This window comes from Ambystoma mexicanum, chromosome 5p, assembly GCF_040938575.1.
Source record: "Ambystoma mexicanum isolate Mex_15411 chromosome 5p, UKY_AmexF1_1, whole genome shotgun sequence".
In the NCBI taxonomy this organism is placed as follows: Eukaryota; Metazoa; Chordata; class Amphibia; order Caudata; family Ambystomatidae; genus Ambystoma; species Ambystoma mexicanum.
In genome coordinates, this window is record NC_090930.1 from 90,157,137 (window position 1) to 90,301,315 (window position 144,179).

Consider the following 144,179-nt stretch of genomic DNA (forward strand, 5'->3'; position numbering starts at 1 on the left):
CAGCACCCCCACCCCCCAGCATCCAGGGGCACACTCCACCAGGCCCCCACACATGTCTCCCAGCACCCCCACCCCCCAGCAGTGCAGGGCACCCTCCACCATGCCCCCACACATGTCTCCCAGCACCCCCACCCCCCAGCATCCAGGGGCACCCTCCACCAGGCCCCCACTCATGTCCAACTCATGTCCCCCTGCACCCCCACCCCCCAGCAGTCAGGGGCACCCTCCACCAGGCCCCCACACATGTCTCCCAGCACCCCCACCCCCCAGCATCCAGGGGCACCCTCCACCAGGCCCCCACTCATGTCCAACTCATGTCCCCCTGCACCCCCACCCCCCAGCATCCAGGGGAACCCTCCACCAGGCCCCCACTCATGTCCAACTCATGTCCCCCTGCACCCCCACACCCCAGCAGTCAGGGGCACCGTCCACCAGGCCCCCACTCATGTCTCTCAGCACCCCCACCCCCCAACAGTGCAGGGCACCCTCCACCATGCCCCCACACATGTCTCCCAGCATCCCCAACCCCCAGCATCCAGGGGCACCCTCCACCAGGCCCCCACTCATGTCCAACTCATGTCCCCCTGCACCCCCACTCCCCAGCAGTCAGGGGCACCATCCACCAGGCCCCCACTCATGGCTCCCAGCACCCCCACCCCCCAGCAGTGCAGGGCACCCTCCAACATGCCCCCACACATGTCTCCCAGCACCCCCACCCCCAGCAGTGCAGGGCACCTGCCAGCAGGCCCCCATACATGTCCCCCCAACACCTCATGACGATCCATAATCATGGCCCCCATGCCCACTTAATACACTGCCTACGCCACCCCAGTCCGAACACACCACCAGGTATGACATCCACCCCACAAAGAAATCACCAGCACATGATGCATCCCAAATGGCTAGTCTGCACATCAACACATATCCGTCAAACCCACACAATGACAGCATGTGAATGATAGAACACACATTGTGACATGCATGAAACCAAAGAGAGAATACCACACATTGAAGTACCAAATTATAATGTATTAAACAGAAAAGCAAGGCAATGAAATGGAACAGAAGAAAATGGAAATAATAAATGAAATCCAGCATGTCCAATAAATTAAAAAGATGCATGAAATCCAAATGAAAGGCAATCCAAAAGCAAGTCTCCAAAGTGTCAGTCTGAGAAAATAAATCCAAGGTTCCAAAATAAGAAAAAAACATTGATCCATGTGAAAAAAAAATCAAAAATCCAAATCCATTGTCAAACTATGTACAAGGTGAACATCCAGGGTCCATGTGCCCAATCCTTTGAATGAAACCTATAAAATAAAATACTACCTAATGAAGAACTATATACAAGAAGTTGGGGCATTTTCCAAGTGCCCCAAAACAAAACAAAACCGAAAGGAAACTTAACACTAAAGAACTATTTACAAGGGCAGCGGGCTAGTCCGACGGCTCACTTCTGGATGTTCCAGGCCAGGGCATCATCGAACTCCTGCTCAATGTCCCGGAGGCGGTCCTTCTCCATGGCCCCGAGGGTCCGCAGGGACGATGACATGTTGTCCTCCAACTCCCTGCGGATTGCCTCGAGGCACTCGGCCCGCCTCAGTTCTCCGCCCTGACTATCATGAGCCGTGCCTCTTCCGCCCTCTGCCGCTCTGCATCTATGGCATGGCCCAACCGCTGCCACATGGAAGACACTTCCCGTCCTGCCCTCCGGCCGATGCCTCCCCCTCCATTGTCGAAGGCCCTGAGCCATCATGGCTCCCACCTCGTTGCTGTTGCTGCTGTGTCTGTGCCCGTGCCCTGGCTCCTGCTGTCTGCACATCCTCCACCGGCCGGGGTGCAGTCGTTGATGTGGCCACCCCTGCTGGACGTCCGACTCCCGACTGTGACAGGGATGTGTCCTCCACCAGCCTGGCCACACCGTCAGAGGCAGCTTCACAGGGCACCCAGGTGACAAATGGGTGGAAAGATGGCACGGAGGACGATTGGCTCATAGGGTGTTCAGTTGAGGAGGGGGTCAGAACAAGCTCCAGCAAACGGAGGAATCCGGCCTGGGTGACCTGTCCCAGTAGGCCGACACGGTCAATGAGCCATTCAAGATGACGTGCAGTCTCCTCATGAAAAGACTGCAGGTCACCTCGCATGGCCCGTTGACGCAACGCCACACCAGTCAGGACAGGCTCAACCCGTACCTGAATAGCCACGTCTGCAGGCAGAGGAAGGCCAGTTGTTGTAAGCTCATTCCCTGCCTGAAAACGGGTCTGGACGTAGGCATCCCTGCTGGTGCAAGATGATGCAGTGACAGGATCAGGGACAGGATTGCACACAGGCACCTCCGCAGCGGCCTGTGCTGCCTCCTGTCCCAGGTCCTGCACTGCACCACTAGCACCAGTGGAATCCCCACCTCCAGACCCCGTCTCTGACGCTTGCACGTCCTCCTCCTCCACCAAACCCCCCACCAACCTGTATGACTCCGTGCCATCTTCCCCCGTTGGGCCCTGTGGGGTCCCAGCTGCCCCTTCTGCTGCCGAAGAGTCCAACTCCGACCTCCGCCTCTTGGACCTCCCCCCGGCAGCTGCGGCCTGGGACGCGGCACCGGACTCCTCACTCCCCGACGAGATGACAACCTGGGAGGGGAGCCGGGCCTTGCATCTCCGGCTGGCGGTGCAATCCCTGCCGCTGTGCTCCACAGCACCTTCTCCGCCCTCTTCATCAGTTGACGCTGCAGACAGGGAGAAATAAAACACAGGCATCAGGGCACTGTACAATGGACACATACACACACACACATGACAGTTGTACATGAGTGGCATTGGGAAACCTCAGACATGGCATCACAATCGCCAACACACATGTCATTTCAACTCGCACACATGAGCCATACACAGCCATATTGCAACAGCCAGCACCATCCATACACATACAACTGCATGAGCAGGCAAAGGTGAGACAGACATCACATGCAACACAGGGAGTGCACTACACATGCACACACACCACCACACTTGCGTGCATGTGTACACCTCTGCCAACTGTCGCAGTGTTCAGATTGGCATCCATGTCATATCTGCCAATCAGGCTTCCACATCCCGCTGTCAAATGCATCCATGTTGCATCACTGTTGCACCCTTGTCAAATACACACACATGCACATGTACACAGTGCTGATACATGCAGCTGAAAACAACATACATGCGTGACATCACGAACATGCCCACTTACATACACATTCATACAAACATGTGTGCCCACACATCTGCATTTGGCATGCAAGCCTACACACACAAGCACCATCCATGTCTCACACATGAGAGCCCTCGCATGTGTTAGCCTCATGGCCCTGTACACCCCCCCCATACTTGGCCCCATAAAAACACATGTGCAACCTGCACACTACTGGCACACCACCACACGCACAGCTTACAATCATGATGCATGTACACTTACAGCTCGACTCCAGACGGGTCTGCCTCTCAAGGACCTGGACGTGGAGCGCTGGGGATATGCGTTCCAGGACCCTCATCTGATCGTCCGACAAGTGGCCCCGGCGTCCCTTAGCATCCGCTGCCTTCAAGAGGCGCCGGGCCTTGTTGAGGATCCTGGACTTGAAGTCCTCCCAGCGCTTCTTGACATGATGGAATAGTCCGGACTGCCACCCCCTCCGCGTTGATGGCAGTCACGATGTCCGTCCAGATCCGAGTCCGTCCTTCCTTGTCGGCGCGCAAACTTCCGAAGAGGGCATCATACTGCCCCAGGACTTGCTCCACCAGGACACCAACTTCGGTGGCAGTGAAGCTGGTGCCCCTCTGCCTCTCTGGCTGGGGGTTGCCAGTGGTGCCAGATGTTGCAGTGCCCGACATGACAACCCCAGAGGCAGGAGTGGGTGGGCAACTGGGTCCTGGGGCTGGTCTGTGGAGCGATGGAATCCCAGTCGGGAGTCTTCGGTTCCAGCAGGGGTGGTCACAGCAACAGCACCCCTGGCTGATGTGCAGGCAGCAAATGGCAGGGCACGTGGGCATTAGGCAATCAGGCAGCAGCAGATGACAGGTGGGAGCGTGCTCGGGGCTCTGGGTGGCAGTAATTCGGCCTTCTGGGCAGGAGCGTGGTCTTCTGTGTGCTTACGCGTGGCCAGCTTGATACAGAGTGATTTGGCACGTGAAAATCCAGCACGTCTGCGTGTAATTCGAGGAAAGGGCCTTAGCGCGTAAGCACGTCAGCACACATACGCAAATTCATTGGGCCAAAGGCCCCCAGCGTGTAGGCGCGTCTATGACGTTACGCGCACGTGCGTTTTCCACGGCACGTAGAAAAAATAAGCACGTCAGAGTGTCATAGCGTGCAATTGGTGGAAAGGGCCTCAGCGCATATGCACGTCTGTGACGTGCGTGCGCGGGCGTTTCCCTGTACACGGGTGCATGTAACACGTCCAATGACTGCACGTCAGAGTGTCAGCTCGTGTAATTGGAGGATAGGGCCTTAGCGCGTACACGCGGAAGTGACGCTGGATGTGTGGGCATGTTTAAAAGGTACATGTAGAACGCCATTTCCTTGTACGTGCTTTTCGTGGAGAGCGAGTGGGTGAAATCTGTACTTCTTGTCGGTTCACACGCGATTTACTTCACGGTATTCCAAGTTCGTACTCCCTGTTACCTCTGACAGCTTTTTCTCTTTTTGTCTTTTTCCTGGGCCTGTTTCCTCAAACAGCGTTCACTTCTTGTGTTGTCCTGTCTCCTCAGACAGCGTACAATTCTTCTTTTGGCGGGGGTGTTGCCAACGCGCACACGCGCATATTTTTCACGTGATTGTTCCTGGCAGACGATGAGTCGCGCACGTATTTAACATCTGTGCTTGCCCCGTGTGTTGCGTACCAGTTCAGAGGTCATTCTAGGCTGCGTGTGACACGCATACGTTCATTTTTGTGTTTCTGGGTGCCACAGCATAGTGCAGGTTTATTTTTCCTCGCACATGGTCTAGGAGGGGTTGTGTGCACATTATCTCCCTTTTTTGGGGTGCCTGTGCGTTGCGTGACCCGTCATCTTCCCCCAGGGGTCACATACAGCCTTGCTAGAGCACTAGGGTACGAATTCCATCTAGTACCCTATCCCTTTGACCCCCAATTGCCCAGGACAATAGTTTACTGCAACTCCCATATGCACAACAACATCAGTACCATGGTTGGGAGGCAAGCACGTGGTAAGGGTGGCAAAGGTGGCCGAGCCTCAAGAGGTGGCCGTTGTGGATACGGTAGGGGACGTGGCCGGGACTTGCAGGGTGCCCCTAGCCCCCCATGTGTGGGTGACCAGTCAGGGACACCCATGCCCGCCCCCTGATTGAGGGTAATGTGGCTGACACCATCCCTGCTCAATCCTTGTTGGACCAGCCCATTCTGGCACCAGACCTGGCACAGGGTGACTCCATGGCTGACTTCCAGGTCAGCAGGTCTAGGCCACGTGTGGCGGTGCACGTTGGTGTCACCAGGCCACGTTGATCAGGGGCAGCTATGTCATCTGCTGCCCCGAGTAGGCAGGGTGGGGAGGCTGCAGGGGCAGCTGAGGCTCCATCCACCCCAGCTCTGAGTCTCCCAGCCAGGACATTGTCGGTCCCAGTCCATCCTGCTGACATTCCCCCTGACTACATCACACTTCAGCTAATGCCTGCACCAAGTCCCATGGTGAGTGTTCATTCCCACACTCCTAGTCCACAGTCCACCGGGGCTCCTGCCCCTAGTGTCCAGAGCGGCGTAGGACACTCAGGATCCCCACCACCTTCCAAGCGGAAGAGGAAGAGTGCTCGTCCAGTACAGGCTGATGCCCCAGACACGGCTACACAGTCCGGCCCACCAAGGAAGCCCAGCTTCAATCAGGCCGAACTTGATGCACTTGTGGAGTAATGGTGATTACAGCAGGATGCAAGACCACCTCTGCACAACGTCAGGCACACTGGTAGACCATCGCGGACATCATAAGTGCCCTTGGATTTGTGAGGCGCACATCTAATGATTGCTACAAGCGCTGGAATGACCTGAAGCGCAGGGCAAAGAAAAAGCTGGCCTCAAGTCATGTCGCTACTCTAGTGACTGGAGGTGGGTCTCCAGCAGAGGACATTGAAATCACTCCACATGAGTATGTTGCTGGGACCTACGTCACAGAGGGACAGATCCAAGGCGTGGGAGACCTGCCAGATTTCGAGGCATTGTCCGGTGACTGCACATGCATGTGTGTGTGATCCATGTGCATGGTGTGTGTGTGAGGGCTTCTGATTGAGTGCCAGGTGAGGGTGTGTGTGCCTGAGTGGTTTGGGTCACCCATGTGCTTCATCCAATACATTCTGCGCACCAGGATTTGGGTATTGCAGTGTCCCTTCTGGCAACAGTAGACATTCAGCCCAACCTCACGCCAGTTGCCCTTGAAGTGTCATCTTGCCACAACATAGTTGCGCATTATTCTGTATTCATTCAGGCTGACTGTTTGCATTCCACCACTTTCATTAGGCATTTCTCAGTGCTATTGTCACATGTGTGACATGGCTATGGTACATGCCATATGTGTGATGGCATGTGTCATGTATGTGTATTGGACATGCCAATCACAGGCCAATGTGTGATGGCATTGCTAGCCAGCATGCAGCAAATGTGTTGGTCTTCCATCTTGGTGTCATCAATGTGTGCCATTTGCCTCCCCTTCATACGCAGTGACGGTGCATGCATGGGAGGGTTATAGTCATGTGGGACATGTGTCAATGAAGTACTGTTTCTGTTGCTTCTCAGCCCAAATTCTGTGCCATGGTGCTAATGCCTGTTCCCATTTCTTTTCTTTCATGTCTTTGCAGGGGATGACGCACTTGATACTGCTGGGGTTGTGTAGATGGTGCAGAGCCAGGAGGGGTCTCAGGCCCGACCAGGCACCAGTGAGGGACGTGGTGTGGTGGTAGGTGAGAACCCACACTTGCTGCAGGCCATTATCTCAAGGGGTGTCTCTGGGTGGCAAGTTTCCATTAGGGACACTGTAGTTTGTGACACTTGTGTCATGTTGTGGGGATTAATTTGTTTGCTCTCACATAGCATGGCATGCCATGGTGTGTTGTGTGGTGGTGCCGGGGAGGGCTTGGGTGACATGGCACTGTTCTCATGTTGTATTTTGCAAGTGGGTATTCATTTTTGCTGCATAGAAGTGTGTCTTTTGATGACACTGCATTGGTGGTGTTTGTGTAGGTAGGGATGCACACATTGTGACACTTCCAGGTGAACAATCTCAGGCTGCTATGGTTCTGACAGTTGACTGTCCCTTAATTCATCATAATTGTCAGATTGAGTCATCATTGATTGTCAGATGGTATGTGCCAGGGCTGTGTGCACTCCACAGGGGTGTGATTTCTATGTGAAGTAATTAGCCACCAGCTGCGTACGGGCTGCCTCACCCCGTGCCCTTTCCCCTCCCATGCGCAGCGGGCGTGCATGTGGTTGGGGATGTGGGGGCACCACCATGTCCACAGCCAGGCCCCGGCGTGTTGCAACATTGTGCAGGACACATGCTGCCACTATGATCCTGCACACTACTGGGGGAGCGTATAACAGCTGCCCGCCAGAACTGTCAAGGGAGCGAAAGCGTGACTTGAGCACTCCGAATGAGCGCTCCACTAAGGCCACGGGTTGCAATATGGGCTGTGTTGTATCTTACCTCGGGAGGCGTGATGGGGTTCCGAATTGGCGTCATCATGTGGGTGCTCAGAGGGTAGGCACTGTCCCCTGGAGAGGTGGTGATGGGGATCATTAGTGGGGTAGTGACATTACTCTGTATCTGTCATGCATGCGTGTGCTGTGGCATTTATACTCACCAAGCAGCCATGCATCGCCATGCCGCCCAGTTTCCATGTCCCGGTTTAGGGTTGACATCCTGTAAATCAAGCTGTCGTGGGTGGACCCTGGATAGTTGGCATATACTGAGGTGATGATTCCCTTGGCATCACATACTACCTGGACGTTGATCGAATGCCAGTGCTTGCGGTTTCTATAGATGTGCTCAGATGCCTGGTGGGACGTAGAGCCACATGGGTGCAATCAATGGCACCTTGCACTTTGGGGAATTGTGCCACCCTGTAGAAATCCTGGCTGACAGCCTGCCTTTCTGCAGGTGTTCTGGGCAGGTACATGTGCCTGTGGACTGATGGCCGTGCAGTGATGATGGCCAACACCTGGTGTAGGCACCGTGACTGCGTGGCCTGTGCAACCCCCCACTATGGCACTTGTCCGCTGAAATGATCCGGTAGCCAAGAAGTGCAGTACATTGAGGACCTTCTCCAGGGGGCTGAGTGCTTGGGAGCACAGGGTGGGTGATGCGAGGTCATCCTCCCTCTCACTGACCAGGTTGAGTATTATGTGAGGTGGAAACCTGTACCTCCCATACACCTGGTCATCAGGCATACCAAAAAGGCTGGTTCTGGGTGTGAAGATTCTGGCCCTGACTATCCTCCTCCTCCTCCTGCGGTATCCCACGGCCACTGCTGCTAGGAACGGTATATTCATCCTGGCGTCTGAGCTTGTTTGTTGTTTGCGCACAATTTTATGCTGCGCGGGACGTACGCCTGCTTCATGCTGGCGTACGTGTTTCCGGATTGGACCTTTTTTTTGGCGCGTTGTAGGCGACCATGTAAATCTTCCCACCCACCCCAGGAATACACGTAACACGCTCTCCCAGGGCCAGTCGTGAGTGAATATTCCTGCCCACCCCAGGAATACACGTACCCCACTCTCCCAGGCCCAGTCGCGTGTGGAAGTTCACGCAAACCTGTAATACACGTATCCTGCTGATATCGCGTGTGGAAGTTCACGCGGACCCGTAATACACGTACCCTGCTGATATAGCATGTGGAAGTTCACGTGGACCCGTAATACACGTACCCTGCTGATATCGCGTGTGGAAGATCATGCGAACCCCGTAATACACGTACCCTGCTGATATCATGTGTGGAAGTTCATGCGGACCCATAATACATGTACCCTGATGAAATCGCGTGTAAGACTACCTGCGAACCCCTGAAATACACGTACCCAGGCAAATCGCACTGCTGGGGGGTGGGGGTGCTGGGAGACATGAGTGGGGGCCTGGTGGAGGGTGCCCCTGACTGCTAGGGGGTGAGGGTGCAGGGGGATATGAGTTGGACATGAGTGGGGCCTGGTGGAGGGTGCCCCTGACTTCTGGGGGGTGGGGGAGGGGTTGGAGACATGAGTGGGGGCCTGGTGGAGGGTGCCCCACAGTGCTGGGGGGTGGGGATGCAGGGAGACATGAGTGGGGGCCTGGTGGAGGGTGCCCCTGGATGCTGGGGGGTGGGTGGTGGGAGACATGAGTGGGGGCCTGGTGGAGGGTGCCCCTGACTGCTGGGGGGTGGGGGTGCAGGGGGACATGAGTTGGACATGAGTGGGGCCTGGTGGAGTGGAGGGTGCCCCTGGATGCTGGGGGTGGGGGTGCAGGGAGACATGAGTGGAGGCCTGGTGGAGGGTGCCCCTGGATGCTGGGGGGTGGGGGTGGGGGAGACATGAGTGGGGGCCTGGTGGAGGGTGACCCACAGTGCTGGGGGGTGGGGGTGCAGGGAGACATGAGTTGGACATGAGTGGGGGCCTGGTGGAGGGTGCCCCTGACTGCTGGGGGGTGGGGGGGGGGGTGGGAGACATGAGTGGGGGCCTGGTGAAGGGTGCCCCTGGATGCTGGGGGGTGGGGGTGCAGGGAGACATGAGTTGGACATGAGTGGGGGCCTGGTGGAGGGTGCCCCTGACTGCCGGGGGGTCGGGGGGGTGGGAGACATGAGAGGGGGCCTGGTGGAGGGTCCCCCTGGATGCTGGGGGGTGGGGGTGCTGGGAGACATGCGTTGGTGGGCAGTAGTGCAAGGCGACATGTGGGTTGGCTGGGGGGCATGGCCATGGTTGATGGGCTGCCTGCGGGACATGTGCAGGGGTGCAGGGTAGTCCCCTGTGGTGTGGGCCGCCTGCAGGGGCTGTGGAGGGTGTAGAGGGAACAGCTGGGAGGACCCACACGGCCAATTCACATGTAGGACTCCCCGGCACCCCGAAATACACGTAGGCTGCTGGATTCGTCTGTGGAATTTCCCACGCACCCGGAGTACACGTACCCTGCTGAAATCGCATGTGAAACTTCACGCGCACCCCGAAATACACGTACCCAGGCCAATTGCGTGTGGAACTTCCCGCGCACCCCGAACTACACGTACCCAGGCCAATTGCGTGTGGAACTTCCCGCGCACCCCGAAATACACGCACATGCTATTTTTCACACAGCGGGTGTCCGTGTTTGTCGGTACCCCTTTGCACCTCATTTGTCCTAGAGGGCCACAGTATGGATCATTCATCATAGCTGTATATAGGTGCTTTTTGTTAGCGCACATTTTGGCGCACATTTATTTCAGGCGCAGGGACGCTACCGCCTGCTTTCTTGTGGCGGACGTGTTTGGCCCTGTGCGTGTCTTTGACCGTGCGCTGGTTTGCCCTATTCGATTCCATGAATACGAGTTGTAGGCGAGCGTGTGGGCGTTCCACTAACTTGCCTCCTGTACTTCCCCCGTGACGCCTATATTTTCATGCGTTGTTCCCCATTCCGAGTGTTACGCCCGTGTTCCGCCTACTTTTGTTATGTGCGCCGCGCTATGAGCGATTTCGCTGTGGCCGTGGCTCACGCCGTTGGATGACCTGTGCACCGGCGTGCGCCGCGCACTATTTCAGCGCACATACAATATTTTTCTCGCGCACGGACTTCCAAGAATCGATGTGTGCTGGTTTCCCTGCGATTTTCGCACTTGCACTGCGATTCTCACGTTTTGGCACCTCTGCGCCGGAATTTTCGGCGCACATTAATTCCTTTAATCGGCCTGATAATTGCTTGGGTTTGGGTTTAATTTTTTGAATCCCACCTGTGCTGCACACAAACATTTAAATACTTCTGTGGCATATCTCCATCCTTTTTTTTATTGATGCACAACATGCTTTTTAGTAGCGTACTTGTGTTGTTGATAACGGTGTTTCCTCAAAACTGAAAAAAAGCAAGAAAACAGCGTTTATATTGCTCCAGACCAGCAGCCTTCAGATTGACCCTGAAAGCGTTTAGGGGGAGATACAGGGTTGCAGAAATAAATCTATTGAGACCCACGACACACAGACACACTCTGCTTCTGCTTTCCTCAGCCCTGAAATGGAATCTCTCAGCGCCGCGGCAGCCCCCAGGTCTCCTTTGCAGTGCCAATCCAAAAATATTGCACAACCATGCAGCCCGAGGAAGGATGGGAAGGATGGAAACCCGGAAATAAGCAAAGCCTGGGAAGTGCGAGCCAATTGCCAAAGCAGAAATGTGTGCTCCAGGCTCAGACTGTATTTATTTCCGGGTCTGTTGGTCCTGACTCTCCAGCCCATCGCGGGCCGCGGAGGCAGCAAAAGCAACCAAAAAAAAAGACGTTTTTCCCACTGAACTGGGTTTCTCATTTTTTTTTTTTTGCTTTTTCGCAGGCAGGGAGCTGGGGGGGGCAGCCTTTTTATAAGGTTGGCCGTGGCCCACCTTGGGTACCCCTTGGTGGCACCCCTGAAGCCGAGAGCACCAGAAATGCATTGTGCAAGTTGGAGATGGGTATTTATCAAAAAACAATGCTATCGGGATGCCATCTACAAATACAAATCTGGCAGGCCAAGGGTGTGATAACCAGGAGGTGCCAACCCCCACCCTGCATATCACTGTGGGCACATTCCTAAAATTGCTGTGGGTGGTGCAGCTGCCCCACATTCCACCAGAGTGTTGCCATATGTCTTCCTGACCTGTAGGCCACTTGTGTTGTAAAACTAAACATTATTCAATAATTCCAAGATAAATTACTAGAGAAGTTGAGGTTACTAGACTCTGGATTGGGTCAGTTTCGTTTACACATCCAACCATCTAATCATTGATAGTGATCATAATTTCCAATAGCAGCAATGGGGGCTGAGTGTAGCTTGCAGCAAGATACAGACAATGGTGTCAATGGCTGTGAAAGAAGGATTTGGGAGACTATCCTGCTCACAGCCCCAAGACCGAATCCCAAAAAGATCGAGTCAGAAAGACCAAAAGAAAATCGATAATTTGGACTTTTTAAAATCGATCCAAAAAACTATCTCAGCCACCTAAAACTCTCTCTTCACTCACCCCCTCCACGCCTCCACCCGCACTTTCATTGGTTAGTTGACATGTCCTCCCCTCAGTGCGTGGTCATTTTGGGAATGACAGCTGCTACCTGCGACACACACCAGTGCACACAGGGGCTGCTGGCCTCGGTCAGGCCAGGTAAGTGTTTGGGTGTGTGCATGTGTGTGTACATGTATGAAAGGGAGAAGTGTATAAATGTATGTAGTGCGAATGGGAGGGGATGTGACTTAAAAAATGTTTAAAAAATATGAATGGGGCTATTGTGAAAGGAGTGTGTGGTGTGGGCCAGGAGGGACGAGGGTGTGTGAAAGTGGCTTTTGGGGGATGAAACCTTCGAATTCCAAAAAAAGAGAGGGCACTGCGAGGGTCGGGCCCGACATGTTATTACAACATTTTGAAAGCAACACCAAAACGACCCACAAGAATCAATGTTTTGATGTTCCACTTTCAAAATGTGGTTAAATCACATAGAATCATAAACATAGACAAAATACTTCTACTTGTCAAATGGGTCAAGGGCTCTCAACAGAGTGTCAGATTTAGAAAAAGTACATCTTTTATTTTCAGGCTGGGCTGGACTCGTAAGGGTTAACCCACTGCCCTCCCAGTTCGACGAGCACCTCCACAGAACTGTGGAGGATGTTTTAGAGCTGCATGAGGGATGCCAATAGGTGCTCACATGCAGGACAGTCCCGGTTTAACTATTTGAATCAAATCACTGAACATATTAGTGATTCAACAAAACAAGAATCATCAGAAATGCCACTCATCTGGGTGTTTGATGAACATGTTCTCCCAAGACTACCCCTCCATCTTGGCATTGAGGTGGAATGGGCTTGCCTATTGAGTCCCTGAAGCATCAGTGGTCACAATAATTAGCAATGATCTTGAAGGCCTTTGCTTGAGTTTCACTTCTCCTTGGAGTTCGGCTTGTACTTATTCCCACCACACATGGAGTTTGGTGCTGCACAATTTAAGCCTAATTCTCACAGACAGCCCATGGAGCATGAGAAGTTCAGGAGATGTCTCACTGCCCATTACACAAACAAACAAAGGGTCCAGCGGGAAAGCGAGTCAGGATTCTAACAATTGCATCCGTGTACCGGCTGCTGCCTTCACAGCGGATTCGTATTACTTGCCCGAGTCTGCGGCCGCTGGATGCAGGTCCTGATGTGCCAAACTAAACTCATGCTAGGCTGCTACTCACGGTGCCAAGGCCAAGGATGTCTCTTCTTACAGCGTGTGCAACTCAAGAACGCTTTCATGGTTGAGATACAAGGTCTATTAAGGTGAAGCTCCTGATTAAGATGCAGTTCTTATTTCTGCAAAATGTAACCCATGGTGTGTAGCGGCATGGGACACCACTCCCTGCTGCTTGCATGCTACTATTCTTTCAATGATGTGCAGAATTTGGAAGGAGTTAATGTAGAGACGTTCACTGTCGTGATCGTCTTGGGCAGTAGAACACAGGTGATACTCGGTGGCTGCATTTGGGTGCCCCTAGTTACATTAGCCTGGTGCGACCAGATCCCTGGCCGTAAGTGAGAAATGTGAAGTCTTTCTTGAAAGGCAAACAATTTTGGTTAAACACTGATTAATCTTCTGTGTGTGTTACTATCCTTATGGGTTCTTGGGTATGAAAACACGCACACACTGTGGTTTATTGATTTCAGTGTGGGGACCTAAACCCAAGTCCCCATCTGATAATGTCTTCCAAATGATTTTTTTCTGAGTTCTGCCCTGATAGGCTGGATGTGGGAAACCAAGCTGCACCTCACTGAGGAGGCCCAAAAAGGCCGAAACATGTCTGGGGTTGCTTGTGTTTCCGTGCAGAGGGGACCTGGCATAGCAGTTCGGGCAGGGCTGCTCCCATTGGTGGCAGTACCTGACTGATTTGCGTATGGCTGGACCCCTTTTGCAATGGCACAGATGGGCTAAAAAATGGTGGCGTGGAAGGTTGCCCAGAGCAATGCCAGTGGTCCAGATTAATTCAAAACCTTCCACCCATCACTTTTTTGGTTTCAGTTTGTCTCCCTATGTGAGAGAGGGTATGCCCAGACGTGGGTCCCTTGCTCGCTGCGCCATAGGGAACCAAGCTGCACCTCAATGAGGAGGCCCAAAAAGGCAGAAATATGTCTGGGGTTGCATGTGTTTCCATGCAGAGGGGACCTGGCCTAGCAGTTCGGGCAGGGCTGCTCCCATTGGTGGCAGTACCTGACTGATTTGCATATGGCTGGACCCCTTTTGCAATGGCGCAGACGGGCTAAAAAACAGTGATGTGGAAGGTTGCCCAGAGCAATGCCAGTGGTCCAGATTATTTCAAAACCTTCCACCCATCACTTTTTTGGTTTCTGGATGTGGTATTGCAGTCATCAACACACAGACCGGATTTTAAACACACTTCATAAATCTGATGCCCTACATGCTTAACAGAAGGCACCATACAAATACAATAGTGTTTTCAATGGCCTGTGTTTGAATAGAAAATAAATTAAATTAAGCTGTTTTATTTGTATTTTGTCGGTTAACAGAATTTTATATAATCAATGCTTAATGAAAGTGTTCACTTATTGCACAACACACTTCCAGATTCAGTTTAAGCAGTTGCTTCTTTTCCAACAAACCAATCAAAATGGGACTCGCTGTACTTCCTCCCCACATGCCTGGTGTGTGATTAGATTGAATTCCACTCTGTGAAGATATTACTCATACTGTAGTGCACTGATGCTGTCTTGCATAATTGAATGTTGGCTTGAAATTTGCCAGATCATACAAAAATGTCCATAGGGTTGATGTTTAATTGATACTAATTGGGTCTCATTACAAATTCAGAATTGCTGCCACTTTTATCAATCTGCTGATTTAAGGGTTATTGAAAATTAATGCTAATTCTTGTGGTGGAATTAACCCTGGAACAATGAGTACCGGGGGAATAAACAATGAAGAGAAGCGATAATTCCCGCAGGGATAAATCTTGCACAGGAATTAGCACCAGAAACACAAATACTACCTTCATTTCAGGTCGAAATTCTAGTTCAGAGTGAAAACCTCCACCCAATACGTGCAAATAAATGCATTATGGTGATGAAAATGAAGCCCCATGCACACCTGCCCACCAAGTGGCCCGCCCTGAAAGAGTATGTCAGGCCCACACCTTCCCCAAACACACATTCCCCCACTATGCAGCCACAATATGCAGCCGCTAGAAGTAGCAAACCTCAAGGTCTAAAGCCTCCTAGCCATTCAGATAGCACAGCGAATAGAGAGTTTGCTTTGACATCTGTGCATAGCCTGCTGATGCAGGTTTGAATCCCAGTAGTGCTAAGCTCAGCCTTTAATCCTTCCAAGGTCGATAAATGAACACCACACACCGTGGGAAATAAGCAGCGCTCAGATACCTGAGGGTTTGTAGCGCTATACAAAATGCACAAACAAACCTCCTGCTCTACTTTGATCTGAAGGGACATGCACAGCTGCATCACAGAGTACAACCAACACAAAGTCAGGGGAGACGCCTTGCAAGGAGTGCACCCATTCCCTATGTCAGGCAATCTCCCTGACCACTACCTGATGTGCAGCTAATGACAATCTAGCGCCTTAACAGAGAGCATTAGCTGAGCTGCTCTCACCGAAACAGGCACAGTTACAAAGAATGACAAGCAAAAGAACAGCTATCCCACTATTGCTGAAGCTTTTGTGCGGTGCTGTTCTTTTTCACCACAGGCACCTTCCAGCAAATTATGGGCATGCAGCATGACATGCCGCAGCACATGTTTTTAATTGTGCTTGCCCAGGTGCTGGATTCACTCATGCAGCATGAAATGATATGATATGATAGTTTATTTATATAGCGCCTATACACAATGTGTTTCAAAGCGCTTCATGCAGCCCCGCACATCAACCTTCGTACCACCCGTGCACAAGTAAATGCAACAAAAGCACAGTTCTATGTGACTTTCCACTTCCCCAACATCAGCACAGCACTGCTCACATTAGGGGGACCCTATGCATTATAAGAGGTGGACCATAATAGGAAACAACAACATTCCCGTAGCATACAGATGACCTGCAATGCAGATTGCAATGTGACCCATTGCTATTCCCACTTCCCAGATTCCACCCATGATGCCATGGTCTTGTGCAACTGTACACCACCAACATATATGGAGACAGAACAAGGGAAACAGACCTGCATCCTAGCTAAATACAATCAACATCAAACACACATACAGGGTTCACAAGTATAAAGGGTAGGACCAATGAAACAGTGGGGTTTCATCTATGTGATTTTAATGCAATGTATGCCCTATCATAGCCCTGTGGTAGAAGGACCTGCCCTCTAACCCAACACATAAGAAGCCCCACCCCACTGGACACAGCCCTGCAGGACAGCATCTGGGCATGAAAGGAATGCAACAATCCAAATGAACGACGACAAATCTACAAGTCCCCCAATATGTAAGAAATACATACCCAGACAGGACACAACACCTTTCTCCCATGTAAGACAACAGTGCAACACAGACCAGCAGAGGTGGCACAAAAACTGCACCATATCAATAATATTTCCCAAGAACAGGATCACTATCACAAAGTGCAACACATTATTAGAAATCATATCAGAGCACATGCCTGAGTGCACAGTATTGAAGATCCAAATAAAATATGTCCATTAATCAAGTTACAGCATACGTCTGTTACCTCTGGTGGAAATGGGATATTCCCGTAGTGACATTGACAGCCCACCACCCCGCATTCAATTAGACATTACATGATTCAGGGAGAGAGAAATTATGTAACATCAATTCGGGCATTCATACTTTAACTGACAGATTAACCATCATGTAACGACTGTCAGTGGCTGGACTACGGTCAAGACTAAGATCAGACTGATGTGGCTTGCTTTCGCCAGGTGACTCACCCTTTTCATTATGGTGGTCTGTTGACCTTGGTGCACGGGTCTTCAGGGTGGCCTTTGATGAGAAGAAAAATTGCCTACCACTAAAGAAGGCCATCATGAGAACCATATCAATGTGGACCCCAGGCAGACCCTCCCCAGGAAAAGATCCAAAAAGTAGAGTGAAACCCTCATGGGGAAGAAACCCCCCTGAGCAGCAATTCAGAAGTGCATGACAACAGTGAACAGCAGAACATGGGGAATCCAGGAATGACTGTTGGAGTCACAAAAGTAAGGGTAATGAACGAAAAGTATTCAGAGAGTGGAGGAGCTGGATGCATACATAGACAAGGTAGCAAGGACCGTGATGCTGGGGAAGGATAGCCGAGCAGAAAACAGACGAGCAGGGAATGAGGTCAGGAAACAAGGAAAGAAAGAATCAAGGTTCGAGAAACCAAAAGCAAGGAACAAGAGACAACAAACTACAGAGTGTACCTGCAAGCGGGAGGATATGCAATGCAGGTTTCCATTCACTGAATGACACGATAACTTCCTGGATCTAAATGGCGTGCGAGGATGACTACATAGCCACTTTGCCATTAACGTGGCTTCTGAAGTGCATATCTCGTACCAAAAGGACCTCAATATTTTGGAAGCATGGCATCATGCCCCCTCCCCAAGTGCAGTGGACCTGGTTTACTGGGATGTGTTTGATGAGATTTGCATAATAATGCAGGGGTATAAAGGTGGCTATCTGGTTCCCAGGCACGATCATATAGTCAGTAACCTTTCCAGTCAACCAAATACTCGAGGTGTCCACGATGGTATTGAGAATAACAAATGGAAGCAACTTCCAATTCAATGGAACCATCACATTGAAGAGATGGTGGTCTGCAAGAGTTCCTGTGAGCAGGCAAAGAAGGTATGTAAGGGCGAAGTTGGGTAGAGGGAAAAACTGGATGTATATGTCACCATGTAGGAATTTGTGAGAGACTATTGGCCTCATTACACGGTAGGCGGTAGCCATGGCACTATTAGCGCCATGGCTACCCCCTAACCTCATTCCGGGTCCGTGTTCCCAGAATAGGTACTTACCGGGTCATTCCGACCTTGGAGGACCCGATAAGTCCCCTTCCGGGAACCATTCCCCATTCCTATTTGAGCCCCCAAAGGTAATGTTATTTGCTCTGAGGTCCCATAACGGGTCCCGTCCTTAACACCTGGTCAGACCAGGCGTTTAGGACGGGACCTGCTAAGAGACCTCGTAGTAGGGCAGTAAGGGATTACCGGCACCGGTGTCTTTACTGGTGCCGGTAATCCCTTACCGCCTACCGTGTGATCCATTGAAGGATTCAAAAGGGACAAAATATTGAGGTGCAAGCTTGGAAGGGGCCATATGGCGAGGACGATGTTTCAAAGCTAGCCAGATTTTATGTCCAACAGAAAAATGTGGGTTGGCCCTCTATGTACATCCGCATAATTCTTAATAGTCTCCTGAGCTCCCTGAAGCTGTTTGACAACCTCCTGATGCACTTATTTAATGCTCACAACCATTGAATCAATGGCGGGTGAGGGAGTTGGTAAGCACGGTTGCCCAGGAAACATACAGGATGGAATATATAGGTGGAATAAAAATGGAGATGTATTCAAAGAAGAGTGAAAAGCGGTATTATATGCAAATTCAGCAATGGGAAATAATTCTATTATCAGTTGCTGCACTGGAAAAACAACATAGATATTGTTCTAGTACTTGATTTATGCATTCCATAGTCCCATTGGTTTGAGGGTGATATCCTGATGACAGATTTCGGCCAATATGTAGAACCTTGCACATGTACTTCCAAATGTAGAGATGTATTGGGGCACTCGGTCAAATACAATAGGTGTGGTAGTCCATGAAGACGAAAGACGCTTCGCAAAACCATGCGTTTCTGCAGCAGATTATAATTTGGCCAGGGCGGTGCGGTCTGATGTGCTCACTTGAGTTTAGGGTCCTTTCCTCCAGTTACCAAACTCGCTGCAGCGCTGCTGTGAGGCCGGCCTTGAGATATGGAACATTTTCCCCCGTCGTGCTCCGTGACTACCTGGTGTCAGTGTCGGGGACCAGGCAGCTTCCAGGAGGCGACTCTGGTGTCCATACCGGAGGGAGTTTCTGAGGGGCTGCTGGGCGTAGAAGATCTCTACTGTGTCCACGCCCTTCATGCTGTATATGCTGGTAAACTCCTGCAAGTTTCATCCATACCTGTGCGCCCTTGTGGTGATTCCTTTGGGTCAGCTCAGATCATTTTTGTTCAGTGTTCTACTGCAGGCCAAGACCATGTACTATGGCTAGAGAGGATAAGGTTTTGGATTTGAAGCCCTATATTAATACTCCCTTATACAGTTTACTTGACAAATGCCAAACTGCAGAAATTTGACATGTATATCCTTATGATGGAAACATGTTAAGCCAAAAGAATATCATTGCAGCTTTATTTTTCACATCCTGAAAGGAAAGCTATAAATGCCAGAATTCAAATTAGCACAATCCCGAATCATCTCCTATTTAACAGCTTGTACTTTCACCATGTTTAGAAATGCACTAAAAGAAATTTGTTAAAATTCACTTTGTTATAGAGAATAATGTTTTGTAGAGGTATTTATTCTTTTACCCACTTTATTTCAGTGCTAAGCAGATACAGATATTCTAAATAACTGGTTCTGTCTGAGGTCTTTCAGTTCAAATGACCCAGCGATCATGCTTTCGAAAGGCTTTGCTGATAACAAAAAAACTGTTCTGCGTAGTTAAGGTGTTGCCTGCAGACCCAAGAACACTGTGGCCCTCATTACGACCCTGGCGGAATTCGAAAAACGATGGCAGAAATGGAATACCGCCATCGAATACCGCCCGTTGCGATTATGACCCGTCACCGTAAAGTACGATGCCATTAGCGACACCATAGTGAACGCCAATGTTAACTGCACCAAGTACGCGCACGCGCGCCTTGCAAAACCGTAATTTCCGCCATGGCGCAACGGTACGCGAATTCTGACCCTAGCGGACATTTACTTAACGCCATCAAGCATGGCGGAAAGTACCATTCCGCCATGGCGAGAATTACGGCATCGCAAACCAACCGTAAATGGCCCTACTGAGTGCCTGTACTCCACTCCCTGCCCACATTGCACAACTCCCCGTAGGCGCAATGTAGCCACACCATGCAACCAGTGAAATGTACAAGTCACCCATGCATGCCAACGAACAAATGCATGCAGGGGCTCCAAGTGCCTTGTGAGTGGCCATCCATATTTGGCATGTCACCATTGCCGTACTGATGCAGCACAGGCATTTGAAGGTTCAAGTACACCAAAATGAACTGAAATATTCCATGAGACAAAACAACAATAGTCCCCCATCGCTTGCCACCAGTGCAAATCAACATCCAAAGCAGTATCCTGAGGGAGACAGCACCAGCCCTGTACTTCTGCCAGTAGACAAACCAACCATCAGCACAAGCATGTACCACACAAGTTGGCAGAGTGACTGAGCAGCCAGGCACATCTCAAGAGGGGCCAATGGGAGCTGTAGGGCACAGATGGCACGAATACAGAAGCAATTCCAATGGACCTGACCTCAGTCCCCCTCCAAGAAACGCATGCAAACACAGGCACCTGTGACCAGCCATTTACTGATAATCCCATCATTCCACCAATCCACCTGGCTGACCGGCATCTGTTGCACATAAGCTAATCCCCCGCCCCTGAGCATGACATCATAAAAACAGTCATAATGGCAGCCCCTATCCCTGACCTTACTGTGCTTCGTAGGCAAACTGGGCCAGTACAGTACCACACAACTCTACTCAGAAGCCGGAACCCAATGCAGATCATCTCACAATACATCGCGCCACAAATCGGAATATGCTACATTTCTAGCAAAGAATAACGCTACACGGTCAATATCTGAATATAAATTTAATGCACATCAAAATCACCAAGCCCATACAGCCATTTGCTCATAAACTCCCAAATAATTTCCATCACTGTGGGCTGCATCCGCAACAAATGACCAGCTTCTTCTTGTGTGACGCCCTGTTCCTTCATGGTACACAGGGGCTACATTTACGTTCAAAAAGGCAACAAGGAAGCGCCTAGAACCGCAGGGCCGTCCCATGAAGTAGACACTAGTCCAGCTGAAAGGTGGATATGTTGCACCTAGCCACTAGTACTGCGTAAGGGCATGTGGCCCATTGGCGATCGTCCCATAAGATCGTAATGGTGCTCCACTGATTAACTCGAAGCTGCAGGTGTCGACTGTAAATGCCATCTGCAGGAGTGGCGTACAGATGGCAGCGGCAAAAGGGGAGGAGATACCTGTCACCCAAATGAGAAAATAAACAATAGTATGGGCATCCGAACTTCATATGTATTACTCACTTCATTCAACACACTAAATCTACAACCATATGCATGCTAGCCCACTCAAAAGGATTAATTTCACCCAAAAATCACTTGCGAATCATAACGATATAAATCGAGGTGAATACACTATTACAAACGAGCGTTTGTGTGCATGCGTCTGTTAAAACAGAATCCATTAGATGGGATTAGTAACGTGCATAGACACAAGTGTTTGAAGGCGCGTCGAGACAGGGAGGGTTCGACAAGGGCAGATAGACGATGGTCCCACTATGGCAGCTTTGCATCACATAGCGCAGGGGAGGGGGATAGATCCCAAAAAGCCATGTACATGGCAAACTCTCAATTAAATCATCTGTCCATGCATCCATTCATCATTCCCTCATCCCGGTATAAAAACGCCTCAATATTTACTCACATAACATTTGAAATTTCCATTGAGTCTGTGCGTAATGCAGTCTGCAAAATCCACTGTGCTCCGGCCCGGATTTCTAGTGTAGTGAAGTAACATGTATTTGGGAACGTCCTGCCTTATCGTCCACTACGCTATTGCGCATCCCATTCAATTCATATCAATCATTGCATTCTCGTCATGGGCCCTGTCCCAAGGACATTCAACAATAGAACGTTATATTTCCAGTCAGACCTGTGGGCGTCTCCTCGCCGCTAGTTGAAAACCAAAAGCGCTGTCCTTCGAATTCCTCATTTGCAACATCACGTCGAAAAGGCATCTGTGAACGCTTGAATTCACAAATACATCTATGCAGTGCGGCTGTGTGTGATAATGGTAACTGGCTTCAATCACTAATGGGACTCCCCGCCCGTCGGTGAACGTCGGCACAGTGCTGCATGAGGGTCCACCGCTGATCGAGTACTACATTCCACTGACCCTTCACAAGTTCGTTCGCGACTGCAAATATAGTATGTGAAACAATGGGACCATAGCAGAATTAACATATAAACCAATATTTCACTGCCATCGGGATTAAATACATGATTGTAATTGCAAGATGCCATGCGTCAAATTGCAGCGTTGTGTGCGGGACGTGCTCGCCCAAAAGTCTTTTGCAGCTGGCACAGGTGGAATGAATCACCACAGGTGGAGGCTATACAGCCTGAAAACACATAAATTGCACACCCAACCCCCTCCCACAACCACACCCACTCCAAAATGCTACCGTCAGGACTAGCGATGTTGGGCCTAGGGGACCTGATAGCACTGCAATTACTCCAACTTCAAGAAGAAGACGAACAACAACTACTACAACAACCGGCCGCACAGAGGAGACGCAGGAGGAGGAGGAGGAGGGCAAGGCAGGGGCAGCAAGGCCCACCAGCACAGCCACTACCACCACGCAGGCAGCCCGCAATCCCACGCCTCCGAGCTAATCCGTTCAACCTCACTGCTGAGCAGATCCACACCCTCTACCGTTTGGACCGGGACACCATAACCGCCATTGTCAACATGACACACGCTGACCTTGTCAGCATGATAGATAGCCCAACCGCCATCCCACCCCTACTGAAGGTGGTGTCTGTACTCCACTTCCTGGCCACAGGCACCTACCAGCACACAGTCGGACAGTTGCATGGCATTTCACAGCCACTATTGTCACGGACACTATTCCAAGTGCTTGATGCCCTCCTGAAGCACACAGACGACTACATCTCTTTACCACGCTCGGAGCAGGAGATTACAAACACAAAAGTGGGATTCCATGCACTTGGCGGCATACCGGGTTGCATTGGTGCCATCGACTGCACCCATGTGGAATTGGTTGTCCCACATGCCATGGAGGTCCAGTACCGCAACCGGAAACAATATCATTCCATCAATGTACAAATGGTGTGTGACTCCAACAGGATCTTTACACATTGTTGTGCCCAATTTCCAGGATCAACCCATGATTCTATGGTCTTGAGGAACTCTACAATACCACGCTACATGGAGCAACATGCAGGGCACCGATCCTGGCTACTCGGTGAGTCTCATTTAATGCATGAGGATGTGGGGTAGGTGATGCGTCAATGACCTGGCAGGAAGGGGGGGGGGGATGCGTACGTAGCAATGTCATTCCACTAACATCCTTTATTGTCCACATACAGGTGATGCCGGGTATCCACTGAAGAGATGGCTCCTTACACCAATCCGGAACCCACAGAACCAGCATGAGGAGGACTACAACCATGCCCACTCACGTACCCGTGTAGTCATAGAACAGGCATTCGGCCTACTGAAGGCTCGTTTCCGCTGCCTCAGCAGGTCTGGCGGGGCACTCCTGTACCGCCATGAGAAGGTTGCAAAGATGGTCATGGCATGTGTCATGCTACACAACATGTGCGTACGTAGAAATGTGGCCATGCCCCCTGACGCAGAACTGCAAGCACCTGAAGATGGTCATGATGAGGGTGGGGATGTGGCAGCACCTCAAGGAGTCCGCGAGGCACAGGAGGCCCGTGAAATTCGTCAGAATCTCATAGATGCATGCTTCTAGCACTCACGCCTGGTGGCTGTTACATGGACACGGGACTTGTGGCACTGTGTGTGTCTGGAACATGCACAATGTGGACTGTACGCCAAGAAAGGCCTCGTACACAAAGATCAATGTCCACACATCTCATTGGATGGATATGAAGAAATGTATAGCAAATGTGAAATGATATTACACACCCAATCGACCCGCCACCCAAAAAAGCCCAACACACCCCCTCCACCCTCCTACCTCCCCCCCGAACACCAGTGTCCAAAGATGCTCATTGTCAGTGGGCAGACGTTATTGCAAGCCCCCTCTCCGGGTATCAGGGGCACCCCTGCCTGTGGAGTGCAGGTTCCTCCCAGATCTACGTTGGGGGCTGCCCTGGACGGAACCTGCAACGGATGATGTCTCTGCCTGCTCACGTCCATGCATGTCCCTAAGGGTTTGTGAGAGCTCAGTGAGCACACGGCGCACAGCGGCAAGTTCACCACATACGTCTTTGGACGTCGCATGCAGTTCCCCCCTCAGGCTCTCGGTGCTTCTCTCCATTTGTCCCCTCAGGCTCTCGGTGCTTCCCTCCATTTGTGCCCTTAGTGTCTCGGTACTTCGCTCCATTTCTGCCCTAAGTGTCTCAGTAGATGTTTCAATGGCTGCCTTAGAACCCCCACATTCAGCAGCATGCTCCTTGAGGAGCGTGGCCAGTTGCTGCTGTTGCACAATCATCTGCTCGAGGGACTGTTGCCTCTGCTGGGCCATGGCCATTTGCGGTGGTGTCACAGAGGGGCTGATCACCTCATGTTGCCTTGCCACAGGCCTTGTGGGGGTTGGCCAGTCGTCGTCTTGTGGGTGCCCCTGCGTGGTTTCCTCATGGTGTACGGGATGATACAAACAGGGGGATTGAGACAGGTCATGGATGGGTCCTACATCGACAGCACCGTTTTCTGTGTCGGAGCATGCTGGCATGTAAGCAGTGTCACCTATGGTGCTGCTGCCACCAGAAGCAGTGCCTTCTGTGGCATCCATTGGGGGGACCTGTGGTGCTGCTGTTGTGGACATGCTGGCTGCTGGGGTGCCTGTTGAAGTCCCCTCCAGTGTGCTGCTGCCGTGTCTTGATCCGTGCAGCTGAGGTGGAGGGTCTTTGGCCGTTGGTCTTGGCCCTCTTTGCAGGTGTGCTGGTAGGGGTGTCCTGAAGCTCGCCGTTTGAATCGGACCCTGTGGTGGAGTAAAGGAGGGCGAGCGTTATTTATGGGTCTGTGGAAATTGGAATGGCAATGTATCACATGCATTGGGGTGGTACCTGAGGGTGATTTGGGTCAGGGCCTTGGAGGTGGTCTCATTTCTGTGTGGATTGAGGATGCAGTTATTTTGCAGCCTGCAGTTAGGGTGTGCATGCTGCACATGTAGGGGGTGTTTTTAGGGTTTTTACTTATTTATGTATTTAATCTGACTTTCAAAGGGCGCTATCATGGCAATGTATGTGGACGTTCTCCTGGACATGTGTTTCTATTGCACTATGGGGGCACATGGTACTTCACATGATTGGACATTGTGGATTTGTCATTGTTTTATTTGGGCCACCTACCTGATTCTTCGGATGTCTGCACTCCTTTCTCCATCCCTCCGACTCCCTCTATGCTCTCCATTCCAATGGTGGAGGCACAGATTTCTTCCCAGGGGGTCAACTTGATGGGTGATTCCGATCCTCCCCCGGTAGCTGTGGCAATGTTTCGGTTGGCAGAAAGTATGCTCCGGACGCGTATCCGCAAGTCGTCCCATCGCTTTCTGCATTGCTGTGGGTTGCGGGGTGCGGTCCCCACCGCACTTACCCGCTGTGCCACCAGGGCCCATATGGCCTTCTTGTTCGCAAGTGCCGTCCTGGTCATTTGCGTCGAGAAGACGACGGCAGCATTCTCCTGGAGGGTCTCTGTGAGCACGGTGAGTTCCTCATGGGAGAAGTGGACCTGCCGCTTGCGATCGCACGCTTTTTTAGCAACTTTTCCCATATTGATTTTTTTGACTGGGGTGGCTAACGGGTTGGGATGTGTCTCAGGGTCGGGTTTTCAATGGTTGTGTTGGGATTCTGATTTTATAGGTGTACGGCGTGCTGTTTCCCGTTCCGGCCCCATGTTTTTACTTCCGTTTCCGTATATTTACGGTGACCGTAATTTGCGCTGACCGCTCATTACGGTGACCGCTAAAATGGGTGGTGGAATTGCACCTAGGGCGGCGTACGACGGCGGTAAGGGGCGTTTTGGGGTCATTTCCGCCATCGCGGACTTTGCACTTCCGCCATGGCGTAATGCTCGTGCCCGATGGGTCGGATTTAGCCGCACTTTACTCCATCGTGCAATGGCGGAAACGCTATTTACGCTATGGCGGTCATGTCAGTTACTTTCCGCCAGGGTCGTAATGAGGGCCTGTGTGTGTATCTCAGACTCCCTGTGACTTGTGAAATGGGCAGTGCTTGCTCTTCCAAGCCAAGCCGATTCTGAATTTGGCTCAGGAAGAAATAAAATCTTTCAGGACGGCTCTGCGTCAGCATTTGAACAAAATGTACGCTCTTTTAAATGCATTAGTAGCAGACATAGCGATGATTTGCCTTACGCTTCCACCTGTGGGTTAAACTAACCGTAACATAATAATTTAAAAAATAAATTTGGAAAGCTTCCTTTGTCTAAAATGTATCTTTCCAATGGGGAGCACTTTAAATGCACTCACATGGGAATTCTTGTTTCCATAGTTAAACCATCCTACATGCCAGGATCCCATGAATGTCTTTTTGGGGATCAGATTACAGCAAGGCTAAGACCTATTGTAATGTTAAAGCGCATGTGGCCTAGAGCCCTTCATGGCTCCTTCACACCTGAGGGCTCAGTTTGCCTCCTGATGTGGAGGAGGGAAAGCACAGGGCAAAAGTCTGAACAACCCAAAATTGCATTTGTCACCAAGCACTTTTGTTATCTCTTTTAAAGCAAAGTGATATGTTGCTCACCTGTGTATGTATGTTTGTTTTTGTTAACACTGATGCTATTTTAGAGTCATATTGTTTGGAGAGATGCACTTGTCCACACTCTAGTAAAAATACTGTTGATGTTATGGAGTTTCTTTAGTTGTGGCGAGGCTAAATTAAGGATTTGCATCACCCCAACCTAGAACATACTCTCAACTCTCACGCTTTTGGTGTGTGAAACCCGGCCATTTCAGCAGTTTACTTGCCTGCCAAGCCACTTACTCGCCCATATAAATGAATGGGCTTTGACCCGCCAAGCACACAATTGGGTGTTTCACTTGCCCAGGGGCCTTACAAGGCTGAGAGCTATGCCAGTCACACATTGCACCCCAAGTTGCATTAACCTAATCTTTATCTGTATGGAACTGCAGGTACATCTGGACTAAGCACAAGTATATCTAAGAGAAAAAAGAAATAATACACACGAAGTAGGCAAATAACGTATGAAGCTCGTTAACTCTAAAACTGGAAGTTGCAGATTATTCATGAAAAGGGCATCAGTGCCAGGTTTTGCTATCTTGCATTTGTATAGGGCTCAAGCCATATGTTATGACGTTGAAGCACTATGGTTGTCTGTCTTTCTGGGAGAGGCTAAAAGAAGGAGCATAACAGTACATGAAGCGGAAGCAACAGGGACATTTTGTGTAGATTATTAGAGGAATAGTAACAATATAATATTGCTCGAGAAATCTTGAGCTGGAAAAGCTAGGAAAAGGCTATGTTCAAAGATGGACCAAATGATTCTTGCCACTTGGCTATGTTATTTTATTTTATTTATTGAAAATGTGTATGGCACCTATACAGCTGTGTTTCCAGGTGCCACAAAACTAAGCAGGAGAGGGGGGAACAGAGGAGGATGAAAACAATGAACGGTCCTACTAGGCCTTGCGACATTCAGACCGTGCAAGTGCAGCAAATCTGAAGTGCTGGGGGTGGGGGGTGATGGGAAGGGATGGATGGGGTGAGGAAGGAAGCCCAGAGACTGGGGAAGTTCTACAGGAAGCATGGAGGGCAAGAGCACTAGGGGACAGGAAAAGGGTCAGCTAGTGCGCGGGGTGGAACAGACTCAGTAGTCAATCCAGGTACGGGTGCCCAACAGCGAGTGCTAGTAGGGAGGTGTTGAGGTAGACTGGTTGAGGGATGGCCTGGTCTGTATGACTCAGAGGGGACCAGGTGGCCAGTAGCAGCAGCAGGAGGCATTAGCAAGGAAGGGGAGAGGGAAGGAGGAGGAGAAGAGGAAGGTCTTGAGATCCGTGTCAAGTCTGAGAGGGGCAGGAAGGCCATTCCAGAGGGAGTTCTATCCCGCATTCTCTGCTTGGAGAAACGTCTGACCTGCAGAGAGTTTGAGCTAGAGGAACCAAGATCTCTAGCAGGGAGGTATTTAGAGAGAGAAAGCTGGATGTAGTGTGGTCCCAGGCCCTTGTGGACAATGCAAAGGGTCTTGAATTTGATCCCTGCAGCCACCAGGAGCCAGTGGAGAGATTATACAGCTGGAGAGATGCTGTCCCTGGGCTTGAGGCCAAGGATAAGTATCACAGTCCCATTCTGGATTAGTTGAAAAGGGTGGAGGGAGGAAAGAGGCAGATTGAGGAACAGGCTGTTGAAGTAGTACAGCCTGGAGAGAACCAGAGCTCTGGAGACATTGAGTTTCTGGGGGAAGGTGAGGAAGGGGAGAAGGCCTCTGAGGAGGTGAAGCTGAATGTGAGCCTTCTTGGCAAGGTCAGCGATATGAGGTGAGAAATGGAAAGAGAAGTCGAAAGTGACTCCCAGGTTTTTTGCCTCTCAAGAGGGTCAGGGTTAAGGGAGCCCAAGGAGAGTGGCGAGAGAGAAAGGGGAAGAAGGGGCGTCTTCCAATCAGAAGGATTTTGGTCTTGCTGGCGTTAAGACAGAGATTGTTAGCAGCACACCATGCCTGAATAGCAGTCAGACAATTAGGAATGAGAGTGGAGGGAGAGGGTGTAGAGGAGAGAAGCTTAAAGGAGCGCTGAGTGTCATCTGCATAACACTGGAAGTGAGGAGAGAAGGAGGAGATCAGGTGGGCAAGAGGGCAAGCTAGATGTTAAAAAGCCACGGTGAGAGGATCGAGCCCTGAGGGATGCTGCAGGTAGAGAATGAGGTAGAAGAGAGAAAAGGGATGTTTGAGTGCAAGGCAACATTTAAATGTAATTGTGATCACTGCTTGCCATGCCTGCAGGGTTTAATTTCAATCGGGAATACTGCTCGCATGCAAGGCTGGCAAGCAGCGGTCTCAATTACATTTAAACTTTCCCCGATATGCTTGCATGTCATGGAGGGGTTCCATTTAAAGCAGTATTCTCAATTAAAATTAAACCTTGCCCAACATGCTTGCAGGAGCGGGAAGGCAGGCAGCATGTACAAAGGATCCCTATAAAGTTGCCTGCTTTATGTGGATTCCGTACAATTGTATGAAAAAAACAATGAAAAGGATAAAATGCCGGATATGGAGTGGGAGATCAAACAAATGTAAAACATGTTGGTCAAGGGGAGCGAGGATTGCAGGTGTGTCCCCCTGTCCCTTTGATCGACATTCTGGCCCTTGGGGGTTTCTGGGGTATCCCCTGCTTCCCTAAAAAGGAAAGCGGGGGACAAGTAAAGTTATTAAAAATAAAAAATAAATTTAAAAAATTGATAGAACTCTGCAGAGCCTGTTCCCTTAAATGTGCGTGAAGGTAACCATTGCAGCAAGGGGGATTGCAGAGGCAGCAGCACACTTCACTGTGAGCCGCCAGAATGTAAGTGTTGGGGGGGGGTGGGTGGTCCAAACTGTCTTAGGGGGAAAAAACAAAAAGCTATTTTAAAAAAAAAATACTTTAATTTTTTTTTCTCCTTCAGACATTTCGGAATTGCTCATTTCTCGGTAATCCCTTTATGCTGGTGCATAAATATGGAGGACTCCATATGGATCGACAACATTTACGCCAGCATGAAAATAAATGCCGGCACCAACGCTGGAGCATTTGTATGGTGGAGAGGAAGTTGCATTCCTCCCTCCTCTCTGACATACACATGATCGAAAATGTGGCATGAATGGACAGCATTAAAACATTACTCCGTTTCTTTTACACCTTTCATTTACGCTATTGCTCATTAAAATATGAGCTCTTATGTGTTTAGTGACAGAGACACTTGGCTCTGTATTTTGTCCAGAGGAGAGGGGGAAACGGGCACGTGTCCTGGCCCCCCAGCTGAGGAAGAGCTCCCAACTGGCTACTTTATTCAAATGAGACCGTCCCCACTTTATGCAAAACATAAATACAAATGTCACTGTCCTTCAGGTATAACATTCATTTTGGTCTCCCTCAACCGGGCTCGGAACCTCTTCTTTATCCCTGTGGGGAAGTTCAATGGAGATCAGGTGAGAGTCGTTAACGGCGATTGCCTGATTCTGCCTGACCATGGTAATGGGACATGTGCAGTACATTGTTTGGGCTGTATGTGTGCAGTGTTCTTGAAGTGAGGGGGTTTGGTTACAGTCCTCAGATATCCTACCTAGTAGGATGGGTCAAAGGAATATGGGGGGGTACTGTGTCTCACCACAAGGTGTCCCACTCCACTCCCTGAGGGCTCCTAACCCAAATGATCCTCCTGCACTGGTCCACCCCAGGACATGGATCCAAAAGCAAAGACAGTGTCCTGGCCACCTGGATGAGAGATCCCCAGGGAGTAGTCAGGCAGACACCTTCTGGTTTCTCACACCTCCCACCATCTTTTTCCTCCAGTCAGGGAGCCTCATACATATAGGAAATACATGTCATCCTCACAGCTCTTGAGCTTTGCCTCACAAGCCTGTTGAGCCTGTGGCAACAGTAGAGATTAGTTGTGTGCCTTAGAAGATCCTTCATGCCATTCAGGCCCTGTCAGCTTTCACTACCGTTCATGGGGTCAAAGTGGTACACTGCACACACCCTTTATACCCAAGATTTTGCAGGGTTGCCATTTCAATCACAAGATTTTGTTTCTGTTTTTTTTTCCCCTAATACTTCCATGGAAGGTACTTAACATTTACCTTGACAGGACCCATACATTTGGGCCCTTGAGTAGTCTCTTAGTACTTTTGCAGGGGATATGATTGCGATCACTTGACTTTGAAGTCTACCATAGCCATTTGGATTATTTCTCACATGAGTAAAAGTTACAAGTGCACAAGTGCCAAATGTTTACCCAGTCTAACAGTCTCATGCATATGCTTTGAGAGCAAAAGGTAGTTTCTGTTGGCCTCCAGTGCTAAACTGAAACTGGTCATATCCAGTGCCACCTCGTGGGTATCTCCTTCTGCTTTCTGAGGAAAGCAGAGGGCAGTTTCGGCACCATACACAAGAATTGGAACAACCTTCTATCTATGAAATTGTATAGTCGGTATAAGAGAACATTTTCGGTATCTTCTGTGTATTACGGTTCCTTGGGTTGCTAAATTCCTCAAATGTAACCTTAATTCTTTGGTGCGTGGTTTATCGTATATGCTTTGGTTTATGTCCACTCCAAGGTATCGCATGTTACGGACTTGCACAATAGGTGTCTTTCCCAGGTACCAAGTCAACCATGTTTTCCTTCTTAGACCTCCAGATCTTTTTAAAATCATTATTCCAGATTTATTTTTAATCCGTTTCTTTCAATGTATGCATTGACTGCATTCAGTATTCTCTGCATGGCAATTAGTGTCTGGTCTATAATGACCAGATCCTCTGCACACAGCATCCAACTCACACTGTTGCCACTTATTTTAAGTGAAAAGGCATCAACTTCATTTAGTGTTTCTTCCATGTCAGATATGAATAATTTAAATAGTTCAGCTGCTAGTGAGCATCCTTGCTTCAATCCACGAAAGGTGGGTATGCTTTTGCTTAGTAGGCCTTCATTGTTTAGTCTTATTTTGATCAAGGTGTTTGAGTACAGGGCTTCTATGGGGCTCAAGATGTGATTTGGACATTTCCATCTGCTACTTTTTTTCCCATAGAAGGCCACAATCTACACTGTCAAAGGCCTGTGCTACATCTATGGACACAGTGTATATTTGTGAATATGTTTTGAGTGATCTAATCTTCAGAAAGTCCAATATGAACAGATTTAGGCAGTATGCAACGCCTTTGACAAACCCTGTCTGTCTTTTGTCAAATCACCCTGACCTTAGTACCCATTCCTTAGTAGGATGGTCGAAGAAAATATTTTCCCTAGAACATCCAATAACGCAATGGGTCAGTAGTTGGGGTCCAATCTTAGGCCTTTCTTGAAGATGGGTATCACTATTGCTGTGTCCCAGGGTTCTGTATTTTTCTTTTCCAGGTGAATAACACCACACAGAAGTCAGCCCATTCTTCAATCGCTTCTTTAAGCATGGAGTTCGATAGCCCGTTTGGTCCAGGGGCACGGGAATTACGCGCTTTGTTAATTACCATGATGATCTCTTGCTTGTCGTAGACCAGTTTCTATTTGCCTTGTGGTGGTTGGATTTCATGAGAAACGCCAATTGTGGGTTGTCTGAATAGGGTGCCAAAGAATTGTATCCATACTTCATCTTCGACTGCATTTTGTTGGAGGTCTCTTTGGTTGCCATCCAGATAGTTTAACACTGACCAATGAGATCTAGAATTATTTGATGCAATAATTTTTAGCATGTATTCTGCATAATTTTGAATAGTATTCCATATGTGATTCTGCAGCCAGTTTTTATATTCTTTTTGCGTTTTTTTATCTGATTTTTGATTTCATGTCCTTGATGTAATTTCACATTTCTTAGATCTTGGTTCAATTCTAATTTCTTTCCTGCAATCTCCTTGTTGTATGGGTGTCTCGTTTTAAATTGTGTTTTTAAACCTGCTTTAGTTGAAATTCGCTAAGGAAAGGCACATAATTGGTACCATGTGATATAATCGCGACAAAAATTGCTGTGGCAACAAAATATCGCGGCAAAAATGCTGCTGTTTTTGCACCGCAGTACATGTAAAACATGCGGGGGACACCCCCGCAACCCCTGGACCCATTATACCATTTAAACCCCCCCTTAAATGGTATAATGGGGCACACTTTTACCGGGTCAAACAGTGGCATTTTTGCCACGATATTTTCTTACCGTGACATTTTTACCACAATTATATTACCTGATACCAAATAATTGGGGTCCATTATATTGTCGTTTGTGGCTTTTTGGTCTGACCTGGCCACCAGTTGGATATGGTGCAGTTTCATTCAGAGCCTGGATCTACACGGCTGTATTTCAATTGATCTTTTCCAGATTGTGTTGTTTGCCAGGATTGGCATATGCAGGCCCAGTTTCATCAGGTCGAGATCACTAGCTGTTGCTCTGATTATTCTTAATGATTTTGTCAGCTGATGTACATTTCTAGACAAAAACAAATAGTCCAGAGTTGACACTTGGGATCCTCTATGCCATGTCAAGACAGCAGGAATATCTCCTGCAGTCTGACCATTTAAGAGATGCAGGTCACGTTCTATACTTTCTTTCATCCATGTGTCCACTCTTGATGGATGATTGGACAGATTCCTGTTAGTCTCTTTAGTGTTGATTGACCCAATGAGGGTTGATACTGAAGGCAGTTCATGTTTAGATGGCCATACCGGACCAACATGATGTTGCGGTATTCAATTCTACAATTATCTACTAAACACATGACTTCGCTGAAAAAGCATTCACCTTCCACAACACAGGGTTCCAATAAAGATGTTGGATTATGATTGTTGTGGGAAAATGGTCTTTCGATGTTTCTTCCTCCAACTCCACCAATTGCATGAAATAATTTGTGTTTTGTTTTTCAACAAGCTAAAAGCCCAACCCCGCTCCTACCATTATTCTTAGACCAGAGGATGGTCTCCCTTGTTTCTTTTTCTTTGCAGGGTTTATCAGAAGAGTGTACCCTTCTACAGGTGGTGCAGATGTCATCCAGGTTTCTTGAAGACAGAGGATGTCAGTTAATTTTAGGCTTGCACATTCGTTATTGAAGAGATGTTAAAAACCTTGTGTATTACAACTTTCGATTGTAAGGGTTTCTGTGATAATTGGTTGAGAGCGCTATTGCATAGTACTGGAGTGTAAGCATTTGGATAGCCATTCCCAATTGTTCTCATTTGTTATTTGTGTGTACTTCCCTGAGAGTAGACTTATTTCCCTTTTGCTCATGTTAAAGTTGTTAAAGGTTATCTTCATGGGAGTTAAGACAGCTTTCCATTGAGCTTTGTGCTCCAATGGACCATGCAAGATTGGTCTATATGCTGTTGGTTCGGTAATGAATTGGACTGTCTTCTCAATTGCTCTTATGGACGATTTCAGTGTTTTCATGGTTGTTTGTGGTATTTGATCGTTGGCTCTTTTGAACTTAGATGACTCAGAATCTTGTTCTTTTATATCAAAGCCCAATGGCCAAAGTATTTCAGCTTCTTCAAGAAGCAGAGCTCTTATGATTCTTGATTCTATGCGAAGGCAGGTGCAATCGAATTGACCAGGAATTGGAAACTCGACTGCAGCAATATCCCGAGACTCGACACTGTGCAGTCTTGGTATGAGCTTGAACAGTCTGAAAATGTTTGAGTGATTGAACATCAGTCCATCATTTAATGGGAGCAGTTGTTCCAGGTAGACACATGGTTTTTTGCTAGTGTGTGAGATTCCAGGATCACTTTTGTCTTTATCATTATTTCCTGCATTTCTGAATTCTACTACAGATTTGTGTTCTACATTATCTGTTGGTTTTAGGTTCTCGGGTGCTTGTTTACTGAGTGTAGTTTTTGAGATTGATTGAATGCCTACAATGTTTGTCGGTAAAGGGCAATCCACATACACATTTGTTTCATGTTAGTAAGAACTTGTGAAGTTTGAGTTTTACCAATTCCTTGGTTACACATCATTTTATTTGCCTTTCTTCTAAGGTCGAACAACCTGTGTTCTCAATTAGTTTTAAAGATGTGTCCATCTTCTTGTTTTCCACTGCTATTTGACTATTTTGCAACACAAATAGGGGTGGGGTGTTTGTGGTTGCTGCAGGGAGCATTAAGCGCATCATTTTGCCATTATCAGGTCCTTCTTCGTAAAACGAGATTTCTTCTACATCGCTAGTGGATTGATCTAGTTTCTCAAAGATGTCTCTTTCTGGGTTTCAACCATGTAACTGATGTTATCATTTCTCTCCAAAGTTTTACTTTTTTCTTGAGTCTTTCTTTTCGGCAAGACGATTTCTTGTGCTGTGAGTGCGGATTTTAGATTTGAAATGAAACCGCAAGCTCCACCTATTTTGGTCACTTGTTTTGCTATTGTATTTTTTGTTTTATTTTGTTTGAGAGCGAGTTCTATTTTTTGCCATCTGTTTCTTCTTTTGCGTGAGCAGAAAATCTCGTAGTTAGCCTCATTGTTGTCACACTTGGCTGTTGACATTTCAGTACTTGGTTGAATATTTGTCATTGGTGGGCATGCTATTAATGGGCTTATATTGGCTACATTAGTTGAGGCATCTTGTGATTCACTTCCTGTCGCAGCAATACTGAATCCGAGGCAGTGGTTGGTGGTTCTTGATCTTTAGGCTCGTCTCTGCAGTCCACATCAGACACTAAAGATATTGAACCCGTGTTGGCAACATGTGGGGTTGGTTTTGGTCTCAGCTGATTAGGAGATGTGTCAGGGGATGTGCTGGATTCGGTTGTGTTAGATATTCCTTGGATCTCACCCAACTAGATATTTGGGTTAGTTGTAGGCTTGACGGTATGTAGGTTGGTATTGGTTTTTATTATGACTTTGGGTTTGAGGTGGACTCGTTTCATTGTTTCTTTACCCCATTTCAGTATCACTTTAACTACGTCAAGCTGGATCATTTTGTACGCCTCAATGTCTCTAATTTGATTGCTTAATAGTTTTTGCAGCAAGTTTTCTGATTCCATTTCCCAATCGAGTCTTTGTTGTAAAGAAGTTATGAATACATCAGTGTGGATCATCTTGGTATGGGTCATGGCAAGTAAGGTTGCCTGGTCCTTAAAGCTTTCATGGAATGATTCATATAGCTTCAGAAACTGAGCCATCGTGATTGTTTGTAACGCTCACCTGATTCCCGCAGAGGCGCTGGTCTTGACTGGGTGAATGCCGTATCTTCAAAGGTGATGTGTAACACTCGGTTGGCACTTTGGGCTGGACCTCTGTGCACTGTATGTCTGACTCGAAGAGTAAGATGTCTGCAGATAGAAAATATGGGATTAATGAACTGGGGTTATTGGGTGCCTCTCTCCTCTTCCCTTTCTCTTCTCCTGTAGAACCCCAAAGGTTAACACCCTCACCTTAGGTAAGTGAACGCCGAGCTCTCCATCTGCCTCGGGGCAGGGTGCCGTAACCAGTTTCTTCACTGGATAAGGGTGCAGGCCTCTTGACCTCAGAGGACTGCTGTCCGTCGTTAACTGCACGAACGGTAAGTTCTGGGCACTTCAAATGTCTTAAAAGTCTTTTGTAATGATATCTCTTGTTTTGCAGGGTTCCGGCGATGGCAGATGGCGGGCTGATGAGAGTTGAGGATCGAACCCGCGTGAGGAATAGAAGCGCCTGGAAGCACGTAAGTAAGCGCTTGTAGCCTGCTTCACGATGCGCACTAACTGTCCCTTTTATATTGCAGGTACAAGTTCGGAGCTTTAGAGAAGCTGAAGGCTGCTGGAATACCCACTGGATTCGGCGTGGGAAGGAGTAATGGCACGTGAGTAATAAAGTTGCCCAATGTCTTTAAACGCACCTTCTTTTGTCTTTCAGATGCGGGATGCAGCGCCGAAGGCCTCCGGAGCGTGCGAAGAGCTGGTAAGCTTTTGTCTTTCAGATGCCGGAATGCAGTGCGAAGACCTCCGGAGCATGCGAAGAGTAGGTAAGCCTTTGTCTTTCAGATGCCGGAATGCAGCGCGAGGCGTTGGTGACAGCCGATGGACCAGGTAAGAGATGCGCTGCCACTGAAGACCGTAGTGCTAACCTGTTCTTTCTTTGTCTTTACAGGTGCTGCTGAAGACTGGATTCCAGGATGGTAAGCCTTTGTTCCCTTAGGCCCAGGATCAGAAGCAGAAGACACGATGAGCGTTCTGCTGCAGAGAATGCCGAATAACGCAAAGCAAGATTCATCCATCGGGTGTGGTTTAAATAGCCTCCTGTAGTGCTTAGGTGTCTCCTTCCACAGCCACGCCTAAGAAAAGAGTTCCTGCTTTCCAGAAGAGTTCCAGTGTTCTGAACCTAGGGAGTGGCTCCTGCCCCACCCAACAGGAAAAGTAGTCCCAAACAGAAGAGGATCAGGGGTTCAACTGGCAGGTAAGTAAGCAGCATGGTCTGCTGCAGGTAAGTCCACCCAAGCATTATGAGCCCGGCGCTTCCAGCGCTGGGACTGGGCATCTTTATGAGCCTGGTGCCACTGGCGCCAGGACAGGGTCCAAAAGGTCCCAATTGGGACTGGCTGGCACTCGGGACCGGGGTTATGGGTCTGCTTCCAAGGGAGTCGGGCAAGTCCTGATCTTTTGGAAGCAGAGATCATGACAGCACCCCCCCTCAAGGCCCCTCCCAAACCGGGCTTCTCCGGGGGTTTGGGCTTGTTAGGAAATGTTCGATGAAATCTTTTGATTAGACGAGGCGCGTGGACATATTCTGCATGTTCCCAGGATCTTTCTTGGGGACCGTAGCCTTTCCAGTCAATCAGGTAAAATAGTTTAGATTTGGAGATCTTGGAATCCAGGATGCTTTTGTCTTCAAATCGAGTTCTCCATCAACTAGAATAGGTTTTGGAGATGTAGTTAGTCGGGTTTGAGGTTGCACGGGTTTTAATAGAGAGACGTGGAAGACCGGATGTATCTTCATGTGAGGGGGCAAGTCCAACTTGACCGCTACTGGATTTACTATGGTAGTGATGGAATAGGGACCAAGGTATCTTGGGTTGAATGTGCGTGGTCCTTTTAGAGGTAGATATTTGGTGGATAACCAGACTTGATCTCCTACTTGATATTGGGGGGCTTCCTTCCGATGTTGGTCTGCTCCTTTCTTGTATTGTTCTTTAGCCCTTTGAAGGTGAGAAACGGCTTCCTTAAAGGCTTGGGTGATTGTAGAATGCAGGTGGTCTACTGCTGGTGTTCCAATATCTTGGAGTGGATCCAACTCCGAGGTTCGAGGGTGACTACCGCATAAAAGAAAAAACGGGGTCTTCCCAGTTCCCGGGTGGACAGAGTTATTGTAGGCATATTCGGCTATCCAAAGGATATCTTTCCAAGTTTTTTCAGTTTGTTGTAGCATGCAGCGCAAATACTGTTCCAGAGTTTGATTGGTCCTCTCGGTTTGTCCGTCGGTTTGAGGGTGGTGGCTGGTCGAAAGTCTCACATCAATTTGAGCCGACCGACAGCAACTTCGCCAAAAATGAGAAATAAATTGACTACCTCGATCCGAAATTAGAACTGAAGGAAAACCGTGCAGTCGGACGATGTTTTCGAGAAATTCTCGGGCCAGAGTTGCTGCTGTTGGTAAGCCTTTGAGTGGAATGAAATGCGCCATCTTGGAGAATAAGTCCACGATTACTAGGATCGTATTGTATCCGGAGCATGGAGGTAGATCGGTGATGAAGTCCATAGAAAGCGTATGCCAAGGGCGAGGCGGGATGTCAATAGGGCGTAAGAGGCCGGCTGGTTTTTCCTTTTGACTCTTGTTTTGGGCGCATACTCCACAGGACATTATAAAGTCTCTGATATCTTTTTTCCAAGACGGCCACCAGAAGTAGCGCTTGATCTTTTCCGAGGTCTTGGTCATACCGGGATGTCCTTCCATTAAAGAATCATGATAACAAGAGATTACCTTTTTCTGTAAATCTGTGCTGGGCAGGTATAACCGTTCTTGGAAATATAATAGGTTGTCCTTCACCGTAAAGTCCTTTCCCTGCAGATGCCAATTCTGTATGTCTGCTGGAGTTACCAGTAGCCTGGCTTTATCCTTAACTTCCTCTATGGATTGTGTGGCGATTACACCTAGAATTCTTTGTTCGGGAATGATAGGTACAGGTTTAGGATTGATCAAATGTTCTTCCACTCCCATCCGAGAAAGGGCATCAGCTTTACCGTTTTTTGTACCAGGTCGATAGGTAATTATGAAGTCAAACTCGGCAAAGAATAGTGCCCAACGGAGTTGCCTAGAGGATTGAGCTTTTGCGGTTTTCAAATATTGCAGGTTTCGGTGATCTGTAACAACAGTAACGGTGTGTCGGGCCCCCAGAAGATAATGCCGCCAAGCCTTAAAGGCGGACTTGATAGCTAGAAGTTCCTTATCAGTAATAGTGTAATTGATTTCAGGAGGCGAGAATTTGCGGGACCAAAATGCCACGGGATGCAACTGATTGGTTACTGGGTCCTTTTGTGATAGAACTGCCCCCATGGAAAGGCTCGAAGCATCAGTTTCAACGATGTAGGGGAGTTCTGGGCGAGGATGTTTTAAGATCGGTGCAGAGATAAATCTAGTCTTCAAATTCTGGAAAGCTTGTTCCGCCTCGGTAGACCATTAAAAATGTTGGTTTTCCTTTAACAAGGCGGTGATGGGCTGGACTATTCGAGAGAATTCGGGGATAAACCTGCGGTAAAAGTTAGCGAAGCCTAACATGCTTTGAACACCTTTTACGGAGGATGGCGATGGCCATTTGAGAATTGCATCGACCTTCTTTGAATCCATACGCACTCCGCTAGGTGATAATATGAATCCCAAGAATTCAACTTCAGTCACGTTGAAAACACATTTTTCCAATTTAGCGAAAAGTTTGTGTTGACGCAATCTCTCGAGGACCATTTTCACGTGTTTCCGATGTTCAGTTTCCGATGAAGAATAAACGAGGATGTCGTCAATGTAAACAACAACACACACATCTATGAGCTCTCTGAGGACATCGTTCATAAAATATTGAAAGGCGGCCGGGGCATTGCAAAGTCCGAAGGGCATGACCTGATATTCAAATAGCCCATACTTGGTGCGGAAGGCCGTCTTCCATTCATCGCCCTCTTTTACTCGTACCAAGTGGTAGGCTCCTCTAAGATCCAGCTTTGTAAATGTGCATGCTTTTCTGACTTGGTCCAGGAGTTCAGGGATCAAAGGTAACGGATATCTATTCTTAACGGTGATCTGGTTCAGGGCGCGATAATCTATACAAGTTCTAAGGTCCCCTTCTTTTTTTGGAACGAAGAACAAAGCTGAGGAAGCAGGGGACTTGGAAGGACGAATAAACCCATTCGCTAGGTATTGATCCAGGTATTGTCGGAGGTGAAGATTCTCAGGCTCGGTGAGGGCATAAATTCTACTACAAGGAGGAGTAGATCCAGGTATCAGGTCTATCTGGCAGTCATAAGACCTATGAGGAGGTAGAGAGTTAGCCTGATCCTTCCGGAAAACATCTTGGAATTCTAGGTATTCAGGAGGTAACTGAGGAGCCTCCGAGGAAATTGCTGCCAGTGCAACACCAGGTCGAGGGTGACAAGTGGAGACACATTCTGGAAACTGAACCGTTCTTGCTCGCCAATCGATCTGCTTCTCTAACCAAGGAATTCGTAGAATAATCTGGAACTGGGGGACATCGAACACGATCTTCTCATGGTGTCCATCTTGACTTACTAGCGTCACTTCTTGGGTGGTATGCGTTACTGGTCCGGAGGCTATCTCCGTACCATCCACCGTAGTAATGACGTCCTTTACAGCCTTTGGACAAAGAGTCAGATTCATCCTCAAAACCATTTCATGATCCACATAATTGCCGATGGCACCGCTGTCGACGTAAGCTTCAATCGCATGTAATCGATCCGGATGTTCAGGGCTAATGAGGACCATAGGTATCACGAAATGCGAGTTCACGGAACTGGTTTTAACGCTCGGCAAGAGGACCTCTATTCTTGTCGGATGAGGTCGCTTCCCTGCTCAGAGTTTGTGACCCTGGTAACTGCAGCTCCTACTGCCTTCTTGGCTGGTTTCACAGGACAGTCTCGAAGAAAGTGCCCCGAGTTTCCGCAATAGAGGCATAATTGCAGCTGTTTTCTCCTTTCCCGCTCCTTTTGTGTTAGTGGTCCTTTCAGGCCCCCTATTTGCATGGGTTCCCCGGAGTCTACTTCTTTGGTAGGAGTTGGTGGTTTGGAAAATACTCGAGCATCAAACTTGGAACGATCGGCCTTCCTGTTCTGCAGTCTGTGGTCAATTTGAACGACTAAGTCAATATAGTCCGAACAGTCTTGCGGGGGATTCACTACTTGTGCTAACACATCTTTGAGCTCTCCACGTAGACCTCTATAAAACAGCGTAATCCTTTTGTCCTCAGGCCATCGAGTTTCCACTATCAGTCTGTTGAAAGACGCAATATAAGCCAAAAGATCTTGATTACCCTGTCGCAATGAAAGAAGCTCATTGTCCAAGGCCTGCCCGTGTGAATGTCTTGCAAACAGTTTTTCCATACTGAGCTGAAAAGCTCAAAAATCATGGAGAACCGGATCATCTTGATTAACTAGAGGGATCGACCAGTCTGCCGCATTGCCACTAAGGTACGAAAGCACGAAAGCTACCTTAGCTTGATCCGTTGGAAAGGCTGCTGGCCGGCATAAGAAGTGCAACCGGCACTGATTAATAAATACTGCAAACCTCTTTGGGTCACCAGAAAATCGTTCGGGCGGAGCCAGAGGTACATTCCCAGGTAGGTTGATCTGCACTGGGTTCGTAGAGGATGTTGAAGGAAGATTTGCCCCTGATGCGGGTAACAGAGTTTGTCCGGCTTGTGACTGTAGCAATTGTCTAGCGAGATCGTCTGTTCGCTCCTTGGAAATAATCAGTTCCCTTCTTAGAGCATTCCTTTCCTGACGGGCTGCATGCATTTCTGCTCTTAGTTCCCCAAGTAACTGGGCTAGCTGGTCGGTATCCGAGGTTTCCATAGCACCTGGGTGGGAGTTTTGCGATAGGCTTTGTGTTTTGTAATGCTCACCTGATTCCTGCAGAGGCGCTGGTCTTGACTGGGTGAATGCCGTATCTTCAAAGGTGATGTGTAACACACGGTTGGCTCTTTGGGCTGGACCTCTGTGCGCTGTATGTCTGACTCGAAGAGTAAGATGTCTGCAGATAGAAAATATGGGATTAATGAACTGGGGTTATTGGGTGCCTCTCTCCTCTTCCCTTTCTCTTCTCCTGTAGAACCCCAAAGGTTAACACCCTCACCTTAGGTAAGTGAACGCCGAGCTCTCCATCTGCCTCGGGGCAGGGTGCCGTAACCAGTTTCTTCACTGGATAAGGGTGCAGGCCTCTTGACCTCAGAGGACTGCTGTCCGTCATTAACTGCACGAACGGTAAGTTCTGGGCACTTCAAATGTCTTAAAAGTCTTTTGTAATGATATCTCTTGTTTTGCAGGGTTCCGGCGATGGCGGATGGCGGGCTGATGAGAGTTGAGGATCGAACCCGCGTGAGGAATAGAAGCGCCTGGAAGCACGTAAGTAAGCGCTTGTAGCCTGCTTCACGATGCGCACTAACTGTCCCTTTTATCTTGCAGGTACAAGTTCGGAGCTTTAGAGAAGCTGAAGGGTGCTGGAATACCCACTGGATTCGGCGTGGGAAGGAGTAATAGCACGTGAGTAATAAAGTTGCCCAATGTCTTTAAACGCACCTTCTTTTGTCTTTCAGATGCGGGATGCAGCGCCGAAGGCCTCCGGAGCGTGCAAAGAGCTGGTAAGCTTTTGTCTTTCAGATGCCGGAATGCAGTGCGAAGACCTCCGGAGCATGCGAAGAGTAGGTAAGCCTTTGTCTTTCAGATGCCGGAATGCAGCGCGAGGCGTTGGTGACAGCCGATGGACCAGGTAAGAGATGCGCTGCCACTGAAGACCGTAGTGCTAACCTGTTCTTTCTTTGTCTTTACAGGTGCTGCTGAAGACTGGATTCCAGGATGGTAAGCCTTTGTTCCCTTAGGCCCAGGATCAGAAGCAGAAGACACGATGAGCGTTCTGCTGCAGAGAATGCAGAATAACGCAAAGCAAGATTCATCCATTGGGTGTGGTTTAAATAGCCTCCTGTAGTGCTTAGATGTCTCCTTCCACAGCCATGCCTAAGAAAAGAGTTCCTGCTTTCCAGAAGAGTTCCAGTGTTCTGAACCTAGGGAGTGGCTCCTGCCCCACCCAACAGGAAAAGTAGTCCCAAACAGAAGAGGATCAGGGGTTCAACTGGCAGGTAAGTAAGCAGCATGGTCTGCTGCAGGTAAGTCCACCCAAGCATTATGAGCCCGGCGCTTCCAGCGCTGAGACTGGGCATCTTTATGAGCCTGGTGCCACTGGCGCCAGGACAGGGTCCAAAAGGTCCCAATTGGGACTGGCTGGCACTCGGAACCGGGGTTATGGGTTTGCTTCCAAGGGAGTCGGGCAAGTCCTGATCTTTTGGAAGCAGAGATCATGACAGCGTTAGACCAGATATTAAATTACGCTGCGTTTACAAAGGGTCAGGTTTTTCCTCAATGTTTGGCGGCAGTGTGCCTGGTTATATCTTGTTTGTGACAACGTTGTGTTGTGTCGCAAACATTTACTAGAGCTTGAAGAGTCTGCAGACGATTCAGAAGAATCAGAGTCATTCATGATTCCTGTGTTTATTCTGGAAGTTGGTCAGCGATACTGGGTTTGGTCAGCCCAATGTGTTTTGGTTGTTTCATTGTTCACGTGTCTGAGTTTTTGTTTATCGCCGCTATTGGAGTACACCCAGTCATTTTGTCTTGCAAGTTCTGTGGAACATTTATACATCGGGGGGATGTATGAAATGAGTTGGGGCAGCACAATGCATCACGTTCGAGTGAGGCGTTGCGGGCATCAAAGACAAAAGGTATGAGTCTTAACTGGAATGCAGATTTCCATGTCATCAGTTCTAGTTCTGGTATTTGCTTGACAGGTTTTTTCTGTAAGTAGAGCTCTTGCTCAAGGGAAACATAATGCACACAGAAGTTGCAACAGAGTTGTCCCCGCTGTTATGTTCTTGTTCTGTGTCATTTTCTCCATCAACCAACTTTGCTTGTGCTTTCCTTGGGCGGTGAAGCCTGTAGCAGACTTGGAGCTCTAAGAGTCCATGGAAATTGAGCATTCCGGGTTGTCTGATGTGTGCTCCGCCCATATTTCTGCTTGGGCTAGATTTATCTTATTTTCTTTCCTTTCGGATAGGTTGATCTTGGACATTGTTTCTTTGTGGGCATAGTTGCCAAATTCACCACTTAGGCATCTCACAAGGAAGCAACCATCATGCGGACGTCCGCATCACACACGGGACCGACGCCCGCACACAGGAGCGACTCCGCTGAAGTGGAGCCGCCTGAGGTGCCCTCCTCTACAGGCAAGGTGACAGGCAAGGCTCAGCCGATCTCAAACCCGTGCCCCTTCGAACTGCCAGCCCCAGAACAGTTCCATAGCCCACCCTGTGGAAACTGTTTTTTAAGTTTGGTGCTCCTCCTCCAGCAACGAGCAGTGCAGACAGAATACACAGCAAAGGGTCCTCAGAACAAACAGCCCCTCTCTCGCCGCTCCAATGATATTGTAAGGTCCCAGGAGAGATTGGGTAAGTTTGATTACACAAAGCATGTTGAAAGACAGCATGAGGATGGGGATATACCCGGTAGAATGCTGGCATGGTTGGTGAACAGAGAGAAGGGTGGCCCAAAGGTTCTCTGCATCGAGGATAAGGCTGGGACAGAGGTAGCTGGACAGGACAGTATATGCAGATGTTTCTATGATTATTATGCATACAGGACACAGCCCAGGGTGGATCCGACAAAAATGTAATCTGGAATGCGGAGGCAGAGTTGGACTCAGTGTCAGAGGAGCAGAAGGATCTGCTGAATGCACCTATTGATCTCTTGGATGTGGATTGGGCTATGGAATGCCTAGGGAGGGGCAAGACACAGGGGATAGCCTGCTAGACAGTGAAATTATACCGGGGCTATAAACACATCCTGGTTCCTAAGTTACTGAAAGACTTCCAGGAGGCCTTCAGGAGGGGCATGTTTTCGGGTTCAAGCAACAGAAAGATAGAGCGGAATGTGGCTCATATAAACCATTGCCATTGTCTATAATCAATGTAGATTTAAGGATTTTGAGCAATATACTGGCACACAGACATAACAACGGGTTGACTAGTTTATTGCACTTGTCCAATCTGGATGTATACCAGACAGGAGAACCAACCAGAATTTGCAGAAATTATTTCTGATTGTAGATTGTAAAAATGCAAGGGAAGGACTGGGGATAGCTTGTCTAGACTTGTACAAGGCATTCAATACTATCGATTGGGAGTATATCTGTATGGTTTTAGATGAAAATGAGGTTGGAGGAGCAGTTCTTGCAGTGGGTGAAGCTGCTGTACAACACGCCCACTTTCAGAGTGAAAGTCAAAAAAAGGTTGTATGAGTCCTGGGAGGTGGGCAGTGGGAGCAAGGCAAGATTGACTCCTGTTGCTGATCAATTTTGTTTTAGTAATTGAGCCCTTAACTACAGCTCTCCGAGGGGGATTTAATAACTATGGAGTTCAAATAAGAGAGTCATTGCAATGTGTGGGTTTGAATGCACACAATATTATTCTGTATGCTGCTAACCCTACATGGACTCTGGGATCCATTTTGGAAACAGTGGAGGAGTTAGGGACAATGTCAGGGCCAGTGATAAGTAGGGCCAATTTCAAGGTATACATGACAACGGACATAGTGGGGGTGGATTTTGATGACCTTGGTTTGAATGTTACTTCTGTGGGATTCACATTTTTAAATGTGCAGTTTTGCAATGGGTGTACCAGCAGAATGTGGAGGAGGCACTGCTTAAGCTTGGCAAAGCAGAAGGTCTTTGGGCAAAGTTCCATCTGTCTCTAATGGGTCGAGTGGGTTTGGCAAAGATGATAGTACTGCAAGAATGCTATATGTGTTCCAATAGATGCCATAGGACTAACAGGGTATTGGGGACATTTATTTTGAGGAAGAGCTTCCAAAAGCCTCATTGTACACATTACAAGTGCCAGCGGGACAGGGCGGTATGGGTGTCCCTGACTTTAGGACTTTTAGTTGGGGGGGATGTGCTGCCCTGCAAGGCCGTTTGAGCGCGCATATCACACCGGTTATGATAGCCAAAATGGCGGCGGATAAGAAATCCACATGTTGGAGATGTGGGGCTGCATAGTTTACAAATATACATATGTGATGGGAGTGTGGTACGGTGGTGCCATAATGGGAAGCAGTAGTGGAAACGCTGGGCAGATTATCAGGAAGAGCTATACACTCGACAATTAAGTACTGTTTATTGGGATTGCTGCCCATCAGGAAAAGGGAGGATACAGCAACGAGCAAGTTATGTGCTTTGGGGTTGGTGTTAGCGAAGAGACACACAGCGATAGCACGGTAACAAAGGCAATTATAGTTTGTGGTATGAAGGCGTACAACCTTTTAAACCAATGCTCATATCTGAATCCAGCCTGAAAGATATTTTTGGGGAAACAGTTTTCATTTGTATAGACTGATGATCAGTGGTTGAATAACCTGCCTGGACAGAGGACGGGAGCACGACGAGAGGGTGTGCAGCATTTAACAGTAATGAGAATGTGTTATATTCCTGGCCGCAGCAAGTATTCTGGCGAGTCTTCGTGTGGGATGTAGAATCGTGGCTTTCACAGAGGACAGGAATGCTTCAGTGCTACTGGGGAAACGGCTTTGGGACATCAGTATTTTATATCAGACTGCACATGGATGAAAAGTGGGAAATTTGATGTACCTCTGCTGACTTGTGTTGTAAGAAATTCAATAATAGGAAGTTGTAAAAGAAAATGTAAAAATAAATCTGCATTATGATCATCATCAATACACGCACACATCTCTATGGGGACTGTGACCTGAACGTTTTCACACACTATCTCTGAGAGGGACTTTAACGTTGCTGGAATCACGTAACATCTCTGTGAAGACTTCAGCTCCATTATACCCCTATCCATCTGTGTAGGGACTTTAACAGTTGTTTAGAACTGGCAGAGGTGCTTTTTCAAATTGTGGAATGTTCTCCCAAGAGCAGTTAGAGTGATAGCAAACCATCTAATTTTCAGGCACATTCTAAAAAAAGGTTATTCTTGCTGCCTGATGGTCGCAGTCAATTCTTGTCAGTCTATCAGCACCACGATGCCGTGGTGAACGTGTGCTTTAGAAATTGTGATAACATAACATAATACTCGCACACCGTTTCTGTGAGAAACTGAACATCAATATCATGACACACAATCTCTATTGTGACTTCAACATCACCATCATCACACACCACGTCTATGGGGACTTCAACACCAGTATTATCATGCATCATCTTTGCATCATAACTTCACACACTATCTTTGTGGGGACCTTAAACATACAACATTGTTTTAGACTGTAACATCATTATTGTCAAATACTATCTGCTATGTGTGTTTGTTTGTTTATTTCTAATATGCACCAGACCTGAGGGTAACAGGGCACAGCAGTAGGTATATGCGAAGCTTACAATATTACAGAGAATTTCACAGTACAATACAATATATTTACAAGTAACATTACAAAGGCAGTATATAAGTACTTCAGGTATATATACAAATGCAAATTAACAAGGGGTGGTCCTGGGAGTCCCTCTGCCAGACATTAGTCCTGGTTACGAGAGACTTACCCAGAGTCTTTAGCTCATTATCTTTCACAGAGAAGCATTTCAGTGCTGGACTGCCCCAGGGCAGGACAAAGACTGATATGATATGATATTGTTTGTTTGTTTGTTGGTTTATTTTATTTGTATGGCGCTCCAAACCCAGAGGTAGAAGGGCGCTTAAGAATTTGGTTACAGAGTTGAGAAGTATCTGTGTGTTGCATACTTCGTACAGGTTTATAATATATACATATATATATACAGTGGTCAATAAACAGAACATATGCAGTACGTACAATATACAATTTTCAGAATAAATACAGTGGGCCTCATTCCGAGTACGGCGATAACCAATGGCGCTATTAACGCCTTGGTTGACGCCGTACCCGGACCGGCAGCGCCTTGGTGGATGGCGGAATTACCGCCCCATTCCAAGGTTGGCGGGGCGGTAATTCCCCATTCACCAAGGCTCTTCCCCATTCCCAAATGAGCCCCCATAGGGCTCAATGGGAATGGGGAAGATGCAAATAACGGTGACCGTTCATTACGGTCACCGTTATTGGCTTGGAGGCCCCTTTGCGCCCTCGACTTTAACACCTGCTCAAAGCAGGCGTTAAGGGCGAGGGCGCAAAGGGATTTCGGAGTATGGCGGTAAGGGATCACCGCCACCGGTCTCGTTACCGGTGGCCGCTATCCCTTACTGCCATACTCGGAATGAGGCCCAGTGTCTAAACCAGTATCCGCACGGGTCTAGAGTTAGTGGTGTTATTCTTTGTTTAGCAGCCAGCTGATGACCTGCTTCCTAAAGATCTGGAAGGATTCGACAGTTTTGATGTTAAGCGGTAGGGAGTTCCAGAGTTGGGGGGCAAGCACTGTGAAGCTTACCCCTCCAGCTCTTTTTAGGTGGAACCTGGGCACTAGTAGGCAAAGAGTGTTGGAGGATCTGGTGAATCTGGTGGCAGGTTTCAGGGTGAGTTTATTAGTTAGATAAGGTGGTGCTAGGTGATTGAGGGCTTTGTACGTGAGGCAGATGATTTTTAGATCGATTTTTTGGCGTATGGATAGCCAGTTGCAGGCTTTCCTAGTGGCAGAGATATGCTCTTGTCTGGGAATGTTGAGGGCTGCGCGCAAGGCGTTATTTTGTATTACCTGCAATTTGTTGAGTACGGATTGATTAGCGCCTAGGTACAGGCTGTTACAGTAATCCAGTTTGGATTGTATTAGGGCCCTGGCAAGGGTGAGGCAGCTGTTGGGTGATAGGAAGGGTCTGCTGGCTCTAATGAGCTTGTCGGTATAGGCAGCGGCTGAGGCGGTCATATTGGTGTGTTTGCTAAGGTTGGTGTTGGCATCTAGATAGAAGCCAAGGGTTTTTACGCTTTTGGCTATGGGAATGGAATGACCATCGATGGTGATGTTATTATAGCTAGGGTCAAGTTTAGTTAGAGTGTTGGGGGAACCGACAATTAGGAGCTATGTCTTCTCATCATTCAGGCAGAGACCATGGGAGGCCATCCATGCCTGAATGAGGGAGAATATTTTGTTGATCCGGGCGGAGTCTTCTTGGTAATTACCAGAGATAGTGAGGAGTATCTGGGTGTCATCTGCGTAGTTTGTGTAGGTGACACCCAGACGGTCCAGTTGGTCAAATAGAGGCTTTGTAAATATGTTGTACAAAGTGGGGGATACACAGGAACCTTGTGGGACCCCGCATGTGATGGGGATGAGGTCTGCTGCAGCTGTAGTGGAAAAGACTCGTATGGTTCTGTTTGCCAGGAAGGATTGTATCCATGTGATGGCAGGGGAGGAGAAGTGGGCTGCGGTGGCAAGGTGATTACAGAGGACTTCATGGCTGACCAGGTCAAAGGCCGCTGAGAGGTCTAGGAGGAGTAGGATTGCGGCATTGCCTTTGTCTTTAATTTCATCAATCTGGCTTTTGAGATCAACAAGGGCGGTTTCAGTTCCGTGTTGAGGTCTGAAGCCAGATTGACGTATTCCTAGCCGTTGGTTGGATTCTAGGTATTCCTGAATTTGGATGTAGGCGACTCTGTCCAGGATTTTCAGTAGGAAGGGGACTGTGGTGATGGGCCTGTAGTTTGTGGGTGTGGCCGGGTCAAGAGATTGTTTTTTCAGGAGAGGGAGAACCCATGATTGTTTTAAGTTGCTGGGGATGGAGCTATTGGTGAAGGATAGGTTGATGAGTTTGGTGATGAAGGGGGAGAGCTCTCTGGCTGCATCTTTTATGATTTGAGCCGGGCAGCTGTCTCCTTTACAGTTAGAGGGTTTCAGGGAGGTGATGATTTTTTGAACTTCCGGGATGGTGACTTTTTTGAACGAAAAGCCTGCGCTAGTGTTGTTAGGTGTGGGTAGGCTAAGGTTGGTGACATTGTTGTTGAAGAGTTGTTGCCGTTTGTTTTCGATTTTAGTTTGGAGTCCTAAAATTTTATTGTTGAGGGCGTTCTGGATGTTGGTGCACCAGGATTTGTCTTTCAGGCAGGTTTCCGGGGGCGAAATAGGGTTTTCTAGTTCCTTCAGAATTTTGAATAATTCTTTAGTGGAGGATCCTGCCTGAGTGATCCTGGTGTTGTATGTATCTTTTTTGGTCCGGATCATCTCGCTTTTGTAAAGTGAGGATAAGTTAGTGAGGTTGGATTTGTTTTCCACAGTGGGGTTAGTCTTCCAGGTGTGGTGAGCCTTAGCTTTCTCTTTCCTAAGTAGTTTGAGCTCAGGGGTGTACCATGAGTTCAGATGAGCTTTGGGTTTAGCTTTGCGTATTTTCAAGGGGGCAACGGTGTCCATTGCTTTGGCCATGGAATCATTGAAGGTGTCAATCAGCAGGTTTAAGTCAGCGTTAGCTGGGAGAGCATTGAGGGTAGGTAAGACCAGTGGTAGTAGGGCTTCAGCAGAGATGTTGCGTTTATTCCAGGTGGGGCATACTGGTGCCATGGGGTGCTTATTGGGCAGTACCTGATTGGTGTTAACCTCAAGGGGGATCATGTGGTGACCGGTCCATGCCAGAGGTTGGGGGTCTTTGCAGGTTGTGTTGCAATTGTGGGTTGCTATCCAATCAAGGGTTCTGCCTTTTTGGTGGGTAGGGAGTACAATGAGTTGAGTGAGACCATGATCGGTTAGGACATTGGCTAGGGATGCAGCATGTGCATCGTTTGGGTCTTGGTAGCCGAGGTTGAAGTCTCCGAGGATCATGATTTGTGCTGTTGGTTTGGAAATTTCAGTGATGAGGGATGTGATGTCTTCTTCGAAGGTCCCAGGGGGACCTGGGGGTCTGTATATGAGGTGGATGGTTATCGTGGTTGTGGGGGAGGTTTGTAGTTTGGTTGTGATTAACTCGCAGGATGTGAATGCGACTGTGTCGGTTGGTCTAAGGCCTAGGGCGGATTTGGAAATGATTGCTACGCCTCCACCTCTGGCGTTTGGTCTGTCCGCTCTGAAGATAGTGTATTTGTCTGGGATGGCTAGCGATAAATAGGGGCCGGACGCCTCATGAAGCCAAGTTTCTGTTAGGGCTAAGAAGTCAAGGTCATTGGTAAGGATGATGTCTGCAATTTCTGTGGGGTGGGCAGCCAGGGATCTGACGTTGAGTAGGGCGCCTTTTAGTGGAGGAGGAGTGGGCTTGCTTGGTGCAATGTGCTTTGTATTAGTTTTGGTGGAAGGTCTGGAGTTAGGTTTAGAATTTGTGGTGGGGAGCCTGGAGCCTAATCTGTCATTGCGGGTTGTGATGTTGGGAATAAGGGAGAGGGGGGTTGGCCCGGGCGGCTTAAAGCGGGTGGGAGGTTTGGTGGTCATTTTGGTTTGGTTAGACTTAGCAATGGGACTGTGGTGGCTGTTGGTAGGTAGGCCATGGATGACGATGGATGTGGAGGTGAGAGGGTGATGGTAAGTGGAGGGGAAAGGGGGTGTGGAGGGTAGGAACGGAGTGGGGCAGGGGATGGGGTGGTGTCTGGGGCTCCCTAGTTTAGCCAGGCCGTCTTGGTGGGCTATGTAGCTATTGTTGCTACAAGGTACATTGTCCTGAATTAAGCAGAAAGGGAACATGGTTAGGGCAAGCCAGAAGATCATGGTCTGTGGATAGCGGTGGAGTCTAGTGGCACTGGTGGGAGCAGGCCACACTAAGATAGATGGTGGCTGGTTAGAGTCGGGTAGAATCGGTCAGGTACAGCCTGTGCACTATAGTATCTAGATTGGATACAACTAGTTGTGAGGTTGGAGCATACACCAGGGGCACCTAGATGTGACAATTCCTGACATTGACTAAAATGCATACATCAAGGGGCTCCTAGGTGTGACAATTCCTGACATTGACTAAAATGCATACATCAGAGGGCACCTAGGTGTGACAATTCCTGACATTGACTAGAATGCATACATCAGAGGGTCTGTTAGCGACCATAGGGCACAACTCAGTTCTGGTGGTCTGTTAGCGACCATAGGGAACGACACAATTCTAGTGGTATTTTAGCGACCAAAGGGTACGACACAGTTCTAGTGGTCTGTGTGTATCTGCATTGCATCACAGTATGGTTTGAGAGAGGTGTGCAGCCGTGAGCAGTGCGTGCGGAGGACTAGTTCTGAGTACAATTGTCATATAATGGTTGGGCAGCTGCAGTGACTAAAGCAGTGACCGTAAGGCACAACACAGTCTAAATGTGGTCTACTAGTGACCATAGGGCACAACACAGTCTGAGTGTGGTCTGCTAGTGACCATAAGGCACAGCACAGTCTAAATGTGGTCAGCTAGTGACCATAAGGCACAGCACAGTCTAAATGTGGTCTGCTATTGACCATAAGGCACAACACAGTCTAAACGTGGTCTGCTATTGACCATAAGGCACAACACAGTCTAAATGTGGTCTGCTATTGATAGACCAACACTTGCCACCGGAGTAAGCGGGCGAGTGCAGAGCGAGGCAGCAAAGGAAACAGTGTAGAAGATTGAATGATATATTGTGCGTCTTTAGCAACCAAGGTCAGGTAGGCTGCAATCTATAGCTAGAACGCCTAAATTCAGAGTCCCCGTGGGATGCTATAACACTTAAGACACTGTGGTTGTCAAGACTGTGTTGTATGAGCTGGATGACCATCCATCTAATACACTGGCACAATGGGCATAAAGTGTTGGGTATAGCAACGTGCTGGTTTACTCACATGGCCAGGTGGGTATATGGATGCTTGAAAGCATTGGCACATCAGTGACGCCTCGTTGGTCGATAAAGCATATAACGGAGGCCCAGGATAGTTCTGCAGACGGGGTAGCGAGTGTTCCGGAGCCTTCACTTGGCAGAACTAAGGGGCAGCATCTGTGGCCCAGGCCCACAGTGCTCCGAACAGGCGCAGGAACAGGCCTTTGTATGGCCTTCGGACTGGCCGGCGATTCCGCCTGCCGGCGGATCCACGTGATGAAATCGAGGTTCAGCCTCGATTTCGCGCCGCACAGCGCCCGGCATGGGCGAGTCAGGCACCGTATGGGGACAGGGTCAGGCAGGCCCTGCTCCATGTAGCTCGCTCTGAGCCTGGATCCTCTGCTGGGCTGGGGGGGCTCCTGCCCTCACCCCTCAATGAGGATGGATGAAGTGATATGGCATTTGTAACGCGCCTATACACAAGTGTTTCAAGGCGCGACGAGGCAGGGGGGGGAACAAGGGGAAGACAGACAACGATCCTACTAGGCCAGGTATCATTCAGACCGCACAAGTGCAGGGGTAGAGGAAGGGAAAAGTGCAAGGGGAAGGGGAGGGAGAAGTGCAGTACAAGTAAGTAGAATAAAAATAAATAAATAAATAGGGCCAGCTGGTGGCAAGTGCAAGGTAAGTGCATGCAAGTGCTGGGAAGGGGGGGCTGTAGGGATACAGAGACAGTCCCGCAGTGCAGGGGATGCGATGCCAGGGGGGCAGTGCAAGTGGAGTGTGGCTGGGCCCAGGACCGAGGTCGGTGAGAGTGGCCCAGTTGCAGATTCAGTGCAATTTCAGTGTAGAATTTAGCAGGGGAGAGGGACAGAGAAAGCAGAAGCAAAGCGGAAGGTTTTGAGGTGCTTCCGGAACCGGAGATGGTTCTCCTCAAGTTTCAGGGAGGCAGAAAGGCTGTTCCAGAGGGAGGCCCCTGCCGCGGAGAGAGATCTACCTCCAGCTTGTTGCTTTGAGAAGCGGCTGACCCTGAGGGAGTTGGAGACAGATGAGCGAAGGGCTCGGGAAGGAAGATATTTAGGGAGAGAGAGTTGAAGGTATTTTGGCCCCAGGCCCCAGAAGGCCTTGTGGATAATGCAGAGGGTTTTGAACTTAATCCTTGCAGCCACTGGGAGCCAGTGTAGAGATTTCAGTCCTGGAGAGATACGGTCCCTGGGCTTGAGGCCAAGGATAAGTCTCGCAGTTCTGTTCTGGATGAGTTGCAGCGGGGGGAGAGTGGAGGCAGGCAGATTAAGATAGAGGCTGTTACAATAGTCCAGCTTCGAGAGAACCAGGGCTCGGGAGACAGTGAGCTTCTGGGGGAAGGAGAGGAAGGGACGAATACCTCTGAGGAGGTGCAGCTGGTAGTGTGACTTCTTAGAGACGTCAGATATGTGAGGAGAAAAGGAGAGGGTAGAGTCGAAGATGACCCCAAGGTTTTTAGCCTTGCAGGTAGGAGCAGGAAGAGGGCCAAGAGAAGCCGGCCAGAGAGCTGCAGGGAAGGAGGGAGTGGGTGTGCCAATGAGTAGAATCTCAGTCTTACTGGCATTAAGGCAGAGGTCATTGGCAGCACACCATTCCTGGATAGCAGACAGACAGTCAGAGATGAGGGAAGGAGAGGAGGAGGCCGAGGGTAGCCTGAAAATGAGCTGGGTATCGTCCGCATAGCATTGAAAGTTGGGGCAGAGGGCGGCGATGCAGTGGGCAAGGAGTGACAGGTACTGGTTGAAAAGCCAGGGAGAGAGATTAGATCGCTGGGGAACACCACAGGTGGAGAAGAAGACGTCAGAGAAGCAGGACCCAAGTTGTACCTGGGAGGGTCGATTGGAAAGGAAAGAAGTCAGCCACGCCAGAGCCTGACCAGTGATACCCAGGTTATCACGGAGACGGTTGAGCAGGATGGCATGGTTGACATTATCAAAGGCAGAAGAGAGATCGAGCAAAATGAGAACACAAGGAGTGTTAGAATCAAGGTTGGAGAGCAAGTCTTCACGGATGTTCAGGAGAGCAGTTTCCGTGCTTCTGGCAGCTCTGAAGCCAGACTGATGGTCATGAAGGCTACCAACAGATTCAGCATGGAGGTTAAGCTGGGAGATGGCCAGTTTCTCCAGGAGCTTGCCAAGGAAGGGAGTGATGGAGATTGGGCGATAGTTAGCCGGGCAGGAGGGGTCGGAAGAGGGTTTCTTAAGAAGAGGGTGCACAAGGGAGTGCTTGAGGGGGGATGGGAAGACTCCAGAGGTGAAGGAGTGGTTGCAAAAGTCAGCCAGGGCGGGAGCCAGGGAGTCGATGTGGTCCTTGATAGTTTTGGAGGAACAGGGGTGAACCTGTTTAGACGAGACTTTCATAGATCAGACTTGTCTGGAGACCTCGTCAGCAGAAAAAAGGGGAAAGGCAGAGAAGGAGGGAGGAGGGGTGGCTGCAGAAGGGCCAGAGGAAGAGCAGGGAAGAGAGGGTGGGAGGTGATAGGGGGAGAGTGAGGACATGATGTCCTGAGTTTTAGAGATGAAGTGAGAGGCCAGTGCCGTGCAGAGGGCCTGGGAGGGGACAGGAGAGGTAGAGACTGCAGCAGGGTTGGCAAGCTCCTTGCAGATTTTAAAGAGTTCAGCCGAGTTGTTAGATGCCGCACAGATGCGGGCTTGGATAAGGGCTCTCTTCTTGATGAGAACGGAGAGACGGTATTGCCTTTGGAGCAGGCGGCAGGCCAGTTTGTCAGAGGATGAACACGAAGCACGCCATTTCCTCTCTGCCACCCTGCACTTGCGTTTAAGGGTGACGAGATCCGAGTCATACCAGGAGTTACATTTGGCTTTGGGCTTCAGGCGGATTCTCATGACAGGGGCAAGGATATCAAGAATATCAGATATAGCAGAGTGGAGCATGGAGAGGGCTGTGTCAGGGTGGGAGTCAGCCGAAGGGGGAGGGGTGGGCGAGAAGGTGGCAGCGAAAGCCTCAACTGACACGCGCTTCATGGGTCGGATGGCCGAGAAGGTGGGTGGCGATGATGAGAGTGGCTTTGCCTGAGGGGTAGGGAGGGTGAGGTGGGAGGATAGGAGAAAGTGATCACTCCAGGAGAGAGGAATGGAGAGAGGGACGGAGAGGGGAAGGTCAGAAGAGATCAGAGCATCAAGAGTGTGCCCTGCAGAATGAGTAGGCCCAGATGGGAGAATAGAGAGTGAGAGAGAGTCGCAGAGGTCACGAAAGAGTCCAGTGGGGGGACAGGAGGCATGCAGGTGGATGTTGAAGTCACCAAGAAAGAGGAGTTGAGTGGTAGCGGACAGGAGTGAGGAGGAGAGGTCAGCCCACTCAGAGAGGAAGGAGGAAATTTGACCAGGTCGCCGATAGATCGTAGCCACGGTAAGGGAATGGCTGGGAGAGAGAGGGAGTCGGCAGACAAGACATTCAAAAGAGGAGTAGGTCTGCGTAGGAATGACAGTGGCAACAATCCACTCAGGGAAGATAAGGGCAACACCCCCCAGCACGGTTAGGCCTGGGAACGGAGAGGATCATGTAACCATCAGGTAGGAGTGTGTCAAAGCTAGTGACAGAGCTGGCTGTGAACCATGTCTCAGTGAGTCCGAGGACGTCAAGGTCCCGTTCCTCGAGAAGGCGACAGATATCAGAGCAATGCTTGATGGCAGAGCGAGAGTTAAGAGTGGCAATGTGGAGGCGGTTGCCAACCTTGAAGGACTTCCGGGCAGGGGTACAGATCAGAGGTACGCCCTGCGGAGGTGTAGAAGAAGGAGGTGAAGAAGGAGCACGAGAGGGGGCAGGGAGGGAGGGTGGAGGCAAGGTAGAAGAGGACAGAGGAGGGGGGACAGCAGGAGAGGAAAGGAAGTTGATGAGGCGTGGGAAGCGTCTATCAAAGAGGTGAAGGTTGGCCTGGGGGCCTTGGACCAAGACGGTCCCATTAGCGTAGACATTAATGATGGCCTTGGAGTGGAAGGAGGCCAAGAGGACATCCCAACGGGTGCCACCATTAATGGGAGAAGAGGAAAAAGGAGAAAGCACGGAGACCATATGAAGGGTCCATAGGTCAGGCAAAGGCACGAAAAAGAGGATGTCAGTGAGAGTTTCCTTAGAGCAGGCACTAGTGTAGGTGTTAGCAATAGGGAGGCCTGGGTTGGAGACCAGGATGTCCTTTTTAAACTTTTTCCTACCAGATTTAGTGAGGAGAGCAGGATAGTCAATAGAGAAGCAGTAAGAGAAGATAGGCGAGATAGAGAGCACCATGGAGTAGGAGGGGGTGGGGGGGGGGGACAGACAATGCGAGAGCACGCAGACAGGAAGAGAGCGGCAAGCACAGGTTACCACATTTTCAGAACAGACAACGGTATGCAAATTAGGTACACAGTGGTGGGGCCACCTAAGTTTGAGAGTCCTGCGGGGGGAGAAAACCCTAGTTTAGCACATTTTCAGAACAGACAACGGTATGCGTATTAGGTACACAGTGGTGGGGCCACCTAAGTTTGAGAGTCCTGCGAGGGGAGAAAACCCTAGTTTCCCACATTTTCAGAACAGACAACGGTATGCGAATTAGGTACACAGATGTGGGGCCACCTAAGTTTGAGAGTCCTGCGGGGGGAGAAAAACCCTAGTTTACCACAACTGTGACACAGTGAGGTGAGGACAACAAGCAAGTGCAATGGCCAGGTGTAGGTGGGGTGGGCTGGGCGAGGACGGGGATAGCAAGTACTGGCGCCAAGCGTCCCCTGCGGACACCTGCAGACACACAGGGAGCCGCAACTGTAGGAGTCGCCCTTGGCCTAGGGGCCCTTAGCCGCGGGGGGCTGCCGGGCAGAGGGCTGCCCAGGAGGGGGGGGTGGTTATAGGAAGAGGGAGGAGAGGAAGGGGAGGGGGGGTGTGGGCAGGCAGGGAGGCGGGAACACGAGGAGGACCAGGAAGTGGGAGGGGGGAGCAGGAACAGACAACGCGCTCAGAGCGCGGATGCAAAAACAAAAGGTGCCGAATCAACTCACGGGGGCCCGATGGGCCAGGAAGGGCATCCAAGGACTGCAGTTCCCTCAAGGGCTACCAGCGACCACTCTCCCACGCTCAGCTGGACAAAGAGGTGAGCAGGGGGAGCGGGCGTCGAGTAGCCCAGAGGGAAGGCAGCCACACAGCCAATCAGAGGGGGAGGTGGGCGGGCAGGGAGGCAGGAGACCGAGGGCGTCGAGTAGCCCAGAGGGAAGGCAGCCACACAGCCAATCAGAGGGGGGCAGCGGGCAGGGAGGCGGGAGCACGAGGAGGACCAGGAAGTGGGAGGGGGGGAGCAGGAACAGACAAAGCGCTCAGAGCGCGGATGCAAAAACAAAAGGTGCCGAATCAACTCACGGGGGCCAGATGGGCCAGGAAGGGCATCCAAGGCCTGCAGTTCCCTCAAGGGCTACCGGCGACCGCTCTCCCACGCTCAGCTGGACAAAGATATGTTTGGGATATTTCTTCTCTGTGAAAGATAGTGAGCTAAAGACTCTGGGTAAGGCTCTTGTAACCAGGACTCATGTCTGTCAGAGGCACTCCTACGACTCCCCTTTTTAATATATATACAAATGCACAATATACATTTCTGAGCAAGTTAGGGTATACATGTCACTATGTTGCGAGATGAACTGGGTCAGCTCAGTAGGTAGCTAGCATTAGAGCGGCTAGTGGTCAGTAGTATGAAGTTGATATAGTTTTTCTGAAATGTGGGTAAGGTTGGTTTTCTCTGATCTCAGGGGGCAGGGAGTTCCGCAGTTAGGCCGCCTTCACAGGAAAGCTGTGCCCGCCAATCTTGGTGAGTCTGAATCTTGGTACCACAAGGCAGTTGGCAGTGCTAAGGAACCTTTAACATCACCTATATCATTCCACATCTTTGTGAGGAGTGTAGCATCATTATTATCACACACCATCTTTGCAGGGACTTCAACACCAATATTATCACACATCATCTTTGTGGCGATTCAACATAATTATTGTTACACACTATCTCTGTGGGGACCTTAACATTATCATAAGCGCAAACCATTTATATGGACCGTAACATCATTATTGGCAAACAGTATCTTCTAATGAGACTTTAAAGTCACGTATATCACACTGCATCTATGTGAGGACTTTAGCATCATTATAATCACACACCATCTCTGTAGAGACTTTAAGATGATTGTTGCACACCATTTCTGTGAGGACCTAAACATCAATATCATGAAACGCAATCTCTATTGTGACTACAACATCACCAACATCACACACAATGGGCCTCATTACGATAGTGGTGGCCACAGTATGAACAGTGCCAGTAAGGCAACAACGACACCGTTAATACTGGGCTGCCACATTACGAGTTCTGTTCGAGGGTACCCTTGCAGCCACCTGGTCTGACCAGGCGGCCATACTGGCACCCGCGAGCAGAACTAGATGATAGCAACAGTACTGTTATAAACGGTACCGCTGCTACCATCCTCTGCATTCCATTGAGCCCATTCCCATTGGGGCTCAAATGGGAATGGGGACGTACCAGCTCCGGCTCCCGCGGAAGGGGAATTACCAGGTCTGCCGAGGTCAGAATGGCCCGGTGATTCCCCTTTCGCAGGACCCAGAGCCGAGTTTCGGGGTAGCCATGCCAGTAAAACCGGCATGCCTACCTCCAACCTCGTAATGACGCCGAATGTCCATAGGGGCTTTAATATCATGATAATCACCCACAATCTTTGCAGGGACTTCAACATCATTATCATAAAATACTATCTCTGTGGGGACTTTAACATTATAATAATTGGACACCATCTTTTTGGAATGCAAAATCATTATTTTCACACACTATCTGCTGAGGTGATTCTAACATCACCATTATAACAGCACATCTATGTGACAAATTTAGCTTCATTATAACCACACACCATCTCTGTGGGCACTTTCACATAATCATCACACACCATTTCTGTGAGGACCGGAACATCTATATCATGACACACAATCTCTATGATAACTTCAACATCACACACCAAGGGCCTCATCACAAGTTGGGTGGTATCTCTGGCGGTATTAGCCTTACCGCCAAACCCCCTGGTGCTATTAGGTCCGGATCATGGGGTTGGCAGAACGGTAAGTCCCCATTCCCCATTGGGCCCATTCGGGAATTCCACATTCCCCATTGGACCCAATGGGGAATTGTCCGCGCTACTGCTGCTGGCGGTATTAGCGTGGAGGTAATAGTGTGGGAAATTGGCAATATTGCATCAGATTTGCCCCCAGCTCAGAGCTAGGGGTAAATCCTGCCAAACCCGGGATTTGGCGGACCCTTAAATGCAGCGGTAATAGCATTACCGCCGCATTTAAGGGTTACCGCCAAACTCGTGATGAGCCAGCAGGTTTACTGACACTTTAAAATCATGATAATCACACACCATCTTTGTGGGAGACTACAACATCATCAGTATCACATACTTTGTGGGGACCTCACCATTATCATAACCGAACATTAACTTTTTTGGACTGTAGCATCATCACCTTTTTTGGACTTTAACATCATTATTATCACACACTATCTTCTAAGTGGACTTTAACCTCACCATTATCCCACCATATGTCTGTGAACACTTTAACCTAATTATCCTGTGCCATTTCTATGAGGATCTGAACACGATCTCTACTGGGATTTCAACATCAACAACACACACACCATGGGGACTTCAAATGATAATTACACACCATCTATATGAGGACATCAACATCAGTGTTAATGTACTTCAGAATTATAATTCAGCATTCTTGTGGGGTCTTTAGCATCATCTTTATCACACACGATGACTGTGAAGACTTCAACACCAGTAACATACAGCACCTCATGGGGTCTTTCATATCACTGTGATCACACACCCTCTCTGTGGGTACTGTATCATCACTGTTAACACACACCATCTCTGTGAAGACTTCAGCATCATTATAATCACCCCATCTCTGTGGGGACCTCAATAACAGTATTAGCACACACAATATTTACAGGTACTCTCTCTGCAACATAATCACTTTTTAAGTGAATGTCTTATGAGAACAGCAATATTTTATCATCCATCTTCCATCGGTTGTGCATACATAGGCAGGTACTTCTTTAGAAATAGAATTGCCTAATGTACAAAGAGTACTGTGAAACAAACAGTCAGAAGTTTACATATAGTTGGACAACATTCCCAGTAAGAATAATAAAGCAAGTCCCCATAAAGAGGGTAACACACCTTAACATCCCCATAATGATGGTATCGTACATGCACACATTACTGCAAATTTGAAGCTCAATCCTACATTATGAGTTTTTTTATTAACATAATATTTATTTCTGTTATTAGTATATTTTTAAAACATTGGGAAAGGGTAGTCCCCACAAGGCTGGTTTCCACGCATAGTCCCCACAAGGAGTGTGTGTGTGTATGTGTTGGATCCGTATCCACATGGATGACCTTTGGCTCCTATTGGAGCTGATGCAACAGTTGTGGTGTTTCAGATTTCCAGAGCCTTTTTCCTCCTAACATTTGTGCTTGGTACTAATTCTTAAAAGAAATAATGGTTTCCCACCTCCCGTTGTTGCAGTGGATTCATACTGCTTATTATTATTATTATTATTATTATTATTATTATTATTATTATTATTATTATTATTATTATTATTATTATTATTACTATTAAGTAGACCAGGTACAATATTATGATTTTCTAATCCTGAGATAACTTCTATTTTGGAAAGTCTAAATTGGATTTTGGATTGAGGAACCAGGAGTACCGCTCTAGCCATAATTTGAAGATGTTTGTTCCCTCAACAAATGCCTTCAATTGTGAATATGGCTTCTAAGAGGCAGTTTGGAGGTCAGTTAGTGCAGTTGGGGATTGGCAGGTGTCTGTGTTAGTTTCCGTATACGCATGCACCGGGAGTTATGAATCTGCAAGGCTGCAACAATGTGGAATGCCTTACGTTAAGGAGCCTGCCTACCGATTCACTGAGCAACATTGACAATGGCAATTTGGGAAGCTTGGGCAGCTGACATGCTCACCCATTTGCCTATATAATTATTTGCTGATGATGCTCAAAGTGATCAAGGAACACTCATGACTCCTAGAGATGTGGCATGAATGGGTTGCCTGAAGGCACACGTTTCCTGTATCCAAATACAATCGGTTCACTGTCTACTTGAGGGGCTTGGAAGGGCTGGGAGGCATCACACTATGTTGGGGGAGGGTTAAGCGTTAGAAGGTTTGGGAAACCTGAACGGAACTACACAGTGTAGTGTTACAAAATTGTCTACTGGGTCTACGATCCGTTGGCTATTAGCTAATTGGGTTCAGGGGGCATAATCCTCAAAGGGCCTGTGCAAACATGGAACTCATATCTAGCAAACAAGGAAACAAACATAGGATATGCTAGCATAGAGGGACCAGTTGCTCATGAGGACTTCAAGTCTGTGTTTGTACTGTTTAATAACTCCAGAATCCTAAAAACCTACATTCTACAGCTCAATAATTGGCCGGGGGGCTAGCTCTAGCTATCTCGATTCTCTGTTGTTTTGCATTCCTCCACCGCCTGCCGCTCACCAGTTGGGTAAGGTTTGCTCTCACCGGACCTGCGGCACACCTAAAATGTACTGTGTCTGCCCATGTCATTTGCACCCTGTTGTTGGTCAATGGATACCCCTTGGATTTTAGGTGGAATCTCCAGGAAGAGCAGGGACATGTATCCATAGTGCACTCAGTGCTCACATTGGAGTTTATTCTGCTATCTTCATGCCGTAATTGCTTTAGAGTGACTGCCTATTGCTGCTCTGATGAATCTTAATTGCTAGAATTGTGACTGTGTTGACTATCAAATTAGATTATTTGTTTTTTGTCTGCAGAACACAAGTCAATCATTCCAAACTGCGTAAAAAAGAGAAACCTGCCAATCCATGTACATGTGTTCACTGTGAAAAGTAGAAATGTGCTACAAATCTTGGTCCGAAAATTTCTTTATTTTTTTGTATTATTTTTATTCCATTTTGTTCAATACCTTTCAGGTAAATATTTGCAAGCATATCATTATCGGCATTCTCTCCCAAACCTTCCCTCCCTACGCCTTTCTCTCCCCCTTTACTAGCCATAATATAATTCTTCCTCCAGTATCCCCCGGTCATGTGCACTTTCTTACACATTGGAATTTTCCTCTTGCGTGTTTAGTTTCCATCTTCTCCCGCACTAGGGTTAAGTAAGGTTAGTGCGATGGCAGTCCATTGTAAAATCTCTTCTCCTGGGTCTTGTTTTTGCACGTTAATCGCTATTGTCCATTTTTGAAACTTCCTTCCACCATTTCTTCACAATCAACCCCCTCTCAGATTTCCAATTCATGTGTTTGGCCAAAACATATATTTGGTCTTTGAGCTTCCCAAGTGCTTCTCCATTTTTCCCCTCTGGAAGAGACCCAACATGCATGCCTCTGGGATTGGATATCTCAAGTTATGCCTCCCTGGGAAACCTTATGTGCAACATCACCCCAGAAACTCTGTAGTGTTACATTCCCAAAACATGTGTACCATTACAGCGTTTTCTCGCTTGCATTTGGGACAACTCTGTCTGCCTGCTCCTCTGAATTTGGCAATCACCTCCAGAGTTAGGTACGCTGTTTGTGTTACATATAATTGTATTAGCTGCAACCTTGCATTCCTGGAGACGTACTTATGATAGTTAGCTACCTTCCATTATTCTTTATCACTAAAGTACTTTCCCAAATCTGACTCCCATCCCGCCCTGGTTCTTAGCTCTCCTCTGGATTGATGTTCTAGCAACACACTGTATAGTCACCATATGGCATGTCCTCCTTTTGAAATATGTATTATTGTTTCTATTCCTTCGCTGCCTAGTTTATCATCCCCAATTGATGGCAATCTACCCTTAATCGTGTTTATTATCAAACCATGTAGCAAGTACTGCCCTCCATGTATGCCTGTTATTTCCAGTAATTCTTGAAATTTCAATAAGCTATTTTGTCCTCTCAGGTCTCCAATGGTAATGATATGATCGTACACATCTCCGAGTGTGACTGCACATTCGTTCTCAGTCCTCTACTATCCGTCATTACTGCTGCTAAGGGTATCTGAGGTGATATTGCATCTTTGATCTCAAGTGTTTTTTGCAAGTTCTTCACCATATTTGCATGCCCAGTTTCACTAATTGTGGATATTCCTGTGGTTTTGTCGCGGCTACCTATACCAGGTCTTTCAAGTGTAGGTGTGGAATTGCTGGTTGGTATAGTGCTGTGTCTAATGTGGGGTCGTCTGATTGCCATCCCACTACATATTGCATTAGGCATGCTAGATAAAGTAGTTTGAAATTTGGTACCCTCAACCGCCCTTTTTTCATGAGATCTTTGCAGAGTGCTGAGTGCCACCCTATGCCTACTGCCCTGCCATAAGAAGCTTCTGCACTCTTTTTTCGAGTCTCGTAAAAAATCGTCTCGGTATGTTGTATGGGACATTTCCAAAGCAATGTAACAACCTTGGTAGCACCACCATTCTTAATAGTGCTGCTCTTCTCATTACTTGCATAAGTAGAATTGCATTGACTTTGCTAGCCCTTCCATCATTTTTACGGTATTGTGTATGTGTTCCCGTTTCGGATCATGGCAGATGTCTAGTGCAAGATACCTAAAGGAGGTTCGTACCCACAGGAGTGTTAATGTCAGCAATTATACTTTGTTGTCCTCAGCTAGTTTGGCTAGCAGGAATTAACAGGATTTATTTCTGTTGATTGCAATTCCTGACAAATTGGTCAAATTGTCCAGCACATCTAGTACATGTTGTAGGTTCTCTTTTGGGTTCTGTAAACACAATAACATGTTGTCTGGGTACATTAACACTGTATGCCTCACCCCATCTATTATTATGCCTGCCTCTTTGTATTCCTGTCGCAGCAATGTTGCTATTGGCACCATTGCGAAAATGTAAAGCATCAGAGATAGTGCGCAGCCTGCCTGGTGCCTTTCTGTAACTCCCATCTATCAAAAAAGATGCCCCCCATTCCATTCTAACTCTCACCATAGAATTACTATAAACCAATATTACCAATCTCATGTAATTTGGTCCAAAGCCCAGTTTTGACATTGTCACATACAACCATTCTCAATGGACTGAATCAAATGCTTTCATCGCATCTAGTGAGGCCACCGCGCAGTGCTCTTCCCTGCCATTGGTACTACTGATAACGTGGTGTAACCTCCTTAGGTGCATGGAAATGTTCCTACCCGGAACATATTCCATTTTATCAGGGTGTATGAGTTCCGTTATTACTCTCCTGAGCGTGTTCGCTAGTACTGCAGTGAGGATTTTGCTGTCCTGATTCAATAGGGACGGTGGCCTGTAAGAGTTACATTCTACTATTTTTATTGGGTTTGGGAAGAGGGATTATTACGAGATCTATCATGCTTTCTGGAAGTGATCCCGTTTCAAACGCTTCATTATATACTCTTGTTAGAACCAGTGCAAGGCTGTCCACATACTCGTTGTAGTATTCGCCCGGCAGCCCATCCATGCCCAGGGCCATACGTGAGGGCAGTGTTCTTATTTTGGCCGTCAACTCTTATGCCTTTATGGGTTCTTCTAATGTGTGCACTTGTTGCTTCTCTAGCTTTGGTAAGGCGATGAGGTCTAACGTTTCTTGTAGTTCCTCTCATTTCTCATGTGGGAATCCTTATATAATTCTCAGTAATAATCATAGAACTCCGTGTTCACCCCCACCTGAGTATTGCTTACGTTACCCTCTGCATTTTGGATTGAGTGTATTGGTTCCTTCCTGTTATCATTCTTATGTAACCAAGCCAGTAGCTTGCCAGGTTTATCCCCTTGAGGGTGGGTTTTTTCTAGGTATGTTGCATAGCTGAATTTGCCCAATCTGTCCCACTTGGTCAGGACTTTGAATCTCAATTTCATTTCTTCACTCAAGCAATCTTGGGCGGCACTGGTCATTCTCTCAACCATGTCTTGTTTTGTTTTAAGTAATTATGTGATGATGGTCTTGTGTGTCCCCCCTGCCTTGGCCATCCTCTTTCCCCAGGTCACTACTTTGAATGTTTCCCATATGGTACCCACTGTTTTAACACTCCCTTTGTTAATTTTGAACCTTGTGCTCTCACACGTGTTCTTTGAATGCAGTATCTTGGAGTGATCATTTCTAAGTCTCCAGGTCGGTATTGGTGGTCTTCAGGCTGTTACTTCCCAATTTAGTACTAGCGGGGCATGATCTGAGAATACTCTTGCTTTATATTCTGCTTCCTCAAATACCCTAATTTGTTCCTCCCCAGTGAACAGGTAGTCTAGTCTTGTGTGTACTTAATGTGGAGTGGAGTGGTGAGAGTAATCGCTCACTTCTGGATGGAGTGTTCCCATATGTCCACCAAGTTGAAGGAATGCAGGAGGGCATTCAGCAAGTTTGCGGTGGAGCCTGTCTATTGAAATTGTCATCTGACCTATCCATTTGGGGATTCAGTGTACAATTGATGTCTCTTCCCCATACAATTACCCTGTCTCTGTATGGCCCCAACCTTGCATATAAGGACCGGAAAAAAGTCATGGCGTCATGATTCAGTACATATGCGTTCACTGTAGATATTTCTCTATTTTCTAGCATGCCTTGAATCAATACCATTCTGCCTTCATCGTCAGTCTTGGTGTGCAAGATCTTCAGAGGGATAGTCAGGGCCACCTAGATGAGAACTTATGCAGAATATGTGGATCCCACTACCAGGCCTCCCCATTTCTGGTCAATTTTGTCTTGTATGGATTGGTTGAGGTGTGTCTCTTGTAGTAGGGTGATTCCTATTTGATTCCTGCATAAGTATGTAATTACTCTCTGCCTCTCCCCATAGTTATTGAGACCTCACATGTTTAATGCTTCCCGCCATCATATATGTGTTCAAATAGTCTTTTTAGCTGTTTCCAGCGTGCCACAGCTGTTCTAGAAATTGTGGCTTGGTGTGTGTCCGGACTTCGGAGTACTGTATTAGGTTTTACCCCGCATCCGTTAGACAACTCCTCACCCACCCACTTATACAACTGACCCTCCCAAAACTGTAACTGTAATACAGTCACGGCTGCCACCGGTATTTTATTTTTTCCAGCACCCAGAAATGGCCAACAATGTGTCATTACGGCCTTGCCGGACTCGGTATTTGCCCTTTCCTTGGTGCCGGGAAGAATTTGTCCCTATTCCCATTTGAACCCCGTAGGGCTCAATGGGAATGGGGAAGCTGGATGCACCGGCACCGTTATGAACAATGGCGGTGCATCTGACATGCTGGGCTCGTGGGTCCTGCTCTGCCCGCCTGGTCCGACCTGGCAGGCCGAAAGGCACCCGCAAGCACAACTCGAAGTTTGCCGGTCCGGGAACTACGGTACCGGCAAGCTTACTGGTACTGTAGTTCCCGGACTGGCAAACGTATAATGAGGCCCATTGCCTGATTGTAGCGGGCAGGGAGTGCTCCTAGTCGCTGAGGGGGATGGTAACACTGAGGGTAGGTCAGTGTACCCATACAGTCAAGCCAAGTCCCACTTCCACAGTGGTGAGGCTCTAGCACCATTACACTGTCACAGGAGGTCCCGCACACACACACAACAACACACAATTGTACTGACAAACTGTAGGGTGTACCATTCCCGATAATCTACCTAACTAGTCAGAGCCTGCAGATCTCAACCCCTAATCATATTTGGTATTTGCTTTTGGCCCCAAATATTCTTCGGTAGAGGGGGTCACCTGCCCCATAATAAACACACCTTCTAGGCCCATACTGGAGGGTTAACAAGGATAGCGCGCACTTGGAGGAAGTGCCTTTGAGAAGTGCTGTCGGCTGTGGAGGAGACTGAATGCCTGCTTTCATTGGACTCAGAAACATTGTTTAAAGCTTGGAGATACAAGCTTAAGCTCTGCCCCTTTCTCCCACAATCCTTAAAAACAATGAGCCACGCGCATTTGGCGCGCGCGCATTTGGAGGAAGTGCCTTTGAGAAGTGTTATTGGCTGTGGAGGAGACTGAGTGCCCGTTTTCCTTGGACTCAGAAACATTGTTTAAAGCTTATGTAAAGACACAGAGAAAGAAAAGGCTTTTATACAAACTCTTTACTACACTTAAGAAGTGTTATTTATATATTATATTGTATTATTTCACTTATTTTCAGAGATACGAGCTTAAGCTCTGCCCCTTTCTCCCACAATCCTTAAAAACAATGGACCGCGTGCATTTGGCGCATGCGCATTTGGAGGAAGTGCCTTTGAGAAGTGCTGTCGTCTGTCTGCTGGCTGAGGGTCTGAGGGAGGTGGGTTAAACTAACCCTTTTCTTAGTTTTGAAGTACTATGTCCTGACAGTTTATTTCCTAAAGCAGCTTGGTTTGGTCTACCAGTGTGTGTTTTAGGCTTGCACAATACTGATTAGAACAGTAGATGTACAAGAACGTTTGAGTATTGTTTTACTTTATTTATTTTATTTCATCTTACCTTGTGCCGACCTATCATTCGGTAGTGGATTTATATTTGTAGTGGACAAGACAGTGTTTCCACAAGTTAAAAGGAGGGGTTTTTGGGTGATCCCGCTGGCGTTTCTTGTCTGTTGAAAGAGTGGATTGACTCCCAGTGCTGTGACACCCCCTATTTGTAACAGTCAAGTCGTCACTATAAACTACTATAAGTAAAATGGTAATGACTTTGCGCACGGGTATGCTGACTAAAGAGGTCATTAGTGTGTACTCGTGAGAAGCCATTTCCACGCCCAAATCGTCCTCGAGAACAATCAACTTAATGCGAGTCAGCAAATCAGCCTCTAATGTAAGAGCATGTTCAGTAATGGCTGACATAAGAACATTTTGTGCCCCAGGTGGAAAAGTGGGGAAGGGTTATGAAAACGTTCAACCCCCCAGGTCTTAATGTTGATTTAACTAATCAGGGTCCGTCATGTAGAGACACTGATGGGAACGATGCAAGCATACAACCATCTATCCCTGACTCGCTAATTGCAGCTGGAGTCCTCAATGTAGTTGACCAACAAGGTCCTGGGGGGATAGAAAACCCTAATGAAGTGATATTAACTCTGCCTGTTTCACAAACTACTTATGAACATAGCACAGAAGAGATTTGAATGAATGCACCTGCGATTATCATTGAAAGCAGGAATTTAGATGATGTGCTAATGGGAAATGCTCATAACAAAACCATGGCTAGCTCACCAAAGGGAAAAAGCACTAGTAGTAACGATCAGGTCTTAGATGGCAGCATAAATAGACAAGACCTATATCAATCACCCATGATGTTTTCCCCAACGGCAAATGCATCCTCTGTGATGTCCTGTTCTTTTGCCCAACCGAACCCTCGTCGGAATCATTCTGCTCCAAATGAAAAAATACAAGCCATACCGGGAAATTTCATAATAGGTCTAGAAACCTCACTACAAACAATGAATGCAGCCCTGTTTTCACTTACAAGTTTATATGACACCCTAGACACGATAATAAATGGTCAACATACACTATTGGTAAAGCTGTTACAAGGACACCAATCTACTGAATCACACTGTGTATGCTGTGACAAACAAAGTAGCCTGGTTCATAGAGCAATGGTAGATTCGATCTCGAGGATCGAAGAGATAAAAATGAATCACGATGAAGTACTGTTAATTGATTGTACACAAAATCAACAGGCGCTATTGCAATTGGGTGCTAAAGAAAAAGGAGGACATCTTGTTCAGCTTGCTAATAAATCTGCTCCTTCTGAACTGCATATAGAAAAGTGTGTGAAAAGTGCTCCAACAAATACTGCGCAAGAAAATGGTGAAAGTAAACCAGGGCAGAAATGTACTAAAAAAGAGAAAGCCAAGTCGAAGAACTTGGAAACGCCCAATAAGCATTCCATGAAACAGACCGAAAAAAATAGTGTGGTTCCAACTATTCCAGGGGTACCTGGGGATAGCAATGTATTATTATACAAAAAAGAAAGAAATGAATACAATTGCTAAACCTGCATCAAAAAAATCTAAAAATGTTCCAACTGTTGCAAACTCTAAAATTACAGGTACGAGGCAGTTTATCCACTCACTAATGTTGCCTAAAACTGCCACTGCTATAGCCCGTACGGCCATCGCTATTAAATATCATAGTGTAATATATTACAAAAAGCGAGTCAAAGTCGGCAGGTATTAAACATGCCTATGGCTTATGAGCCTTTGGACAATTTAATCCTCCTGACTAAACAGCAAAAGGAAGTTGTATCTGGTGATACCCAAAGGGAAGAGGTGAGAATGAGTGTCAACAACGAAGCAAATGCTACAGCTAACTCACTGCCGTGTCAGCAAGCTAGTGATCCGAATCACGCAGAGAGAATGTCAGTGGGACAAAAATCAGAAGAGACCTGCAAGGGGGGTGGATGATACGACGCTGCAGAATTGAGCCAGGAAAAGATAATCTTGATGGGTGAATGGAAAACTGAACTAGAGCAATCTTTAAAAAGAATCATTGCCCAGGTGAATACACAAGAGAATCTAGCATTAAATGTTATAAGGGGTACAATCCAAACACTCTCCTCTAGCATCTTAAAGCAATCCTTTTTCCAGCCCCAGCCGAAAGTAAGTCATGCAACCAAAGCTGGGTTTCGAACGCCGTCGAGAGATTCAATCTCAAATTGCTTGATGATGCAGTGTCGCGCCCATCCCTTTCGCAGTTTTGACCTGAATTGACAATCAGTGCTGAAAATATTTGCAGAGGTTCCTGCCCTTGAAGGGTTATGTTCGAATGACATAGACCAGCTAGAATTTCCCCATAGAAATGATTTATCTATTATAAAACTATGGATGGAATAAAGCTTTGCAAAAAACGCTGTGTGGCAGGCGCGGGATGACCTATATGAATTGGGTTTCCTCTTGTTGAATCCAGCACTAAATGATCAACAACAGCTCCCTAATTTGAGAAACCAGTTTGTCTCTAAACCTAATGTGTATACGAAACACAAAACTCAAATATCACATGCAGACTTGGCAAGTGTCGATGAGCAAATGTAGGATAACAGAGAAATGAGAGTGATCAATAACTAACTAGTCCATTGCTAAGATGGATTTCTGAACTCTGACCTGGAGGGGCAGAGGTTCAGAAGGCCAGCCTACTTTCTTGAAACAGGGTAATCCCTGGACAAGCCAGACCAATCAGGGTAGCGATGGCGGCGGTCAAGATTAAGTCTCAAGAGGGGTGAGGGTGACTGAAAGACCTCAATGAGCACACAAAGCAAGGACCCTTACAAATTACTCCAGACAGCTGTTACATTAAAAATATAGACACATTTTTTACAAGGCCTTTGTAACATCGACCATACCAAAGAATCACAATAATACTAAAGTAACCCAACCCATCACAATCAATACAATATATATACAAGGCGGAAGGGTCTAAGGAGTTAGGAGCACTTAATATGTAGACCACCTAAATGGGGAGGAAAACAGGCAGTGCAAGTAATCATTAAACATGAAACACTTGTGTATAGGCCCGTTACAAATGCCATATCATATCATATCATATCATTAGACCCAGTTCGACATCAGAAATACACCTAACTAGGAGGAAGTCCGAGCCCTATGAAGAGAGGAGCCTTATGAGAAAAATTCTTTCTCTACTGTGGACCATCTGAGATCTCTGTCCTTAAGAAGGTGACTAATGAAACCAATACCGTGTTCCTTCCCTTCTCATCTACTTGTGATAGTACAGCTCCTATCCCAGTGTCTGAGGCATCTGTCTGCACAATAAAAGGTCTTTGGTAATCAGGGGCCCTGAGGACAGGGGCCGGCACAAGGAGTCTTTTAAGCCATTGAAGGCCTTCTCACACTCTTCATTCCAAGTTACCTTCTTGGGTTTCTTCGGAGTGGTGAGAGCAGTCAGAGGGGCAGCTATGGTGCCATAGTCTGCCATGACATTTCTGTAATACCCATTGAGTCCTGAGAAGGCTCTCACTTTGTTCTGTGCAGTGGGGGTAGGCCAGTCTTGTGCTGCTTGTACTTTACTAGGTAGAGGCTGTATCCTCCCTCCACCTACTTCATGTCCAAGCTAAACCACTGAGCCTTGTCCAATCTGGCATTTACTGGCCTTTATGGTGAGCCTAGTTTCTTGGAACAGGGTAACCTCTGGACAAGCCAGACCAATCAGGGTAGCGATGGCGGCGGTCAAGATTAAGGGCCTCATTACACGGACGGCGGTGAACCAAGGTGCTATTAGCACCTCGGTCCATGCCGGTAAAATATCGGCACCGCCTTGGTGGAAAGGGGAATTACCGCCCTATTCCAAGGTTGGTGGGGCGGTAATTCCCCCTTCCCCCATTGCCCTTCCCCATTCCCATTTTTGCCCCATAGGGCATAATGGGAATGGGGAAGGTGCTAATTACGGCACCGCAAATTGCAGTACCGTAATTAGCTCCCTGGTCCCTTTGCGGGTTGGTTTTTGATGCCTGCAAAAAGCAGGCGTTAAATTCTCCAATCCGCAAAGGGACCTTGTAGTAAGGCGGTAAGGGTTTACCGGTACCGGTAAAATACCGGTAAACCCTTACCGCCTACCGTGTAATGAGGCCCTAAGTCTCAAGAGGGGTGAGGGTGACTGAAAGACCTCAATGAACACACAAAGCAAGGACCCTTACAAATTACTCCAGACAGCTGTTATATTAAAAATATAGACACATTTATTACAAGGCCTTTGTAACATTAACCGTAGCAAAGAATCACAATAATACTAAAGTAAAGCAACACATCACGATCAATACAATATATATACAAGACCGAGGGGTCTAAGGAGTTAGGAGCACGTAATATGTGACCACCTAGATGGGGAGGAAAACAGGCAGTGCAAGAAATCATTAGACCCAGTTCGATATCAGAAATACACCTAACTAGGAGGAAGTCCGAGCCCTACAAAGAGAGGAGCATTATGCTAAAAAGTACCTGCACACGCTGGTGCCAATGGACAAGCGAGGGTCTTTTCAAGGGTATCAGACAGTTCAGGAAGATGAATGAAGCAATGAAGAACAAGTCCCCACTACTCAAAGCCACTTGTGGGCAGAGGCAGGGTGAGAGTGCGGGAATCAGTCGCTATTTCGCAACAGCGGTAGAAAAGCAACGGGCTCCTGCGCGAGGGGCCACCGTTTGGGATATGGACTACTCACCGGTCCCCGACGCAGGCAGACCCAGACTTCTCCAGTTCAGTTCACGTTTGCTGGCAGGTTCAGCTGCGATGATCAGGAGGTCTCGACACCGTGTAGATTCTATGTAGCAGGATGCAGGGTCGACGGTGTCCCAAATGCAGCGGACGTGCACAGGTTGTTATCACAGTAGGGCAACACGGAAACCGCGTTTACTCTGGTCCGGGCGCACTCATCTCACTTCAGACCTGGGAATGCCAAGTGTACGAAATTCGATGTGAGGGTGCTGTGGACACAGAGAAAGCAGTAAAGCAAGTTTCGAGGGCTTCCCCGAAACGGCAGCGGTGACAGAGCAAAGCGTCCTGCATAAGCTGGTCAGCCCACTGGTTGGCCCAGGGACACTTCCGAAGAGGCTTACTTGCAGGGTTTGATGAAGGTGCCGGGAATAGTTGATCCCACTATTCCAATGAGTCGAAGCGCCTTCGCAGACCTTCTAAGACAATCAGAGGCAGAGGGGTCTCGCAGGAAGACAGCGGCTCAGGGTGCCAAACCTTCAGCGGGTCACCAGCGGTTCCTCGACTCAGCTTCTTGTTGCAGGATACTTGGCTCCTTATCCCTTGTTTCCGTGTGAACTCAGGAGATTGACATGGTAGTGGTGTTTTCATCTTCCTCTTATCCAAAGTTCCCTTTGCGCCAAAACGGAGAGGACCCAATGTGAGATCTGCTCACAAACACTCACACCATATGTGGACCGATCACGGACCACGGTGGTCCCAGGCATTCAGGACACTCCAGACTCTCTGGCACCCAGGATGTGTATTGGGAACAGACATCCCAGCCAACATCCTGGAGACACACACAAGGCATGCAGAAGCCCGCGAAAGCTTTGGGGTTTCGTGGGAAAGTGCATGACCAAATAAGGACTGCCCCGGGTTGGCTCGACCTGGGGGAAGGTGAAGGGGCAAGACGGTCAGCGGACAGGACAAAGAACCTCGTGGCATGGCCATTTTGAGGCCAGGTCACTTACTCGTGCCAAACGCGGTAAGCGTGGATAACATGGCAAAAAAAGGGTTCAAAACACCAAAGAAATGATAGCTGCCACCAGTCCCGTCCGTGACACACTTGCACAGTTCATAATAAGTCCAGGAAGAGTTTCTAGGGCCTTTGGAATGACTAGAGACCCCAGAGCACGGTAATGTAAGTTATGGTGCACTCTTGTGTTATGTTGCACAAAAGCTGCAACATGAGAAAAGAACTAAGGGAAACAAAGTCTCCCAGTACTGACTGTCTTAAGGGCATGTCAGTTTCCCCATAAGAATTGAGTGAAAGCCCAGAGGAGTGCGCCGGAAGGCTGCACTTCTCTGGCAAAGTCTAGATCAGGGTGTAAAACAACAGCAAAAAGTTTGGAGGTTGCCACATGGAGGGAAAATTACATACAATTATGAAATCTTTCCTAACATCCATCTTTTGAATACCTTTTCCCTAGCCTCTTGGAATACAAGAGGCTTCAAGCATCTTACAAAATCTAAAGATAGCTTGTTGATGAGTTATGACATCTTGTCCTTCCAAGAAATATGGCTTTCGACCGTCCCTGTATGGGATACACATGTTGTATTATTGGTTCCAGCTATTATGCCAGTCAGAGGTAGACCCATGGCAGGTCTAATGGTAGCTATAAAAACATCTTCCAACATGCAAATTGAGTGTTGGTGCTCCCTGAATAGTTTTCTCCAGATGATAAAGATTAAATGTAAATCTACAAATATTGGCCTAATAAACATTAATTGGAACCAGGCTGCAATAAATGATACCGTCTTTTTCGATGCCATGGATGATTTACTAAAATTAACAATAATGGACCCAAGCTGTGATCAGGTAATAATCACTGGCGATCTAAATCTAACATGTGTAGCCCAATTGGGGAAACCTCTGACTCCGACAGCCATAAAATGGAATCCTTTCATGGATGAGCGGCAGTTTCTAAAATTAAACGGTGCCAAAAAAGGTGATATGCCACCAAAGTGTACATGGCATAGAGACACACAAACTGCTACGATTGACTATACCTATGTTGATAGAGGGCTCTTCACCTATATAACTGAATTCCAAATTATATCACAGGGTATAAGCGACCATGATATTCAATCTACAAAATGGTCGTGGCACATAGACACCAAAACATATGAGTCTTCATTAGCACGTAACATGACGATGAACACTGCACAAAATAGGTTCTATTGGACCCCTCTATCTTTAGAGAATTTTAGCAGAAATCTAAATTGGTCTCTGAATAACAATGTACATCATGGCTCTAATACGTTCCCTTCTTATGTCGAAGAATTGCAAATCTTTGTAACAAAGAAAAACAAGCCTAACGTAGCAGGTTATAAAACTTTGCATACATATGACCCTGAAGTTGCCCACCACAAACCTCAATTTAGAGCGGACAAAGGAAAGATTCTAAAAGAAAATTCTCCCGATTGCCCGATTGCTGGATCCAATTGAATGCTTTAAAATGTAAACATAAACATTGGATAAAAGCAAGAAAGGCCCTGATGTACCAATGCGATGCTGAGGCCATTTTAATGTACAATTGAAGAGTTCGGCAAAAATATGGTCACATCTAAAATACAATCAAAGCAAAATTCAAATAAGGAGCCAAATGAATCCAATTCCGCAAGAAGTGTGGGCTGCTTTCTATAAGTCTGTATATGCCGATACAACGACATTCTATTATTCACCTCAAAGTTAGCAACATCCAGTGCTCCTGGCCCTTATGGGCTTTCCAATGTCATGATTTAAAAAAATCCAACTGCGTGGGCTCAAATATTAGTCACTATTTTCACACAAGTTGTGAAATCTCAGTGCATTCCTGACTCCTGGAGGAAATCTATCACTATACCTGTTCATAAAAAGGGGGACAATGCAAATCCAAGAAATTATAGACCTATATCTCTGCTGGATATACCGAGTAAAATATTTGCACGACTTCTATTAAGAGACCTCAACAAATGGTTGAATGAAACTGGAATTAGAGACCCAAACCAAACTGGCTTTATGCCGGGGACGGGGACGGCAATCAACCTTCACATCCTGGAAGTCATAAAGAATCAAGAACAGCAGAAAGGTCAGGTGGTGTATATGGCCTTTATTGACTTCCAGGCTGCTTTTGACTCAGTCTGCAGGAAACATCTAATAAATAAATTGGAGGATGTGAAGTGCCCAAATTATTTGACATTCTGGGTAAATGAATTACACCCTCATACCACGGTCCAAATTAGATTGGCCTTAGATGGTACATTGTCAGACCCAATTGAAACGTTTTGTGGATTAAAGCAAGGGTGTATACTAGCTAGCACTTTGTTCAATTTTTTCATGTCGGCGGTGCAGCAAGAGTTTATGAACACCAGATCTGATGCACCACGTCTTGGAGGTTATGCAGTCCCCTGGTTGTTTTATGCTGACAACCTTGTGTTGCTAGCTAAGACACCAGGGGCCTCCAAGCCTTATTATCATGCTTGAGTAATTATGCTAAAGCAAATTCGTTGAAAACCTGTCAGGACAAATGTAAAATCATGGTACTCAACCCCAATAGGAAGAACCCATCCAAATATAAAGAGTGATATATACAAAATATAAATATTGGAATTGTTAATGAATATAAGTATCTGGGAATAACAATCAGTAATGACAAGCAGGACAAACCGTATCAAAGAGAAGTTGAACATAAAGTTAACACAGGTATAGCCCAGACAAAAATGACACAGGCTAAAATTGGAAAATGTTCTACCGGCCATAATATTTTAGAAGCAAAAAGTTACACCTATAATAACTTATGGGGCTGAAACTCAAGACATCATCCCAGAGAGTGCTTCGGTAAAATGGGAAGGTCGCTTCTGGAAGAAAGTGTGTGGCCTTCCAATGTCTGTATCAATGCGTCTACTAAGACATGAAATGGGGCTAGTATCCTTGTATGCAATATATTCATGGAAAGCTCTGACATTATATCGAAAATACTTGATGGCTGTGAGAGAAAATGGTATAATGTATATTACGGGAAGGTACATGTTGGAATCAACAAATCCTAATATTTTGAGATGGAGAAAATGGATAAAAGTATTAATGGAGATGGCCGGCATCGATGACGACCTTCTTATTAATAATCACCAAAGAGCTAAAAAAAAACAGTGGTTGTATGACTGGATCCAAACCAGAGATGCATGTATGAAATTGAAACTGTTTAAACAGCAGGCTTTTGCAATTAAGAAACTGCATGTTGTTGAAAATTATCTGATTAAGTTTCCAGATCCAAAGTCTAGATCAACATACATGAGAATCAGATGGAACATATGCCTTAGGAATGAAGTGCACTTTATGCACAATCATACATCAAATGCTAGCTGTAGATTCTGTCTTGTAACATCAGATGTAGAGACATTAAAACATCTAATCTCTGAATGTCCAGCGCTACTACGACAAAGATGCAAAATGTTTAAACATATGTTTGTGGGCTATTATGTGCTGAATCAAGAAAATATCTGGAACATTTTATATAATAGTCAACAACCTAAAATGAATATTGTGTTTCTTTTGTTTGTTGAATCTCTAAGTCTGCTGAACCAAACTGACATCATTGACCTTAACCTGTTGCAACCCATCAAATAACTGTCCTTAGAAAAAGCATTAAGTGTTTATGTTATTATCTGTATTCATTAGCTAATGTATTCTTGAATTTTATTGTAATTAGCATTTTTATTGTAACTAATTTTATATTGTATGAAGTATACATATATATTTTTTTGAAAGGCTGTATTTTACAGCTATATCAAAATAAAAATAATAATAATAATAAAAACAAGGATAGCTGTGGCTCATTGTTCAACCTAGGGACCAGCCCTTTTGGAGCCTCATTTTAGAGGGCACAACCTGTTGCTTTAATCACTTCACTAGTACCAGGGAACCTAATCTGTACCAGACTCATCTCTTAGACACTCACTAAGAGTAAACATGGCTAGTAGCGGGTCCAACCTCACCCACGTACCCAGTTTGATTGTGTCCATTTCCTGGTTGTGAGAGCTGTGTATTTCTTTAGGACCACGAGAGTGGGCCTCTAGAGATTGTCGTTGCTTGGATGCCTGGGAATTGTACTTAACACTATTTTTGGAAATGGACCTGTAGCTGGGCATTACCGCCTGTCCTGCAACAGTTTATCACCCAACCCCTGCCCTAGTTGAGCACCTGTGAGTGTGCATCTGTGTGAACCTGTGAGTGATTTTGAGTTTGCTAGATTAACTCTGGATAGCAGACTCAGATAGTATGGACTCAGAGGTGCTGACCTAAGCCCCGTAGCCATTTACAGTGTGTCCTGAGAAACTTGTAAAGAAACTTTAGTTTGTGTATGACACCTATTTGCCTATCAGAATGGGAAATTCTGCAAGCCAGTGAGTGAGCCTTTCCCCTGGTTCCCCTCTGGCCTTCATGACCACAGTGCATGGGCCGGATATTTAATAATATTTATTGTGATTTAGTTTACATTGAAACTTTACACATTAATATAAGATTTGAATAAAAGAAAAAAGGACATAAGAAGAATAAGTATTATCATATAAAAAAAACACATATCTTACAAATACACATCCATAACTATAAAAAGATAAAAGAGACAAAGAAGTATATTATGTTCCCTAAACAAACAATAATGTCGTCATCAACTGAATTAAGATTTCAATAGTCTCAATTTAGTGATATTGTCAAATGGACACCAGTATGGGATAAACAGACAAAGTGACAGTACCTATTGGGGTGGCCCCTAGAATGATCTTTTGATGAGACTTACAACGATGCGGTGCATGAGGTTCTTAAAAGGGAGACATGGAGCTCAGCAGTTAGGCAGTGGGAGGCCTACACTATGTGGTCCCAACAAAGTGTGTCCGTGGCCAGGAAGACGTGACTAAAACAACAAGTGACCATTGAGAAAAAGCTGGAAGAGCATAGTAGCTCAACATTTATTCCAGACTTGCCACCAGAATGCAGGGGGGATCCTTGAGGTGTGGTAGGCCCGGTAAGGTTTGTTTTTTAGGCAGGACCCTCAGATGTTGAATGGGATTATCTTAGAATGCAGAATGCAGAATGTGGTGAAGAAAAATGACTTTAAAAAGAAAATCCAGCCAAAAGATGTTGTCACACGAGCCAACCCTAGTGTTGAAGGTGCCCCCCAGGCTTTCATCCAGGATACAGGCAGAGTGATGGGTGCTGTAGCCTTATGGGAGCTTTGTTTTTTTCAGACATGACCCTTGGGTGGTGCACAGGAAACTCTGGTAATGTAGTATGTAGCAAAACAAAATTATTTTAACATAAAAATCAGGTCACATGAAGTGGTTAAATAACCCTCGGGGGCCGATCAGAGTGCTCAAGATGGCTTCCAGACTTCCAGCCAGAAATCAGGCAGGTTCCTGTCCTGAGTGTTTTAGGTCAAGGTAGATTTTATTTATCAGGCAGGACTATCCTCAGGGAAAGAAGAATGTGGTGAAACAAATGGAGTTTACAAATAAAATTCAGTCATATGGCTTGGTCGCGTAACCCTTTGAAAGCCAATTTGAGTGCTCAAATTGCCTTCCATACTTCCAGGCAGGATGTAGACAGTGTCCTAGTTTTTGTAGGCTTGGGGAACTGTATTTTTTAGGCAGTGCCCTCAGCCGTACCCAGAATCCTTTGAGAATGCAGCATGTGGAAAAAAATACTTTAAACAAAAGTCCAGTCAGATATTGTGGTCACATGATCCTTTGAAAGCCAATCTGAGTTCTCAAGATGGTTTGCAGACTTCCAGCCAGTTTTCAGGCAGGTTCCAGGGTGTTGTAGCAGCAAAGAGCTTTGTTTTATGCACGACGTTCATATTGTGCACAGGATTCCCTGGAAACCTGCTACCAGCAATACATAGAGGGGTCAAGAATCACCTTATCATGCATTGTGTATTTCCCTGTGCATTGTCTTTACTAGCACATAGAAGTGATAGGCAATTTGGTCAAAAGTGCATGAAGCTTGCATGAACATACACATGCGAGAAAATGCTATTCCTGACTCTACGTCGCCAGAATGGCACAATTGTGCAACACCAAAAATTGTGAATTTGATGGTGTATGACGGACATATTTTTGGTTCAGTACCAGATTCTCCAATCTTTGTGTTCCATCTCAAAGAAGGTCTCACAATCCTCACCATGAGTATTTAATTGTACGGTCAGTGAGAATGATCTCCTTCCTTTCATCGGGTAAGGCTCTTGCCACTCAATACCCATGGATGATTTAATTAATGTTGGAAGAGCTTAGTTTTCAGGGATTTCTGAAAGGCCGCATTTCAGTGGACTTCTTCTGGATGAGGGTTCTATGTTATTAGATCAGCAGTTTTTTTGTTTTTTGCTGAGTTTTTTGCTGAATATTTTCAGCTTAAAAAAACTCTTTTTTAAAAATTTGAACTGAGGGTGGTCCCCACAATGCTCTCCCCAAATCCCTCCTTCCAAATTATCTATGCCTATTCCCCACACCCACCATATTCCTTATATCCCCTTACCCCACAATGCATTTTTTCAGCCAAAACTTTTCAACAGAAAACTCTGCGAAATAAATCCTGCCGATGTAGCAATGTTGTACCCCAGATAAGATGAGGAGACAGAATCTAGTACTGTAGGCTCTTTAACTCCTGAGAATACATATGATTTACTTTAAAGATTTATATCAGTGCTGTAGAATGGTCACCATAGGGCTCAATGGGAATGGGGAGGGAGGTAACAATGGGCACATTACAAGTGTCCCGTTGTTACCTCCCTCTTCCCCTGGTGGGACCCGGAAAAGATGTCTGGTTTTACCAGACGTCTGATCCGAGTCCCGCAAAGGGAACCTCGTAAACAGACCTGACGGAATGAAGGGGGCCAGTCCCGTACCAGCCCCCTTCATTCCGTCAGCGCCAGGGTCGTAATGAGGCCTATAGTCATTATTTCATAAAGCATGCAACATTATGCACCCTTCTCACTTCTGATCACTCCCTCCCATTCACATTTCTAAAGGTACAAAAATCCCTGCTAATAGTACCCACCCTCGATCTTATCAGTTCCTAATGGCTCACATTGTAATGCTTTGTTGATACAGAGCAACGTGAGGACCCTCTGCTGCCCGGAGCTCTTTGTGTCTGGGAGCCGGACACCTTTGCCTTTGGGCACCCTCTTTGATGTGCTGGGAGAGGTGTCCCAATGACAAATGTCCCGGTCTGGCTCTTAAAAGAGCCACGGGGGCTCCTTGCCCCCCCTGTCTCTCCTGCTTGGTACTCCACTGCTTGAAGCCATTTGAACACAGGAAAACATACCTTAATTTTAATCAGTCAGAATCTTGTATAGAAAATCTATTATCTGTACACATATAAGGTGCTGTGCAGAACCCACGTTTGGATATATGGCATTTAAAAATTGATATCAAGTATACTTGGTCACCCACTGCACTGCATAAACCAATGGATTCTGCCTTTGAATGAAAGGAAAAATCAAGGGAATTACTGACATTCCAGTGAATCTGTTCCTTTTGGCCATGGCTTTATAGTTCAGCTAGGTCAGGTCAATTGAGCCCAGAATTTCAGGTATCAGGGGGTGATAACGTCTGGTCTGCTCAATGGATGTTGCACCACTGTTTCCATGTGTTATTGTATATGTACATATACATGTTGTGTGCACACAGTGTATGTCAATGGAAGTGCTGGGTGCATTTGTGCGGGAGAGTGTATACAAGCATGTGTGTGTTGACTTTTGTGTCTGAATGAATAATGCATTGTTTTGATGTTCTATTGGAATTAAGTTTGTGAATGTTAGGTTGTCTCACTGGGTTCATGGCCGGCCGGCTGGAGATGTGTGGGGCCCAATTGAATTTTAAAGATAGGCCACCAGTCTTATGAAAGTTATAACAGATAATCAGCAATGGACTCTTGTGGTGTAGTAGTCTAGTGTTATCCCTCAGGCATTTAGGTTGTTTGACTGTGGTGCAAAATCACAGCAAAATTGACTGTAGTCATTTTCGCTATGAATACGTTTCTATCTCAGTCCAAAAAACCAAACCCATGTTCCCCCAAACCGCCAGTACACCCATAAATCCCCCTACTTACCTTTCCCCAACCGCTACCTCTCCTGTACCCTGCAGCGTCATATCCATCCATGTAACGTGGGTCGGATCTGACGCTGCATGGTCCCTTTTTCTACTTTTTTTTGGTTGGGTCACTTGCCACCAATGCTGAGGAAGCAGGGGACACCACCACAACCGCTGAAGTCAAAAATACCAAATATGGGGGGCGGGGGACACACCCGCAACTGCAGCTCTTCATGTTCGGTATCTTCTGCTTCGAACTAATGGTGGTGACCAAATTCAGTCAAATCTACCATTCGACCACATTTTTTCAAACAATTTGGGCGAAATTCGCCAGCATTCAGTAAAGTTACATCTCAGATGCAGTCAATCATTTGAATCCTGGCCGGGCCCCACTCAGCCTTTAATCGTGTTGGCTCCAATGAGAGCCACATATTCGGCAGGAAGTAACACTTACAATTTAAAGCATCAAGAAATTCTTGTACACTTCTAGTGACCATGATAAACTTTGCTGGCATTTAAAGATCTCTTCCTTTGAGAGAACTCTTTGGCAGCTCCAGCTCTCCCAATATTGTGCATTTCTCAGGCACAGCAGCACAAACATCTCTAATTGTGGAAGTGGCTGGACGGGCGAGCCTTCCAAAAAATGAAATCATGTACTTCTCAGAAATAGAATGCAGGCCTGGGGAATAGCGCGCGCCCTGCAGGTCAGCGCTGTGGTTTGAAGGCGACGTTGAGTAATGTGTTCTGGCACGCGGGCGTCTGTAAACATTTTAATAGGTAACATCTCTATCACACAGCGTCTAAGCAGCTCGTGCAGCGGGGGGCCAGTGGAGTTCAGCGCTATCTAGCACATTCTCAGCTTCTCGCCCTCCCCCACGTATCGGAGGCTCCACCCGCATATCCTCAACACTCGCATCTCAGCTCCTGCCACTGCCAGCACCACCTCATTAGAACGGTACAGACGTGGCCAATCAGCAGGCCGGATTGGACGGCGGCCCAGGCCCAATGTTAGTCTGGAGAACCGGCCTCTGCGGCTGCCCCAGTGGTCATGAGTCATTCCCACTTGGTAATACTCCTGAAACTGGCGTGTACGGAAAGACCTGCTATGTTCTCACTGCTAGATGGCTATCTCGAGTTCTAAAATGTAGAACCCTGATTTTAAGGTTAATATTGTATTAACCAAGAAAACAAGCAAACCACTCTCAATTTCTTAAATAATGTAAGCGAAACAATATAGTTGTATGCATGGATCAAACTTTACATTAAGGAGTGCGATACCCATCAACACGTTTTTAGGGGCCGATTCATGGAACAAACATGCGCCAAAAATCTTCGCGCAAGCAGGCGCAAGCAGGCGCAAGCAGGCGCAAGCGGAAAAAAACAGGCGCACGCGCTCGCGTGCGATTCATGGAAGTCCCTGCGCGTGTACACCCTGGGATGTGCGCCAAACCCGTGCATGGCGCACAAGTCACTGCAACATCACGAAAGGTGTGCGCGACGCGCACAGTGAAAGTGCACAACCTCGGCGCATACACCAGAAAGTGGGCGGGACACGGGGCGTAACGCGCGGAATGGGGAACAACGCGCGAAAATAAGGGCGTAACTGGGGATGTACTGCAGGGAAGCAGCCGGAACGCCCACACGCACTCGAACCACACGTATTCATGGAATCGAATAGGGCAAAGACACGCACAGCCAAAGACACGCACAAGCTGAAACACGTCCGCCACACGAAGGCAGGCGGTAGAGTCCCAGCGCATCACAAAAGTGCCAACATACAGCAATTGGGCCTGTGCGAGCGGGGTATGTGTATTTCGGGGGCGCGCAGGAAGTTACACACGCGATTGAGCGGGGTACGTGTATTTTGGGGGTGCACGGGAAGTTACACACGCGATTGAGCGGGGTACGTGTATTTCGGGGGCGCGCGTGAAGTTACACACGCGATTGAGCGGGGTACGTGTATTCCGGGGGCGCGCGGGAAGTTACACACGCGATTGAGCGCGGTACGTGTATTTCGGGGGTGCGCGGGAAGTCACACACGCGATTGAGCAGGGTACGTGTATTTCGGGGGCGCGCGGGAAGTTACACACGCGCTTGACCGGGGTACGTGTATTTTGGGGGTGCACGGGAAGTTACACACGCGATTGAGCGGGGTACGTGTATTCCAGGGGTGCGCGGGAAGTTCCACATGCGATCTCATCAGGGTACGTGTATTACAGGGGTGCGCCGGGAGCAGCACACATGAATTTCACGTGTGGGTCCTCCCAGGTGTTCCCTCTACACCCTCCACAGCCCCTGCAGGTGGCTCACACCACAGGGGCCTACCCAGCACATGTCCTGCAGGCACTCCATCCACCATGGCCATGCCCACCAGCCAACCCACATGTCAACTTGCACTACTGCCCACCAACGCATGTCCCCCTGCACCCCCAGCCACCAGGGGCACCCACCACCAGGCCCCCACCCATGTCCAACTCATGTTCCCCACCACCCACACCCCCCAGCAGTGCAGGGGCACCCACCACCAGGCCCCCACCCATGTCTCCCAGCACCCCCACCCCCCAGCCACCAGGGGCAGCCTCCACCAGGCCCCCACCCATGTATCCCACCACCCCCACCCCCCAGCAGTGCAGGGGCAGCCTCCACCAGGCCCCCACCCATGTCTCCCACCACCCCCACCCCCCAGCCACCAGGGGCAGACTCCACCAGGCCCCCACCCATGTCTCCCACCACCCCCACCCCCCAGCAGTGCAGGGGCAGCCTCCACCAGGCCCCCGCCCATGTCTCCCACCACCCCCACCCCCCAGCACTGTGGGGCACCTGCCAGCAGGCCCCCACCCATGTCCAACTCATGTTCCCCACCACCCCCACCCCCCAGCACTGTGGGGCACCTGCCAGCAGGCCCCCACCCATGTCCAACTCATGTTCCCCACCACCCCCACCCCCCAGCAGTGCAGGGGCACCCACCACCAGGCCCCCACCCATGTCTCCCACCACCCCCACCCCCCAGCAGTGCAGGGGCAGCCTCCACCAGGCCCCCACCCATGTCTCCCACCACCCCCACCCCCCAGCACTGTGGGGCACCTGCCAGCAGGCCCCCACCCATGTCCAACTCATGTTCCCCACCACCCCCACCCCCCAGCACTGTGGGGCACCTGCCAGCAGGCCCCCACCCATGTCCAACTCATGTTCCACACCACCCCCACCCCACAGCAGTGCAGGGGCACCCAAAACCAGGCCCCCACCCATGTCTCCCAGCACCCCCACCCCCCAAGCCACCAGGGGCAGCATCCACCAGGCCCCCACCCATGTCGACCACCACCCCCACCCCCCAGCAGTGCAGGGGCAGCCTCCACCAGGCCCCCACCCATGTATCCCACCACCCCCACCCCCCAGCACTGTGGGGCACCTGCCAGCAGGCCCCCACCCATGTCCAACTCATGTTCCCCACCACCCCCAGCCACCCAGCACTGTGGGGCACCTGCCAGCAGGCCCCCACCCATGTCCAACTCATGTTCCCCACCACCCCCACCCCCCAGCGGTGCAGGGGCACCCACCACCAGGCCCCCACCCATGTCTCCCACCACCCCCACCCCCCAGCCACCAGGGGCAGCATCCACCAGGCCCCCACCCATGTCGACCCCCACCCCCCAGCAGTGCAGGGGCAGCCTCCACCAGCCCCCACCCATGTCTCCCACCACCCCCACCCCCCTAGTCACCAGGGGCAGCCTCCACCAGGCCCCCACCCATGTCTCCCAGCACCCCCACCCCCACTCCCCAGGGGCAGCCTCCACCAGGCCCCACCCATGTCTCCCACCCCCCCACCCCCAGCAGTGCAGGGGCAGCCTCCACCAGGCCCCCACCCATGTCTCCCAGCACCCCCACCCCCCAGCAGTGCAGGGGCAGCCTCCACCAGGCCCCCACCCATGTCTCCCACCACCCCCACCCCCCAGCAGTGCAGGGGCAGCCTCCACCAGGCCCCCACCCATGTCTCCCACCACCCCCAGCACTGTGGGGCAGCCTCCACCAGGCCCCCACCCATGTCTCCCACCCCCCCACCCCCCAGCAGTGCAGGGGCAGCCTCCACCAGGCCCCCACCCATGTCTCCCAGCGCCCCCACCCCCCAGCCACCAGGGGCAGCCTCCACCAGGCCCCCACCCATGTCTCCCACCATCCCCACCCCCCAGCAGTGCAGGGGCAGCCTCCAGCAGGCCCCCACCCATGTCTCCCACCACCCCCACCCCCCAGCAGTGCAGGGGCAGCCTCCACCAGGCCCCCACCCATGTCTCCCACCACCCCCACCCCCCAGCACTGTGGGGCACCTGCCAGCAGGCCCCCACCCATGTCCAACTCATGTTCCCCACCACCCCCACCCCCCAGCACTGTGGGGCACCTGCCAGCAGGCCCCCACCCATGTGCAACTTATGTTCCCCAGCCAACATGTCATCACAATCTAGATCCCTGGTCCCTATGGTCAGCCTCCAAATGCAAAACACCCACCCGAGTATTGCATCCACCCACTCATAATTTGCAATTACATCACAGAACACCAATTGCAAGTTCCGAAACAAACACATTTCCCTCACATACACCCAATGGGTGTCATTGAATCGCAAAACACATATCATGAAATGCATGAAACCATTGAGATACCACACATTGAAGTTCACCAAAAAAAATATGTATTAAAGGAAACATAAATAGAATAACAAATGAAGAAACAGAAATGTGAATGTACAAAAATGAAAAGAAGCATGTCCGTTAAAAAAAGCAAAACCAAAAATAAAATTCCAAAGTAATGTTGTCCAAAGTCAATGGGCCTCATTACGAGTCCGGCGTTAACCGAGGCGGTAAAACCGCCTGGTTAACGCCGGACTCGTATTACCATTCCGCCTCCGTGATTCCCGGAATTACCGGGGCATCACAACCCCGGCTTTCCGGGAATCACGGAGGCGGAATGGTGTAAATCCCCATTCCCATTGAGTCCTATGGGACTCAATGGGAATCGGGATCATGGAAACACCGGCAGCATCTTGTAATGCTGCCGGTGTTTCCTCGTCCGCCTGCAGGCGGGCGGTGTTAAACCCGCCAGGTCAGACCTGGCGGGAACATCACCTCCCGCCTGCAGGGGTCGGGATCAGGCGGTCCGGAAACAACGGTGGCGGCGGGTTTACCGCCACCGTTATTTCCGGACCGCAAGGGTCGTCATGAGGCCCAATGTCCACAAAACAAAATCCAATGGGAAATAAAAAAGAAAGCCATTGCTCCATGGTTAAAAAGTGAAAAAAAAATACAATCCAACTGTGAACTATGTACATGGGAACAAGCCAGGGTCCATAATCCCAACAAAATAAAGGAAACCTATCTAACTACACTAACTAATAAAATAAACTATATACAAAAATGTGGCCAATGTCCGAAAGGTCCAAATAAAATAAAAACAAAAATGAAACCTAACACTACCTACATTACTATGTACAAGGGCAGCGGGCTAGTTTCACGGCTCACTTGTGGATGTCCCGGGCCAGGGCATCATCGAACTCCTCCTCAATGTCCCGGAGGCGGTCCTCCTCCATGGCCCCGAGGGTCCGCAGGGCCGTCGACGTCTCCACCTCCAAACCCCTGCGGATTGCCTCGAGGCACTCGGCCCGCCTCAGGGCCCTCCGCATGGAGTTCTCCGCCCTGACCATTGTGAGCCGTGCCTCTTCCGCTCGCTGCCGCTCCGCATCTATGGCGTGGCCCAACCGCTGCCACACGGAAGACACTCTCTGTCCTGGGTCCTCCTGCCCTCCGGCCGATGCCTGCCCCTCCGATGTTGAAGGCCCCGAGCCTTCATGGCTCCCACCACGTTGCTGCTGCTGCTGTGCCTCTGCCCGTGCACTGCCTCCTGCTGCCTGCACATGCTCCGCCGGCTGGGGTGCAGTCGTAGATGTGGCCACCCCTGCTGGACGTCCGACTCCCGACTGTGGCAGGGATGCCTCCTCCACCAGCCTGGCCGCACCGTCAGAGGCAGCTCCACAGGGCACCCAGGTGACTGATGGGTGGGAAGATGGCACAGAGGACGACTGGCGCGTAGGGGGTCCAGTTGAGGAGGGGGTCGTAGCAAGCCCCATCAGACGGAGGAATCCGGCCTGGGTGACCTGTCCCAGCAGGCTGACGTGGTCAACGAGCCATTCGAGATGACGTGCAGTCTCTTCATGAAAAGACTGCAGGTCACCTCGCATGGCCCGTTGACGCAACGCCACACCAGCCAGGACAGGCTCAACCCGGACCTGGATAGCCACGTCCGCAGGCAGAGGAAGGCTAGTTGAAGTGAGCTCACCCCCTGCCTGAAAACAGGTCTGGACGTAGGCATCCCTGCTGGTGCAAGATGATGCAGGGACAGGATCGGGGACAGGATTGCACACAGGCACCTCCGCGGCGGCCTGTGCTGCCTCCTGTCCCTGGTCCTGCACTGCACCACTAGCACCAGTGGGATCCCCACCTCCAGACCCCGTCTCTGGTGCTTGCACGGCCTCCTCCTCCACCAAACCCCCCACCAACCTGGATGACTCCGTGCCATCTCCCTGTGGGGTCCCAGCTGCCCCTTCTGCTGCCGAGGAGTCCAACTCCAACCTCCGCCTCTTGGACCTCCCCCCGGCAGCTGCGGCCTGGGACGCGGCACCGGACTCCTCACTCCCCGACGAGATGACAACATGGGAGGGGAGCCGGGCCTTGCGTCTCCGGCTGGCGGTGGGATCCCCGCCGCTGTGCTCCACAGTACCTTCTCCGCCCTCTTCATCAGTTGACGCTGCAGACAGGGAGAAACAAAACACAGGCATCAGGGCACTGTACAATGGACACATACACACATGACAGTTGTACATGAGTGGCATTGGCAAACCTCAGACATGTCATCACAATCCCCAACACACATGTCATTACAACTCGCACACATGAGCCATACCACAGCCATATCGCAACTGCCACCACCATCCATACACATACAACAGCATGAGCAGCCAAAGGTGAGCCAGACATCACATGCAACACAGGAAGTGCACCACACATGTACACACACCACCACACTTGCATGCATGTGTACACCTCTGCCAAGTGTCGCAGTGTTCAGACGGGCATCCATGTCACATCTGCCAATCAGGCTTCCACATACTGCTGTCACATGCATCCATGTTGCATCACTGTTGCACTCTTGTCAAATACACACACATGCACATGTACACAGTGCTGATACATGCAGCCAAAAACAACATACATGTGTGACATCACGGACATGTCTACTTACATACACATTCATCCAAACATGTGTGCCCACACAACTGCATTTGGCATGCAAGCCTACACACACCATCCATGTCTCACACATTACAGCCCTCGCATGTGTCAGCCCCACGGCCCTGTACACCCCCACCCATACTCGACCCCATACAAACAGATGTGCAACCTGAACACTACTGAATAATCACCACACGCACTGCTCACAATCAGGATGCATGTACACTCACCGCTCGACTCAGACGGGTCTGCTTCTCAAGGACCTGGACGTGGAGCGCTGGGGATATGCGTTCCAGGACCCTCATCTGTTCTTCCGACAAGTGGCCCCGGCGCCCCTTGGCATCCGCTGCCTTCAAGAGGCGCCAGGCCTTGTTCAGGGTCCTGGACCTGAAGTCCTCCCAGCGCTTCTTGACATGTTGTAAGTCGCGGACTGCCACCCCCTCCGCGTTGATGGCAGTCATGATGTCAGTCCAGATCCGAGTCCGTCCTTCCTTGTCGGCGCGGGAACTTCCGAAGAGGGCATTATACTGCCCCAGGACTTGCTCCACCAGGACACCAACTTCGGTGGCACTGAAGCTGGTGCCCCTCTGCCTCTCTGGCCAGGGGTTGTCAGTGGTCCCAGATGGTGTTTGCCCCGACATGACAACCCCAGAGGCAGGAGTGGGTGGGCAACTGGGTCCTGGGGCTGGGCTGTGGAGCGATTGAATCCCAGTCGGGAGTCTTCGGTTCCAGCAGGGGTGGTCACAGCAACAGCACCCCTGGCTGATGTGCAGGCAGCAAATGGCAGGGTACGTGGGCAGCAGGCAGTCAGGCAGCAGCAGATGGCAGGTGGGAGCGTGCTCGGGGCTCTGGGGGGGCAGTAGTTCGGCCTTCTGGGCAGGAGCGTGGTCTTCCGTGTGCTTACGCGTGGCCAGCTTGATACGGAGTGATTTGGCACGTGAAAAATCTGCATGTCAGCGTGTAATTCGAGGAAAGGCCCTTAGCGCGTAAGCGCGTCTGCACGCATACGCATTTTCATTGGACAGAAGGCCCCTCAAGCGCAAGCGCCCCTGTGACGTGACGCGTACAGACGTGCATGGGCATTTCAGTGCGCGTGAAAAACTGCACGTCCGCGTGTAATACGAGGAATGGGCCCATGCGCGTAAGCGCACGTGGAAAACTGCACGTCCGCGTGTAATACGAGGAAAGGCCCTTAGCGCGTATGCACGGCAGCACGCATATGCGATTTCATTGGACCAAAGGCCCTTAGCGCGTGAGCGCGTCACGCGCGCAGGTGTTTCCCTCATTGCACGTGATGACAGAACACACGTGGATTTCCACCAATCGCGTGTGAAAGTTCCCGGCACCCCGGAACACATGTACCCAGGCTAATCGCGTGTGGAACTTCCCGCGCACCCCGAAACACACGTACCCAGGCCAGTTGCGTGTACGCTCACTCCCCTCCGATCACACGCGATGACACTCGGACCGTATCCGAATACGGGAAACCCGCGCACGGCAAAAGACGTGCACAGGCGTCAACGCGTCCACCCACACGAAGGCAGGTGGAGCCGTCCCCGTGCACAGCATAAAAGTGCGCGCAAACAACAAATGCGTATATATAGCTACGATGAATGCCCCATTTGTCGCTGCACTGATCGTGGGACACCGCAGGAGGAGGAGAATAGCCAGGGCACGCATTTTCGCACCACGGACAAGCCTTTTTGGGATGCCTGACGACCAGGTCTATGGCAGGTATAGGTTTCCACCCCATATCATCCTAGACCTGGTCAGGGAGTGGGAAGATGACCTCACATCCCCCACCCTTTGCTCCCAAGCATTGAGCCCCTTGGAGAAGCTGCTCAATGTCCTGCATTTTCTGGCCACTGGGTCATTTCAGCGGACCACTGCCATAGTGGGGGGGGTCTCACAGGCCACGCAGTCACGCTGCCTACACCAGGTACTGGCAATCATGACAGCGTGCCCCTCAGTCAGCAGGCACATATACATGCCCAAAACACCCGCAGAAAGGCAGGCCGTTGTCCTGGATTTTTTCAGGGTGGCACACTTCCCCAAAGTGCTTGGTGCCATAGATTGCACCCATGTGGCCCTACGTCCACCTAGGGCAATTGAGCACATCTACCGAAACCGCAAGCATTGGCATTCCATCAATGTACAGGTGGTATGCGATGCAAAGGGAATCATCACCTCTGTCTATGCAAACTACCCTGGCTCCACCCATGACAGTTTCATATACAGAATGTCCACCCTGAGCCGGGCCCTGGAAGCTGGGCAGCATGGCGACACATGGCTCCTAGGTCAGTACAAATGCCCTTTCACATGCATGCAAGTCACACACAGACAAATATCCAAACCCTAATATTCTCAACTATTATCACCTCCCCAGGGGACAGTGCCTACCCTCTGAGCAACCACATGATGACGCCAATCCGGAACCCCACCACACCACCCCAGGTAAGATACAACGCCGCCCATATTGCAACCAGGGGCATAGTGGAGCGCACATTCGGAGTGCTCAAGTCACGTTTCCGCTCCCTTGACCGCTCTGGTGGGCAACTACTCTATGCACCACCAGTAGTGTGCAGGATCATTGTGGCAGCATGTGTCCTGCACAATGTTGCAACACGGCAGGGCGTCCCGGTGGACATGGTGGTGCCCCCACATCTCCAACCACAGGCACAGGCACTGCCCATGGGAGGGTACAGGGCACGTGGCGAGGAAGCCCGGACCCAGCTTGTGGCCACATTTTTCACCTAAACTCCCACCCCTGCGGAGTGCACACAGGCCTGGCACATACCAGGTGACAATCGATGATGACAAAGAGACAGTCAACTGTCACAACCCTACCACCCTGAGATAGTTGCCATGGAAGTGCCACATCGTCTGCATCCCTAGCTACTTAAACACAAGCTATCCTGTGTGACCAAAAGGCACACATATGACATATGACATGATATGGGCCATACACAAGTATTCCAAGGCGCAATGAGGCAGGGAGGGGGGAACAAGGGAACACAGAGAACGGTACTACTAGGCCAGGTGTCATTGAGATCGTGCAAGTGCAGGGGTAGGGGTAATGGGAAAAGTGCAAGGGGAAGGGTGGGGGGGAGTCCAGTACAGGGGAAGTAGCCCAAAAAAATAATACATAGGTCGCCTGGTGGCAACTACAAAGGTAAGTGCAGACAAGTGCTGGGAAGGGAGGGCTGTAGGGATAGCGAGACAGTACTGCAGTGCAGGGGTTGCCAGGGAGGCAGGGCAAGTGGAGAGTGGCTGGGCCAAGGACCGAGGTCGGTGAGAGTGGCCCAGTTGCAGCTCCTGTGCAGTTCCAGTGGAGAATTCTGCAAGGGAGAGGCAGACAGTAAGCAGAAGCAAAGAGGAAGGTCTTGAGGTGCTTCCAGAACTGGAGATGGTTCCCCTCAAGTTCAAGTCAGGCCGGAAGTCTGTTCCACGGGGAGGGCCCTGCTGCGGAGAGAAATCTACCCCCAGCTAGTTGCTCTGAGAAGCGGATGACCCGGACATGCAAGGTGTGCATCACACACACCTGCAAAACAGGCCATGGCCATCACTGTCATGTCACTCAAACCCTCCCAAACATCAACATGACATGGCAAGCAATACCCATACACCAATGCAGTAATGATAAGGTACACATTGCCATGTCCTAAATGTACAGTGGCATCGGACACTGCTGCCTGACCCGGAATCAGACGAAATGACAGACCAACAAAATCTCCCACCCAAAATAAGTCATTTCCCAATGCATTACAACAGTCGTAGACCTAACATCACAATGAATGCCTGTCTACATGCACATTATGCATTGCAAAATCAACACTGCAGCTCATGTGTGCAGTGTCCCACTCCTGCATGACACTGCTCAGCGCACAGCACAGTGAACAGCCATTGTGTGTGATGCACACCCTGAGCATCACATCTAAGTGACAGACCACGTGAAACATCAAATTAGGCATGTACTGGATCCATGATCGGTCACAGTGGGCACCAGAAGGCAAACAGTGTACACGTGGATATGCAAGGGTGGGAGTACATGTAGTGCATCAGAGTGCAAGTGTGTGGTTCTGCAAGGACATGCACTCCACATATGCATGTGCACTCAAGTGACCATCAGTGTTCCCTACACATCACATGTGAACATCCACCATGTGTACACCCCAGCATGTCAAACCACAACTATCCCCTCGCACCTGAAAGGAAAACACAACACATGAACAGGCATTGATCAGCAGAACACAACATGTACATAGGATACCACCATTACTATGTCAGAGTTCCCATCACACTGCAGGGCAAGGCAACTAACAACAACAACCCCCCCCCTCCCTCACAAATGACCATGACCCACTGAACAACTGCACCTGGTTCATGGAGCCTCCAAACCTCAGCAAAACAATGTCACGACAGGATGTGAGACATGTGTGGTACATGACATAGGATGATGCACCATGAATGGATGTGTACTGTCACAGGTCCCCTGTACAGACGCGGGAGTGTCGCGAAACAACCACCCCCACCATGTCCCGGGTGCCTGCAATGTCAAAATCACACAGGCCCCTAAGACCCTGGTGGGGAATGAGGTTCAGGGATATGCAGTCGGGACAGGTGTTGACACACTGGATGACTGGAATGAGTGGCAGGAGAGGGGAGGAGGAATGACACATGAAACTAGGGAATGCACGAAAATGTACAACCTGCATGAACACATACACAATCCAAACAAACTTGGACATCATTCTCATGGCCTTCTGTAGTCCAGGCTCAGGAGTGGTACGAACCAACCACCCCCTCTAGGGTTTTGGCGCCTGCAAGTTCGGGGCTTACACAGGCATCCGCAACCCCAGTGGGGAAAGAGGGTCAGGGAACATTGCTTGGATAGGCACAGGAAGCAGGAACACCGGGTAGAGGGTACAGGTTTCAAAATTGCATAGGATCACGGGTGATTAGGGAGAAAAAAACATACCAAATTGAACCACACATACATCCATGCATCAGTACACTCCCCAGCAAGCCTATGCAGAGCAGTTCGTGAGAAAAACAACAAGACACTTAGCTCTGGTTTTGAGTGCTGGCCTCCTGCCTGCGCACTCTCAGGTCCGGTTACAGGAGCACTGCAATGCTGCAAAGAGAGGCACAGTCAACAACCTGTACGTGCCAATTACACAAAAACACAACACCAAACATGCCCCATAGCAACAAACTACTCTACAAACAGACAATCTTTGGTTGATGCTTCGTACCCATATATAACATCACCCCTGTGACGGGTCATACACAGTCAATGCAGTAAGTCAGCCGCTGGTGGGTGCGTGGCAAATGGAACACCAATGTGTCACAATTCACACAACATGCAATGTTCCCTGGGTAAGCAGATAGACCCATATAGCAAGCCATGACTACAGAGCAAGTTGCGTACCACCATGACCGAAACAAAGTTGGCAGTGCATTTATCATGAAGTACGTGGAAAAGACATGCACTGCACCCGAGTATGTCCCTTGCTGTATGTCCCTGCGAGCTGCCCCTTTCCATGTCTCGGAAGGCTACATGGTTGATACAAGTGCCTCAATGGACCTTGGTGTACCGGAGGGTATGTGCCACAGCCCCTGCATGTGTCCCAGACAACCCTACTATCAACAGCCATCAGTCCACAAACACATCTGAGCTGCATTGTGTGCTTCAACACCAATATTCGTCTAAGCTCACCCTCAGTGCTGTGACTAAGCCTGCATGTGCAACTCGGCTGGTGCAAGCTTTGCTGTGTCGTGGCCTCCCTGTGATGCTCACCTTGCCTGGAGTTCCTTGGAACATGTCAGCAGTTCTAGGATGTGGGTCTGCAATCACTGTGCCTCTGCTTGTGCACACATGTGCATGTGGGCACCAACAAACGGGTCCAGAATTCCGTCGTCCAATGGGCCATGTCTGCTGGCAAAGGTGCTCTGGAGGCTCATCCCCCTGCAGAAATGGCATGAAACACATGATTAATGCTTCAAAGTCATCTGTGTGTGTCTCATCAGGCATCTCATTACTTGACCATGTCAGAGAGTCACATCACAAATCACACCATCAGTCCGTCTTTCACCTCCAAAGTGTGGAACACTATATAAAGCATGAATTGCAACAAGCACATGTACAGGAAAGATATGAAACATACTACACAATGCATAGCAATCAATGTCCACATTAATCATGACACACCCCATCTAGCAAAAGCTGAACAGTGGACAATGACACCTAAATCATCCTCACTAGGGGTGTCAACACAAGTCACACAGCACCAGACATGCCACAGATATGACAGTCCAAAGCCCTTGTGTAAAATGCTGTAACACCGAACCATCCTTGCGAGCCCATGGATAAGGGAGGCATGAGTGGCATATGTGAGTCAAGGACCCCAAGCAGCAAACACATACACAAGACAACCATGAAGGGCCCAGCTGGAACAGACAGTGGATGCCTTCAAAAGCCACAAAGCACCGCACCGTCACATGAAAGCACAATAGACTAGCAATTTTAAACTAACTCAACTATTAACTAATTACACTAACTATGGAAAACCTACATTACCTATTTAAACTAACTATCAAACAGAAACTTAACTAACTAAACTAAAAGAAAAATCAAAAATGGCCACATACGACCCGGGGGGGAGGGGAGGCACCCAGGAGGGGGGAGGTACAGGGTGCTGCTCAACATCCACATGCGATGATGCTGAGCCAAAAAAAAAATCCTCCATGGGCTCAACGCCTGCACAGCACGACCTATGTGGGAGATAGATGGTCGTCCGAGTCTGGCTCATCCTGGAAAGGAGGACGTGGCACAGTAGCCTGGCCACGCCTAGCCGCAGCTTGCCCCTCGTCGGCAGCAAGTCTGCCGGACAGGTGAGCCTGGTTCTGTGTGGCGATGTGACGTAGGTCTGCATGCAGAACCTCACGTGATACACGTGCTTCCTCTTGCAAGGTAGTACGTGTAACACGGAGTTCCTCCTGCAAGGCCTGGCTGGACAACCGCTGCACCTCCCGGCAAGCCTGTAGCTCAGCCGAGATGGTACGCTCAAGCTGTGCAAACCTCTCCTCTGCCTGCTGCCTCTGGGACATCATAAGGACACCCAGAGTGGATCTGAGGGAAGCATACTCCTCCCTCAGGGCATCCATGTGCGCCTCTGTGTGAGCAGCAATTGCTTGACGCAGAGACGACATTTCAGCCTGGCGTGCCCTGTCTGAGGCCGCCATGCCCAGCCTGAGCGAGCGGGCCGTGGACCGTGCCGCCTGCTGCTGGAGAAGCACCTGCCTAGCAGTGGGGAGCACAGATCGGGCCACACGCTCCATGCTCTCAGCGATGTTCTCCATTGCTGCCCCCTGCCGTTCGGAATTGGCAGTCATGTCTTGCTCCCACTCAGTATACAGCGGTTGCGCGCGGCGACCGCATTGCCGGGCTTGACCCCTGCGGGACCCAAGGACCGGGGGTCCTCGCTGTGTTGGCACCGCCTGCGGCTGCACGACTACATGCCCCCGTCGACGTGATGTCCCAGGCACATCAGTGACTGGTGTGGAGGGTGACCCTGCGTCCCGATCCACCACGGGCGGAGGAACCAAGACTGTCTGATCCCTCAGTGCAGGTGTCGCAGACAGAGGAGTGTCCACATCAGAATCACTCACACCTGACACATGGACTTGATGCTCATCCAACTCAACATGGACGTCAGAGTCGTCATCAAGGCTGGACTCATAGGCAGCCAGAGACAAGATGGACTGCAGCACTTGGGGGTTTTCGTGGCCTACCACCCCACGACCCCCACTAGTGCCGGGTTGATGTGGTGTTACCAACCCTGTGTCTGGCATGACAACACCATCCTCCGCCTCCATTGCGTCATCACCTGAAAAATAGAGACAAAAAGGTCAATACACATGTCAGAAGCACACGACACACACACACACCGACAGCAAAGGCATCCGGCAGACATGTGACACACAACATATGACCTGGCATGCATGCTGGGTCTACTTTGAATAGCTTCTGTGATCAGACCTGTTGAAAGGTGGCAGTTTCCATGGAAGTGGGTCTATGCAGTGCAGAAAATGTGTACGCCACTCACTACCTACATGTACAAGCACTACATGGTGTGTGCCAGGAAATGTGAAGGCAGTGCAATGTCAAATTCAGACATCACGTGCATTGTGCATTCAATGTGTACCATGTCTAGAAGACAAACACCCCTCCACCCCAGTACCAAAGCAGGGATGCCGAGCATGGTATCAAAAGGCTGACCATACACCTGTGTATTGACAGGCAGTGTTGACTGGCATCAACAGCTTAATGTGATTCAAATTACAACACTGCAAATGATGCTGGGACAGTGGGCAGGACACATGATGGAAAGTCCGGAGGCCGTCCACGTGTGAAGAAGACACAACAAGAGTTGGACAGAGTCATTGGCCATTGAACAGGCTGAGGCCTGTGAGCCACACAGATTGTCAGAGCCTAAACATGTGTGCAACGCAGGACTGAGCCACAGTTGACATGGGAAAGCTGATGAGATGGCAGGCAATGTATGTAACCAAGGACTTATATTACAGTGATCATCCAGTCAAGGACACATAGGGGCATGCGTGCAATGCACATGGAGCATGAATGGGCACTCATGTCCCTGCGGGACATCTGACCCATGCACAGTACAAGTGAGATACCCTGCATCGAGTACTAAGGCTGTACCACACGGCATATGTCTGGCAGATTCAACGCTGGACGTTAGCATCTACACAGGACACATGAACAAGAAAGTACACATTGGCAAGATTGAAGCAGACCAGTGCAAAGGTGGAACTGGGGTGCAGAGTGGCGGAGGAGGGGCAAGGGAGCATGCCTACATGGAGTCCCGCATGCAGGCAGAGGAGACATGCATGACGGTAGCATTGCATTACTTACACATCAGAACAATGTACACGTCACATGTAGCAGCAATCATGCACAACACATCCCACAAGTGAAACACACACGTCCTCAACAAACACGCATCAACACTCACTGGACTGGGCATCAAAGTCCAGCATCTCTCCCACTCCTTCGACCAATTCAGGTGGTATGAACTCCGCAACGAGAGCCTCATGCGGAGTGAGTGCTTCCTCCTCTGGTGCAGCCCCACCGCCAGTCACCAGAGTCAAGTTGTAATTTGAGGCACGCTTGGCCTTAGTGCTGCGCTTGATGTCATTCCAACGCTTTTGCACGCCTGCGCCGTGCGCACCTCATGGCCGAATGAACTGACATGTTCCGCAACATGCTTCCAGTGGGTGTCACGTTGGGCAGCCGTAGTCTGACTATTGGCACCCACTAGCATGTCACGGCTGTGGCCCCGCACGTAGTCCACGAGGAAGTCCAGTTCCTGCTTACAGAAAGGCTTCTTCCTCGACGTGCAGGAGGTCGTGGCTGTGTGTGGGGTCCCAGCCTGTGCTGCAGGTGCAACCTTCCTCCTCTTGGACTGTGGCGCAGACCCTGGCTGGCTAATGCCGCCCTGACCAGTATGGCCAGTGGGTTCGGTGGATTGAGCCAAGGGAGTGGCAGGTGGAGGGATGACCAAAGGCCTGACTTGTGTCAGTGGCAGCTGGGTGCCCACTAATGGACCCTGCGCAGCAACATCAGCTGTGGCAGGGTCATTGACCGCAACGGTCCTGGTTGGCAGACTCACAACTGGGGTGCTGTTGGGTGCATCTGCCCCTGCACTTGCCAACACCCGGCTGTTCGGGGCAGCAGATGACATGACTGCCCCAGGGACACGTGTCTTGGTCTGAGCAGCCCGGCCTGCCCCTATGGTTTCCCCCCTGGCCTGTTGGAGATCTACCAAGGGCTCTTCAAGTGCCAACGCAGCCTGCGCTGGCAGACCCTGTCCACAGCTGCACCTGCAGCTACCACTACCCTTGGGCCCGTGGCAATCGAACGGACTGCCGGGTCATATGGGTCATATGGGTGCCAGTGCCAGATGCAGGAGCTGCATCCCCCGGAACCACAGGGGGTGGTGGCATGGCTGCACTGACACATGGCACAACATTGTGCTCAAGTGGCGCACCCCTGCCTCTTCCCCCTCTGTGGCTGCCCTGGACACCCTGGAGTCCCCCTACTCCCTTGTTACCACGGCCACGTCCCCGACCACGCCCGCCACGAGGAGTACGCCCAGCTGAGGCGCCCCTCACCTTTGGTGGCCTCCCAACCATGGCACAGATGTAGTAGTGCTGGCACAGATGGAGTGGTGCCAATGGGAGGTGTACACCACAATTGACCTGGGCAATTGGGGTGAAGGGGGTGGGAAGCAAGATGTTAACAGCCCCCCTGCACCTGCAAGGCTGTATGTGACCCCGGTGATGTGGTGACGGGTCACGCAACGCTCAGGCACCCCAAAACTGCAGTAAAACCGTGCACGCAACCCTGCAGCCTACGTGCGTGGATTCAACCTCCCGCAGTACGCGGTGGCACCCAGTAACACGAATAACGCGTACGCATGGGACACGCAGGCTACTATGACATCGAAAATGGGTGCGATACACAGAGGCACCCGCAGTGGGAAAAAGAGCGTGTGCGACTCACCGTCTGACTAGCGCGATGCAGAAAAACACGCGTAGCCAATACCCCCGCCAAAAGAAGAGATACGTCCTTGATAGCTGTGAAGTTGTGATGGAGCGCGAAACAACAGGAAGCAGCAACACACGTCAGTCTCCACGAAAGGCACGTACAGCGAACTGCTGGGCCCGCTCACCTTTAACCCGTGCTGAGGGAAAACGCACGCGCACGTCACGTCACTTAGGCGCATGGGCCCTTTCCTCGTATTACATGCGGACGTGCAGTTTTTCACGCGCGCTTACGCGCATCGGCCCTTTCCATGTATTACACGCAGACGTGCAGTTTTCCACGCACGCTTACGCGCATGGGCCCTTTCCTCGTATTACACGCGGACGTGCAGTTTTCCACGCGCGCTTACGCGCATGGGCCCTTTCCTCGTATTACACGCGGACGTGCAGTTTTTCATGCGCGCTGAAATGCCCATGAACGTCTGTACGCGTCACGTCACAGGAGCGCTTGCACTTGAGGGGCCTTCTGTCCAATGAAAATGCATATGCGTGCAGACACGCTTACGCGCTAAGGGCCTTTCCTCGAATTACACGCTGACGTGCAGATTTTTCACGTGCCAAATCACTCCGTATCAAGCTGGCCACACGTAAGCACACGGAAGACCACGCTCCTGCCCAGAAGGCCGAACTACTGCCCCCCCAGAGCCTCGAGCACGCTCCCACCTGCCATCTGCTGCTGCCTGACTGCCTGCTGCCCACGTGCCCTGCCATTTGCTGCCTGCACATCAGCCAGGGGTGCTGTTGCTGTGACCACCCCTGCTGGAACCAAAGACTCCCGACTGGGATTCCATCGGTCCACATCCCAGCCCCAGGACCCAGTTGCCCACCCACTCTTGCCTCTGGGGTTGTCATGTCGGGGCAAACACCATCTGGGACCACTGACAACCCCCGGCCAGAGAGGCAGAGGGGCACCAGCTTCAGTGCCACCGAAGTTGGTGTCCTGGTGGAGCAAGCCCTGGGGCAGTATGATGCCCTCTTCGGAAGTTCCCGCGCCGACAAGGAAGGACGGACTCGGATCTGGACTGACATCGTGACTGCCATCAACGTGGAGGGGGTGGCAGTCCGCGACTTACAACATGTCAAGAAGCGCTGGGAGGACTTCAGGTCCAGGACCCTGAACAAGGCCCGGCGCCTCTTGAAGGCAGCGGATGCCAAGGGGCGCCGGGGCCACTTGTCGGAAGAACAGATGAGGGTCCTGGAACGCATATCCCCAGCGCTCCACGTCCAGGTCCTTGAGAAGCAGACCCGTCTGGAGTCGAGCGGTGAGTGCACATGCATCCTGATTGTGAGCAGTGCGTGTGGTGATTATTCAGTAGTGTGCAGGTTGCACATCTGTTTGTATGGGGTCGAGTATGGGTGGGGGTGTACAGGGCCGTGGGGCTGACACATGCGAGGGCTGTAATGTGTGAGACATGGATGGTGCTTGTGTGTGTAGGCTTGCATGCCAAATGCAGTTGTGTGGGCACACATGTTTGGATGAATGTGTATGTAAGTAGACATGTCCGTGATGTCACGCATGTATGTTGTTTTTGGCTGCATGTATCAGCACTGTGTACATGTGCATGTGTGTGTATTTGACAAGAGTGCAACAGTGATGCAACATGGATGCATGTGACAGCGGTATGTGGAAGCCTGATTGGCAGATGTGACATGGATGCCCGTCTGAACACTGCGACACTTGGCAGAGGTGTACACATGCATGCAAGTGTGGTGGTGTGTGTACATGTGTGGTGCACTTCCTGTGTTGCATGTGATGTCTGGCTCACCTTTGGCTGCTCATGCTGTTGTATGTGTATGGATGGTGGTGGCAGTTGCGATATGGCTGTGGTATGGCTCATGTGTGCGAGTTGTAATGACATGTGTGGTGGGGATTGTGATGACATGCCTGAGGTTTGCCAATGCCACTCATGTACAACTGTCATGTGTGTATGTGTCCATTGTACAGTGCCCTGATGCCTGTGTTTTGTTTCTCCCTGTCTGCAGCGTCAACTGATGAAGAGGGCGGAGAAGGTGCTGTGGAGCACAGCGGCGGGGATCCCACCGCCAGCCGGAGACGCAAGGCCCGGCTCCCCTCCCATGTTGTCATCTCGTCGGGGAGTGAGGAGTCCGGTGCCGCGTCCCAGGCCGCAGCTGCCGGGGGGAGGTCCAAGAGGCGGAGGTTGGAGTTGGACTCCTCGGCAGCAGAAGGGGCAGCTGGGACCCCACAGGGCCCAACAGGGGAAGATGGCACAGAGTCATCCAGGTTGGTGGGGGGTTTGGTGGAGGAGGAGGCCGTGCAAGCACCAGAGACGGGGTCTGGAGGTGGGGATCCCACTGGTGCTAGTGGTGCAGTGCAGGACCAGGGACAGGAGGCAGCACAGGCCGCCGCGGAGGTGCCTGTGTGCAATCCTGTCCCTGATCCTGTCCCTGCATCATCTTGCACCAGCAGGGATGCCTACGTCCAGACCCGTTTTCAGGCAGGGGATGAGCTCACGTCAACTGGCCTTCCTCTGCCTGCGGACGTGGCTATCCAGGTCCGGGTTGAGCCTGTCCTGGCTGGTGTGGCGTTGCGTCAACGGGACATGCGAGGTGACCTGCAGTCTTTTCATGAAGAGACTGCACGTCATCTCGAATGGCTCGTTGACCTCGTCAGCCTGCTGGGACAGGTCACCCAGGCCGGATTCCTCCGTCTTATGGGGCTTGCTACGACCCCCACCTCAACTGGACCCCCTACGCGCCAGTCGTCCTCTGTACCATCTTCCCACCCATCAGTCACCTGGGTGCCCTGTGGAGCTGCCTCTGACGGTGCGGCCAGGCTGGTGGAGGAGGCATCCCTGCCACAGTCGGGAGTCGGACGTCCAGCAGGGGTGGCCACATCTACGACTGCACCCCAGCCGGCGGAGGATGTGCAGGCAGCAGGAGGCAGTGCACGGGCAGAGGCACAGCAGCAGCAGCAACGTGGTGGATAGGTAGTGTTAGGTTTCATTTTTGTTTTTATTTCATTTGGACCTTTCGGACATTGGCCACATTTTTGTATATAATTTATTTTATTAGTTAGTGTAGTTAGATAGGTTTCCTTTATTTTGTTGGGATAATGGACCCTGGCTTGTTCCCATGTACATAGTTCACAGTTGGATTGTATTTTTTTTTCACTTTTTAACCATGGAGCAATGGCTTTCTTTTTTATTTCCCATTGGATTTTGTTTTGTGGTCATTGACTTTGGACAACATTACTTCGGAATTTTATTTTTGGTTTTGCTTTTTTTAACGGACATGCTTCTTTTCATTTTTGTACATTCACATTTCTGTTTCTTCATTTTTTATTCTATTTATATTTCCTTTAATACATATTTTTTTTGGTGAACTTCAATGTGTGGTATCTCATTGGTTTCATGCATTTCATGATATGTGTTTTGAGATTCACTGACACCCATTGGGTGTATGTGAGGGAAATGTGTTTGTTTCGGAACTTGCAATTGGTGTTCTGTGATGTAATTGCAAATTATGAGTGGGTGGATGCAATACTCGGGTGGGTGTTTTGCATTTGGAGGCTGACCATATGGACCAGGGATCTAGATTGTGATGACATGTTGGCTGGGGAACATGAGTTGCACATGGGTGGGGGCCTGCTGGCAGGTGCCCCACAGTGCTGGGTGGTGGGGGTGGTGGTGAACATGAGTTGGACATGGGTGGGTGCCTGCTGGCAGGTGCCCCACAGTGCTGGGGGGTGGGGGTGGTGGGGAACATGAGTTGGACATGGGTGGGGGCCTGCTGGCAGGTGCCCCCAGTGCTGGGGGGTGGGGGTGGTGTGAGACATGGGTGGGGGCCTGGTGGAGGCTGCCCCTGCACTGCTGGGGGGTGGGGGTGGTGGGAGACATGGGTGGGGGCCTGGTGGAGGCTGCCCCTGCACTGCTGGGGGGTGGGGGTGGTGGGAGACATGGGTGGGGGCCTGGTGGAGGCTGCCCCTGGTGACTGGGGGGGTGGGGGGGCTGGGAGACATGGGTGGGGGCCTGGTGGAGGCTGCCCCTGGTGGCTGGGGGGTGGGGGTGCTGGGAGACATGGGTGGGGGCCTGGTGGTGGCTGCCCCTGCACTGCTGGGGGGTGGGGGTGGTGGGGAACATGCGTTGGACATGGGTGGGGGCCTGCTGGCAGGTGCCCCACAGTGCTGGGGGGTGGGGGTGGTGGGAAACATGAGTTGGACATGGGTGGGGGCCTGCTGGCAGGTGCCCCACAGTGCTGGGGGGTGGGGGTGGTGTGAGACATGGGTGGGGGCCTGGTGGAGGCTGCCCCTGCACTGCTGGGGGGTGGGGGTGGTGGGAGACATGGGTGGGGGCCTGGTGGAGGCTGCCCCTGCACTGCTGGGGGGTGGGGGTGGTGGGAGACATGGGTGGGGGCCTGGTGGTGGCTGCCCCTGCACTGCTGATGGGTGGGGGTGGTGGGAGACATGGGTGGGGGCCTGGTGGTGGCTGCCCCTGCACTGCTGGGGGGTGGGGGTGGTGGGGAACATACGTTGGACATGGGTGGGGCCTGCTGGCAGGTGCCCCACAGTGCTGGGGGGTGGGGGTGGTGGGAGACATGAGTGGGGGCCTGGTGGTGGGTGCTCCTGCACTGCTGGGGGGTGGGGTGGTGGGAGACATGGGTGAGGGCCTGCTGGCAGGTGTCCCACAGTGCTGGGGGTGGGGGTGGTGGGGAACTTGAGTTGGACATGGGTGGGGGCCTGCTGGCAGGTTCCCCACAGTGCTGGGGGGTGGGGGTGGTGGGAGACATGGGTGGGGGCCTGGTGGAGGCTGCCCCTGCACTGCTGGGGGGTGGGGGTGGTGGGAGACATGGGTGGGGGCCTGGTGGAGGCTGCCCCTGCACTGCTGGGGGGTGGGGGTGGTGGGAGACATGAGTGGGGGCCTGGTGGAGGCTGCCCCTGGTGACTGGTGGGGTGGGGGTGCTGGGAGACATGGGTGGGGGCCTGGTGGAGGCTGCCCCTGGTGGCTGGGGGGTGGGGGTGCTGGGAGACATGGGTGGGGGCCTGGTGGTGGCTGCCCCTGCACTGCTGGGGGGTGGGGGTGGTGGGGAACATGCGGTGGACATGGGTGGGGGCCTGCTGGCAGGTGCCCCGCTGTGCTGGGGGGTGGGGGTGGTGGGAGACATGAGTTGGACATGGGTGGGTGCCTGCTGGCAGGTGCCCCACAGTGCTGGGGGGTGGGGGTGGTGTGAGACATGGGTGGGGGCCTGGTGGAGGCTGCCCCTGCACTGCTGGGGGGTGGGGTGGTGGGAGACATGGGTGGGGGCCTGGTGGAGGCTGCCCCTGCACTGCTGGGGGGTGGGGGTGGTGGGAGACATGGGTGGGGGCCTGGTGGTGGCTGCCCCTGCACTGCTGGTGGGTGGGGGTGGTGGGAAACATGGGTGGGGGCCTGGTGGTGGCTGCCCCTGCACTGCTGGGGGGTGGGGGTGGTGGGGAACATACGTTGGACATGGGTGGGGCCTGCTGGCAGGTGCCCCACAGTGCTGGGGGGTGGGGGTGGTGGGAGACATGAGTGGGGGCCTGGTGGTGGGTGCTCCTGCACTGCTGGGGGGTGGGGTGGTGGGAGACATGGGTGGGGGCCTGCTGGCAGGTGCCCCACAGTGCTGGGGGTGGGGGGGTGGGGAACTTGAGTTGGACATGGGTGGGGGCCTGCTGGCAGGTGCCCCACAGTGCTGGGGGGTGGGGGTGGTGGGAGACATGGGTTGGTGGCCTGGTGGAGGCTGCCCCTGCACTGCTGGGGGGTGGGGGTGGTGGGAGACATGGGTGGGGGCCTGGTGGAGCCTGCCCCTGCACTGCTTGGGGGTGGGGGTGGTGGGAGACATGGGTGGGGGCCTGGTGGAGGCTGCCCCTGGTGACTGGGGGGGTGGGGGTGCTGGGAGACATGGGTGGGGGCCTGGTGGAGGCTGCCCCTGGTGGCTGGGGGGTGGGGGTGCTGGGAGACATGGGTGGGGGCCTGGTGGTGGCTGCCCCTGCACTGCTGGGGGGTGGGGGTGGTGGGGAACATGCGTTGGACATGGGTGGGGGCCTGCTGGCAGGTGCCCCGCTGTGCTGGGGGGTGGTGGTGGTGGGAGACATGAGTTGGACATGGGTGGGGGCCTGCTGGCAGGTGCCCCACAGTGCTGGGGGGTGGGGGTGGTGTGAGACATGGGTGGGGGCCTGGTGGAGGCTGCCCCTGCACTGCTGGGGGGTGGGGGTGGTGGGAGACATGGGTGGGGGCCTGGTGGAGGCTGCCCCTGGTGACTGGGGGGGTGGGGGTGCTGGGAGACATGGGTGGGGGCCTGGTGGTGGCTGCCCCTGCACTGCTGGGGGGTGGGGGTGGTGGGGAACATGCGTTGGACATGGGTGGGGCCTGCTGGCAGGTGCCCCACAGTGCTGGGGGGTGGGGGTGGTGGGAGACATGGGTGGGGGCCTGGTGGTGGGTGCCCCTGCACTGCTGGGGGGTGGGGGTGGTGGGAGACATGGGTGGGGGCCTGCTGGCAGGTGCCCCACAGTGCTGGGGGGTGGGGGTGGTGGGGAACATTAGTTGGACATGGATGGGGGCCTGCTGGCAGGTGCCCCACAGTGCTGTGGGGTGGGGGTGGTGGGAGACATGGGTGGGGGCCTGGTGGAGGCTGCCCCTGCACTGCTGGGGGGTGGGGGTGGTGGGAGACATGGGTGGGGGCCTGGTGGTGGGTGCCCCTGCACTGCTGGGGGGTGGGGGTGGTGGGAGACATGGGTGGGGGCCTGGTGGAGGCTGCCCCTGGTGGCTGGGGGGTGGGGGTGGTGGGAGACATGGGTGGGGGCCTGGTGGTGGGTGCCCCTGCACTGCTGGGGGGTGGCGGTGCTGGGAGACATGGGTGGGGCCTGGTGGAGGGTGCCCCTGGTGACTGTGGGTGCAGGGGGACATGCGTTGGTGGGCAGTAGTGCAATTTGACATGTGGGTTGGCTGGGGGTCATGGCCATGGTGGATGGTGTGCCTGCAGGACATGTGCAGGGTAGGCCCCTGTGGTGTGAGCCACCTGCAGGGGCCGTGGAGGGTGTAGAGGGAACACCTGGGAGGACCCACACGTGCAATTCACGTGTGGTGCTCCCCGCGCACCCCTGTAATACACGTACCCTGATGGAATCGCGTGTGGAACTTCCCACGCACCCCTGGAATACACGTACCCTGCTGAAATCGCGTGTGGCACTTCCTGCGCACCCCTGAGATACGCGTACCCTGCTCGCACGGGCCCAATCGTGTGTGGAAATTCCCGCGCACCCCTGACATACACGTACCCTGCTGAAATCGCGTGTGGCACTTCCCGCGCACCCCTGAGATATGCGTACCCCCAATCGCGTGTGGAAATTCCTGCGCACCCCTGAAATACACGTACCCTGCTGAAATCGCGTGTGGCACTTCCTGCGCACCCCTGAGATACGCATACCCCCAATCGCGTGTGTAAATTCCCGCGCACCCCTGAAATACACGTACCCTGCTGAAATCGCGTGTGGCACTTCCTGCGCACCCCTGAGATACGCGTACCCTGCTCGCACGGTCCAATCGCGTGTGGAAATTCCCGCGCACGCCTGAGATACGCGTACCCTACGGAAATCACGTGTGGAACTTCCCGCGCACCCCTGAAATATGCGTACCCTGCTCGCACGGGGCCAATCGCGTGAGGTACTTCCCGCGCACCCCAGTGATACACGTAGCCCGCTTGCCGTGCTGGTACAGGGTTAGCGCAGCCCATTGCGCTGGATTGGGTATATTGATGGCTTTTCCCTGCGCGAGAGGCGTTCTTGGGGGCGTAACTGGCGCTGCTGCAGGGTCGCTGCGCCACTGTGCGCCACGGCTGGTTTTGGTGGCTGGAATCCATGAATACGTTGTGCGCGGAAATGGATTTTAGCGCACGTGGCTGGCGCAGGGATTCGCACGCGCACACTGTGCGCCAGCCGCGTGCGCCACTTATGCGCTGAATTCTATGAATTACCCCCCAAATCGTCTAGCAACAACATACAGCAGATACAACGGTGATTTGAGGGCCATAACTTCCTTAATGGCCTGTCGATGATTCTCTATGAACGATGTAAACAGAGGGCCTTAAATCAGAAGGCATGATTGAAGGAATAAGGAGTTTGGTCCTTACCATTCAATCTCCTCATTTGCTGGAGGTGTAGTAAGTGGGCAGAATGTTTATGACACTATGGGCCTCATTAGGACCCTGGCGGTGACGGTATGAACGGTGCCGTTAATGCACTGGCACCGTTCATGCCGTCCCGCCGCATCCCAAGTTCTGCTCACAGGTTCCTGGGGTGTGCGGCACCCTTGAGCATAACTCGTAATGCCGCCGGCACCGTTAATAACGGTGCCGGCACATCCATGCTCCCCACCCCCATTCTGCCTTATGGGGCAGAATGGGGATCGGGTGCCCCGCAATACCGCCACCCGCGAATGGGCAATTACTGGCCCATTCATCTCGTAATGGGCCGGTTGTTGCCCAATTGTGGGAGGCGGTGCCGGTAGCGTACAGGCACAGCTACCGCCATGCTCGTAATGAGGCCCCATGTGTCTGGGCGGTCGCCTATGGCAATCATAGGACTGCTGCAAGACACAGATCTGGGGGCCATTACAAGTTTGGCGGTATACCAGCTGTAAATCCACCAGAATACAGCCAAACGGAATTACCGTTTGCACCCCTTGGTGCAGCGGATTTATTACCAGATTACAAGTGGTGGTATGGCAGTTAGTCCCAATTTCTGGACTCCATGGGGATTTTGGCGTAATTACCACTCGTGGTAATTCTGCTGATTAGGCCTTTCTTGGTGGTAAGGCAGCAGAATTACCTTCAGCATTTTGCGGGAGGATTTACCTCCATCTCACTACCAAAGGAGTTGTACGGTGTTGTGGTAATGTGACGGTTATCTGTTGCATTACTGTAATTTCTTCCTGCACCGCCATACTCATAATGAGGTGCCATCTCCAATAAACAGGAAACCAGAACAAAGATACTAGGGTGGAAATGAGCTGTGTCGCAGATGTGGAAACAAGAGTACAACAGCACTTTGCACATGCCGCTCTCTGTAAAAGGCATGCAGTATGCCCAATAATAGGGCATCAGTATAATAATTTTGAGACTTTGCAATCTACCCAAATCCCTTCACATGATAAAGGCCCACCTCCTCACCTCTTGTTTACCCTCTTAACCTACCCCTCATCTGTCGGCTAGCTAACATGTTTCCCTCTCCTCCAACCTGCCTCTCTCCCTCATTTCCTCTACCCCCATTCTAGCTCTTCACCCATCATGGTCTCATCCCGAGCACAGCTGGCCGTACTGTCTACCTGCCCTTCAAAATGTCCAATGTGCCTTGTTCTTAATCTATTATTGCCCCCGGTAACTGGTCCATTTAATCCCCTCCACAACCTGGTCAGAATGTCCCTTAAACTCCCCCATTGTAAGAAACTCACTGTTTCCTGTCAAATCTGATTTCTTATCTATTGTACGTTCTTTTGTGATCAAAAGATATATAAATATTTCTGATGCGCCTGCCCCTAATGGCGTCTTCTAGACGTGCTCTTTCATGGCGAGAATGCTCCATGATTTCCAGTGTACCCCTATTTTCTCAGCACTCATATCCTCTGGACTATGCTCAAGACATTCTTGGTTTGATTCATGGCACTTTTCACTGCCAACACACACGCTGTTCATGGAACAGTGCAAAGTGTATTTTTTCTGTGCAAAGTCAATTTGCACAGCAAAAAGGCACTTTGTACGGTTCCATTAATCAGGGTGGAGCAGTGCAACGTGTATGTTTGCAGTGGAAAGAGACTTTGCACAGCAACAAGACAGTGCACGGTTCCATGAATCAGGGTTGGCAGTGCAAAGTCACTTTGCACCAGTGAAAAGTCACTTTGCACCGTGCAAATAAAATCCATGAATCTGACCCTCTGACTTGATTTACTGTATTTCCCCAATTAAAAATAATTAATTGACACCAGAAATATGATGGTGGAAGGACTAAGTTGTCAGTGCCGGGATTAAAATAAAATTTCCCGCCCTGACAGCTGAACACATCATTTTGAGGAAAGCAATTATGGTTTTCACTACCTTAAGGAAGTCGCCTTTTCTAGAACCTCTGACAAAACCCTCACTTCTACAGACACACATTCCCTCACTTTTTTAAAAATAAACTATATTATATTATATGAATTCCATTATTGATCAGTTAATCATGACCAGTTCTGACTCCCTGGGGAATTATGACATTCTGGCCCTCCTTTTTGCAGACAACACAGTATTGTTGTACACAACACCATCACGGATGTGTGTAGCTCTATCGTGCTTTGCAAAGAAATGTGAAGAACTGGTGCTGGAAATGAGTGTCAGGAAGGCTAAGTCTATGGTCTTCAGCCCCAGAAGATTTGAATGTAAACATTGTACTTTAGTGTAGGCGGCATTGACTTAGAACACGTGACCTAGTACGCTTTGCAAGTAATCTTGGGTGGGCCCACCAGTTGCTTACGGCTAAGAATATTTTGGAAAAGACTTGTGGTGCTCTGAAAATATTTTACTTTCAACATGATGGGATCCTCACCAAACCGGTCCTAGAAATATATCAGTTGCAGGTGAAGGCATCAGCCCTGCATGGATCAGACAGTTTGGGCAATACCTGCTCTGTGTCTGCAATTGATTTTTTTTTTTTCTAAAAAGCATTCCCCTACTGGCCCAAAGTGTTCCAAGCGTTGCAATGGGCATGGAATGTAACCTGAGTCCCATTGACGAGGATGCAGGGCTGAGAATGTTGTAATAGTATTGTCAGTCCAGAAAAACTAAGCACCCCTTGAGGGTCCGGAAATGAATGATAATTGGTTGGCCGAAGACCATCCGCCTCATTTACAGTGTAAGAATATATATTCATTAGTCATTAGTTATTACGTAACTATTAGTTTAACTAGAGTGAAGCCATTTTAAGATGACCAGAATCGCCATTTTGTTTTCTCTCTCTGCTCTCTCTAACGTTGCCACTTTGCCTAATGTAAAACTGCTTTGCTGTAGATATTATTTCGCTTCAATGGTCCAAGCCTACGAAAACATGTTGAAACATCACACTGGAGAGCCAGACATAAATGCCCGATTCCCTCCCTCATATATCCTTGAGGACAGGGAGCGAGGTATTTAATCAGTACACAAATGCCAGCGAGTCTCTTGAAAGAATAGCAATGTACAAAACTAACATTTAAAGATTTGAATTATGTTCTTTACGGCCCCCCTTCTTGAGCCCAGTGAAGCCCCGGAGAGCGGGCTGACTTCTAGAGCGAGAATCGAAACTTAGATATAGGAATGCCTGGTATGTGCCAGTCTCCTATGCACAGCTTGCCTATAAAAAACAGAAACGCTGTGTTCTCGCAAACAAAGAATGGTGTCTGTAAAAATGGAGATTGCAACCTGTTACTAAATATGGTGGTCTGAAGTGTCATATTTGTCATGATGGTCAATCATCGCCTCTAATTCAAAGGGAAATGAATTCGGGGCGGTATCAATTGTGTCATTGCTGATTGTAAGGTGCTCCTTTTGTATATATGTAACTGATGTACGACTCTTTTTTGCTTGTGTCCCCCGAGGTCTGTTAGACACACGTCGCGGGCGTGGGACCACTTGGCCAATTGGAACTATTTGTATTGCAATAAACCCTATATTTTGGGAACAGAACCTCGTGGTTGGCGTATCTATTCGTGTGTGGTGACTGTGCCTTGTTTCCTCATTCGAGGGTCCCTCAGGGGCCCCTTCAAGATGGCGCCCGAATAGGGACCCTCCCCCACTTGTTCCATTGTGTACGTTGCAAAATAAGGAAGGCGACAAGAACGGCGAGGACGGGAGCGATCGAACCGGGATCGAGAGGTGTTCGGGGCGCCCTGCGTAAGTGATGAGACTCCTTTCTGCAGATCTGCACACTGCTGATCCCTGATTGACGTCCCCGGCTAGCGAATAAGGAGGCGAGGGTCCCGAAACGAGGCAGAGCCGAGATACGCAGACACAACGCCATTGGTTGCGTCAGTATACGGACGAATTGTGTCTTGGAAAGACAAATTGGTTGATCAGGTGAGTCGTACCCCGATTTGTAAGTAATCCTGATATTGGTTGAAAGTTGATTTTGCAAAATCAAACACCCAGGGTAAGTTTGATTAGCCAAGGGTAAGGTTAAAACATGCCTGGGGTATTGTCCACGTTAGCGGGATTTTTCCGCTGCGGTGAACAATCTTTGGAAACTGGCCAGGAAGCACCACCGGGAGGAATGCCGGCTTATGAGATGTACATAAAGTATGGTATGGGAGCGATAATGTTGTGTGAGACTTGGCATAAGCAAACCAGAAAACAGGAAAATCTTCAGTGGTCGATTGATGGGAGTTTTGAGATGGGACGTATAGATAACCTGGAAAAGGTGTTGATAAGTAAAAGAGCATGCCCTGGCGTACTTGACACCCTTAGGGATTGGAGAAGGGAAGCAATCCTCAGATACAGAAATAGAAAGAAACATGCGCATAGGCATAAATCAAAGATGGAGAAAGCTGAGGAGAAGGAGGAGGAGGAGTGGAGTAACAGCTTGAGAAAGGCAAGGCGGCGCGATGAATTAAACATAGAAAAAATATATCCACAAAGAGAGCTATGAACATCAGACAAATTGATAAACAGAATTTTAACTGAAACAAAACAGGGCCCGAGGAGTGAAACGAAACAGACTACGACAGTAGCTGTCACTCAACCCCCTCCCGTTGCTCAGCTCCTCCCAATGCCAGCACAACCACAGGCTGCATCAGACACTGCACTGCCCACTAGCCAGCCAGCCCTGAGTGTTTTGCTATTACCACAGCTCCAACATGCGAGCCCCCCTCTCACTGCCCCCTCCACACCTTCCGATCAAGAGGGTGCCACTGTTCTGATTGCCCCTCCCATGAGTGAAATTGAGCATAATGAATGTATGAGAGTAACTCGTAGCGCGATCAGCAAGGAAAGAAAGCGGGAGCTGCAAGAACGAGCAGAGATATATATATAGACGAGCATGATGAAGGATCCACGCTAGCGTCACTGTGTGACTTCAGAAGGAACAATGAAATGCAGGTATTGTTGGAATGCATGGGGTAATATTTGGCGGGACAATGGAAAAAGTTAATTGGAAAGTTACCACCGCAACGATTGTTGGATTTGAATGCATTAGCCTATTGTAGAAGGAGAGATGAGGAGATAAAAGAGCATGTAGATAGACTGTTTGAATTGAAGAATGAATTTGATGAAGAATATTCTGAAGTATTCGCCACATCGGGGAATAAGAGAAAAAATATTGAGCGGGGTAGGGACCAGCGATTTTCGTTACCAGCTGCACAAGGTAGTGCAGCACTAAAAGTAGGTGTGCGGGAGGCATAAAAATGGATTTCAGATCCCAGTATTCCCACAATGGAAATACATGGAATATTTGATGAATACACTTTAGCAATGAAAAGGAGAGCATTACAAACAATGGTTGAGTATTTGATGAATAAAGATAGAAGCGAGGGAAAAGTGAGCACCCCAGAAGTGTTGGCGGTATATAAGAGAGTGATGGAACGGGGAACAGGAGAGACAGCCTTATCCCTCTATCTGGGAATATTGTTGCATAAGAGGGAAGGGGGAGGAATAGTGAGTGTGGCCTTCCCCATGAGAGAAGTGCCCCCTACTTTTGTACCAAAGATAGAGACTCCCGGGGTAGGCAATGCACCAGCTCAGGTAATCCCAACACATTACACAGCCCAATATGTGCATGTTCCCTTTTCCAGGCAGGAAGTAAATAATATAAAACAGACAATCCTGGACATACGGAAAAATCCATCAGGGTTTTATAAAGAAGTGGAGTCCTTATTACAGTCATCAGTGTTCACAATGGGTGATATAGATCTAATATTCCCCATAATTATGCCAGCGGAGATATGGAAACGAATAAGAAAGGTAGATGATGAGACAGCCTATGGTGCCACGTGGGAGAACTTAATATTGGAGGATAAAAATAAAGCAGTGGGAGCAGAGCCAGGGGCAAATATGTTAGCACTACCGGCAAGGATAATACAGAAGTTAAAAGAACTGGTCCCAGAGAAAAGAATCCAATGGGACAAGATGACGATGTGTGTGCAAGGTAAAGACGAGTTGGCCACAGATTATTTCAATAGATTCGAAGAAGTATTTACAGATTTCAGTGGACAGGATGTGAGTACAGAAGTAGGGAAAAGGTTATTTGTGGATAAATATGTGAGGGGATTAATACTTCCAATTCAAAATTTGATAATGACATCAGAAAGCGCATGGCAAGCGAAAACGTTAGGAGAAGTATTACACATGGCTCAATATTATGAAAACAGGGTAAATACTGAGAAAGAAAGAGAAGCGAAGGATAGAATAAACTTAAAAACAATGTTGTTGCTCCAGCAGGTAGCAGGACACAACAGGGGAAGGGGAAATGCACAGAACAGGGGAAATTCGAATATGCATGGAGGGCCTTTGGGATTAAACCAATGTCCATATTGCAGGGAGGAAGGACACTGGCGGGCACAATGTCCGCACTTGCAAAATAGAGGCGGAAATGGTCAGAGAAGGCCTCATAGAGGGCACGGAGGAACAAATGGTCATAACAGACATCATATGCAGCAGCATCAGAATGATCAAGGGAATGGTGCACAAAATCAAGGCCAGGCTCCAAGTCAAAATATAAAGAATCAAAATCAGCAAGGTGCACAAATGGGAAATAGAGGAAGAGAGTGGAACATTTTTGATACTCAGACAGGTGCATACTATAATAACAGTGGTGATTACACATCAGATGACGTGTTGTTACCCCAATAGGACAGCCCAGGACAGTGGTCGGAACCAGTGTCTATTCCCGTGAATCAGAAAGGACCCTACGTAGAAATGAAGATCGGGAATGAAGAGCGTAGATTCCTCGTAGATACGGGGGCACAAAGGTGCTCGATAGATCATCATTTGGTTCCAGACATAGCTCTGTCAGGGCGACAGAATATCTCAGTAGGGTTCGCAGGTACCCTAGTAATGAACCCCGAGTCAAAATCAGTAGCAGTGACAATAGGGCCTTTTACTGAACATTGTCCATTTCTTTTAACATAGCATTTTGGAGAGAATCTTTTAGGATTAAATCTATTGAAAAAACTGAGTGCAGTTATCCATTGTACAGGAGATGGGGTATTATTGACTATTTCTCCCCAGATTATGCCGACTTCTAAATTTATGACAGAACCTGTAACAGGAGAATTAAGTACAGTGCCAACTTGTATTTGGGCCGTGAATGACAATGATGTGGGATGTTTGAAAATAGAGCCAGTAAAAATCACATTGAAAGAAGGAATAACGCTACCGCGTATTCCGCAGTATAAAATTTCAGCAGAAGGAGAAAAAGGATTGAAAAGTATTGTATTTGATTTGGTGAAACAGGGAGTGATTGAAGAAATTACAGGTAGCGTGTGTAACAGCCCCATTCTTCCGGTGTACAAAGAAGTGGGTAATGAGGTAGCGTACCGTTTTATTATTGATCTCCGTGCACTGAACAAAGTGGTAGATCCCCAATTCCCAATAGTGCCAGACGTCACTACTATCTTGACAATGATCCCTGCATCAGCAGAATATTTTAGTGTTGTTGATTTAAAAAACACCTTCTTCAGCATTCCAGTAAACAAATAAAGCAGGTATTTATTTGCTTTCACTTTAGGAGGACGATCATTCACATTTACACGGATACCAAAAGGCTATAATGAAAGTCCGAGCATATATAGTAGAGCATTGAAAGAACAGTTGGGCATGTTAGAATTACCTGCAGTCTGTGTATTGCTACAGTACATTGATGATTTATTAATCACTGCTGACACGGAAGAGATGTGTAAAAAAGGTACTATTTTACTATTGACCCATCTAGCTGCACATGGCCATAAAGCGAGCTTAAATAAATTCCAATACTGTCAGAAACAAGTAGCTTAATTGGGTTACTTACTTTACAAGGAAGGGAGAAGATTAAAGCCTGAAAGAATAAAGAGCATTTCTGGTATGCCTATCCCAACAACACAGAAAGGTTTGAGAGCTATAATAGGCATGGCTTCATATTGTCGTCAGTGGATTGTGAACTTTGCTTTGATTCTGAAGCCAATGGTGGAGTTAACAAAGAAAAATGCAGTGGTACCTTTGCAGTGGAATGAAGAGTGTCAGAAAGCATTTGATTCGCTAAAAACCATTTTGAGTTCTGCTCCAGTTTTGGGCACACCGAATTCTGAAAAGGTTTTTAGGCTATTTGTGCATGAGAACGAAGGATGCGTGTTGTCTGTCTTAACACAGGAACAAGGTGGAAGAAATAGGCTGTGCTGCTATTTTTCTTCTGCGCTGGACCCTGTAACGCGTGCACTACCACGATGTTTGCGAGCTGTTGCAGCGGCTGCTGCGTCGGCGAAACAAACAGAAGGGATGGTATTGGGGCACAACTTAATCTTGATGGTGCCACATGCCATAGATGTTCTACTCAATAGAACGCAGACGCAACACCTCACCTCTGCTAGATTGACTAGATATGAAATTGTATTGTTTGCGCCCCACATCCAAATTATGAGGTGTAGCGCTTTGAATCCAGCAGAATTAATGCCAATGCCCGGGGAAAACAGTGGTGGGACTCCTCATGATTGTTTAATGGTTACTGAGGAAGAAACAAAAAGGAGAATTGATTTGAGTGATATACCCCTAAAAGAACCAGAAGGGGAACTGTTTTGTGACGGCTCTTGTTTTAAATTACCTGACGGCACATCAACTGCCGCATACGCTGTCACCACATTAAAAAGCATTGTGAGAGTAATAGAATTCCTTACAACTCCGCCCAAGCAGCAGATATAATTGCCTTAACAAGAGCTTGTGAAATTTCAGAGAACTTGAGTGTAAATATCTATACTGATAGCCAGTACGCCTTTGGTGTAGTCCATAACTTTGGCTGATTATGGGCCGAGAGAGGTTTCCTAACATCCCATGGGGCTAGGATTCAACATGGCCCTCTGATTGTGCGATTACTGTCTGCACTTACGTGTCCAAAGCACCTGGCAATAATGAAATGAGAGGCGCATAAAAAAGTGACATGTAACGTGGGAAAAGGAAACGCATTTGCAGACAAAATTGCGAAACAGACTGCGACTGACTTGAATACAAAAATGTTGACAGTACAATCGGAGGTAGTGCCCTGCATGATAGAAAATGGAATTGTGACTGTTAGAGAAATGCAGGCGGAAGCTACCGCCGACGAAATACAGGGATGGAACAAGGGCTCTGCAGAATTGGATTTGGAGGAATGTTGGGTGGACAAGAAAAGTGGGAATTGGATGTTACCAAATGCTTACGTAAATGCAATCGTTACAATGGCTCACAGTCCCACACACATCTGTGCGAAGAAAATAGTCCAACATTTAGCCACAGTTTGGAAAATCCCCTTATAAAAAAGAATGCCGAGAGGTTGGTCCAAAACTGCATTACGTGCTTAGATCACAATGTGGGAAAAGGAACAGTGACTCCAATGGGAAGTTTTGGACCTCCCTCTATGCCATTCGAAGTAATTCACTTTGACCTTATAGAAATGGAAAGGTGCCAAAATCTGAAGTACGTTCTAGTGATCATATGTGCATTTAGCAAATGGGTGGAAGCATATCCTTTGAAAGATTGCACAGCAATGAGCACGGCGAAAGTAATGCTAAAAGAGTATTTATCTCGCTTTGGTTTGCCCCGTGTCATATGGTCGGACAATGGTCCGCAATTTGTGGCTGCAGTGATATTACAGATTTGTGCAGGATTACAGATCGATAAGAGATTCCACAGTTCAAGACATCCGAGTTTGGCCAGTCTTAATGAACGCCATAACGGAATTCTAAAGTCCAAGATCAGTAAAATCTGTGAGGGCAGCAAATTGAGTTGGGTAGATGCATTGCCAATAGCGTTACTATGCATGCAAATGTCAGTGCAGTCCTGAACTGGGCTCTCCCCTTATGAGATCATAATGGGGAGACCAGCGAATGTGTGGTGCACACCCCAGCTGAGGAAAATGAGTGAGATCGAATACCCTGTACTCAGCATTTACTGTAATTTGTTAGTAAAAAAACTGCATTTGATTCATCAGCAGGTGCAGGAGTCATTACTGGTGCGGTATACTGGCCCAGGACATGCATTGGAGCCAGGCACCTGGGTGCCGATAAGGAACTTCGAACGGAAAACATCGCTAGCACGCAGGTGGCGTGGGCCGTACAAGGTACTATTAACCACGCAGACAGCACTACGCGTGGATGGACGCAAGGTGTGGATTCATGCCAGGCACGCCAAGAAAGTCCCATCCCCATTCGATACGTCAACTGATCGGGACAAAGACCAGAAAGAGACAACAGCGGTTCTAGAAATGGAAAATGCCATTACCAGTCCTTTGCCACGGAAGTTACCTGCTCCTGGTACAGAGCCATAAAAACGGAAGACCAAAGAGTGCCTCAACGTTGTCCAGCAGATTCTGCATCACTGCTGGCCGACTTCAAATGCATACCTCTGTGGTGCCCACCATCTTCTGTTGCGCCACAGCCACCATTGTCGCCTGGGCACCCATCATCATCGTGCCCCAGGCTGACTCCAAGCTCGAGTCCGGAAGTGCACCCGCACTATTTGTTGATCACACGGTACCAGGATCAAATCAGTTAAACCTGCGGAGCAGAAAGAAGGAGTGATCATATTTTTCATCTCTTGGTGAATTTCTTGCCACTGTTTCCTATTTTCGGATGAAGTGGGAACCGGAGGCCGAGATGAGGGTGGCATAAGAGTTGTGCAAATTAGACAGCTCACGAAACGCAACTCCTCAGTGCTAAATCCATGTATCAGGAACCCGAGTGAACAAGCGGGGAACACGTGGTACAAAGGAAGCTGCTGTGAAATTCTAGAGCAATGTGCAAAATGCACAGAGGCCTTGCCAGATGAATAGGCAATCCAGGCAGACAGAAAACCGGCATAAAAATATTGTCGACATTGATTGAACTATTTCAACATCTGGAGAAGCACAAGAGCAAACAGTATTCACGACGAGCACAGTGAAAGAAGAAGGACGAGAGAAGAATGTCGGAACCTGCAAATGCCTCCTCTTGCACCAATGCTGATAGCGAGTTAAACGTAGTACATAATAAGGTGAAAAAAGGACATGGTCGAAAGAATTGTATGTCGGGTCTAACCATAGTAATGTGCATAATGTGTATATTAGTCCCAGTGTTGACCATAACAGTGTTATGGTACCTAGAGGAAATGCACCCTCTTGAAGTACTTTTGCCCATGATGAACATTTCTACAACGGAAAGCCCAGTCCATGTGATTTCCTATACCTTGTCCCCAATGGAAGAGAAACATAGGGAAGGATATGGGAACAACACATTGCTGTTAATAATGAATATGACACACTCAATCCTAGTAGCAATCCTATGAATATTTGTGACATGTTGTTGTTACATACATTGTCTCCCCATAATATGTACTGAAATTAGCGAAGAATGTGTACAAATGATGAAACAAAAGAACATTACTAAACTAAGCACTCGCCATAGTAACGAATCTGAAACCATTAAAGAATTCATGGCAATTGATATTATTAATAATAACAAGGAGACAACAAGTGTACATGAGTCCGAAGTTGAATCAGATTCTGAATCTAATCCAAATACTTGGTCAAAGGAGGATGCAATGTATGGATGAGACGTTTGGCTTACGGCCAAGAGGAGGGTTTGTCAGTCCAGAAAAACTAAGCACCCCTTGAGGGTCCAGAAATTAATGATAATTGGTTGGCCGAAGACCAACCGTCTCATTTACAGTGTAAGAATATATATTCATTAGTGATTAGTTATTACGTAGCTATTAGTTCAACTAGAGTGAAGCCATTTTAAGATGACCAGAATCTGCATTTTGTTTTCTCTCTCTGCTCTCTCTAACATTGCCACTTTGCCTCATGTAAAACTGCTTTGCTGTAGATATTATTTCGCTTCAATGGTTCAAGGCTACGTACACATGTTGAAAAATCATGCTGGAGAGCCAGACAGAAATGCCCGATTCCCTCCCTCATATATCCTTGAGGACAGGTAGCGAGGTATTTAATCAGTACATGAATGCCAGCAAGTCTCTTGAAAGAATAGCAATGTACGAAACTAGCATTTAAAGAGTTGAATTATGTTCTTCTTTATGGCCCCCCTTCTTGAGCCCAGTGAAGCCCCGGAGAGCGGGCTGACTTCTAGAGCGAGAATCGAAACTTAGAGATAGGGAGGCCTGGTATGTGCCAGTCTCCTACGCACAGTTTGCTATAAAAAACAGAAACACTGTGTTCTCGCAAACAAAGAATGGTGTCTGTAAAAATGGAGATTGCATCCTGTTACTAAATATGGTGGTCTGAAGTGTCATATTTGTCATGATGGTCAATCATCGCCTCTAATTCAAAGGGAAATGAATTGGGGGCGGCATCTAGAGTGAAGCCATTTTAAGATGACCAGAATCTGCATTTTGTTTTCTCTCTCTGCTCTCTCTAACATTGCCACTTTGCCTCATGTAAAACTGCTTTGCTGTAGATATTATTTCGCTTCAATGGTTCAAGGCTACGTACACTGATTGTAAGGTGCTCCTTTAGGATATATGTAACTGATGTATGACTCTTTTTTGCTTGCGTCGCCCGAGGTCTGTTAGACACACGTCGTGGGGCGTGGGACCACTTGGCCAATTGGAACTATTTGTATTGCAATAAATCCTAGATTTTGGGAACAGAACCTTGTGTTTGGCATATCTATTTGTGTGTGGTGACTGTGCCTTGTTTCCACATTCGAGGTTCCCTCAGGGGCCCCTTCAGTATGACAAATGACTGGGGGTTTGCTAAACAAAATCACAGCTTAGCAGAGCAGAGTACCCAAGGTCCATCAAACCCTCCCCTGGCAGCCATAGGGCAAGTTAGGAATGTCCTTTATTTTCCAAACAGACAGGGATCATACAGGAAACATCAGAATATCTGGCAATCACAGCTCTTCGGGCCGTGTCACTAGCTTTTATCCCATAGTGTTTTCAAACTCTCCAACACACCCCAAAAAACCTAAGACTCTAACCCATTGGGTAGCTGGTGCAATAGCACCTATAGTGATCCCCTATATGAGTTATTCAATTGGTCTTCCCATGTCAGGTGGATTCACCTGTTACTTCCCCAAAAAATATCTATTACATTGTTGCAGGGTGGCAGGAGGACCATTTGCCCTTGCATCCTAGCACACCACCCCTGGATTTGAGACACTTAATTGGCTAGAGTGGGTCTCCCCAGGCCTGGGACCATGTTCTGTTCACTGCGCTCAGTGTACCTTTTCAAGGTAATGAGAAAAACTGTGTGCCCCATTTTTGCCACTGATATAGCCACCTTGCCTGGGAGAGTGCCTGCATGTTGCAATGTTTGGTGGGCAACACATGTATCAACCTTGTCTGCTTTGCTGGGAACAGCTCCTCTTCCCACCATGGGTAAATATCTATTGTTCGTCTGGGCTGAGTCACGTGGGTGAGGACCACAAAACTGAGCTTTTCGGTCTTGCCCGTCGCGGGAGGCCAGAATTTTCCACCCACCCTTGTCCTTGGCTGCGAGCACTTCGTCTGCATCAATGTTTGCCCATTTTGAGACCTGTGGCTTCTTGTGAGTTCATTACAGTCATTCTATGGTTCCCCTATATATGGTATTATTTTTTTAGAGCTTGGTAGTACTCAAACCCTTCCAGGTTCCTTATATGTCCCTCTAGCTCCATATGGTTAGTTGCAATAAAGCAGTTGCAAGCTTGCTCTGAGTGGATTTTGCTTTCTTGCATTTCTGCGTTTGGCTAGTGAAAAGGAAAGGATTCTGACAGTGGGCCTCATTACGAGGTGGGAGGTAAGGCATTACCGGCACCGGTAAGGGCACCGGTGCCGGTAACCCCTTACCACCCTACTACGAGTTCCCTTTGCGGGTCCTTCCGTAACGCCTGGCTTTTGCAGGCGTTAAGGACGGGACCCGCAAAGGGACTCTAGAGCTAATAACGGTTCCGCAATTTGCGGTACCGTTATTAGCGCCTTCCCCATTCCCATTGAGCCCTATGGGGGCTCAAATGGGAATGGGGAATAGCCCTGGTGAATGGGGAATTACCGGTTCCTCCGACCTCGGAATGGACCGGTAATTGCTCCATTCACCAGGACGGAGTCGGAAGGGTTGTGGAGGCAGCCATGGAGCCAATAGCTCCATGGCTACCTCCAACCTCGTAATGAGTCCCAGTATGTATATGTATCTGTCCTCTATCTACAGAACAGTGTGTGCATTTAGTTATTTATTGTTCACTTGTTAAGCGCTCATACAAGATGCAAATACTGTTTCAAAGCTCCCACAGGGCAACAGGAAGGGGACAGAGGATGATAGACAATGACATTACGACATTGTTAAACAATTAAATACAACAAAATAGGAAGAGACAATGGGGAGGGGAAGACAAACCTACTATGCCTTGTGAGTGTGCAGGACGTGCAAGCGCAGAGGGGAGAGGGGTATGGGATAGGTGCTCTGGTGCTAATTGAGAGCAGCAGGTGAAGTGCTATGAAGAAAGAAAGGTATGTGCAACCTCCAGTGGTGGAGGGTGATCTGAGGCAAGTGCAGAGGATATACGGCAGTAGGAAATATAAGATGTGGGAGGTCAGGGCCCCAAGGATGCATAAGGGTTCTGCACACCAATAAAGGTAATGTGTGATTAGCAGGGGTGAGAGGTAGGGAAGGAAGAGGTAAAGAGGAAGATTGTGAAGCGTTTACAGAACTTAAGGAGTTCCTGCTGAATATGAAGAGGGGGAGGAGGGGCTGTTCCAAAGAATGGTGCCCGCTGAGGAAAGTGATTGACCACCGCTTTCTGTTTAGCAAACTGCTTTACACACAAGGAGTTGGTGCCAGAGGAATGTAGGTGTTTAGTGGTGAAATATACAGTCAGAAAGAGTTGCAGATAGAGTGATCCCAGGCCCCAGACAGGCTTGTGGATGATGACGAGGGATTTGAATGTAATCCGTGATGCTCTCGATGAGAGAGTGTATGTTCTTCATGTATGCATGCGTCTGTCTGCGTAACTTTGTGCAGGAATGCAAGCTTACTTTGTGACTAACGTTGCTATGTCATGTTGTCACTAATGAGATCAGCACGGCTGGACATTATCATTAGTCAACCTGGTCCAGTGATGAGACACTAGTATCAGCAAAGACATCAGCTGGATAAGGTTTGAACTGTTATCTAAGTGAGTATCAGTTCCCATACATGTATACACTGGTCCACCTGTGGCATGGCCAAACAGTAACTGGCATCAACAATTTCTCATCCTTCTGGCTGACACTGACACAGAGCCATTCCGGGTAACCTCTCTTCAGTCCCCCCTCTGGTCGACTTGTTAACCACTTCTCCAAACGTATTCACCTTTTCTCTCTGGAGCCAAATCTTTGTCACTCCTCCCAGGTGTCCGTAGAATCTTGCATGGTGATCTAAACTCCATGTCACAAAACAGCAGTCTCTGTCAGGGTTGTACCATACCCATTTCCCCTCAATATTCTTTGTAGTCATTGGGGTCCTCAAACACTACTCTAGTCGGGAACAGTGGACACCCTGTTATTTGCATCATTAGGATATCTCAAGCTGCTAATATCTTGTCTTCTTCGTAAATTGTTTCTACTAATACTTTCATTCCTACAGTTTTCTCTGGCGTTTTTCGGCACTGTGTGATGCATATCCTGATCGCACAGTGTCAGTAGTACTAAAATCAATGGTGCCAGCAACACTAAGTCCATTAGCCAGCAAGGCAGGTACCCATGAGAATATGTATGACAGCCAACCTTCATCTTTACCGTGCAGCTTTCGCTTCATCCTACATTTTAGCATGCATCTGTGAGAATCTGGTACCTGCCTAAGTGAGTGTCCCATTTGCTTCATCATTTGCTGGAACAAACGTACAGCAAGACGATCTGATCCTGGTGCGCACTCCTCCATCCATTGCATGAGAAGATCCAGAGCATACCTATTCTGGAGAACCATCAACCTTACTGCTCAGAGCTCTTCTTTTATGGCGTTGAAGCTGTTGGAAGTTGAGTGTATGGTTTGCATCAGCTCCAGCGTCATAATCTGGAGCCATTATGCATTTGTGTAGAGCAGGAACGATGGACGCGATGAACATTTCCGTTCTGCAGAATAATTGGTGCTCAGGTGGAATGTTGTCTAAAGAGTCTTCCATTGCTGACAATATGAAGTTGTTACGCTCACCTTAGCTCTGCAGGAGCACCCAGAGCCTCCTTCTCTGTGGCGTGATAAAACTGGACCCTCTGGAGCCTGGATTCCCTGAGGCTGCTCCTATGAATGTGCATATTGAACAAGGTTAGAACTCAAATGTGTGCGGGACTGTCTCTATTGCCCCACCATGATGCCACCTCTAGCGTTCCCAGATTGACTGCTGGTTTAACTCACCAAATATATGTGAAAGGATGGCTCTTCATCCTGCTCTAACTCAGACAGGGGCACGAGTCTGTTCAATGTTGGAACTAGATACATCACTGTTTCATATCTCCCAAGCTCAGTCCTGCTGCGGCGTGGATGAATGTTCGTTCAGGTGAGTCTTTATATATCACTCAGTAAGTGTTCATACATTCTTTCATTCTCTTATATCCTTCATGCTTCAATGCTCTGCTTACACCTTCTTTTCTGCGCAACTTGACTCTATGTGCTTTCTTCCCCTTTAATACACTCTGTTCTTTCAATTGCAGGCCTGCCACTGTTGGGATGATGGAGTAAATGTGTGCGTGCAGCTGTAAACAAAATCTGGTAATGCTTTCTGTATGCCCGCTATGAATATGATTGCCTGGTTGCTTACTGCCCTTTGCTTTACAGGTGTCTGCCGACTCGTGATGATGGTGCCGAGTGGATCCACAGCTGTGACCAGAGCCAGGTAATGTTCTTGTATATGCGCTGTATTTTTAAATATGTGCGATGCTGTATTGTCTAAATTTTGCTTACTGTTCCTTTTCTTTGCAGGTGTCTGCTGAAGTCGCGTGGCTGAAGCTGAGTGAAAACTGTAGCTATACCGGAGCCGATGAAGCTGTAATAGCGGGAGCTGGATGCCGGTTGTCTGGATGAAGCTGCATGATTATTCCTGCAACTGTGGTTAATTTGAGGCATTGGACTGGACCAGAACAGATGAGAGATGAAACAAAGTCCTCGGGTAAGTATCTTCAGGAGCTGTGCTGCTGAGCGTCACGCTGCATTAAGCAGATATGATATGATATGGCATTTATAACGCGCCTATACACAAGTGTTTCAAGGTGCGATGGGGCAAGGGAGGGGGAACAAGGGAAGAAAGACAACAATCTTACTAGGCCCAGTGTCATTCAGATCGCGCAAGTGCATGGGAAGGGGGAAAGGGAAAAGTGCGAGGGGGAAGGGAGAGAGGAAAGTGCAGTACATGGGATAGTAGAATAAATAAGATAGTAAAACGGTCAGATGGTGGCAAGTGCAGGTAAGTGCAGACATAAGTGCTGGTAGGTGGACTGTAGGGATACAGAAAACAGTCCCCAGGTGCAGAGTAACGCGAAACAGGGGATGCATGTCTCCGTGTGGCTTATATAGCCAGCCACTCCCAAAAGGCAGGACTGCAGTCTTGTGCTCTGTCTCTAGGCTGTTCCTCCTCCATGTTGGGGGAAAAACAGGAAGTACTTGGATTCTATTCACCCAAAGGGTGATGCACATGGCGCCAGATGCGCCAAGCCTGGGTCCAGCCACCTTTATCTGTCCTTTAACCCAGCGGCCTTTTTGGAGAGTACATGTCCCTTCGGGAAGACCCTCAGCTGTGTGTGCGAGTGGATGCTGTGGAATTGAGGCTGGTGTCAGGTAGACAGCCCAGACTTGTGACAGAAGTTCCCTCTTTTCACCCTAGTTAATTCAACAGACCTCTTCTTTTTCTGACTGAGTCCATTTTAGGGAATGTGTCTCTTTTGATGTCCTTCTGTGGAACTACTAATGCTGGTGTGTTGATGTGTACCAGTGAGCACACTCCTCACCAGTTGTGTGGCAGCTTCTCGTATGCCTTGTATCGGCAAGTCCAATAGTGATCCATTAGTACTGTTGTTCCAATGTTCATGCCTGGAGTCTTTACTGTCTGCTTGCACTCTTTGTTTTCTCCAACCTTCACTGCTCTGTCATTCTGAAAAGATGACACTGCCCCCTGGAGTGGTATTATGGGCATGGGCTCAGCTTCAGTTTCTACCCACGTTAATAGTTATGCACTTGCTTCTCATTCCTTCAGGCATTTGTAATTTTCTTCTTGTACTGTAGAAACTGGAACAGTTAAGCGCATATGCACCTTGCTCCCCACTACTCCCTCTTTCCATCCTCTGGCTGTGTATACTTGGCCAGGTACAAGCATCTTTGGTCTTTCCCAGCATCCTGGTTCTCCTCTTATTTCTAATGTTCAATTCTTAGGACATGGTAATTCTTTCAATGTTATTGTTTTTGTCTCTCCTTTCTGTGGGCCGTCAGTGATATGTTGTATAGCCTGGTCTTTTTTCCAGTAACTGTCCATCATGTCTAGTGTGTTTGTCTTCATAGGTGTACATCGCCTTGGACATCCATCTTAAGATTGCTGTTTTCCTTGGAATCTTCCTTGGGTGGTAAACATTGATAGGTGCATAAGCTAATGTGCTCTTGCTGCTGGTATTTCACTTGCAACAAACTTTCTGGAGCCCCTCATGGTGTAGGGGATGAGAAAGCAGACATAGCAGCTTTCACCAGTGGTCTGTTTACCTATTTTAGTCATGTGCTTGAACTACATGTTATTGGAAACTCGAGCAGTATTGGTGAGATAGGAATCAGCCACTCCTACATCTACATCAACACACCGTCTACCTCTCATTACTTCATTACTAGTCTGGCAGTGCTTACCTCCTGACCTGACATTGTAGCCAAACCTGCTGGAATTGGGGTTCTGTTAGTAGGGCTGACAGCATTATTTTCTATAACAAAAGACATTCACCAAAAATAAAGCCAAAGATACCAAGCAAATAAAAGGACACAAGTCAGCATTATCACGCTTTTGAATAATGCCATTCTTTACATACTCCGCTTTGGAACCTTGTGTAGCCTTGAAGATATTGATGAGCTGCCTGAAATGTGCTAGAAATGCATCATTTTGTTGTTAGTACTTACTATTTAAGCTCTGTGGTCGCGATGTTGTTCTACTGCAATAAGGAATAACTGTTCCCACACAATGCATATTCTAGTTCATGAAGAACTTCAAGTATGGATGAACTTCAAGTACGGATGAATTTTAAGTACGGATGAATTTCCTTGATGAAGTCATGGGTATGTTTGGTGACAAACAGGCCAGGAAAACACAGAAGAATAAACTGGGAGAGTGTCTACTTGCAGGGTTGGATCTCCTAATAAAGAGGGCAAATTGGCATTGGAAGGTAGCAAGGTGAGGGGACAGTGGAGGGATAACATTTGCAACTTTCACGATGAATGCTGTCAGTGTGCAAAAAGAAACATAATAAACAGTGTATCCTCACTCTGGATGTGTAGGAAGTCCTTTCCCTATATTTCTCGCTTGGGAATGATTAATCATGGACTGGCCTGTGCTGGGCTGCGATTCTTCTTGGTGATTCTTTAGTTCTTCCTCTTGCAGAACGCTGGCCCTTTCGCTTGTTGCTAGGAGAGGCCGCTGCTCGGCAGGGCTTGATGTCCCCAAGGTAATTCCAAGCCTTGTGACCCCTTTTCTTCACAGCTCGATCTGTTATTTCTTCGATCTCATGGGGACCAGTGAAACTTTTCATTTAAAAACTAAGTCATAGTGAAGGCGTACAAAAGAACCATGTCCCACAGATAAAGTTGTGGTTTTTGTCAGTAATTCCTCATTTGTTTCTGTATTGTTACCTTCTTCGTTTCCTTTGGGACTCTCACGCTGCACCTGCAGTTGGTGAGAAATAAAAGAGGCACTAGCTATCAAAGCAGCGTTGTAATCATACAGTGCTTGTCCCGATACATTAGGAATTGTTTAATCATCTGTCAGGGCCCTAGTTGGAGGAGCCAGCGTTAGTTGCATGTACTGCCCAGTAACCACCTCATGTGGGGTTAAGTGGTGGTCAGACCCTGGTTTGTTGCTTAATGTGATTAAAGCTAGGAGAAAACAGTGTAGCCAGCTCTTATTCAAAGTTCATTATTTTGGCGATGTTCTCCTTGAGCAGCCTGTTGAGGCGCTCAAACACACCCTGTCCGCTTGCGGGTGGTACACACAGGAAAACTTATGTTGGATTCCTAGCAAAGGTGTGATGTGATGGAACATCTCATTGGCGAAGTGAGGACCGTTGTCAGACTGTAGGACCTCACACACACCCCATCTTGGGAACACTTCTCTGTCCAAGAATGTTGCTGTTCACAAAGCATCACGATGGGAACAGGGGCCATCTTTGATCCATCAGGGAAATGGGCATACGATCACTATGATGTAGCGGTAACCTTGACATACTTGGAGCATGTCTACATCGTAGACATGAAAGTGTTGGAATGGACCCAGTGTGCTAGGTATGGCTCCGCTCACTACCCTTGGGGTATGGCCTGCTGTAAATTGCTTGCATTCAAGACAGTTAGTCATACATTCTGCCACATTCTACGCCAGGTTGGGATAGAACCAATCTTCTCCAATGTTAACAGCAAGTACATCCATCCCCATATGGGTAGGATGATGGAGTTTTGTCAGTGCTGTGTGTAACAATGATAATGGCATCACTACCTTCCCTGTACTTTCCTGCCACCAAAGGGCATCTGTCAGAAATATAGAACACCCCATTCTCAATCATAATTCCTTTTCTTCCTTTGGTGCAGCTCCCTTCAACTCCATTATTTGTGTCACTGGTAATGTATTATGCCCATCCCTCAACACCATTGTTCGTACATAGTTACTTGTCTGGGATGAGGTGTCCATCTCTAAGATGTCATCAAAATATGTGGCACGTTTTGGTTCTGCATCTGTTGCCTTGTTGCCCATGGAAAAGGGATCCACCTCCCTTGCGTGGGCCTGGTATTTCACAACAGCTATGCTCATTGGGAATTGGAGCGCTTCTATCAGTCTGCCCAATAAGAGTGTGTGCTGCACCAGTGACCCGTCAGCATCTCGACAGTCCGTTCTTAGCCAGCGTGACAGCCCATAATACATTGTAGACATCACGTTGGCTGAATGTGAATATATTGTCACTTCCTGGTTCTTGCTTCGCTCCAGTGGCAGTATTAGAGCTACTAGCTCAGCAGCTTGTGCTGAAAAATGTAACGGTATGGTGCACTTACTATCAACTTGCTTGTCCCAGTCTCCTTTTAGCCTCACTGCTTCCATGCAGTCTGTCTTTCCCCTGTGCTATAGTGTATTGTTGATGACCCATCAAAATAAAGCACTTCTCCCTCTCAAGTGCAATCTCCTTTACCCTTCAGATGTCATCAAGGTTTTCTATGTTTGTGGAGCAGTCTTGTACGTAGTCATCCTCCTCTAAGGGCTGGCAATGAATGTCGCTGGGTTCACAAGTTGGCACCTCACTATTTTGATATCTGGGATTGATAGTATCACCTCATATCCCGACACCTTTGTGTAGTCAGTGTACCTTTGGGTAGCTCTAGTATTACGAAGAGAGCATGCTCCACAAAAAGAGTGATTCTGCATCCCATGGTAATACTCGCCGATTTCTCCACTGCAAATGAGGCAGCAGCTAGTGCCTGCTCGCAAGTGTAGTGTCCTCTCATCACTGTAATATGCTAATGTTTTGTGACCCATGGTTGTTTTCTGCATCAGTACTGTGGTCATTATTACTCCGTTGGAATGTGAGAATAAGAAAAACTTGTCCTGATAATCGGGAATCCCTAACACTGGAGCTGTGCATATTGCTGTCTTCAGCTCCTCAAATGCCTCAGTCATCTCTTCTGTCGACTGTAATGTACCCTCCCCTCTTTGTCCTTCTTTAATTGCACTTAACAAGGGTCTTGTGTATGTGCTGTAGTCAAAAACCCATGTTTTGCAGTAATTGCAGGGGCCTAAAAACTGTTACATTTGTCTTATGGTCATATGTTTTGCTGTCTTGCGAATTGCCTCTGCTCTTTCTGGTGTCACTTTCCGCCCCTCTTGTATTATCAGTTGCCCAATATATCATACTTCCTTCTGGCAATATTGTAATTTGGCTTTGTCTACCTTGTACCCTTTTTTTGCCAGCACAGTCACCATGTGCACCGAGTAATTTCTACATTATGTTTCTGTTCTGCTACAAATCAAGATGTCATCTACGCACTGTATAACAACACTTTCTAACTATATATTGCCCAAGTCATCTGGAGGACCCTGTTTAATATGGAAGTGGACTTGCAGTTCCCTTGTGGGAGCCTAGTGTGTTTCCATTTTATCACTACATAGTAAATAAGTAAAATCTTGTGAGTCTGGATGGAGTGGTATAGAGAAGAAGGAATTATTTAAATCTATAATGTGAAGTAGGTAGCTTTCATAGGAATTCTACACAAAATTGTTGCTGGATTCGGCACTAGAGGAAATTCTGCTTCGACAATATGGTTCAAAGGGCACAAATTACATATAAAATGTTCCACAGTGACTCTGATGGTATTACAATGCCTTGCTTAACTAGGGCCACAATGGTCTCGTAAATTCCCTCCTCTGCCTCGCTCGACAGAGTGCATTCATTTGTTCTTAGTAGAATGGATACGGGCTTAAGTTTTATCTTCACTGATCCTATTCCTTTCAAAAGACCCACATCATAGGGATTTGTTGTCCATAAGACACTGGGGACCTTGGCCAAGTCTTCTTTGAGAAATGACGGCAGGGCTTGTACCATCATCCCCATTCTCTCTGGTACCTTTCTGTAGTGTATTTTCACCCAGTATGTAATGCTAATGTTGAACACCAGCTTGTGATCCAAGCGGTTGTCTTTGAACAATACTTCATCAGTGACAGCAGTCTGCCTGTGCCCTTCTCCCACTGCAATCACTGTCCTCCATGCTCACCTAGTGTCATCTATCCCGTTTATTGTTATTCTGTCTTCCCCCACTATTAAGCCCTCTAGTTCTAGTGGGATCACCATCCCCTCTAGCTCGTCTAATGGTAGTTCTGGTCTGAATATGTACTCATTTGGAAGGTGCCATAGTTTTCCCTGAATCCCCAGGAGCCATGCTATTATTACTTCTACTTCGTATTGGAATAGTCCTTCATCCGCTGGCACCCCCCTCTGTACACTGTGGCCGCAATAGGCTTGAATAATTTCACCTCACATTTAGGAGGTGAATCCCAGGAGTGTAACACACTATCCCTTGGTCAGTGAATGAGATGGTCAGTTTTCTCATAATGTCTCTCCCCATTATGTTTACAGGTGTCTGTCGGGAATACAACAAAGATAGAGCTAAATCATGCTCCCCTATAGAAAGTGTAAGATCATCTGTAAAAGGAACCTGGTGACTGCGTATTGTTCTGTATTATGTATGCGTATTGTATCTGCGTATTGTATCTGCAGTATGTGTGGTGCCTGTGAGTATGGCTGTGCAGGCACCTTCAGTCTGAGTTTCTGTGTCATGGGTTGGTATGCCTGCTGGTGTGCGTCTGATGTCTGCACTTGTCATGTTCAGTCCTGAGGATAGTACTCTGTCTATTCTCCCTGATAAGTGTGTTGATATTGAATCCCCACATTCTGTTGCATTCCCCCATGCTTCAACACACCTTAACAATGTGTCCTATCTCTCCACATACTCAGGACTGGTGCGGTACCCCCATTGGCCTCTGATACCCTCCTGAAAATCCCTCGCCGTGCTGCATCTGGTGCCCATACCCTCGGCCACTAGGTTGCCCCCTCTTCCTCTGAACCTGTGATACGAGTCACCCCACCCCGTAAAACATCCCCACATGGGCGTCAGTCAATACTCCACGTGCTGGGTACCCTGGCTTTCTGTGCTTGTTAACATTGCCCCTTCCATTGTATATTTTGATAACTTAATCTGCACTAACTTTTCCTCTTCTTGCTTCCTTTCCTCACACTTCTTTCTCACATTTTCTTGAATTAGACTACAATAGTGTGCTATAGTGAGATGAATTTTGGACCACGGTTTGCCCTCCATCCCCACTAAGTTCTTGCGCCGCCCTTGTACCTGCTCCAGCAGTCCTTAATATAGTATAGTATAGAATCATCCCACTGTCTAGTCCCAGAGCTCTCATGTTTCAAGTCTCCATTTCTCTTGAATAGCTTGAATGCACTGCAAGGGGTCTTCGTCTTCCCCCATTTTGCATGCCATAATCACGCTAATGTCTGGGGTGTCTGGGCACTGTACATGTAAATCATGCCACACAGCCGCTCGGAAGTTGTTAAATTTAGAACCATTGTGTGCCATGTTCTGGGCGGTTACCCCTGGGTAGCCAGCCTTTTTTCATACATCGTCACCACCTCCCAAGAATCGATGAAAGTAAACTTTTCATATCCCCCACCACCACTAGTGTGCTTGCTGTTAGCCTTTCTATCTCGTATATCCATTTCCCCAGAGTCGCGGTCAACTAGGGGAATTTACACTTCAAGTTGCCTTTGTCAATCTGTTGTCCTGGTATGTGTTAAGATTGCCCTCCTCCCTTCTCCAATAATGGGCATTGCATCAGTCCGGTTTTCCCACCATGTCTCCTGGTGTCTTTTGTTGGCAGTGAACGTACTCACCAAGTCTCCCCTCTTCCATGCTGTAAGCTCCCTGAGCCTCTGCGTATATCAAGTAGCGCTATCTGTGCTGTGCGATATAGCCCTAGAGCGATATGCCCTCTCATCCTTGTCACCCCATGGTCTACCTGTCTCCTTATCGGCTTCCCATATTGTGTCTCAGTTTGGCCTCTTCCCTATAGACTGATGGGCAGGTTCCCCCACTTCCACGTACTCACTCCCTACTAAGTCATTGTCCAACCCGTTATCTCCACCATTGCTGTTGATATTATCTTGGAAGCTTAGTCCTCTTAATGGTGCACATTCCTGCTGCCCTTCTTTTATGTCAATCACGCTCCTCTTCTCCCCCTCACAGAGGACCCGCTATTGTCTCTGTCTGGCATTGTGGCTGCCCTACTATATCTCTTGCCTTGGTTTGGCCCTCCTTAATCCTCACATCATTGATTATCAAATAAACATGCTCAACCCAACTTTACTCACACTTTCCTCACAGCACACTCATTCTTTTCCCTGCGCTGACGATCTCTAAGGAGCTATTCCGCTTCCAACTTCCTCTTCTCCTTCTTTATCTGTGTTCGATTTTCCCTCTCTTCTTCTGCCCTTTTTCTTGCCATACCCTCGAGCTCTTTCTGTCTCCACTTCTCTCATCTCTCTATTTCTTCCATTATAGCTGCCCATTCCCCTGCTTCACTCATTTCCTTAGAACCCATTGCTTCCTTATTCAAACCTTTTTGCTTCGCCGGCTCTCCTCCCTTCTTGTATAAGCAATATTTGTTCACCTACCCACTCATTAGATAATATATTCTGCAGTCCTTCCCCTCCCCATTCCATCCACATGTTGCTCTTTTTATGCAGGCCTGGATCTCGTTGCACTCTCTTTTTTCATCACCTGCACTTTCAGCTCCCTCTACTATTTTTTCATCACCTGCACTTTCAGCTCCCTCTACTATTTGTCTGGTCTTGTTCTCCCTCTGCGCTCTTGCTATGCTGGGGGTGCAAATATTGGATTTGTATACCCTTTCGCTGCCCTTAATTCCCTTGCTGGATATAATCCCTGGGCCCTTGCTCTTGGGCCTTCACTCTCATGTTTAGGAGGAGGAGGGGTAGGTGCCCAGAGTTTTTTTTCAACCCACAGCCTCCTGTTGGTTCAGCATCGAGTGATGCAGCGCTACATCCTCTCCCTCATCCTGGAACATTTTCCACAGCTCGAATATAGCCATTCGCTTATTCAATGTCTTCCCCTTGTAGACCTTGTGTATATGTGTGTGTATTGGTTGCTGCACACATTCGGAGAAGCTCCCACATTTTAGCTATGGTTGAGGCAGTTTACGGTCTGTGGTTCAAGTCCATTCTGTGGTATATTTACAAATGTTGTCTTAAATCGCAGAAGGGACCTGGACATGTGCTGTAGGGGCATGTCCCCCACATTGCTGTCACAATACATTCTTTAATACTTACTTGACCCCAAGTCGGGGCTTTCAAAACTCATGTTGTTATCAAACAAACACACTTTACTTTATATTAACCTCAAATATTCAAATAACAGTTCCAAACACAAAATCACAAGCCTTTCCGGCTCGCAACCAATATCCTGGGAGTGCTCTGTGCGCACTGCCCTCTACAACTCATCACCTCCTCAGGTACACCCACCAATCTTGTGCAACAGGGTATACCAATACATCATGTGCTCAATCTGTACTTACAGCTTCACCTTGTAGATAAAATGGCCCCACAAAACTTAACCAGAAGGACACCTTCCACGATTGAAGTTAGCTTAATTTGCTAAGCCCTATACGCAAGAATACCGTCATCCATGACCCGAGTCATAACCCTCAACCCACAGGAAACCCAATAGTTACATAACTTCTATTATCCATACCCTTGAGTCAATCGTCTAGGCCAACTGCTGCAACTGGTCACCTCAAGATCTAATGTTCCCAAACCACAGATAATTAACACCCACCTCTGTGTCTTACCAGCCAAAACTCAATACCACCCCACACCCAACATTTATTCCCCACTTCACCTATTTGCCGTATGTCTGAGTCTATACTTGTACTCTGTGATCCGCTGATGCCGCTCGCCACCAGCTCTTTCCAAATCTGCCACTCCACCCTTCTGGTCTGCTGGATGTCCCATGGACAGAGGGCAGGATTTTCTCCAAGGCAGCTCCTGACGGCCTCTTCATGGGATGCAGCTTCCATGTGATTCTTGTTCTCCGTAGGTCACCTCACAGTCCTCCAGGTGTTAATGCAAAATACGGTCCCGTGCCGATCGAATGTAGCGAACCGTCCTCTGCTACCACTTTGTAATATTATGCCACAGGACCGGGGGTTCACACCACAAAATCACAGATTAGCAGAGTACCCAAGGCCCATCGAACCCTCTCTTGGCAATGACGGAGGACTCAGCCATGGGGCAATTTAGAACTGTGCTTTATTTTCCAAACAGGCATGGATCATACAGGAAACATCAGAATCTCTGGCAATCACAACTCCTGGGCCTGTGTGACTAGCTTTTATCCCAAAGTGACGTCACACTCTCCAACCCTACCCAAAAAACCTAAGAACCTAACCCATTGGGCAACTCAGGTAATAGCACCTATAGAGATATCCTATATGAGTTATTCAATTGGTCTTCAAATCTCGGGTGGGTCCGCCTGAGACTTCCCTAAAAACTATCTATTACATTGTTGCAGGGTTGCAGGATGATGATTGGCCCTTGCATCCTTGCACACCACCCCTGGATTTGAGCATCTTGAATGGCTGGAGTGGGTCTCCCCAGGCCTGGGACCCTGTTCTGTTCACTGCGCTCAGTGTATCTTTTCAAGGTAATGAGAAAGACGTTGTGTCCCCATTGTTGCCACTGATATAACCACCTAGCCTGGGAGAATTCCTGCAAGTAGCAATATTCGGTGGACAACACATGCATCAATCTTGTCTGCTTCACTGGGAACAGCTCCTCTTCCCGTTGCAGGTAAATGGCCATTGTTCAGCTGGGCTGAGTCACGTGGGTGATAGCCCGAAAACTGAGCTTTTCGGTTCGCAATTATGGAGGATTTTATTCAGTTATTTTGCAGGTGGCTCCCTGTCCCAGGAGCCAGGTATTTTCTACCCACCCTTGTCTTGGCTGCGAACGCTGGCTCTATGCCTCATGCTGTAGAGTCTGCATATCTTTTGTTCCTTTTTTGAGGCCTGTGGGTTCTTGTGAATATACTGCAGTCATTCTATGGTTTACCTATATATGGTACTATTTTCTTTGTAGCTTAGTAGTACTCGAGCCGTTCTAGGTTCCTTATATGTCTCTATAGCTCCATATGGTTAGTTGCAATAAAGCAGTTGCAAGCTTGCTCTGTGTCGATATAGCTTTCTTGCAATTCTTTGTTTGGCTAGTGAGAAGGAAAGGATTCTGATAGTATGTATATGTGTCTGTCCTCTCTCTACAAAATGGTGCGTGTATATTCTTTGTGTATGCATGTGTGTGCCTGCGTAACTTCGTGCAGGAATGCGAGTTAACTTCGCGACTTGCGTTTCTATGTCGTGTTGTCACTAATGACATCTGCATTGTTGAATATTATCATTAGTCAACCTTGTCCAGTGATGATGCCCCTGTATCTGCGAAGACATCAGTTGGATAGGGTTTGCACGGTTGTCTAAGTGAGTATCTTTACCCATACGTGGAATACACTGGTCCACCAAGGGGTTGGCCAAACATCAACTGACATCTCTCGTTTCTCATCCTTCAGGCTGACATGCACATAGGGGACATGATGGCCATTCCGGGGACCCTCTCTTCAACTACGTACTACTGTCTACGAATTTGGGGAAAGCCAGGCTTTGTCAAATATCAGGAAGCACTGGAATATGTCGTGTCAATTGGGGGTGGATGCAAAATGCCTTGGTTTAAACATGTTAACAGATAGCTAGAGTCATTGGGATTGTGTTCTTATTGGGAAGAACCATCAAGAGCGTGAATGGCCTATTTCAATTACGAAAATCAGTAGAATGATAACCATTATTTTACCTTGGCTCATGGTCCGGAATAGCTAAACTCTAAAAATATGCCTGGGCATGAAAATGATCTTGATGCATTTACACCGGCTTATGCGCAAGCATTGTATTTTGAATTCCAAATTGGTTATGTACACTTGAGGACTTATACCTGTCGTTGGGGTTAGATGATCGGAGCTAGCTGCTTTTTATCAGGAGAGGCCATGCTTTTCTGTAAATAGACATCAAACATAAAAACGGATTGGGTATTTTATGTTTCTATGTACATCCATCGGGCATGGCTCAAGAGGATAACCTTAATAACAACTATGAAGTCATGTACTGTATCTTCTTACAAATCATTTGCACTTACACTTAATGACTCCTTCTTTTTAATGTTTATTGTATACTTTATGAAGTATTAAGTTGACAACATAAAATAATTATTTAAGCTTGCACTTGTTTTAGATTTTAATACATTGACATTGGGCCTCATTACGACTGTGCCGGTCTGGAAACGCTGGTGCTGGTAACCCTACCGGCACTCCCGTGTCCGGACCGGCAAAGTACGACTCTGCGGGCGGGTGCCATTCGGCCCGACAGGCTCCGACGTGGCTTGCCTAACGGCACCCACTCTCAGAGTTTCACGGAAGCACCGGCACTGTTGTTAACGGTGCCGGTGCTTCCATGGTCCCCATTCCCATGGGGTCCTCCGGGACTCCATGGGAATGGGGACTTACAAAATAACCGGTGCCTGACTTCCCGGCATGGTTACCGCCAGACCCATAATGATGCCCATTGAGTGTTTTTGGATGTAGTTTTAAATCAACTGATGAATTGTGATGTGTTTGTACCTAATGGCTTTACGGTGAATATAGGTCTTACTTTAACAATGATTCTTTTCTTCTACCATTGTCCCCAAAGCTTGGACCCCTTTAAACAGCCCTACACCAAGTGAATGATTGCAGACTAAACCATGAGAGAACTTACATATGTACTGTAAACGTATATGGACCAACTACATTGTATTTAATTGGATTTATATGTTCAGATTATAGATTTCCAGCAGATAAAATGTGTGTGGGATGCAAGTGTTCCATATATTGCGGTCACTCTTTGTTTGTCGTAGTTGTGCTCAACCCAGTGCCAGGGTCGCATTTCTTTCTTGCACCCTCTAATGTCATAAGTTGCTTATTTCTTAACTCAGTTGTGCTCCTCAACATTTGTATTTTGCATGTAAACGTGTGCACATGGTTGCAACACCTCCCTCCAATGACTACTGTCTTGAGGCCACGGCATAAACATCTTGCCTTTTTTTTAAACCACTGAACGTGATACTACATTATGTTTGACAAAACAACAATACAAAACACAATTTAACAATAGTCAATAAACATGGCTTCAACGCAGGTTCACCTTTTCTTTCCTTTTCACATCACCCCCCCAAATGTGTTCTCGCCAATATTAACACTCATGTCTTTCTCCAAAACCATGTTTGACGTGTCTTAAATCCTTCTCCTAGACGACACCAACAAACTGCTCACAATCTAAATGACTTCCATTGCAAGAACACTAATTCACTCTTCTACCAACAAAACATCTTTAATATCCTTTATTATACTACAATGAAACATTTTGCATACACAAACCCCAAATACCTGGCATTGATGTGCAGAGTTTATACTTGCATCCATGGATCCCCTGAGGTTCTTTGGCATCAAGCTCCTCTATCTGCCTGCTCCACCCTCTGCGCCCAGTGGGGCAGCCAGCAAGATTGGGTTTGACTTTGCATCAATGGTAGCTCTTGCCAACCTCTCTTATGTGTGGGCAATTCCACCCTCGACAGGCCGCACTCGCCATCCAAGAGGGATGCAGCAAGGAATCCTTGACAGTACACAAAACTCCCAGGGAACCATCCTATGCTACTAAAATGTAGAGATTTACCCATTTTGCTGCACTCGTAAAATCAGTGCTCAATAATGGAGTACTCTGAGTGCATGTACAAACCCAGCTTTATTCAAAGCATTATGTAGAGGAGCAGCTGCAGGCCTCTGCAGGAAGCGCTGCCCCCCTTCCTCCCATATGTTGGAGACCTGAGATCATGCTGTGTTTGACACCAGCAGTTGTGCCAACACGGCAGCATGTGTTCGAGAGAAGATACTGGTTGAGACAACCCCATTGAATGTATCCCTGAAGTGATGACAACCTAAGGGAGGAACTCCCTAAAGGAATATGAGAAAGAGCAAAGAAAAGAAGTTAGTGACATCACAAAAGAGTATGTACAATGTCCCGCAATACTGGCTGAAGACGATGTGTAGATCCTGAAGAGACTAATGATGAAGTAAAAAAATCGAGTGAACTTTTAAATATGAAAAAGGAGATTACACGTGCACAAAGTGCTGCAGAAAATCAACTGTTCGATAATTGTACAGATGCTAAAACTCAAGGTAGACTAAGTCATCATAGAAGCTGGCTCTAAGTAGTAAATAGGGTGCAGGTGAAGCCGCCATTGTATAGGAGCTGTACATCGGTATCATGAATTTAGTAGGCCAGGACCCATGAAGCGGAAAGGGAAAACTGGGTTGCAGTGAGAATAAGCAGAATCGTGGAGCTGCATGAAGAGGTTGTCTGGCCTGGAGTCAAGACCGAAGCAGCCAAGGCAAGCTATATATTGTGGAAAGGAGCAAACGTGCGAAAAATGAATCATCCCTTGTTAAGATGCAAAGAAAGAACATCAAGAATTCCAAAGTTTAGTTCATTTAGAGCATTTAAAACCTAAGAAATTGACCAAATTGTGGTCTCCTGTCACATGAGCCAAAGATGAAAATAGAGTTCGAACTTGGAGTCCCAGAACACGATAGCGAAGTTCAAAGACAATCTTCACGGCAGAAGGCATGTGCGATGAGAGATGCTGGGCTAATTGGGTGGGAAGATAGTGGCATGCCCCATCTCCTTGCACCTGGGTCTGGTCTTAGGTGCTGTTAAGTAAACCGAATGTTACAGACCTGGCACAAGCGTGCTAACCAATTATAGTAGTCTATATAACAGAAGGCATGTGCGATGAGAGATGCTGGGCTAATTGGGTGGGAAGATAGTGGCATGCCCCATCTCCTTGCACCTGGGTCTGGGCTTAGGTGCTGTTAAGTAAACCGAATGTTACAGACCTGGCACAAGCGTGCTAACCAATTATAGTAGTCCATATAAGAAAGAACCGTATAGTTTGAAAACCAATATGAAACTGTGTATCTAATGTTTCTGAAGTTGACATGTTTTAGATGTAGGAGTATGTTGTTCACCTGATAGTGGGCAGACAATCACAATCCTAATTCCTATAGAAAGAAGATAAGGGTGTTGCCCTTATCTTCCCTGAGTGGATTCCTGCCACTGTCACTCCTACGCAGACCTACTCCTCTTTTGAATGTCTTGTCTGCCGACTCTCTCTCTCTCCTAGCCATTCCCTTACCGTGGCTACTATCTATCGGCCACCTGGTCAAATTTCCTCCTTCCTCTCCGAGTGGGCTGACCTCTCCTCCTCACTCCTGTCCACTACCACTCAACTCCTCCTTCTTGGTGACTTCAACATCCACCTAGATGCCTCCTGTACCCCCACTGGACCCTTTTGTGACCTCTGCGACTCTCTCTCACTCTCTATTCTCCCATCTGGGCCTACTCATTCTGCTGGGTACACTCTTGATGCTCTGATCTCTTCTGACCTTCCCCTCTCAGTCCCTCTCTCCACTCCTTTCTCCTGGAGTGATCACTTTCTCCTATCCTCCCACCTCACCCTCCCTACCCCACAGGCCAAGCCACCCTCATCATTGTCACCCACCTTCTCGGTCATCCGACCCATGAAGCGCGTGTCAGTTGAGGCTTTCGCTGCCACCTTCTCCCCCCTCCCTCCCCCTTCGGCTGACTCCCACCCTGACACAGCCCTCTCCTTGCTCCACTCTGCTATTTCTGATACCCTTGATATCCTTGCCCCTGTCATGAGAATCCACCTGAAGCCCAAAGCCAAATGTAACTCCTGGTATGATTCGGATCTCGTCACCCTAAAACGCAAGTGCAGGGTGGCAGAGAGGAAATGGCGTGCTTCTTGTTCATCCTCTGACAAACTGGCCTGCCGCCTGTTCCAAAGGCAATACCGTCTCTACGTTCTCACCAAGAAGAGAGCCCTTATCCAAGCCCGCATCTCTGCGGCATCTACCAATTCGGCCGAACTCTTTAAAATCTGCAAGGAGCTTGCCACCCCTGCTGCAGTCTCTACCTCTCCTGTCCCCTCCCAGGCCCTCTGTACTGCACTGGCCTCTCACTTCATCTCTAAAACTCAGGACATCCTGTCCTCACTCTCCTCCTATCACCTCCCTCCCTCGCTTCCCTGCTCTTCCTCCGGCCCTTCTGCAGCCACCCCTCCTCCCTCCTTCTCTGCCTTTCCCCTTTTCTCTGCTGACGAAGTTTCCAGACAAGTCCGATCTATGAAAGTCTCGTCTAAACAGGTTCATCCATGTTCCTCCAAAACTATCAAGGACCACATTGACTCCCTAGCTCCTGCCCTCGCTGACTTTTTCAACCTCTCCTTCGCCTCTGGAGTCTTCCCATCCCCCCTCAAGCACTCCCTTGTGCACCCTCTTCTTAAGAAACCCTCTGCCGACCCCTCCTGCCCGGCTAACTATCGCCCAATCTCCATCACTCCCTTCCTGGGCAAGCTCCTGGAGAAACTGGCCATCTCCCAGCTTATCCTCCATGCTGAAGCTGTTGGTAGTCTTCATGACCACCAATCGGGCTTCAGAGCGGCCAGAAGCACAGAAACTGCTCTCCTGAACATCCGTGATGACCTTCTCTTGAACCTCGACTCCAAAACTCTGTGTGTTCTCATTCTGCTCGATCTCTCGTCTGCCTTTGACACTGTCAACCATGCCATCCTGCTCAACCGTCTCCGCGATAACCTGGGTATCACTGGTCAGGCTCTGGTGTGGCTGACCTCTTTCCTTTCCAATCGACCCTCCCAGGTCCAACTTGGGTCCTTCCTCTCTGACATCTTTTTCTCCACCTGTGGTGTTCCCCAGGGATCTAATCTCTCTCCCTGGCTTTTCAACCAGTATCTGGCACTTCTTGCCCACCGTATCGCCGCCCTCTGCCCCAACTTTCAGTGTTATGCGGACGATACCCAGCTCATTTTCAGGCTACCCTCGGCCTCCTCCTCTCCTGCCCTCATCTCTGACTGTCTGTCTGCTATCCAGGAATGGTGTGCTGCCAACGACCTCCGCCTTAATGCTAGTAAGACTGAGATTCTACTCACCGGCACACCCACTCCCTCCTTCCCTGCAGCTCTCTGGCCAGCCTCTCTTGGGCCTCTTCCTGCTCCTACCTGCAAGGCAAAAAACCTCGGGGTCATCTTTGACTCCACACTCTCCTTCTCTCCTCTTTTATCTGACGTCTCTAAGAAGTCACACTACCAGCTGCACCTCCTTAGAGGTATTCTTCCCTTCCTCTCCTTCCCCCAGAAGCTCACTGTCTCCCGAGCCCTGGTTCTCTCGAAGCTGGACTACTGTAACAGTCTCTATCTTAATCTGCCTGCCTCCACTCTCCGCCCTCTGCAACTCATCCAGAACAGAACTGCGAGACTTGTCCTTGGCCTCAAGCCCAGGGACTGTATCACTCCAGGACTGAAATCTCTACACTGGCTCCCAGTGGCTGCGAGGATTAAGTTCAAAACCCTCTGTATTGTCCACAAGGCCTTCTGGGCCTGGGGCCTAAATACCTGCAACTCTCTCTTCCTAAATATCTTCCTTCCCGAGCCCTTCGCTCATCCGTCTCCAACTCCCTCAGGGTCAGCCGCTTCTCGAAGCAACGAGCTGGGGGTAGATCTCTCTCCGCGGCAGGAGCCTCCCTCTGGAACAGCCTTCCTGCCTCCCTGAAACTTGAGGAGAACCATCTCCGGTTCCGGAAGCACCTCAAAACCTTCATCTTTGCTTCTGCTTTCTCTCTTTCTCTCCCCTGCTAATTCTTCACTAAATTCTGCACTGAATCTGAAACTTGGCCACTCTCACCGACCTCGGTCCTGTGCCCAGCCACTCTCCACTTGCACTGCCTCCCTGGCAACCCCTGCACTGCGGGACTGTCTCTGTATCCCTACAGCCCCCCCCCTTCCCAGCACTTGTCTGCACTTACCTTGCACTTGCCACCAGCTGGCCCTATTTATTTATTTATCTATTTATTTCTATTCTACTTACCTTGTACTGCACTTTTCCCTTCCCCCTACCCCTGCACTTGCACGGTCTGAATGACACCTGGCCTGGTAGGATCGTTGTCTGTCCTCCCCCTGTTCCCCCCTCCCTGCCTCGTCGCGCCTTGAAACACTTGTGTATAGGCGCGTTACAAATGCCATATCATATCATATCATATCATATCAAGTATACTTTGGTTTTCCCCTTATGCCAATCCCGACGCTTGGTAGGTTTTTCATTATTGCCACCTAGCATGACATCATCTCTGTTGTATTTTTTAAATATAAACTATATTTTGTGTTAAGATCGCTGAGAGAACCTGAGCGTACGTCCGTTAATGTTAGTTGTAAACTCCATGTTTTAAATCATTGCTAATAAAACAGTACTTTGCCATGTTCCTGAGTTGGTTCAGTTATTTGGATTTGGAGTTATTCTGTGTGATCCCATCCATTACATATGCACATTCCTAAAGAGCCCTAAACTCAATTAAAACCCGCCGGGGACAGTACACAATCAGCTCTCAACGTTACAATAAATATGAGCAGTTTTTAAACAAAGGACATGTTTGTTTATGTTTACTGTTTGCTTGTTAAGCTCTTATACAGCAAATTCATTCTGTTTCAAAGCGCCCACAGGCAACAGGAAGAGAACATGGGATTGCAGTACAATTAAAATACACAAGAAATACAGTGGTGGGAGGGACGGCCAAACCTACTATGCCTTGTGAGTATTCAGAACTTGGACATGCTGCCGGGAAGAGGGAAGTGTGGTAGGTGATGGGGTGTCTGTGTTCGAGGGTGAGCAACAGATAAAGTTTCAGCAATGTCATCATAGTGCAGTGTCAAATACAAAACTTGTTTAGCATTGCAAACTACATATCGAGTATATATTTGATAGAGGCTCCTACTGGTCCCAACCTACTTTAGATAATATGTTCAATATATCATCAGATTGTTAATTAATTGCTTGGAGCTGTTCATTATAGGTGGTGTGAAAACAGAGATTTCTATTGGTTGGAAATTTGCTCCCCAACCTTGGACATCCTGACCGACATCACGATACGAGTGAGACATATGTGGTGGAGAGCAGTCCACAATGGGCAATTGTCTCAATTAAAAGTAACTCCTTGTCATTCCGAGGTGATGAGGCCTATCATTTCCATTGTACATGACCTTGTATAGTATGTGGTGTCTGTCTAGGTACTGGGGAATTCAGCATATGTCTCCCCTGTGTTTCGCTCCTAATGAATAGCCAGTGTTCTCAGTGTCTTAATCACGTGCTAGGGGACTGTG